The sequence below is a fragment of the Lepisma saccharinum genome, chromosome 14 (assembly GCF_977018435.1).
Source record: "Lepisma saccharinum chromosome 14, izLepSacc3.1, whole genome shotgun sequence".
NCBI classification, from domain to species: domain Eukaryota; kingdom Metazoa; phylum Arthropoda; class Insecta; order Zygentoma; family Lepismatidae; genus Lepisma; species Lepisma saccharinum.
The window spans coordinates 27,213,044-27,336,616 of NC_139242.1; the positions used below are offsets into that span (position 1 = coordinate 27,213,044).

Here is a 123,573-nt window from a genome sequence, read left to right on the forward strand (position 1 = left end):
TTCCTCGGCTTCCTTCGTCCTCCGGTCGTCTCCTTTTGTTCCATCTGTCACTCCGCGTCCTCTCGCGTTCCTCCTCGCACTGGTTCAGGTTCTCTAGCGTGAGCGACATGGCTTCTGCATCGAAAACGCACGCCCCGTTGAGATGCCGTCTTATCTCTTGCGGGTAATGATAAATTAGGGCCGCAATTATCTCGGACGTGGTCATCTGGGGCTGGAGAGCCTGGAACTCATTGAACTTACGCCAGAAATATTGTGCAAAAGTAAGTCCCCCGTTCCTGTCGTACCTCTCGTTCCTCAGTTGGATAAGCATCCTTTCCACTTGCATGGGGCGCTGAAAGTGTGTCAAGAACGCTTCCCTAAACGCCGAGTATGAATGAAAGTGTCTTTCATTCCGATCCAGCCAGTTCTTTGCCCGATCTTGCATTAGGCCTTTCAGCACGAGTAATCGCTCCCCATCCGCAAGTCCTAACTCCCGCGCTGTTGCTTCGAATTCCTCGATGAAGGCAGACGGCAAAATCCTGTCGGCCCCGGAGAACTTCTTGAAATGTTTCTTATATTCCGGCGGGAACAGAGCCCTCCTCGCCGGTGCTGGTTCAGATCGTATATCTTCCCGGGTTGAAGTTTGGGCTTCGAACGGTCGCGGCGATGGAAGATGTAGTCCAGGTTCCATTTCGCTTCCCCCGTTGACAAGCGTAGTCGGTCTTGCGTCACTCGCGCGCCTTGAAGACGAGGGGGCCGCAGCTGGCTGCGATGACGTCATGGCTGCCGCCTCTCGCGATGATCCCGGAACGTCGGCTACGTTTAGTCGTTCCAGTTTGTCCTCTATTTCCTTTATTTTTTCGGAATTCCCTTCCGCTAGACTCGCTGCTCGCCGTACCTGTCGCTCGAGGGCATCGTTGCTCCGATTACAGGCTGACTCCAGCTGTGCACATTGTTGGCCGATGTGTTGCAAAGCTCCTTCCTGTTCACGCACGCTCTGCGCCAGTGTTGCCACCTTGGCTTCCTGTTCATTGAGGCGAACGTCGGTCCTGGCGATCCTGGATTCGATTCGAGCCTCGGATTCTTGGATCGTCTGAAGGAGCTGTTGCGTCACTTCTTCTCCGGAGGCGCGAACCGTCCCTTGTAGGCGTTCTTCCATTCCTCGCACGTCGGTCTGCATCCCTTGCACCTCAGCCTGCAATCCCTGGATGTTCGTCTGGACCCTGGTTTCCAACCCCTGGATGTTCGTCTGGACCCTGGTTTCCAACCCCTGGATGTTGGCTTGCATCTCGGTTTGCATTTCTTGCATGTTGGCTTGCATCTCGGTTTGCATTTCTTGCATGTTGGCTTGCATCTCGGTTTGCATTTCTTGCATGTTGGCTTGCAACCTCTCGGAGTCGGTACGCATCCCTTGGAGCATCTGGAGGATAAGCTGGAATTGGTTGGCACCACTGCCACTTCCTACGTCATCTTGTTCCTTGCTGTGGTCGCTGTCCGCACGTGACGATGTACCCCCTTGGGCACTTGGTATCTCCCTTTCCATTCCTGGCGGGCTCTTGCACTGGAGACAAACCGGTCCGGAATCTCCCTCGCTGTCGACTTCGAAATCAGCAAATTCCTTTCCACAAGCCTCGCAAACCATCATGACGTCACTCTTGTTCAAACAGTCTATACGACGATTTCTTAATCTCATGAAGGCCTTTCCTTAATTATCTGCTCAATCTTCTGTCGCACTTAGGAACAGTTACGCAAACTTACGCGAGCTCACACAAAATGTGAATTACAAATCGATACATAAAAAGAAAAAGGAGGTCCGTCGGGAATCCCTTATCCCGCAACTCAGCCTGATGCCATAAATTATGCCAACAACCAAAAAAAGTACACAAAAAGTACATAAAAAATGCCCTATGCAGCTGCCCTTGCTGCTTTCGCCGAAAAAAAAATATCTGCCCTATTGTTACCAATTACGCCCAATAACGTGTCCTTACACGTGAACCTACGACAAATACATGAAGATAACCCTCGAAATACAAAACGGAAAACACACAAATAACCAGGAACCTAACACAAGAATTTTATGCATGACGTATACAACAATGAAATTTCTGCCGCTCTCGCAATCTGGCTTTCCTGGAAAGACAAGACAAAGTTGCCGTCCCATGTTCACGGCGCCAAATGTAACGAGTGCACTCCTGGTCCCCGAAATGACGTGTCAATCATACCCCGGCACGGGGCCAAACGTCGTTATGTGTACGGGAGACCGGTCGTGACTCACGGTCCAGTTATCAAGTTCGGTACTGAGACGGTCGTTTATTGTCATACTATTGCGAGGCGGAGATTAATACCTTGAAAAGTTACACTGTTTTGTTTTACCTTTGGTATGTAGATTCGAACAATCATAAAACACTAATAGCATAAAAAAAATCTGGTACCTGAAAAACGTCAAATAACAACACTGACGAACGGTAAAAAGTGAATATATATTGTAACAACAAAAAAAATATTGCAATCAACAACTGTTTACAAAGCCTCCTCAAACGCTCTCTCATTCATTCTATCTCTCTTTCACACACATGAGGTATTTTTACATGTGAAGTATGGATACAAATCATGGATCTCATTAACATATCATTCCTTTTAATTTCTAAGCCTTTATGTGAATTTAGGGCATTTGTCTGCCAGCTCCCGTGCTCTTTTAAATTAACTTAAGTGCCAGCCCTCGGAAAGCGGTTAACTAAGACAATTGGGTCGGCGTGGTTAAATCTTTCGTTCGAATGAACGTTTGCACCCAGTCGTATGCACGACATTATACAAGTTTCTCGGACGGGGGCATTAGACACAAGCCTCTCTCGTCCAATGAGAACAACTACTCAATTACATAGGGATGCAAAAACTTAATTGGCTCCAGCTGCCGGAATACACTAATCAATCGTCGGCGCGAGCAAAAATTACCTTAAAAACCACTATGCAACATATAATACTATTTCACGCACACGACCTTGCAATAAAAACAACTACGCTTTCCACAATTAAAAAGGACTCATCAGTCAACTATTGACAAATGAAATGGCGCGACGGGGCGGTCGGTTACACAAGAAATGGAGCACACTTTGACAATTTACACTAAATATTAAAGAAATGAAATGGAGCTTCTAACGCTGAATGCAGACAATTAAATTAGAACATCTGAACATGAAATTACCCTTTTTTATAACAATACCACAAATTTGTCAGAGACGGAAGTTAGGTTCGGGGTTTCCTGAGTAACTTTGCGAATAAGTGAGACTTCGGCGTTAACTGTACGGTGTTGATACTAACGACGCACGATTACATGGATATGAGACCCTCTGAAGTATACTGTACCAGACTCTGCTACATGGCGTGGTTCTTCATCTCTCATGGACGCGTGACTTGCACACGGTTCCTTTGTGGCGAAATTGTCCTCCGAGGTCGATCGCGACGAAGAATAATTGCGACGATATGGTGTACTTGCACCTCCTTAGTACTTCAGGCGTTCCTCTTGCCACTAGCGTCGGATGTACGTGGTCACGCGCCGGTCAGGAATCTCTCTGGTGGCGGGCTTCGATTCGGCGTCGTTCTGGAAGCGTCGTTCTGGAAGCGTCGTTCTGGAGTCGTCCTTCAATCTCTCCCTCTGGCTTCGGTCGGCGTCGTTCTGAAGACGTCCTTCAATCTCTCTCTCTGAAGACGTCCTTCGGGCTTTGGCTGGGACGTCGATCTGAAAGCGTCCTTCGGGCTTTGGGCAGTGGTTGGTTTTGGCGTCGTCTGGCTGGCTTCTGCATCGTTGCGGGCGTCAGGAGGAGCGACGGCCTCCCTTCTCAATCTTCTTTAGCCCTCCATCCTTATGTAGTCCACGCTTGGCAAAAACAAATCACCGCGTAATCTTCACCAAAATAAGGCGCACACTGGTAACTCCCTATCTGCAAGTCGCTCACAGTACGTAAGGAAACAAAGTTCACGGACACAAAACAATGATCACGCGAGAGTGTAGCGCGGAGATGCTTTCTCTGTGAAATCCGGGTAAAAACTGTGTCTGGGGTGGTAGCACCGCCTATATATAAGAGATTCGAATTCTTCCGTTGAACAGGACGCTCTAGTGGCTTGGCTTCGCTTTCTCAGGGGATGGAAATGACCTGTGTCCATTGTCTTGAAACTCGGTCACCGAGGCGTCTTCGATCCTTACAGGCTTGCTCTCCAGCTGGTCTCTCTGGTCATCCGTGAACATGGGTTCGAACGCCCGCTGCGACTCGAGCCCGGTAGCGGCGAAAATAATCTTTCCTTATCTCCGCGTTGGTGCAAATATGTCATGTTCTAAGCGGCGGCTGTCACTCAAGAAAAACCCTTCTCCCAACTCCCGACGTCTGGCTCGGATACAAGTTTATCCACAAAATAAGATCAAACCTCACACTTTCATGTTTGTGCATAAAATGAATCAATAAATATAAAAATAATTTATATCGAACTGCGTTTCCCATGTCACTAGATACCGTGACAAGCAAACGAATGATCTCTTTATTATATCTCTCAATTGGATTCGCATGAGACGAATATCGTGAAGTGAGAATATGCTTTACACCAATTGACTTCAAAAAATTTTCCCATTCATTGGATTTAAATTGTGATCCATTATTCGTTAACATAACTGTACACATAGGATAATGATGGAAATAACCTAAGTTAATTCTGTTGATAATTTCTCGAGTTGTTGCCTTCCTGAGAGGATAAGCCATAACATATTTGCTGGTCAATTCTACAATAGTCAGAATATGTTGATATCCTTGAGATAATGGCAATGGACCAATCAAGTCTAAAGATAAGAACTGATGTAATTTGAAATAAATCACGTGAAGCTCCTCTTTGGTAATATGTTGTGTTTTTTGTTTCGTCCTTGCACATTCCACACAATCACTTAAATATGACTTGACACTTCCTCTCATCTTAGGCCAGAAATAGAATTTAGAACACTTCTTATACAGCTTAGAAAACCCAAAATGGACAGCCAAATCATGTTGTTCATACAAAACTTTCTTGACGGCTGCTTCAGGTACAAAAACTCCTCAATGATTCGAATTGGTAGATCTATAAAACAATATATTTTCATGCAGTTTAAATATTCCCTTAATTTCGAAATGGTCATCACCCTTGCCTAACATAGAAATTATACGTTGACATAATTCATAGTTTTGTTGTACTTTCATCCAATACAAAAAGTATTCTTCATCAAGTAAATCATTATCTGTGCAGTTTACATGTAAAGTGGAAGGAAACAATTGTTTTGTGACTTGATTGGATATCTACTTAACACGTCCGCGGCCGTATTTGCAAAACCACTAACATGCTGATTGCTGAATTGTATAATCATAATTTTGCAATTTCAAAGCCCATCTATTAAGCCTTGGATTTAACGATCTTGCTGAATTTAACCAAGAAAGTGATTGATGGTCACAGCGTATTACAAATGGTATGCCCATTAGATATATTGAAAATTTTTCCACGGAAAAAAGGATGGCAAGACATTCTATTTCATGCACAGAATATGCTAATTCTGAACCTCGTAAAACTCTGCTCGCATACTGGATAATCAAAGTTTCGCCATCGCCAGAATATTGCCATAAGACTCCACCGATTCCTATTTTACTGCCATCAGTATTTACATGGAAAGTGTTGTTCAAGTTAGGTTGAGCTAACATCTCCGGAGACAAAGCCAATTCCATCAGACGTTTAAATGCCTGGAGATGTGCTCCATTCCATTCCCATTTCTTATTCGTTCTAAGTAAATCGTATAAAGGAGCAGCAATCATTGCAAACTTATCCACAAATTTTCTTCTCCAATTTACCATTCCTAAAAAGTTTCTTAACGCTTTTCTATTTGTTGGAGTAGGATTTTCAGATATTGCTAGTTTTTTTTCTGGATCTACAGCGATGGTTTCACCTGATACTATGTGACCAAGAAACTTCACTTCCGTTTTACAAAATGTGCACTTCGATAATTTGATGGACATATTTACTTCTTTCAAAGTTTTCAACACGTAGTCCTGGCTGAAGGTCGCCATAATTGTTGCTGTTAGTTTTTGAATTAGCAACTAGTACAAATATATTATTTGTTTTAAGAAAGAAAATACAGAAATCTACTTACGAATTGATATATTACACTATATCTCATAATACATAATTAGAACAGTAACAGTGATAATGAAATGTCTTTCTTCTTATCAAAGATTTTTATCATTAATACAACTTAATTGTGAATGTTATAAAAATATGACAGTCACACTTCTCCCAAAGATGCCGTTCTCACCTACAGGCCTTCCAAGAAGTGTTGAGACACGAATCGCCGTCCGAGGAGCAGATCAGAGAGGTGGCTGAGTTTTGCGACGTAGGCTATTCTCTTCTGGAAGGTGAAATTGCCTTGTTGAGAAAGGATGCGCAGTTTTCTGAAGCTAGGACCATTCCCTCATTGGTGGAGTGTTTCAGATCTGCAGCGACAGCTGTTCTTCACCCAACAGTAAAGTCAATCATTAGATCATTTTTGTGGATACTAATTTCGACAGCCAGCGTAGAGAGAAGTCTCTCGAAGTTGACTTTGGTGAAATCAAAAATAAGAACCACCATGACACAAGTTCGACTCGATGAATTTGATGATTCGGTGGTGCATATATTAAACTCAATAAATGATGTCCTCAACTTGAAGTGAAGGTATGACCGAAACCGACAACTATGTTTCAATATATTATCAAAAAGCGTAATCCGGTCCAGGAAACCTACTATAACGGCTGGGGATACGTCGGGCTGACCCCCCGATTATTCCAATACTGGTTGAAGATCTCCACGCTTAGAGGTGACGAAGGAAAGCGTGGGAGGGAGACCGGCAGTCGGTAGGTAAGCCAAGGCCCTTCAGGGCTGTTGCGCAAAGGATTATTAAGAGGAATGAGAACTAAATTAGATCAAATATACAAGAGTACATTAATCGCCCATTATGACTTTATATTGTTAACTGAAATTTGGTTAAATAATAGTATTTTTGAAGAGAATTTATAGATGATAGATACCTTGTCCTTCGTCAAGACAGAAATTATAGAAATGGGGGTGGTTCATTAATAGCTATCTTAAATTGCTTCCGTGCTCAATAAATTGAATTTAACATTGGCAACGTACAAGTGGTTTGTATTAAGGTTGTAATAGACGGAAATGTTTATATTATTGTCTCAGTATATTTTGCACTAAATTCAAAAATTGAAACATATGATTTTTTTGTAAAATTTGAAGATGTCATTAATTTCAACCCTTATAATATTATACTTATTGGTGATTTTAATCTACCTCTTGTAACTGGTCCAGATTATGATCTATTGGAAGGTGATCGTATTTGTTTAGCATTAGCAAATTTTCTATCTATGTTTAATCTCCATTCTTTCAATAGTATTAGGAATGGCGATGGGAGAACCTTAGATTTAGTATTAACTAATTTAACTAATATTAATGTCATTAGATCTACTGATACGGTTGTACCTGAAGATTACCATCACCCTTCATTGATTGTCGAAATTCTAAATTCTTTTATAAAATTCAGGGAAAAGATTAGTGGCGTACCCACTTATAATTATTCAAAAGCGGATTTTCTTGGCCTATATAAGAACCTGGAGAAATAAAATTGCGATCAAATAATTAAACATCATAATCCAAATAGTACTGCATTATCACAATTCTACTCATTACTAGACGCAGTTATAAGTAGGTATGTCCCTAAAAAGGAAAGATATGAAAGATCATATCCAACCTGGTTCACATCTGAAATAATAAGAACTCTAAAGAACAAAGAATATTATAGGAAAAGGAAGAACTTATCCAATTATAACAACAGTATGTTTATAGAGACACGTAGGAATTTAAAGAGTATGATAATGATAAGTAAAGCATACAAATCTTATTTGAGAAATGTTGAGGAAAATATCACTGATAACTCAACGATTTTCTGGAATTACATTAAAAACAAAAAGAGAAATTTAAGTAAACAGAAATAAATGACTTATGAAGACCAAAATCTTGAGTCCACCAAGGAAATTGCCGATTCCTATGCTAAGTATTTTAACAGCGTGTATTCCTCTTCTCCCTCATCATATTCAATTCCTGAACCTTCCTATACTGAGATAAATCATTGTCTTAACATTCACTCAGTAACTAATGATGATTACAACGAATCTGTAAAAAAATTAAAATCGTGTAAATGTAGTGGTGTGGATCAAATTCCTACTTATTTATTTAAAGCTTGCGCTGACGTATTACGCATACCACTTTGTCATATATTTCATCAGATATTAAAAACCAAAATATTTCCCGATATTTGGAAAATTAGTAAAGTAGTTCCCATTTTTAAATCTGGTAATCTCATTTCTGGTCCGTCTAAGATATTTGAACAAATTATTTATAAAAAAATATTTAACCATGTCCAACCATTTATAACTACAGAGCAACATGGGTTTTACCCGAACAGAAGTACTACAACTAACTTGATCACATTAACCCAATTTGTTTTTGACTCATTTAATGAGCGATCACCACATAGATATTGATTTTGCCAAAGCTTTTGACAAATTAGACCACTCAATTTTGCTTCAGAAATTATCAAACTTTATCTTTTCCATAAGTTCATTACAACTAGTAACTTCCTATTTAAGTAACAGAACCCAATTTGTAACATATAATCAGGTAATCTCTTTTTCGTTTATTGTACACTCAGGCGTACCACAGGGTTCAAATTTGGGCCCTTCATTTTTTCTATTATATATTAATGACTTACCACGAACAATTAAATATTCCAAGTGCTTATTGTTTGCCGATGATGTAAAAATATACAAGACAGTAAATCATGAGACTGACTGTCTAGCTCTCCAATCCGATTTAAATAATTGTTACGTTTGGTCACAAACAAATAAGCTTCCTTTTAATGCCAATATATGCTTTGTACTTTCCTTTGCTCGACGACATATAAGATACACTCACAAATATATAATTAACAGTAATTCTCTAAGTAGAAAAAGCATTATCAAGGATTTAGGAATATGGTTAGACAACAAACTCACCTTTGATACTCATATTGAAAAAGAAGATAAAGACTCTTATAAAATACTTGGCTTTGTTTTAAGAAACTCCAAAGATTTATTTAATATCAACTCTTTAGTATATTTACTTAATAATCTTGTACGAACAAAATTAGAATACGGGAGTACGGTATGGAACCCATATATGTCATGACATATCAATAAAATTGAAAAAGTTCAGGATACATTTTTACGACATATTTACTACAAAAAATACAAGAGATGTTCATATTTAGATCGCATCTCCTATGTTAAATTACTAAATGAATTTTCATGTGATACACTTCAACGAAGACGCGAAACGGCTGACCATATATTACTATACAAACTTATTAATGGTATACTTGAGTGTGAAAATATTTTACAGTTGATAAACTTTAACGTCACTGCAATAAATCAAACACAAAATTCCATCAAAATTCTCCAATCGTTAGATTATTAAATAAACATAATAATATTGTCTCGAATGGAATTGATTTGGATTTTGCTTTTAATATTAAAAACTTTATATATAGTTTAAATAACATATTAGATATAATATACAAATAAAACAATTCTAGAGTGATATACAGTATTTATAGTCTCAAATACAATTTATAGCTTTTATCTCATATATATCTAGAATTACATTTTGTATACATATAAATGAATTCAAATTTGAACTTTGCTTTGTATTGATTATTGCTGTTTCTTATTTAAATAATGGCATTTGCATAATTTCTTTATTATTCTCAAGCTTTTATAGCTTATTATTTGTTTATTTTTTGTTTCTTCTGTCCTTTAGTTTTCTCCTCTGTTCAAAATTTGTAATATATATGTATATGTATATATATGTAATTTTTGTATTTGTATAACTTTTTGTATTCGTATTTATCTAAGGTTTTATGTAATAATTACCATGTGTTTGTATCAAGTATTATGTATTTATGTAAATGATATTGTATATAGCAAATCAAATTGTAATGCCTATTGTAATTGGAGCATTCGCTCTGTTATAGGCGACTGGTTAATAAATAAATAAATAAATGTTTGTTGAAAAAAAACTTGTGCAGAGATGTTAATGTTTCGCATTGCATTGATAGATTCAGATCGTACGGCCCTCGTAGGCTTCTTTTGTAAACTCAACTGTTAACCTTGGTATTTTTAACATGCACAAACATTTCAGTACAAATAGAGGAAAAATTAATAAACCTTAAGGCACCGGAGCCACAAGAGAAAGGTAGATTTCGTCTGCTTAGAGTATAAAGTGGATGGTAATATTTTGTAAAGGAGGACAGAGTCAATGATCGATCATAAGTTAACTTTCGTATTTCGGAAAACATATTGAAAAAATATTGTATGTAATACCTCGTATCATGTACTAGATTTTATATAACAAATACAATACATTAACAATATAGAGGCATTAATTATATTATTTAATTATTAAATGTTAATAGTTTCGTTAGAAGCATATAGAAATATGCCTGTTTAATGTGGGGTCCATTTTACTAGTGCTTTATTTTCCAAAAAGTTCTTAAGTTAACTATACTGTATTATTAAACTTATAAAATAATCGTCATATAGATACTACATATAAAATTGCTAGAAAAAAATAGTATAATGAACATTCTACTAGAAGAGAAATCCACGAGCAAATTTTATTATACAAAATTAACAATGTATCAACGGAAAAGCAGGAAATTTTAAATTTATTGAAACTCAATGTCAACAAAAATAGGTTACGCAATTACGCAAAAATAGGTTTGCTTTTGCCCTTGCTTTGCTTTTGCAGTAAATTGTACATTAGTCAAGGTATTGTAATAGATAGAAGACGGTCTGAAATTGTGTAATCGATTTTCATTCTGTATAAGTACAGGGGGCGCTGTTTTGCTTATCGTACCCTTTGTTCACGAATCCTGAAACCGCCAGTGTGTGTGTATATATATATATATATATATATATATATATATATATATATATATATATATATATATATATATATATATATATATATATATATATATATATATATATATATATATATATATATATATATATATATAAAAGGTAAAGTGTTCCCCTGTGCATAGCACCACGCCATGAAGGCGTATAGGGGGTGTGGGGGTAACGCCCCACACTTTCTTGATCCGGTCGTGAGTGGGGGTGATGTGATCAGCATCACGCCCCTGACCGCCTTTACCCCCCAGGGTTTCCCCCAGGTACCCATGTTATTCGACGCTGGGTGGGCGCCGGGGCCGCTTTCACCGTTAGAAAAGTTCCCGGATTTGAACCGGCCGGGGATCGAACCCGGGACCTTTAGCATGGTAGTCAGACGCGTTACCGACTGAGCCACCGCGGATATATATATATATATATATATATATACGTATATAAGGATTACCGGGGTTCAATTCCCGAGGTCGGTGATCTAAGGTCGGAATTTTTTTCTCACATATAGCGGCTCTGGGTCTCACTCAGCCTCAAAACGATGGATGCCTGGGGGCAACCCTGGGGGATAAAGGCGGCCGGAGGGTGGTGCCCTACCCCTACATCCCCTAAATGTGCCTTCATGGCACGGTGCTATACGGCAACTTTACCTTCGCCTTTACTACGTGTCCCTGTCATTCGTGACCGATAACGACAACTAAATTAGAGAAGATGATATCTGAGATGACAAAGAGACAAAAATCACCCAGGGTGCAGAGTTCTTGTAACGCAGAGGACAAGAGCAATAACAAACACCGGACTAACCAACTTTATAGTCATCTCTAGTGATGCTTAAGCTTGTCCTTGGTGGTAATTACAGTGACAAATTTCCACCAGGATATAAAACAGAAAATTATCATTTTAATCGTTTGGCTCTATGACCATGGCTCCAAGGTAAAGCTGTTCCCTGTTCATTGTGCCCTGCCATTAAGGCACATAGAGCGGGTGTGTGTTTAAGGGTCAGCACACATTATTAGAGTCCGACTATTGCCACAAATGCCTATTTTGTTCACTTGATCAGATTTGCATGTTTACATTACAGAAATAAGTTTCAGGGTAATTCACTAATTATATGTAAATTCTAAAATCGCTTGTAATGGCTACTGCGACTGCTATAATGCCGCCGCTCTGGGAACCGGTCTGGAGGACGGTTATTTTGACAAAAATCCTGTTTCAAATCAATCAATCGGAGAGGAGGGCTTTGTGATGTTGCCGCTTCTTGCACAAGCGGTAGGTCTAATTGGCTGTTTGACCGCAAGTTCCTTCGTAGGTAAACGCTGCAACAGAGGGTCACTGCCATAAAGATGGCCCCCGCGCCGTGAGTAAGCGCGATCTGTTAATTAGTGCCTGAAATGTTTCAAAAGAGAGACAAACTAACGTTTTAACTATGAAAAGTGTCTCTTTGTCCTCCTTTTGACGACTCGCGCCCGCATCAAAATAGACGATATCAGCCTCCCCCGATGGCGCAGTGGTAATGTCGTCGTCTTACAATCAAGGGGTCTCGGGTTCGATAACCGGTGGAGGCACATAGTGGTTTGGATCCAACTTTAAGCTGTAGGTACAGTCCAGGTTAGCCCTTCTGTGCACAAAGTAGTCTTAAAACTCAAATCCAACCAACTCTCCAAAAGTTAACTCTGAATTCTGCAAGTGATTCGAATTGCAACATCGGTCATGAACTTTGAAAGAAATGGCCAGAGAAGTACCACGTAGTTGGATTGTTACAGGTGGATAAAGGTTTGACCAAGATGTATATTGAAACAATTTACACCTCTTTGAATTCATCTTTCGAATGGGAGATGAGTTTGACTGCCAACAATTTTTAGAATCCGACACTTCTGATGGTAGAAGGGCTCGAACTTCCTTATCCTTCTCCTCCAGTTACGCCTATCATAGACTCAGCTTGATCTCACCCAATGTGATTTCCATATTAAAAGATGTATCTGATCCATTTCTCCAAACCACCACTGTATGCTCCAATTTCGAGTTTTGGTCTGGGTGTTTCTTTGTGGGTCTATCTTATCTTTCACCTCATCAATGTAGCTATAAGTCGAAAGTGGCAGGACACTAACGTACTATAAGATACGCACAAATATATGTTTATAAATTATTAAAGTAGAGACTAGACTGTGTTAATTTGTCAAGTCAAGTCAGTATCTTGGCTATTTGTGCTTGTATTCGAGTGTCAGCTCTTGTTGGGCTCTGACTCATTATTCTCATTGCACTGATGACTTTGTGGGATTGTTTTTATTATTTTGGTCCTCCCCGCAACTGTCGCGGTTTTGATTTCCTTGTTTTTTACCTCATGGCAGGATAAGATGTAGCAGTTCTGGATGTTATTTTATTAGTGTTCATCCTTGGCAGCTTATATATGTATTGCCGTGGATTTTGCAATCCAATTTCACCAATGGTCGGATTGGGTTGGTGTGGCTGATGTGTCCAGAACGTTTGTTTGATTCGACGCATGAAGTCGAAGAGTGTTTCCTGTCCTATAGCATCTCTAATTTCAACGTTTGGAGTATATCTGCCTGCCACAGTAATAATTCTCAGAGCTCTTGTTTTGTCAGGACAGGACAGGAGTAATCAATCTATTTTCTATTTTTGTTGATATTTCGCAAACATTAGTTTTATTATTTGTGATCTTTTCCCCTTGTCTTCGTTTACTTTATTTTGATATTTTCTCCTCTCGGCACTACTGTTGTGTTAACAGGGCGTTTAACATTGTATTACATTGTAGGAGTTATATTATACTAGAATTAGACTTTTTATTTTGATTTGCTGTTGTAAGAACACTTTATTTACTAGTCGGGACTGGACCTGCAGTTTAAAGTGAGATCCAAAATACTACATGCATCCACCGGGTATCGAACTAGGGACCCCCCTTGATTACAAGGCAACGGCGCTCCCACAGCGCCATCAGGGAGCCTCTATATTAGAATTAGAAAAAGTAGCTAGACCCGATCATTTCTATAATATTGTATATATTTGCGTTTGTCTTTCTTTTGCCCTTGTCCTAAGTGCTTTACTCAATTTAGTGTTATATATTGAACCTGATATTACGACGGCCACCCATCCAGAAAGATTTCGAATTGTTGTGCATCGAACGAGTGCTCCCTGGGCGATGGCAACAATGAGGGATTCAAAAGGAACAATTAAAAGCAAAAACTATCGAGGCCTCGGTGGCGTAGGTGGCTTTGGTCGATCCCGTGCATGCTCTTGGGTGCAGCTTGCTTGTCCCGCGTGATAGCTACGTGCTTGACGGCGACTTGCCTACGCCCGACACACGGAGGATCCCACTGACTTGGAATTCGTCACCCGATGGTGGGCCTCACAAAGTTTTTATTCATTATGTGAGGATGGGTTGGTTCAGGATCTAGAGACAAAACGATGGACGGCAATTACCTTCGGTCCGGGGTTCGAATCCCGGCCTGGGCATGGATTTTTTTTTTTTTTTTACAAATTCTCAATTTTCGTGATCGTGAGGGTATTATTTCTATTACAATAACTGCACCGTTAATACAGATTGTCTGTACAGTATTCCTTCGTTAATATAAGGAAGACACCGGATATTTTCGGAAAACGTAATCGATTTAATAAAATCAATAACATAACCCACAGCTCTACAGCACCTTGACGGGCCTTGGCTTACCTACCGACTGCTGGTCTCCCTCCCACACTGTTCCGCCGTCACCTGTTATAGTGTGGAGGTCTCAGACCAGTGTTGGGGTGACGGGTGATCAGCCCGACGAACCCCCAGCCGTTATTGTAGGTCTTCTTGACCAGGTTACGCTCACTCACTCGGAGCTTCCCAATTTCCTCACGATGGTACGTAGGCCGAATAAATTTCGACCAGAGCCGGATTTGAACCTACGCCGTCCCGCAGCGAACGATCTCAAGACGAGTGAACGCCTTAACCCGCTCGACTACGGAGGAGGACTAATAAAATCAATACACAGGGCAAAACTGGACAATGCTGGTCTCATAAATATGGTTATGAAATGCTGAGGCAAGAACTGGCTGTACTTTAAGACTTATCTGAAACGTTGAAATAGAGAGACCCAGTTCTTTTTCGTACAGGATATCCCTATTTAACAATAAACATGGAACATTCTAAGATTTTGACTTGAAATTTTGAAAACAAATAAGATTAAATAGACTGTAAAAAAAAAAGTAAGCCAGAATCTAATAGAGAAGTTTTCGTGCATTGAGAACAAAAGGATGAAGAAAATATAATGAAGCCTTTTGTTGCATTTCCTTACCTGTAATCATCTACATTTCCATACATACATATATTTATCTATCTATCAATGCAATAGAATATAATTAAAATAAAAATATCAAAATCTAGGTTATTACAGGTTAGGAAATGCATCAAAATTCTGACACTGTTTGTTTCCATTTTAATATAACATTCAAATGCTGACCAAGGCAAAATTTTTAATAACAGGATTTTTAATTGACATCTTGAAATATACTGTGATTCATGTGATAAAACACCTAAACAAATATTGTACCAGGTACAGCGTAATTTCCTGGTTCAGGTGACAGAGCAGCACAATTTGGGAATGAAGCAGACTTTTCCTGTGCGTTGCATTGGTAGAGATGATGCAATTGCTCAGGTCCTCTGAAGTCACAGTCACTGACATTTCTTGGTTGTAACGATTCTATTGACAAGTATTCTATCGAAATATTTTTATAGCAGAGAAAATATCCTTTTGCAGGATTTCGAAGTAAACATGCTAAAGGTAAAACGGAAAAATTAAGGAATAGCATAGCAACAGCCGAAATCTTTAATGAAATAATCAGGAACCTTTAAAAATTAAAAACATCTTCATTGCTGGTAAGAAGCACAAAGAAACAGGTGTTGAATTTTAACTGACATTTTCAAAGTCTAGAACTCAATCTTTTGAAAGAGATTTTAACCTAAAGGTATGGTATTATTATTACATTTTATTCTAATAATTGGGAAACTTGTGGTTCTTGTGGCTGTTCTAGATATCGAATGTAAAAATTAATTAATATAAGCTAGTACATTGTACGAATTAATGACTCGCCCGAGAATTATTCTACACTTAAAATGGAAAATCGCACATGATTTTTTTTAGTATAGTAGACAATTCGAAGATCCTTAGGAGATGCATTTTCGCCATTGTTAATATGTATCAGTAAACAATGCAGAGCCATCTATCCGAGAATGTTTGAATCATTGTTGCATCATACTCTGACCTTCATAAGGCACCTTATGCTCCCGAATAAAGACCACACCAAAGTATTATGCAGTGGCGCAGGAACGTTTTGTATTTGGGCTGTACAAAGTTGAATTTATGCGTGTGGTGTGTTTCAATGGATTTCAATTTAAACTGTAGGTTTGCATAAGTAGACAAGTGAACTTGAAACAAATAAACAATGGCCATTCCAATTTAGAATAACTGAAAATTTTCAAAATAATATTTTCATAACTTTGTATTGCCAATAAAAAAAAAATACATGAATGACATTTCCAGACAACATCCCAGGTCTTTTCTTGCGAATGGACTTTCGTACAGCACCACTCAACAATGTGGAGTAATACTGGGCATTAATCGTGCTCCCTTTGTCCAGAAAATCCACATGGATAACGCCCTTCATGTCCCAGAAGACACTTGCCATGATCTTTCCAGCGGACGGCTGCGTTTTGCTTTTCTTGGGGGGCGGGGAACCTTTATGCCGCCACTCCATGCTGCGTCTTTTGGTCTCTGGGGTTGAATTGTGCAACCATGTTTCATCACACGTGATGATGGATTGCAACAATTCATCACCTTCTGCTCGAAACCGATTCAGAAGCTGTTCACAGACCGTCCTGCGTGTCCACTTCTGATCGAATGTCAGCTGGCGGGGAACCCACCTTGCACAGATTTTGCGGAAGCGTAAGTGGTCGTGAATGATTGTCTCAACACTCCCGACACTGATATTCACCTCGGCAGCAATAGAGTAAGGTGGGGCAAGACTGCGCAGTTTGAGTTCATAATTTTATATTCAAGCTATGAAACTACAGACACACATGAAAAAAGCAATACACATTGCACTATACTTTGCTAACTCACAGTAAATTTCCGAAAGCTGAATGAATAATATTTCTGCATGAAACAAGTACAAAACCGTGACCATGCAAATGCGTAGTCTTACCCGCACCACGGGATAAGACTGCGATCAAGTTCGGGTAAGAATACGCACTTTCTACACAGAGTCACATTTGTATAAAAAGAAACACAAATCACCTAAAAAAGTTCTTCTATTATATGGGATACATTTCTCGTGGCATTCTCACAGTAGGCATAGTGAATCCCGTCCTGCACTTGGGTTAGGAATCGCTAACACAAATCACAAATAAAGGTTAATGTTTCATACGAGGTGCAATTTTCATGCCACCACTCGTCACATGTGGAACACTGGATCCAATCCGCTACTGAATGATTGCTGTACTTCTCATTACAACCTGGGCAATTGTACTCTTTCTTCTGGCGTTTTCTTCTTGCTACATCTTCTTCAACAACGATGTTCCGTTTCTGTTTCCCCTGAACTTTCTTCTTACTCTTCTCAGCCAACGAGGCTTCTAAGTTGACTTTCAATGGAGATTCAGTTAACACCTGAGACTGCCTTCCCTTTCGTCGGCGGTGCTGAATATGCTCTGCACGTGGAAGTGGTGAATCTGGTTAACGGAAATGTGCCCGTATGATCCAGTATTGTTAACCCCACTTGTTGAAGACTGCTCACCTGGAGTTGGAGCTGGTACATTTGTCACAGTACAGGGAAGAAACTCGTCCTCAGTGAAGATGACTTGATTGAAAGGGCACAATCCAGTCACTTCAAAGCCCTTCATGGCATTCCCAACTGTAGCTGCCTTCCCATGTGCCTTTGTAAAAATGGATGCCACTTCGAAAACTGTGATTGGGCGACCGGGATGGTTACTCATCCACTTATCACACTCAGATGAATAAAACGACTTCAGTGGACCAAAAAATGATCTATCTAATGGCTGGGCCTTGCAAGCCACACACTTGCACCTGCAAGCCACACACTTGTGGGGTAAAACTGCGCAGGTGCGCAGTCGTGCCCCGTGCTGCATTCCTGAACAAATCACGTGATGCTGCCCTGCCATTACACAAAGCAATGGAAACTAATACGCAGGTGGACTCGGCATTAACACAGCTTCTTCTATCCATCAACATCGTAATATTGTATACATTCACAGTGACGTAGTACTCAAAACACGTATGACCAAAACAAATAGCAAACACCCTCAAAATATTTTCACTTATCTCTCTCAGCACAACGGATTTCAAACGTATCTTCACCACTGTCCACAGCTAGCTACCATCTTGGACAAAGTAACGGTGAGGCATTGGTGCCAACTGTGTGTGATTTTCACCTCGAAAAACTGGTGCGCAGTCTTACCCGCCGCGCAGTCTTACCCCACCTTACTCTATCCCGCACTGTTACTCGCCGGTTCTCAAGAATCATTTGCTCAACACGTGCGATATTTACTGGTGTGACTGCAGTCGGGCGAATGTGTCCATGCGCTTCATTTGTCACCAGCTCCCGTCCTTCGCGAAACTGCTCACACCATTCGTGCACTCTTGTCCGCGACATCGTTTGTTCACCATACTGTGCTTGCAATCGTCTGAAAATTTCAGCTGGTTTCACTTTCTCCTTCACGAGGAATTTGATTACACACCGCTCCTCCACAGCCACAGACACACTGCTTGCCGCCATGTTCGCTGCAACTGCTGCGCATGCGCGAAATGCGTCATGCCGGGCGCTAGTTACTCGCGAAGGAATACATTACGTCACCCGCACGTTTCATCATGATCCGGCTATTCATCGATTTTTTACGTACGAAAATCCCGGTCAACCTTGAACGACCCTTGTATAAGAATCACCTATTTTGGTTCATGGGAGCGACAAAAAGTTTAATTTTGCAGAACAGAATTATCTAACTAAAAACGGTAAAATGAATAACGAATGATATATATGTTTTTTTAAAATTTATTATCCTCATTTAATTCGGAAAACGTCTATAAACAATATGCTATATATGTATATATTCCATGTTCCGATCAGTACCAATAGTGCACAGTTAGAGAATCTATTCAGGAAGTGATTTATAAAATTTAGGCCCCTAGGCTACCTTTGTTTTGGGCCATGCCGACATTATCATCATCATCATCATTACGTAATGAATTAATTGCATGCTCTGTATTAATAACACATTTAAACATCAAAATATAGACACATCTGAGTAAAAATTTGACTTGAGTTTAGATTTGTATGGGTAAAAATGCAGTACTGAAAAAATAAGTTATTTAAACGCTAGGAACCCTTCATTCTACCTTTTTTCATGGAAAAGCAAGTAATAGGACTTGACATGTTGATTTATTTTGCTATTATTACAAATTTAATGAATTTCAATAAACGATGGTCCTTCTCACTTCTGCCTCTTCAGCGTCTCACTTTTGTGCGGCCCCCAGGCTTAAGCCTAGGATAGCCTAGTGGTAAGTACTCGCTTCTACTATTTAAGAAAAGCAGAAAGACTAGTGTACTTGCTTTTACGCTATAGTTTCTTGCGAGGCTGAAAGTAGTTTGTTCTTTGCATCGCCTCAATTACTACTTACGAAGTACGATGACCTAAAAGCGTCTTAACTTTGTGACACTGCGACAAATACATGAAGGAAAACTCGATAATATTAGTACTAAAGGAACCACGACATATTTCATTGAATGTAGTTTCCTTTCGTACACGTCGAGTAAAACTTGAAAAAAAAATTGTTTTACAAAATGCGACTGTTTTGTTTAATCAGGATTGGTAAATTTCTTGCTCATATTTTATGCCTGTAAACATATGTGTGCTACTTCATACTGCATTACTGTGGCTTATGCAATGCGTAACCAACGCTAAAAGTATGTTTGTTTGTGAGTGTATATGTGTAAGCACCTGCGAAGATATTGAACTCCCTTAAAGGATTGTGGAAACAGTATATGATAATAAAATTCTCAATCAAAAGTTGAAGATAAAATAAGTTATTATGTTACATAATTATGTAATTACAATGTAGAGATTTTCTTATCCAGCTCATAAAGTTAGATGTACAAGGTGTTTCAATAAAATGTTAACTGAACAAGACAAGGTGTGTTTTGGATACTTTCAGTTATATTTTTGTTGAAACACCCTGTACCTTGATAGGTATATTATTGTTGTCAGAGCTGGTAATTGTAATTACAAAGATCCAAAGGTTAACTCAAGTGTGTATATTATTAGGTCTCTACTATGCCTAACCTCCCCCCCCCCAAACGGAAAGAAATCGGTATTTACGCTTTCCTTAGCTTTGGGCCCCCTCAAATGTCTGAAGGAATCGGCGCCTATGGTATGTAGAGTTCGACATGTTTGCTGCATTTTAAGACAGACCTATTGCTCATCTACATATATTTTCAGCTTTGAGTTAGTGCCTGTATACCTCAAGAATAATAAGTCTTTGGGGTCCACGTGCAGTCACTTATGAGCCACAGCGAAGGCCTTTCCACCCATCTGCTTTCGTACCGAGTCCATTGTCGAACGTTCTCCTACATTAGTAAACTTGCGTGGTAAGCATGCACAGAGATATCGTCGAGAAATTGCTGTAAGTTTTAGGCTGATAGAGCGCAAGAAACCACTCCTCTTCACTGGTGCAAGTGCGTATAAGAGACGCCATCTTTAATATATCAAAAATGGTGTTTTGAAGCTCATTTGATTAGTGTTGCAGCCTTGAGCATAGGCGTGTCAGACTCTCTGATTAGGGTACTCATGTTTGTTTTAGAGCCGGGGGAAGGGGATCCGAAAATGATGAACAAAGAGAAGCGCCGAAAATTCTGTTGTATTAGTTGAGTTAGGTTATTGTACGTCAATTTGCTTCCACCTTGCCTAATTGTGTAATCGTGACGATGAGGAAGCGTGATGATATGATGAAATTGATGAAAAAAACACTCACAAAGAACACCCATGCCCAGACCGGAATTCGTACCATGGACCCCTGGCGACTTAGCGTGATATGCTAGTCACTCTGCCACAGCGGTCGGCGAAATGCTGTTGAAGTATTAGATGTGGCCAACAATGCTATGGTGGTATTGCAAGGAAATGTATAACTGTAGAGTTGAAAATTATGACCCAAAGTAATGGGAAAAATTCAGCTCATCGATAGACACCCCCTACCCAAACCCGACCATCAGCAACACAGTCGCTCACATACAGTGCGTCCATTTCGATCTGCAGCCGAGAGATCGGGAGAAACGTGGCGGGCGGCGCTGACGGAGATGCCGACATTTGAGGCCTGTAATGCCCGCTTATTTTTGTGGACATCTTGCAAAACGAGCACTAACCTGTGTTATAACACGCAAATGTTCTTCTGTAATTCTTCCAAGTTCCACCCTTATATACACAAATAAATACGCTTTAGAAATTATATTAAGAGCCACAGATAATACTCTGTAAAACATTTTAATCATAGTTTTGACCAGTAACGTCCTGCTTAAGTTTATATCCTTGAAAGAGTTTTGTGTCGATGGGGATCGTTTGGAGGTTTCGAATGTGCAACACTGTATCAAGATTACGCTGCAGACGAACCGTTAAAAGCTAATGGTGTTCGTGAGCTTCCTTGCAATCCGAAATCTCCTAGCTCAAGTTTTTTGTTCCTTCGCGACTACAGAGCTGTGAATATAGTGGCAGGCAGATGTAAACCAAGAGCGTGTTAATTTCGTACTGTGCGTAAGAGTGTTATTCTTGGTTACTTGCCGTTACTTGTTTGTGTTATTGCAGTGTGTATGTGTGTTGTGTCAGTCAGACGATTGGAATGCCAGCCGCAAGGTTCACGTTAGAACAAAGAATTTTTATGTATGACACTTACGTGAAAACAGACTCGTGTCGAGACGTGTGTAGGCAATTTGTACAGAAATTCCCAGGCGTTTCACCTCCACATAGAGATACGGTTAGACGTCTTGTCCTTAAATTACGAGAAACTGGATCGTTAAATTTTAAAACACCTAAGCAAAAACGACGGATTCTAACCGAAGCAAAACTCGATGAAATTGGTGCAGCGTTAGAACGTTCTCCAAACAAACCTCTACGCCGTGTTTCACAGGAGATGGGCGTGTCAAAATCATCAGCACATACAGCCACTAAGCTACTAAAATTAAAACCGTACAGAGTTTCTATAGTGCAAGAATTACGGCCCACTGACAACGTAAGTAGAGTAAATTTCTGTAATTGGGTTTTGCAGAATATTGTAGATGGTATTGTTGATCCACAGTTAATAATTTTTTCGGATGAGGCATGGTTTCACTTGCGTGGTCATGTTTGTTCACAGAACAATAGATACTGGAGCACTGAAAATCCCCGAATAATACACGAAGTTCTGTTACACGATGCAAAAATTGGTGTGTGGTGTGCTGTAAGTGCCAAAAGAATAATAGGGCCTATATTTTTTGAAGACACAATAAATTGAGAGAGGTACCGCACACAAATACTCGCGCCGTTTTTTCAGTTTCAGTATCAGATAATGAGAGACAATATGGGTATTTTCAACAAGATTCGGCCACAGCCCATACCGCCGCTGATTCTTTGGACGCTATAAGGGAGGTGTTTGATGACAGAATAATTTCAAGAGGTTTATGGCCTTCACGTTCGCCAGATCTTACCGTATGTGACTATTATTTGTGGGGAACCTTGAAAAATAGAGTCTACCGAAATAACCCTCATAGCATCGACGAACTAAAAGACAATATAAGGGCAGAACTAGGAAGAATTACGGAAGAACTTTTGCGTATGAATCAAAATTTCATCAAACGATGCCAGGAATGTGTGAATGTAGGTGGACATCACTTTGAACAACTCTTATAACACAGGTTAGTGCTAGTTTTGCAATATTTATATAAATGTCTGCATATGTCCATAAAAATATGCGGGCATTACAGGCCGCAAATATCGGCACCTCCGTCAGCGCCGCCCGCCACGTTTCTCCCGATCTCTCGGCTGCAGATCGAAATGGACGCACGTACAAGGGCTGTTACACAGCGTACAGCTTAGTACTTAATGTATGTGTTCATTTCTCAGAAGTATTCGAATAGTACCTTGCTCCGCAAAATAGCAGTGTTTTCAAATTTCTTTTAATTTTCTTGTACCATCACCATTGAACAGCTATGATAATTCTAGGTTTAGAAAATAATATATTTATACGTATTAGCAATGATTCTTATAACGAAGAATGTTTCTAATTCTGAGTTAACCAGAAGAACGAGGCATTTACGCAACACCACTACAGTTCAAGAAAGTCGGAACAGTGAAGGACATGACAGGCCGAATCCAAACAAAATTCCCGGCTCTTCTTAAACTAACACTTCCGCTACATACACAATTGCAAATTAAAGGCACATATTTTTACATATAGGTCTACATTTATAAATATTGGATAACGTAAACTCTGTTCGTCCAAGATTAGAATGAACTTCAACTGTCTTAGGAAAATATCCTGTACTACAATGTTAGTGTTCTTTCAGTTGGTAGAACTTTCAAAATTTTGCTCTACATGATAGTCCAGGGACATACGTAATCCCGTGGGTTTTTGAATGAAGGGAATATACGAACTACCGGGATACGTTGCTAGTGTGGTACGCACTCATGTACTACCAGGTGTTTTGCCCGCAATTGTGGCATATGGCCTGTGTGACGTCATAAATCCAAGATGGCTGCCGCTTCATGCACTAACAAAGAAAATCGATCATAACTCCTTCAAGAGTGGTTTTTGACAAAATTTTATAGATACATTTTTGTTCAGAATTGAAAAAGGAATAAAATTAATTGAGGACTAAAAGTGGTAAACGTTGTAAGTGCCAAAAGCGAAAGTGTTGGGAAATCGCATCGTTCCGCACATCAGACCGTAAGAACGTGCACACTAGTGACCACTTTACACGCCCTTTGAACTACTTAGAGGGCTACCAGCCACATTTTACGTTTACCACATTATAAAGCATGGCACATTTCACAGTTTAACGTGGAAAACGGTGTTTGAATTATTCTGGCACTTACAGCGTTTACCAATTTGAGTCTTCAATTCTTACAGGGTTTTTTTCGTATCTCGCACTGTTATGGAGAAATATCCAGTGAAACTATTTTGGGTCCTTTTCTCCAAGGATTCTAAGCATATTTTACACTTTACTTGACATTCTGGCATATTAAGGGGAAAAATTATTGCCTGTGATATATGTTGACGCCTACTATTGTTGTCTTTGACTTGTGTGATGTCATACATCCAAAACGGCTGCAGACATTAACAAAGAAAAGCTACCATATCTCCTAAACTCCTTTGGGAGTAATTTTGACCATTTGTAAGATTATTGGGTTTTTGCATGAAGGGAAATATGTGTATGGTGGATGCCTTCATTTGGAGGCATGCAATCATGCATCACTACAGGTGTTTTGCTGGAAAATGTGTCAGAGACCATACATGATGTCTTATATACAAGATGGCCGTCGTGGAGGTTCTGCACATAAAATACTGTCCATATCCTGATTTAGAGTTCGATTATCAGATTTTTCAAGGGGCATTTTCTGTTAATAAATAACACGTGAAAACATTAATTATTATTATTATCATCATTATCATTACTATTATTATAACTATTATAGTAAAGGAGTAATAATAACACACCTGTGACTTTCGAATTGTATTTTGAAATTTTAGCAGCTCACCTGTTATCAAAATTAAGAGTGGCTGTAATCATTTGGGAAAAATAATGTCATCAATACAGTCACTTTAGTCAAATTCCTCGTCATTCTGATCTGAATCTGTGTCCTGTAAGTCATTGTTTTCACTCTTTCTTCATCTACACTACAAAGACACAGTTCAGTACGTCGCAGATCTCGGCAGATCTCGGCATATGCATGAACATTTCCTCTTTCCGCAACCACATATCAATTGTAATATTCTCTGAAGCTCTAGGTAGTGTGTATATGACACGAATGGTCCTCTTGTCATCCTCATTTTCTTCCTTCTCCATTCAACAGCCTATTGGGCTGGGTACTTTTGAATGTTCCTTTTTTTGCTTTTATATCACTCCAATACTTGGAAGTAACTTCTTCTGGTGAAAGGTGTGAGAGGCACTTTGGTGGCAGTGTTCACAATATTAATGGTATCCCAATTTGTGTTTGTACTTGCAAAGAAGTGGTTGTTGAACGTATTTGATGGCGCAGAAGATGATGTGTTTCAATTTCTTGGACACTTTGGTTCTCCTGGATACGATGCACAAGATGACAGAATGAAAGAATGAATTGATTTATTTTACTTCTCGTTTCTGCTACTTTTGGCTAATTTCAAATATGAGAATGAATTATGATAAGATACAATAGATGAAAGGACAATTACAAACACATATGGAGAGCACACAACTAATGTCCGATGGATCCAAACGCCAGAGAATTGTTAGTCTGCAAAATGAAGTCCAGTGTGTACTACGTGGAAGTGAGGTTGACATTTGGTGTCTCTTACACCCCGAATATGATGACACGATTTTTAAGAAATTCATTCATATAGTATACGTACCTGACACCAAAATCAAAGATTTCGGCAAACTACGATGGTGTCTGTTCGCGAAAAGCGATGTTCTAGGCTCACGTCTTCCTCCAACCAAAGTGTCCCTCACACCTTTTATCAGAAGGAGTTGATGCTTCCAACTATTCGAGTGAGATAAAAGCAGCAAAGGAACATCCAAATCTACCCAGTCTAATAGGCTGTTGATGGAAAAAAAAAAAAAAAAAAAGGAAAATTTGGATGACAAGAAGATCATTCATGTCATATTGACACTGCCTAGAGCTCCAGAGAATGTTTAATAAGGAAGTCACAGACGACGTTATTACTCCTTTACCATAATACGGTAGTCTCCAAAGAGTAGGAAAATGGGAGGGGAAGATTTGCACGATCACCATAAATATTATTCAAGGAGTATAATTCATCTTACTCGCATAGGCAACAGTACTGCTAGTGTCAAATAGACCCGTGATTGAAAGGTGAATAAAACACAGCATATCAGAACAAATTCGAATTGTCTTTATTGAAGGGCTAGGTTCAGCCTGTGGGTGTTCTCCCACATAACCCCGTTTTTCCCACCTAAGAGTGCCTCATTCTGTATCGAAGGTTCATTGTGATCGGAGGACCATCTCTTGGTAAAGTGTGCAATGTACAGTAAGAACATGCCACAAAGACGTCAGTGAAGAATCATCGGACGCCTGAAAGCAGGTCAAACACAGACTGAAGTCACAGCAACGTTGGCTGTGCCATAGTCATTCAAAGGCTTTGGCGACGGTTTCAAGACACAGTAGATGATCATGGTAGGCCAGAAAGTTGTCAACGAGTAACAACGCCACAACAGGGCCGATATCTGGCTTAAACTGCACGAAACCGGACGATGTCTGCAAGAAAACTGCCCTCAGAGCTTGCAGCCACCTCAAGGGTTAGAGTTTCTCTGGCCAAACTGTGTACCGGAGACTCAGAGCAGCTGGTGGTCTCTATGCCAGATATCCAGTAGTGTGTGTCCCGCTTTATCCAGTGCACAGAAGGGCCCGTTTACAGTGGAGTCAGCATTATCGAAATAGGACCCTGAACGAATGGCGGATCGTGTTCTTCAGAGATCAGTCTAGAGTCCGTTTGCAAAATGATTCCCGTCGCACATTCAACCTCGATCACGATTTTATCCAAGGAATATCGTGGACAGGGATCAGTTTGGTCACAAATAAAGATCTATAAGTGAAAGTTCTCTCGGAATTCGATGACGTAAGGCTTAGCACCCTAGCGTTGAAATTTAGCAGTGCCATCTCTTGTATTTTTGTGGCAGAAGAAGTGGAAGCAAGATTTCGAGTAGTGCCTCTCAGCGCCTCTCAACGTATTATCCCGAAACTTCTTGCGAGGGGCCGTTCCAAGTCGGAGGTCCGTGCACCGGTTTCCCTGCCTTAGATGAAGATCTGCTCATATATCTTTATCTGTGATTATACACTAGTCAGTAGCTACAGGTTGCATGCAAACGGAAATCATATGTAGGGAGTCATGGTTTAAAAAGAAAAAAAAAGTGAAGCTGTACAGAGATGCGGCTAAAAAGTGCCGCGGCCTGTAGAATTATTATTGTGTTTGGTACCACAGACCCTGGCGAAATTTACGTACTCCTCCAGAAGAGAGGGATTAATTTATCGTTATATTAATTAACGTACGCTGGAGTTGAACCATGTTGAACATGTGGTTCAATAAATAAACCATTAAAGAAATTAATAATTTCTTTGCTACGACAAATGTTTTTCTTTTACAACTTTTAGTCATCTTCACTAGACATGAACCAGATAATGAATACATGCTGTTATACCTCTATTCTTATATCATATTTTACCGGAAGCGGCCCCGGCGCCCAACCAGCGTCGAATAACATGGGTACCTGGGGGAAACCCTGGGGGGTAAAGGCGGTCAGGGTCGTGATGCTGATCACATCACCCCCACTCACGACCGGATCAAGAAAGTGTGGGGCGTTACCCTCACACCCCCTATACGAATTCATGGCGTGGTGCTAAGCACAGGGGAGCACTTTACTTTTTATGTAATAATAACAATAATAATCACAATTATTAATTGATCTATTTTAATAATAAAATTAACTGCATTAACCTATTGTTTATAAACATTACTTATTGTTATTACTGTTACAACATTTAAAACACTTGGTTCGGAAGGTAAATGTAAAATTCCCCGTGCATGTAACACCGTGCGATGAAGGCACATTTAGGGGATGTGGGGGTACGGTACCACACATTCTCGTTCTCGGCCATTTTGGAGGTGATCCAGAGCCGCTCTATACGGGGACAAGGCCGGAAAATAACCGACCTTAGATCACCCACCCCGGGAGTAGAACCCGGGTCTCCTGCGTGGCAGTCAGACATCCGACCAGCTAGAGCACCGCGACTCACTTAGTTCGGACCCCTCCCCAAATATTGTTCCAGATACGTGCGTTCCGGGATCATTATTAAATGAGAAAGGAAAGAGTGGCAGCATGAAATTTAACGTCGATCCACTATGTCAAGGGTCCCGGGTTCGAATCCCTGCCTGAGCATGGGCGTTCTTTGCGAGTATCCCTTCATCAATTTCGTCATATCATCACTCATCCTCGTCGTTGCAATTAACCACAATTGGAAGAAAAGCGAACCTAAAAAACAAACATTAAAAATTATATCGAGTTGGAGCGGAATCAGAGCGACTCGTTACTTATTCGAGTAACCTAGTCACAATATTTCGTTTCAGCACACACGTCCTTAACAAAGAACAGGGTCTCCCTGGTGGCGTATTGGTAACGTCGTTGCCTTGTAATCAAGGGGTCAGGGGTTCGAAGCCCTGTGGAGGCACATTGCACAGTTGTTTGGATCCCACTTTCAACTGTAGATACAGTCCCCATTAGCCAATCTGCGTAGCATGAAGTGAACTTCAAACAACAATTCAATCAAACCAAAACCAACAAAAAATTGAGCGACAGAGTATTGAATTTACACAAGAATCAACCTTGGCGATGAAGCAATCTTCATCCTTGAGCAGATCGTTGACACAGCGGCTGGAGAGCTTGCGGTGGCCTTCATGTGGCCATGAAAGGTCAACGAAAGGAGCTTATTCACTGCTCACCATGCTGTAATGGTTAGTTACGAATTTATGTTAAGATAGGTCCAGCACATTCGCTCTTCAGTTTGAAGTACGGTATGTCCAGAATGTAAATCTGCTGTGCCTGTTGCCAATTCTGGAACAATGACAATTCGAATTTTCAACACATGAGGTATGCGGGCCATATTAGAGTACATGAGTAAGAATAACACACCACAGAAATCTATTTTTCAGTTGCAGAACTCAAAGTATATTCCAGCTTGTAAAATAAACAAGTAAGAAACAGCAAGTAGATTTGTAATTTACAAGATTACAAGATTGCTAACGTATGTTAAGACAAAAGTTCAACTGAGCTTATTCGAAAAAGAAAGTGGGGACATGGTAATAAGCTGGCCTAGCTGTCGAAAGGTTGCAGTTCGAAATTCGTGCAGAATCGACTGTTCTTTTGCACAGAAAGTTGACCAAGCAGGTTGGTATAGTCCGGTCAGTATAATAATTCACTCGAAACAATTTTGCTTATATAATTGGATGTGTCAGTGGTGTTTAAAGCTCTTGCACCAACTGAACGAAGACTAATACTGACACGAACCTCTAGCCAATATAAACTCACTTCCATTAATATTTGATGAAAAGATCATACCTCTACTTCTAAACTTATTAACATCAAATCGAAAAGATATAACATTATTTTCTTGATCTCTTTCAGTAATAACATCAGTCACTAACAGCGAATCAGAATATTTTTTATATTCTTCAAAATTAACCTTACATTTTCTTCAAAATTAATAAAGAAAGAGAATCTTCTGTCTAAAGGTTGCAGCTATTAACTTTAATGTTGCACCAAACTATTAATTTTATAGCTAAAAACAATTATATATCTTAGATCAATAGGATATTTTCATAATACTGCAGAAATTCATTCTAATGTTAGACGAACAGTGTTACATATGCTACCCAATGAAGAGCTCGGGTGTAAGACATCGTAAGTGACATTTTGGTTATTTTTGAGTTACAAAGTAAAATGTGCAATCTTTCAATTTTCGAGTGAAATTGCCATGTCATACAATTTGCATTGGATTCAGTGAAGCCTTGTGAAATTGGTAAACAAAAAACGAAAACAATTTTTCTACAGTAGGCTACAGCTTCAGCCATAACCTTTTTCCTTAATGAACTCAGAAATGACCAAAATGTCACTTACGATGTTCTACACCCGAGCCCTTCCAATATTTGTCAATAAATGTTATTCAAATCGAAAGCGCGTGTAGTGAAACGTTTAGTTTAAGAGGACCCGTGAATTTGGTTTAGCTTCAGCTTTGTTTTACTTAGAGTTTCCATTTCCGCGTCAGAGCTATGACATGTATATAATTACACCTAGAATTACACAGGAATGAAGTTTTCGGAGTTTCCGAACCCAACTTAGATACGCCCCTGCTTTGTAAATAGTGCGATGTAATGTAGTTTTTCATTCACAGATTGAACTTTCATCAAAATTTTGCCCCCCTCCCCCTTCCCAATCAGAGGATGTGCACGCGCCTATGAATTATACTGATTTATTATCTTGAACAGAGGTTGCAAATAAATTTATATTTAAATAACAAAAGAAAGCACCACAGTTTACGCAATGCAGGAAATTGACTGCGATACTGGTCGTGAAATCCTATTGGCCACAATCGATTAATTCTCAAGGTGTTCTACCACATGTGACGAAGACATTGTCATTTGAGTACCCTTTTAGAACGGCATCTTTAGCCATGGCCGTAGGCAGCAAAAATTTTCGAGGGGTTCACTCATAATTTTTCTCATGGGCGTCGCAAGAAATTTGAATAATATAAATAATAACAATAATAATTATTATATAATAATAATAATAATTAAAATTTCATAATAATAAACTAATTGATTCCAAACGTATTATTATTATTTCATTCATTGTTTTCTGCCTAATTGGCAGGTTTTTCACTGCAATCTCCAGCTTTCCCTATTCTCTGCATTACGCTTCGTAATAGCATACGACCCAGTTAATTTAATATCATCCATAAGCTGATATCTCTTTCTTCCACGGACTTTTCCTCCTTCAACAATTCCCTCCAAGGCATCCCTTAGCAGGCAGTTTCTTCTTAGACAGTGTCCTAACCAGTTTTTTTTCCTCTTCTTGATGGTCTCCAGTATAGATCTTTTTTCACCAACTCTTTTTTACGACTTCGTTTCTTACCTTGTCCGTCCATTCTACACGCTCCATTTTTCGCCATGTCCACATTTCAAAAGCTTCGAGTCGTTTCTCTTCATTTCTTCTCAACGTCCAGGTTTCTGCACCATATAGTGCTACACTCCATACAAAACATTTCACTAATCTCTTCCTTAGACCTATGTCCATGGGTCCACAAAAAACATTTTTTTCTTCTATTGAAAGCTTCTTTTGCTATTGAGATTCTCATTTTACTTCTTGTTTGCAGCTTATGTCACTGCTTATAGTGCATCCGAGGTACTTGAAGCTATCCACTTGCTGGATTCTTTCACTGTTTGCTCTCACATTAATATTCCTTGGTTTCCGTCCTATAACCATTGCCTTTGTCTTGTTTACATTAATCTTCATCCCATACTGCTCACAGCTGCTGTTTAACTCTTCTAACATACTATTTATGGTTATTTCATCCTCAGCGAATAATGCCATGTCATCAGCAAATCTTATGCAGTTTATTCTTCTTCCTCCCAATTTGACACCTCCTGTGCCCTGGAAACAATTTTTCACTATATCTTCTAAATAGATATTAAACAAAGTAGGCGATAGGCAGCATCCTTGTCGTACTCCTCTTCCAATTTCACAGCCTTCTGTCACTTCGCCTCCTGTGCTGTCATTATATCTTTGAGGAGACTTTTCCACTCTATCAATCAGAAGTGTGAAAATGCAGCACAACTCTAGGTAAAGTGGTTCCCCTGTGCATAGCACCACGCCATTAAGGCGTATATGGGGTGTGGGGGTAACGCCCCACACTTTCTTGATCCGGTCGTGAGTGGGGGTGATGTGATCAGCATCACGCCCCTGACCGCCTTTACCCCCCAGGGTTTCCCCCAGGTACCCATGTTATTCGACGCTGGGTAGGCGCCGGGGCCGCTTCCACCGTTAGAAAAGTTCCCGGATTTGAACCCGGGACCTTGAGCATGGTAGTCAGACGCGTTACCGACTGAGCCACCGCGGCAGCACAACTCTATCTACTTTATATTTATTTATTTATTTTTACGTTTCATGCAGTGTGTTCTGAAATGCACAGTTATTATATTTTGTTATTAAATTTTAGATACCTCAAGAAAAAGCTTTAAAAGTAAGAGATAAAATTTAGTCATAAAGTTTATATTGTTTGGCCATTCACATAAAACTTAATTTTTGGAATTTTGAAAACTGTGGAACCAGTTATTCTTTGGATTAAATGGTAAAACATAACCTGCTGCCTGTATTGTCACCTCAATTTTTCGATCTAACGCCGTTTTCCTTTGGTTGTTCTGTTCGAATACTAACTGGACATTATTTTCGTTATTAACAATAAAACTAACAAACGTTCTGCTATTTTGTAACTTGCAATATACGATCTCAATTCGGGGCGAGGGGTTCTATAGGTTCAGTTCGATCCCACTTTCCGACGCTCATATTGTTATTATACTTACCAAACAGCATTATATACAATCACTATGCACTACACAAGTATGTGCTTTACAGGACCGCATATGGGTTAAATGTATGTACGTACTATATCGACCGCTGGGTGAATGGTAGTGAATGTAATGCATACGAAGCTGGATATCCTAGGTTTGAACTCTTATAAAGGGGTTTGAACCCTAACCCTAACCCCCCCCTAAATACGGACATGTCTTTAGCTGAGGCAAGAAGCAATAAACAGAAGCGGTGTTCAAGCTATTTTCCTTATGAAATACCATCTAGTTATTAATGACGTAGACTTGAACATCAATGTTCTTTTTCTTTCAAATCAACGAACTTCTGCGGGTTGTGACTGAACCTTATTAAACAAATCTCGCCCGTACTTATTGATGTAAAATGTAAATTGTTCTTCAAGCATGATAAATATGTGTTCCTGGCCAAAACCACTTTTACTGGAAAGAAAGAAAACTTGAATACATTAAATTTATTATTAGTGTCTATCATGAACGGAGACGCTACTGAGCAGAAAATCGATGAAGGATTATACTCAAGACAACTTTACGTGCTTGGTCACGATGGAATGCGACGAATGGCCTCATCAAGTGTTCTTATATCAGGACTGGGAGGACTGGGTGCTGAAATAGCCAAAAATGTAATTTTGGGTGGCGTGAAATCTGTTACATTACACGATGAAGTAGTTTGTCAAGCTTCAGATTTAGCTTCTCAGTTTTATTTAACAGAGGATGACATTGGAAAGAACCGAGCTGAAGCATGTCGTTCACGTCTGGCTGAGCTGAATTCATATGTAGAAACAAAAATTAGTACCAGTATATTGACGGATGGCCTCATCAGGCAGCATGAAGTTGCAGTGTTAACAAACAGCACATTAACTGAGCAAATACATATAAATAATATTGCACGTTCAAACAAAATTGCTTTCATCGTTGCAGACACGAAAGGTTTATTTGCACAAGTGTTCTGTGATTTTGGTGATAGTTTTACTATCACCGATACTAATGGAGAGAATCCAGCAACTGCTATGGTAGCTAGTATTTCTAAAGAATTTGAAGGTATTGTTACTTGTTTGGATGAAGAAATGCACGGGCTTCAAGATGGCGATTATGTTACCTTTAGTCAGATCAAGGGAATGATTGAATTGAACGGATGTGAACCTAAACGAGTAAAAGTATTAGGCCCTTACACTTTCAGCATCGGCGATACAAGTACATACAGGGATTACATCGGCGGTGGAATTGTGACTCAAGTCAAGATGCCTAAAACTGTACGTTTCTTGCCCTTATCCAGTACCATCAAGTACCCACAGTTCGTGATCACGGACTACTCAAAAGTCGACCACTCTCCTCAGTTGCACTTGGCTTTTCGAACTCTTCATGCTTACGTTGAAAATACTGGCAGGTTGCCGAAACCTTGGAACGAAGATGATGCATCAGATTTCATTGCTTTAGCCGAAAAAGTGAACAAAGCCAATGTACACAAGGTTAAAAAATTAAACACCAAACTTCTTGACATATATGCTAAGATATCAAATGGCAATGTGTGTCCAATGAATGCTGTTATAGGAGGAATAGTTGCTCAAGAAGTTATGAAAGCAATTACGGGAAAGTTTCATCCGATTTTTCAATTGCTCTACTTTGATGCATTAGAGTGTTTACCTGAAGATTTAGGTGAATTAAAAGAGGATAATTGTAAGCCTGTCGGCAATCGCTATGACTCGCAGACAGTGATATTTGGTCCGAGATTTCAGCAAAGATTAGGTTCCTTGAAATATTTTACAGTTGGGGCTGGTGCAATTGGATGCGAACTGCTGAAAAACTTCGCCTTAATGGGAGTTGGTTCCGAAAGTGGATATGTTTTGGTGACTGATATGGACCTCATAGAGAAGTCCAACTTAAACAGACAGTTTCTCTTCAGACCGTGGGACATTGGTCAGCCTAAATCTGCCACAGCAGTGAAGGCTGTAAAGAAAATTAACCCTCACATGAATGTCTTTGCTCACACCAACCAAATAGGACCTGAGACTGACAGTTGCTACGACGAGGAATTTTTCGAAGATATACATGGAGTAGTTAGTGCTCTAGACAATGTTCAAGCAAGATTATACTTGGATCGTAAATGTGTGTACAGTTTGAAACCCTTGGTAGATTCTGGAACATTGGGGACTAAGGGTCACACCCAGGTTATCATTCCATATCAAACAGAATCTTATGCTTCCTCGATAGACCAACAAGAGAAAGGTATACCAATATGCACAGTGAAACACTTCCCAAATTCAATAGAGCATACTTTACCATGGGCACGTGATTTGTTTGAAGGTGAATTTAAACAAGTGCCACAACGTGCTGTAGGTTACGTGACGGATCCTCACTTCGTACAGAAAATAAGGTCAGATCCAGGAGTTCAACCAATGCAGATATTGGAAGAGATAAAGAAAGCTTTAACGGACGAAAGGCCGAAAACATTCAAGGACTGTGTTGTGTGGGCACGCAAAGAATGGGAAGAGCAATTTAACAATCAAATCATACAGCTGCTCCACAACTTTCCTAGTAGTCACATAACTTCAACTGGCCAACCATTTTGGTCAGGACCCAAAAAATGTCCTCGTCCTCTGATGTTTTCCCTGGATAATCCACTACATCTCGATTTCATAGTTGCGGCTTCAATGTTAAAAGCTGATGTTTACGGTATTACTTCAGTGGCTGATCGTAGAAAAATAGCTGAAATGGCTAAGAATGTTTCTGTATCCAAATTTTCTCCTCGGTCTGGGGTTAAAATATCTATCATAGATGCTGATCCTGAAGTTTTGCCAAACGACTATGAAATGGACGACGGACGGTTCGAGGAACTGGTGAAACAACTCCCACCATCAAAGTCACTTTATGGATTTCGAATCAAACCTTTGGAATTCGAAAAGGATGATGACAGCAACTTCCATATGGATTTTATTGTTGCAGCGTCCAATCTTCGCGCTGCAAATTACGACATACCTCCAGCGGACAAACACAAAAGCAAGTTAATTGTGGGAAGAATAATCCCTGCTATTGCAACGACAACATCTGTAGTAGCTGGTCTGGTATCTTTGGAGGTATACAAACTCGCTCAAGGATTCAAGACGGCAAAGCGTTTCAAGAACGGGTGCATCAACTTGGCATTGCCATTTTATGCATTCTCTGAACCTATGCCACCACAGTATAAAAAATACTACGATGTAGCTTGGACACTGTGGGACAGGTTCGAAGTGCAAGGGGAAATGACACTTCGACAGTTTTTAGACTACTTCAAGAAAAACCATAATCTAATAATCACTATGTTAAATTACGACGTGAGCATTCTATATTCGTCCTATACACCTGAAGACAAACTTCAAGACAGAATGGATTGCAATTTTTCACAGATTATAACCAAAATACTAAAAAGAAAATTAGAACCGTATGTGAAATCGTTTGTTTTTGACATTCTTTGCACAGATAAGCACGGAAATGACATTGATGTTCCTTATGTGCGTTATACGTTGCCTGAATAGAAGTTAGAATTTGCGCCTTTTGGAATTTGACTTCCCTTTCTTTTATGTGTTTTGAAACATTCTAGATTTAGTATGAAGGGAAGTAAACGACTCTGTTGTACTTCCAGCGGTAACTACACCATCAATGCTCCTTCTATTCTTAGTTTTCAGCTTTTACTGGATCGTAGTAGTGTGTGTTAATAGCACGCCTTTAAATACATGCTAATGCATATTTAATGTAGACATTGAACATCAATAACAGAAAATTTAGATTTTTACTTTATAAAATCTTTGTCAATTCGTGTTTATTTTTTCACGTAGGCCAATAAATTTAATTTCCTCAGTAACTTGTTTATCATTAGCTACAAGAAAATATGTAATAATGATTATGTAGTGATTAGCCATCACGGTAGTTTTTTTTTCTTTTTAATACGCATTACTTCAAACACATTGAACAAAAGGATTTAAGTTCTTTGTGGCGAGGATTTCTTACCAGCAGATGTCGACTCTTTATGTAGTATTTACTTTGAAGACACTTTGAAAAAATAAAAAATAAATGAAGAGCATGGTTGATGAAAGGAAACTCATAGTAAGTTTAGATTTTCTCTTTTTTCACTTCCTTTTTATATCCCAAAGTAAAGTAAAAACTGTTTTATATCGAAAAATAATGAGTATAACATACAGGAACCAGGTTATGTTTCATATTCTACAATTTACACCAAGAATAGTGTCCACAGTTTGCAAAATTACAAAAGGAAGAGTTTTCTGGGAGAGGACACACAACATAAACTTTATGAGTAAAATTGACCGTAACTTTTAAAGCTTGCATCTCAACAAGGTGTATATGTAAAAGTTAATAACGAAATATAATAACTATACATTTCAGTACAATGTAACAAAAAATAATGGGAAACTGTTATGCTGGAACAAGTAGCATGGTTTTCCAAAGGATGCAAAATAATAATAATCAATTTGGCATAAAATTGTTCTATTTTTATTAGTTTGTAAATAGTTATTAATAAATAATAATAATAAGTATGATAATACTTTTTTTTAATCAGTAGCCTAATACCTTCTGCAAAAGACCTCCTCTTCCAGTAAGATAGGCTATGTCATTGCTATCAAATGAGGTCGTTTGTCCGTAACTGCAGCACGTGATACCTGTCACAGGTTAATGCCTTCTAGAACGTAATAAGGAGATTAAGCGGAGTAACAGAAACCGGAAATAGAATAGAACATGTTTCCCTTCTGTTTGCACGAGTTAAAACCATTTCTGCACCTGTATTGTTGTTTTCTTCCATCTCGTAATACAAGCTTCAAACTTGCTACGTCCAGAGATCTTTCTGAGATGTTGCATAATCTGTGATAGTACCTTCAATGAAGACCACGAATACTTCATTCCACTATCGTTAGTTGTAGTTTACGAATGATAGTGTTAGAATGGTAAATTAGACAATGGACAATATACAATTAAGACTGAATGCTAATAAAGATCGACGATCAATAACATTAAAATAGTACTGAATTATGTATAGTTCATGTGTATGGACAAACCGACTATAACTCTTCGATATAGACAGTTCGCCTCAATATGATTGGTGAACTTTCTTTTAAAAAAAACACGATTCATGTAAACCATACTTTTTAAAATATATAAAAATTGATTATAAATATATATCGAATACAAACTGAAAGTGCACTGAACTATTTTGTTTACCATTGGAATCTATGTTATTTTAATGTATCTAATTCATTTTTCTTTCTTGTTTTCACACTCTATTTCTCTATCTTTGGGTTATTTTACGTCGAATTTGTACCTCTTGAGTTATATAACGAAAATGAGGTTGAATGAAGAGATCATGGATGGGAAAACACGATACACAGGGCTCGAACCAGGCACCTCTGGATTCATTGAGTCATACGCTGACCACTGCGCCACAGACACTGTCCTTACACAATAAATATCACCAGAATATATATTTTGCTCCTTTTTCTTTCGAAAATTACATTTATTGCTGATGAAATGCAAATTCGGTACATGCGTGTTCATTGCTAACGAAATACGTAGGTGTGGTTTGCCTACGTCACAAACCGTTGCATTGTGGCTGTGAGTGGCCATGCTGGTGAGCATATTCCTGTGAACGACACCCCAGAAAATGCACTGTACGTCTTATCTGCAAAGTAAATTATGAAAAAGTAAGGTGACCAGACAGTCTCTTTTTTTTTTTAAAAAAAAAAAAGTATTTGTCCTGATTTTTTTTAACGTAAAACGGAACGCCAAAATGACCTTTTTGTGACAATGACTTATCGGCATAGGATTACTATAACAATATACACTATAGCATAGTAATATTCATTCACATCTAACTGCAGCGCGGTTTATATTTGAGGTTTGCACCACTGCACTGCAACTATGTGGGAGCATAAGAAGCGATTGATGTACCGACTTTTGTTGCTTTGGGAAGAATATTGATTCATTAAGTTGGTGCTCTAAGTCTACATTATGCACAGTAAGGCTAATCGGCACTGGACCTACAGTTTAAAGTGGGATCCGAACTGCGATGTGCCTCCACCGGTATCGAACCCTTTGATTACAAGGCGACGACGCTACCACTGCACCATCGTGGAGGGAGGCCCTTCTCTGTGGGAAGAACAAACCGAGGGCCAAACATAAATATTTATGGCGAAACAGTTTTTATATTAAAATATGTACATTTTATCGTCCAGTTTTTCCTTCAGGAAAACATGAAAAATGTTCCGTTCTGTTGTTTTAAAAAAGCTGGCCACCTTATGAAAAGGTGATAAAATTTGGCAATGTCTCTCCATAGCGAGGAAACCATGTCACCATTAGAATACAAAGTTCACGGTAATAGCTGACGCGAATCCACGGGAGGGTGGTACGGACGGGCGATCGCCCCTCCCAATTGGCACGTTTTTGGATATATTATTATATAAATATTTTTGAAGACTCAAATGTTCTGTAAGAATATGTCTTAAAGTTTGCTTTAAATTAACTTTATGCTCATGATAGGCTAATCGGAACTGGACTAACAATTTAAATTTGGATCTAAACCAATGCCTCCAAACGGGATGAAACTCAAGAGTTTTGATAACGAAATATAATAATAATTATCTATTCGAACCCTATATCCCATTTAAACATGGAAATCAACTTCGTTCCTGTTTATAATAATTGTTTATACAAAACAATGAAAGTATAACTTAGAATTGATTCTCGGTGAGGTGAGGTACCCAACTGAAATTCACCCCTCCCAACTGTAACTTCTGGATCCGCCACTGAGTAATAGAAGTCAAGGGAGAAGAAAATTAAAGATGATTTTTTATCTTGCCTGTGAAGATGAGTATTTTCGGTCCAAAGGTGTTTCACAATGCGTTATCATCTCCCAGAGTTTCGATTATACGCGAGAAGAATAACATTAGTTTAAAAGAAAAAGATAAATTTAAATGTCGTGTACGTAACTTGGAGATTAAATAATCAGGTTGACCCAGTACAATAATCACAATAAGAAAAAACACAGATATAACGAGTAACACCACAATGCATCCTTGAGCTGCTTCTGATAAGATCATATTCTATGGCCAGTGGTTAGGTTCTTGTAGGGACAGAGAGAGAGAGAGAGAGAGAGAGAGAGAGAGAGAGAGAGAGAGAGAGAGAGAGAGAGAGAGAGAGAGAGAGAGAGAGAGAGAGAGAGAGAGAGAGAGGTGTTCAACGCCAAACTATTACTTTACCTATCAAACAAGCATTTTTTAATCATATCCAATCACATTCTTCATCGTAATTCTCTTTTGATTACTTTTCATTTAATTTTGGCGCAATAGTGGATTTACATTCTTTCATATGAAAGTACAGATATATATTCAATACTTCTTGATTTAATTCTAATTTAACGAATAATATATTAATATTAAGCAGTCAACTTAAAATATTTGAGGGGTATACAATATCTGTCCCTGTACGTGAATTTGAGGGGTGCAGAATGTGCCTTATCCCCCCCCCCCCAAGTCGGCGCTTTTGAGTATTAGTATGCTAGTTATTTTTATTAAAATATTTTAACTAGATTTTTTGTAGTGCTTTGTTTAGAATATCATTTCAGTAATTTTCGATAGTTTTATCCATAGAATCAGAAAAAATAAGATTAGTTGCTAATTGGAAGTACAGCGTCCTATAAACTCGTAACAAACCGTACACAAACAATAAGTATTTTTATCTTGCGCGAGGCCTTCAATGATTATTCCTATTCATTTAAATAAAAATCGTACAATGGGATATAAGAGAAAATATATACTGCTGGACAAAAAAAACCGGACACTTGCATTTTTTGTGATAACGCAATGGGTCGATAAAAGCTCTGGTACAAGGGCTAACTAAATGTTGCAGAAACTGAATTAAGTACGAATGCATAAACAAAGTCCGAGCCTATGAATGGTGCATATGGTACTACATGATCTGCCGAACGTTCTGGAATATACCTGCGAGCTGTTATTGCAATTCAGATGTCAAATATTAAAGTGTCCGGTTTTCATTGTTCAGCAGTATATATTTGGGATTGTTGGACAAGAAGAGTTGAGATGGGTAGTTGAGTTTATTCTTATTCTGCTCCTTGCACTGATAGGCTAATTCAGACTGGGTCTACAGTTTGAAGTGGGGCCAGAACTGCTGAAAGGTGCAACATCGGGAATCAAATCCAATGTCCCGTGTCAGTTATTAAAAGACAAATTTCTATCTTGTGTGGCTAATCGCAACCACAAGATGAAGGATAATTAGATGAAATGGATGGAAGACCAAGCATAACATTAATATTGGCCAAGACACCAATCCAAAAAAAAATATGATGTGCTCGGTCATGGAAACTTAAAGAACAATAAGTAGTAGATTTATTAAACGTTACTAGTGATTACTATTTGGACCATTCATTAGAAACAGGCCGGGTCTGTGCGATAATACAAATGCTTTCGAAGCTTTGTAAGAAAATAAATATTACCGTTACGATGTTAATGGGACTTAAAGTATCGGTATGCTACAGAAGTACAGCAAGGTTTATCTTTTATTTTCCATAATGTACTTTCTAAAAATGATTGCTCAGAAAAACACATTAATTCCCCTCCCTCACCTGCACTTAAATGTTCTGGCCGTAGGTTTGGTGCATTGTTCTCGTACAGTGAGATGTGTAAATATTACGAGGTAAATTGTAAGTTGCTATCTCTTGCATTCTAGGAATGCAAATCTACGATAATGGTTGTCAGTAGCTTTGTTGGTATTTCGTTTCAATTTTTGAACCTCACGCTGCGAAAAAAAAAACGAATGGACATGAGTGAAATTTCCTGATAATAATTATGCACAACACTGCACATTTCATTTCTGTTGTTATTAATTATAATGCAATAAACAACTTTCTACTCAAGAAAATATAGACTACCTTTGGTGAGGTTTGTGAATAGATAATCCTGTGAAACAGTTGCAAAAAAACAAGTTGTGATAAGCCAGTTTTCACCATCTTGCAGCCTTGTCGTGCTTTCTTGAAACGGGCTACAAATATACGTATCATATACTGGTGCAAGGAAGAAGAAACAAGATATCTGTGAAATCTACCATGGAATAGATGAGCAAAGAAGAGCTTCATTTTTCACGTGGAAGAATCAGTTGGAGGTTCAATACTAAATGTGTGAAAGGACTATTCCAAACTCTATACGTTAGGAAATCTTTAATGGAGAGTTCAACCAGTTTCGATAACACTGTGGATGTAAATGAAGACAAGAGAAGTTGTTCCATTGTTTGCTGGGAGTCTTTGAACGAGCGAAGCATCGTCGCTTGAGGCAAGGGCTGTTACGTCACACAGGTTGATAAAATAAGCGTATAAAAACCCATCTTCAACAGTCGAAGGACGGATGCCACAAGATGACGAAGTGGTCGGCGATTTTCATTCTCGGAACGTGCTTCTCTGCAGCGGTTAGTTGCATTTTTATTATTATTTTTTTTTCTTGTACTTTTTCCGAGATTCACTAAATACACCGCCTCTTTAAATAATGTCAGTTAATAATTGTACAAGACAGAAACTGAATTAATTAACGTTTCCTTATTTTTCACTTGTTTCGTTTCCACTTGATGATCAGACCGGAGTGACATCTGAACCATTGTGCCGGAGATCTAAACCTGGACCCCTTGACTACCATTACGCCATCGAGTAGGTTCTCCTTTATTTTTTGTACACACTTAATGACATACAATAACCTATTATTCGTCACAAATATAACGATAAATGTTCTGATAAGTTTTTGCATGTGATAGGTCACCTACTTTTACTGCTATGTTAACCGTAAAAGTTTGTTTTAAGTCCATGAATAGATAGGCCAATCGGGGCTGGACCTACAGTTTAAAGTGGAATCCGAACCTCTATGTGCTTCACCAGGTATCAAACTCGGGACCCCTTGATTACAAGGCAACAACATTACCAGTATGCCATCGGAAAAGTCTACTGCTTTCACATAATCATGACTGATCAGGATTCGGACCCAAGATCATTGGTTGTGTAGCTCGTGATTTGAAAGTTAACGAAACGGTCGTGGACCAAATAATTATAAAACAATTTCGTATTAAATATTCTAAAGTGATATTGAAACAGTATTGTGCGGAAACGAGAGTTTCGCATTGTTTGTTGAGAATTTGCAATGATATATAGAAATTTCACAATTGTGTTAATTGCAACGTCTTGTTAGTATATGATTTTGAAAAATATCAGAAGGAATCCAGTGTAGCTAACAAATGACACATTCTAACTCAGCATATTAGGTCCAAATTTGAATAATGAATTTTAGATTATCAGGTGCAAGAAATAAGGATGAGATTCAAAATATGTAATGAGTTGTATGCTGTATAAATTCAAAATTTGATTAAAGTCCACTTCATACTCAGGTTAATCGACACTGGACATGCAGTGGGATATACGCAATGTGACTCCACCGGGGATCGAACCCAGGACCCCTTGATTACATGTAGCATATACTTTAACATGCACTGTGCTAACATGAATAACGGAAGAGATCATGAACACTAAGAGACGACACAATACTAACCGATGAATATTTGTTGAGTTACCTACAGCCTTTTTGAAATTCTTTGAGCAATAACAAACGAAGTGCACTGAGCAAAGAAAAGATTATTAAAATTGTCTTTCTGAGATCAAAATCAGTTTCTGTTTGGTTTTTCTTTGCCTTTAGCTACAGGTTAGTCATTCCCTTTCTTTTCCTTTTTCAAAAAGACATTTCCCACGGTTGTAACCCACTAATACATTCTTGAAGTATCGGCCACTATTAATTATTCGCCCTATGTTGCTCAGTCTTGATGTTGCTCCCCTCTCTCGCCTTCGTTTCCATTGCCTGATAGGTACTTAAGAGAAGAAAAGTACAGGGTGTACCATTAATAGTCGCCGATACCTTAAGAATGAAGCTACTGTGAACTACAGGTGAGGTGTAATGTTGTCATTCCATATTGAACACTGTAATTGGGCATGCTCCTGTTGTGTTCCAATTAAATAAAAGCGCACAAAAACTCTCCCGTGTATGAATGCATTGGATTCCGTATAGGTTTGTGGCCTAGTACGTTCAGAAGTCGATAAATTATCTCGTCAACGAAGAATCCAGGTTCGGGTCTTGACTTTGGGGATGAGAGTTCCTTTGTGAATCTCCCTTCATCAGTTTGATATCGTGATTTATTATCATCCTTGTGATTAGCCAAACGTGGAAAACAGCGACGCAAATCAAAGCAAAATAATCAGTTGTCGAAGTTTGTTTTAACTCCACTATGTGCACGGATAGGCTAATCGGGACTGAACCTGCCGTGTAAAGTAGAATCCGAACCACTCTTTGCCTCACTGGTCTAGAACCCCTTGATTACAAGGCTACATACAACGTTACCACTACGTATCATGGTAATTTTAGCACCGTGCTGGTTAACCGCGATGAGAAGGATGAATGATGAAGATATGAACCATATATCTACCTGGACTCCCCGATGACGCAGTTTTAGCGTCGTTGCCTTGTAATCAAGGGGTCCCGGGTTCGATACCCGGTGGAGGCACATGCGCAGTGGTTTGGATCCCATTTTAAACTGTCCAGTCCCGATTAGCCTTACTGTGCATAAAGTGGGCTTAAAACACCAACTCAATCGATCAATCATGCCTCTACCCAGAAGAATAATCCATTGTAAATACACCTATCTCCCTAAGGTACGTTTATCTGGTAAATCTAAGTTTATAACAACAAAATAATTTCGAAAACTGCTTTTACTTGTGCTTCTCTTTTAGTTGTGCAGAGAATTCCTTATTGACTATGACAACGACCAGTTCTTATTAGACGGAGAACCGTTCCGATACGTTTCCGGATCCGTTCACTACTTCCGGATCCCATCTGTCTACTGGGAGGACAGGCTGAAGAAAGTTAGGGCTGCTGGTCTCAACGCTGTCACAACGTAAGTTTCGTTAACAAGTATTTTTTATAAGATTACATATTTACATTTTTAACCTGGCAATTTTTATTACTTTCCTATGTGTATGAGATTTTGTGTGACTTTTCTGCCTCTGTCAAAGCTTGTTTAAAGTCTACTTTGTGCTCAGATAGGCTAAACGGGACTGGGACTACAGTTTAACTCGTAAGAACACGATTATGGGTAAAAATTACCCAAAACAATTTGAAATATACTTTTTGATAATTTTCCAATGAGACAATCTTTCTCAGTACATTTCCAGTGAACTCTTCCGACTGTTGGGACCTTGAATACTTGAATCAAACTTTGTCACTTCCGCTCGCAGGATCGTAGAAACACTGCGTTGGTAAATTTCACTCACACGCAAGCTCGCACGTTTCAGTTTGATGTTTCAACATGTTTCTTTTCCTCGTTTTTAGCAATTGCGTAATGCAATAAAAATGTTCAAAGATATTGTTAATTATATGCCTTAAAACAATTATAATTCGAACTTGAGAAGTACGTTTGTGTGTGGGTAATACGTGCGTCCATTTCGATCTTCAGCCGAGAGATCAGGAGAAGCGTGGCGGGCGGCGTTGACGGAGATGCCGACATTTGCGGCCTGTAAAGCTCGCTTATTTTTATGGACATATCCAGACATTTATATAAATATTGCAAAACGAACACTAACCTGTGTTACAATTCATCATCTGTAATTCATCCAAGTTCTGCCCTTATATACACAAAAAATACGCTTTAGAAACGATGTTAGAGCCACAGATAATGAAACATTTTAATCATAGTTTTGACCAGTAACATCCTGCTTAAGTTTATATCCTTGAAAGAGTTTTGTGTCGATGGGAATCATTTCGAGGTTTCGAATGTGCAACACTGTATCAAGATTACGCTGCAGAGGAAACCGTTAAAAGTCAATGGTTTCTTCGCGACTAGATGAAGACAGAGCTGGGAATATAGTGGCGAGCAGATGTAAACCAAGAGCGTGTTAATTTCGTACTGTGCGCAAGAGTGTTATTCTAGGTTACTTATTCTTCAACGTATTCTTCCCGAAGGTCTACATACTTGGCACTTTGTTGTTCCAACTTCTCTAACCCCTCCGAAAAGAAAAAGGATTTCTCCTGGTCTCCAAAAAACTGTTCGGCAGCTGCTATAACCTCGTTATCACTTCTAAATTTCTGTCCTTTCAGAACTTTTTTCAGTCTAGGGAAGAGATAATAATCAGAGGGCGCAAGGTCTGGTGAGTAAGGTGGGTGGTCAATGCACTGAAACCCTTGGTCCTTCAGAAAGTCCATTGTTCTTCCAGAGCCTTGTGAACGGGAGCATTGTCCTGCAGAAACAACACACTTCTTCTTAAGTTTCCCCGCCGCTTTTATTTAATAGAGTCCTTTAACTTAGCCAGAAGGCTGCAGTAATACTCTGATGTTATGTATGGTTTGTCCGTTTGGAAGGTAGTCTGATAACAAAACACCATCCTTATTCAAGAATATTGAGGCAAGCAGACCTGCGAACCTCTGTGCTTTGAATTTCTTTGGCCTGGGAGATCCTGAGAGGCCACTCGCATGATTACTGTTTGGTCTTAGGATCAAAGTAGTGGAACCAAATTTCATTCTGGGTAACAAGCCGATACAAAAAATCGTCCTTAGAGTTCGCAAAATACCGCAAAATCACCTGAGAAGATGCCACACGTTTGCGTTTCTCATCGGCGTTCAAACGTTTAAGCACCCATTTCGCGAAAAACTTGTGCATGTCCAACTGATCATGGATTATTGACCAGACACGTTCTTTGGATATGTGCAAGGTCTCAGATATCGCTTGAAGTCAAATTCGTCTGTTATTCAAAATCAGGTCATGAACCTCATCCACTTTCTCCAGAGTTGACACTGGCACTGGCCTCCCACACCTTTCACCATCTTCTGTGGAAAAATCACCACGCTTAAAGTTTGAGCACCATTTCTTCACAGTGGAGTGTGAAGGTCAATGTACACCCAATGTGTCTAGCATGCAACCATGGATTTCCTTCGGCGACTTCTGTTACAGGAAGAACAACTTAATGACACCTCGCAACTCCTCCTTGGTAAATTCCACATTTGGCTGCACCATGCTTCAATCAATGGCCTGTAAATGAAAAACCGTTAGTGATACGATCATCCCAGTTGGCAGTTAAACTTCCAAAAGATCATTGGTTCAAATGCAATGCATGATTTCAGGATGACATATGCGGAAGGGGGTCAGGCCGAGAACTTATCAGCCCCCCCCCCCCTCGTAGACAAAGAATTTTTATGTATGACACTTACATGAAAACATACTCGTGTCGAGACGTGTGTAGGCAATTTGTACAAAAATTCACAGGCGTTTCATCTCTACATAGAGATACGGTTAGACATCTTGTCCTTAAATTACGAGAAACTGAATCGTTAAATTGTAAAACACCTAAGCAAAAACGACGGATTCCAACCGAAGCAAAACTCGATGAAATTGGTGCAGCGTTAGAACGTTCTCCAAACAAACCTTTACGCCGTGTTTCACAGGATATGGGCGTGTCAAAATCATCAGCACATCCAACCACTAAGCTACTAAATTTAAAACCGTACAGAGTTTCTATAGTGCAAGAATTACGGCCCACTGACAACGTAAGTAGAGTAAATTTCTGTAATTGGGTTTTGCAGAATATTGTAGATGGTATTGTTGATCCACAGTTAATATTTTTTTCGGATGAGGCATGGTTTCACTTGCGTGGTCATGTTTGTTCACAGGACAATAGATAATGGAGCACTGAAAATCTACGAATAATACACGAAGTTCCGTTACATGATTCAAAAATTGGTGTGTGGTTTGCTGTAAGTGCAAAAAGAATAATAGGGCCTATATTTTTTGAAGACACAATAAATTCAGAGAGGTACCGCACACAAATACTCGCGCCGTTTTTTCAGTTGTTATCAGATAATGAGGGACGATATGGGTATTTTCAACAAGATTCAGCCACAGCCCATACCGCCGCTGATTCTTTGGACGCTATAAGGAAGGTGTTTGATGACAGAATAATTTCTAGAGGTTTATGGTCTTCACGTTCGCCAGATCTTACCGTATGTGACTATTATTTGTGGGGAACCTTAAAAAATAGTCTACCGAAATAACCCTCATAGCATCGACGAACTAAAAGACAATATAAGGGCAGAACTTGGAAGAATCACGGAAGAAGAACTTTTGCGTGTGTATCAAAATTTCATCAAACGATGCCAGGATTGTGTGAATGTAGGTGGACATCACTTTGAACAACTCTTGTAACACAGGTTAGTGCTCGTTTTGCAATATTTATATAAATGTCTGCATATGTCCATAAAAATAAGCGAGCATTACAGGCCGCAAATGTCGACATCTCCGTAAGCGCCGCCCGCCACGCTTCTCCCGATCTCTCGGCTGAAGATCGAAATGGACGCACGGTATTTACCCAGCGCTCTTCCTCGCGTCCTGGCGTAGAATGCTTGTCTTACAGTCTTCGGTCTCATTTTCTTCAATTGCGTTATCAGGCTCGTGCCCAGGATTTTTCTAGAGGGGGAGGGGGAAGATCCAAAAAAAAATGTGTAACAAAGAGAAGATACAAAATGCGTCGGATTGATTGAGTTAGGTTATTCCATGCCGTTTTTATGCCATTTCTGGCTAATCGCGACGATGAGGATGAGTGATGATATGATGAAATTGATGAAGAAACATTCACAAAGAACACCCATGTAGGTATTCGAACCCGGAACTCGTGGCGTCGTAGGGCGCTAGGCTAACCACTCCGCCACGGTGGTCGGTGAAATGGTGTTGGAGTATTATATATGACCACCAATGGTATGGTAGCATAACAGCTAGCTAGAGCTAACGTGCATCCAACAGCAAAAGTAATAGTAGCAAGGGTTTGGTTACCAAAACAGTTATTTCTTAAAAAGCAAGCTTTTTTTTCTATGTGTACTAATCTAATTACATCCCCTTAGATAATTCATGAGTTTGTTTCTTCCCGCGTAGGTACGTCGAATGGAGCCAGCATGAGCTCGAACCAGGCACCTACGACTTCTCGGGTGACCTAGACCTCGAACGCTATGTGACCTTAGCCAGCGAAGCAGGCCTGCTGGTCATCTTGAGGGTGGGGCCCTACATCTGCGGAGAAAGAGAAATGGTAAGTTATTTCTCTCTCTCTCTCTCTCTCTCTCTCTCTCTCTCTCTCTCTCTCTCTCTCTCTCTCTCTCTCTCTCTCTCTCTCTCTCTTTCTCTCTCTCTCATACACACACACACACACATGTATATGACGAAAAATAGATTGTTAATTCACCACACGAAAGTGATCAGATCCCTGAAATCCAATCTTTTAAAGCAACAGTTTACTTATTACAAGTAAGAGTTACTTTTTTCGAGTAACGGTTACTATAACTAGTTGCTGTAAGTTATTTATAGAGGGCGGTCCAAGGGGTCAGAAACTCCCCCTAAAACGTACCAGGTTCATGTTTAGCATTTCTTGTAAAATCAAAGTTTTTTAAAAAGAAATTTCTAACGAACTTTCACGAAGATAAGGATTAGGATCATACGACTTTGAATTAACACTACCTATGAAGATTTATGCACATTACTGCTTTTAAGGAATTTTACTTTCATGAACTCGACCTAACATCCTTTTTGGTTGTTAAATTAATATTATTGTTTGTTTTTTTTTGTTTTGTTTTTTACAATTTAGTGCACTACACATTAGCTAGATGACGAATACGTGCTGTTATATCTCCAATTTTACACTGTATTTTTCTCTATGGGGGTAAAACATGGTAAGGGAAATTTTGTTCATTATTGAGTTACAAAGTAAAAGGAATCATCTTTCAATTATCGCCTGTAACTGCCAAGTAATGTCATTTGCATTGGACTCATTGAATGCTTCTGTAAACATAACACGGAAACAATTTATCTACAGTATCTGTTTAATAAACTCAATAATGACCAAAATGTCGCTTACCATTCTTTACCCTGATCCCCTCAATTATTATTATAAATGAGCTGTAAATTATATTAATTATAAACATTTATATTAAATAATAATTATTATTACATTTCTGACTCGTTTGCTTCTGACCTTTCCCAAAATATTTTTCTAGATACGTGCCTGGTAACGGTTTCTTTTTTGTACATTTCAACAGTAATAAACAAATAATGTTAGAACCAAGATTTAATCGTCATGTAAACATCTATTACGAGCAAATATTTTAAGTCACGCGATTTTTCAAGTATATCTGCATACCTTGAAATCTTACTTCCATATTGTCATATTTAAACTAATGAAGTTTATTATAGGAGTAAAGAAAGTTAATGCTAATTCAAAGAAGAAAAGATAGACCACTTGATATCAATACATGCAAAGCCTCCTGTGAGTTGTAGATCATCTTGAATATTATAACTGCACAAATAACTTACAGGTATTTTTCTTAAAATAACGTTAACTCAAACCCAGTTGCATTTAAAAAAAAAAGTAACTGTAACAGTGATAGAGTTACTTTCTCAGCAATTATAATTCATTTACTTTTAAAATGTGGGTTTCCAAATACTACATTGACTGCTTGAAACTTCCCTTCGAGTCCTTGCTCAATTGACGTTTGGAAAAGCATCTTCAGAACTCTCCCAACTCTTGTAATAGATTACAATCTCAAATCAAATTGTGCAAAATCACCGTGGATGTTTTAGCCACTTGTCAAATTTCGCCAGTTGTATTTGTAGAAAGAGCATAGATACGACCTTGACCGTGCAGGTTGGGTTTTCTAAGTTTCCCTAATCAGTTTCAAGTCCTCAAAATCGACTGTTAATGAAAATCTCATACCTCATCGGAACTCAATTACCACTTATCGAACAGTGTTATTATTTCGCTTATCTCTATAATAGATTCTGATAGGTTGAAAAATAAAATCAGATATTTGCAGATTCTTATCACATTATCCTTGACCACGACATGAGTGCATGCGTAATTTGATCAACACTGACGTACAGTAGTTACAATAGTAGCAATTTTTGTTTAAAATTTCAAAGCATAGCAAGAAGATTGCTTACGCAAAATTTGACTTCACAACCCTTTAAGAACTTTGGCCTTCAATGATGTAGTACGCCTCCGTTCTTTGCTGTTCCTTATCTCCTCACATCTCCTTATTCTAATCTTTCCAAGGCCCTTTCTCGCTTCGTCTAAGCATCTCAGTTTAGGTTGTTTCTCCTTACCTGAATACATTCTTGCAAGTAATATCCTCTTTGGTAACCTTTCCCCTTTCATCATTTTTATTTATTTACTTATTTATTTATTAATTTTGTTTTCCTTGAGAGAGTTTCTGTAATGGTGTTGGCAACACTTATTGTCATATTTATCAGCAAGGTAAAGGTCAATTCCCCCGTGTTTCCGGGTTCGATACCCGGTAGAGGCACATAGTGGTTGGGATCCCACTTTAAACTGTAGGTCCGGTCTCGATTAGCCATACTGTGCATAAAGTGGACTTAAAATACCAACTCAATCAATCAAATTCACCGTGCATACAGCACCGTACCATAATGGTACATTTAGCGGATGTCGGGGTAGGGACCCACACATTCTCGATCTCCGTCAAAGCACCACGCTCCGGCCGCCTTAACCCCCCCCATTCCCTCAGGTACCCATTAATTTGAGGCTGGGTAAGCTCTGGAGCCGCTTTGTGAGGGGACAAGGCCGGAAAAAAAAATCTAACTTAGATCACTCACGCCGGGAAACGAACCCGGGTCTCTCGCGCATCAGTCAGACGCCCTACGGACTATAACACTGCGGATTTCATCATCAATGTACGGCATTCACAGACATGGATCACTGGAGCGAAGCTCAACGTGCTGTAGCTGTGAGGGCGTCTTATAAAAATGGTGACACTGTTTCCGCTGTGAGACAAGAATATTTTTTGTTATTTTAATCTCGGGAGACATGATTATATTCCATCGGCCAATGCAATCAGGATGTGGGTGAAGAACTTTGAAGCTACGGGAAGTGCACTGAAGCAGAAACTGACAGAAACATTCCTATTCAGATGTTGAAATGTGCCACATGGACTACTTCCGTTACAGATTGTCCAAGCGTCAACGACAAAATAGTGTTCACCTACTCTCATTTTTCCCAGTTTTGTAACGAGGCCAAACTTATCGAGAATTTCGGTATTTTCAGGATGTAATTTTCAAAACATGAATGTGACTGCATATTTCACAAATGACAACGTATAAGGATTAGTTTGTGTGTTCGTAATTTTTTTTTTTAAATTAAGTGTTTGTGCGAGTTATGGTGAGAATTTCATTTCTGTGAACTCATGTATATCTTAAGTTTGTAGATTTCCTTTTTCTTGTTACTTTGATGGACGTGCTCATGGACGTGAGAGAACGACTTCCTCCCACTTCCCAACCTGGAAATTTAATGTCGACCTAAATATATATATATATATATATATATATATATATATATATATATATATATATATATATCATAAGTTCAGAAATTTCATTTGAGTCCCAGTAATTTGTTAATTATTGTAAGGTTGTTAGTTTCTTTTTTTTTTTAAGCACCTTTCCTATCTTTTGTTGTAGGGAGGATTCCCTCCATGGCTGCTCTCGGTCAATCCAGATATGAAGCTACGAACCAATGACTCCAGTAAGTACAGCATCATTCGAAAGTTAAGCAACTTAATCTCTGGTTAATTTGTCTTAAATCAATAAATACATTAAAGAGTCCACAACATATTTCGACATTTTACGTTAGAAATAAGAATAATCTTACTAAAAAATGTTGGGAAAAATATTGTTCTTATTATTGGACAACTTTTAATAAATTACGTTTTCTAATAAGTGGCAAATCAATAATAACACCATTAAGCCTTGTTTCCATGATTATGAAAAAATATAAATATGCTGACCAAGGCAGTAATTTATTTTATTAAAAACATAAACTAAACGTAACGTTTCAACCTTCTAGCAAGGTCTTCATCAGACTCTGTATCAAGTACAAGAGTACAAGTTAAGAGAGAGAAATGCGATATTTAAACACACGAGAGAAACAGGACATGACATAGAGTGGGATGAGGCTAAGCAGATAGGAAGGGAGAAGAGAATGCTAGTGAGAAAATGGAAGGAAGCCAAGGAAATAGAGAAGAAAGGTGAAGAAGACACAATGAACTGGAATGGGGGATTGAAGTTAAACAAAGAATGGAAGAAAGTGTTAGAAAGAGTGGAAAGGACAAGAGATAAAGAGGAGAGGAGAAGGAAGAAAATGAAGGAAAAAGAGCGTGAGATATAAAGCCCAACCACATTCTATATGGAAGCATATATTTTTAGTCTTTTAGGTGAAAGTACAGTTCACTAGTGAAAGCCACCTGCTAGAAAGTTCCAAAACAACTTTCTAATAGTCTGGAGGGAGTAATGTTTTGTGTATATATAATGCCCTGTTTTTGGTATCTTGTTACTTTTGTACTTGATACAGAGTCTGATGAAGACCTTGCTAGAAGGTTGAAACGTTACGTTTAGTTTATGTTTTTAATAAAATAAATTACTGCCTTGGTCAGCATATTTATATTTTTTTCAAAATCAATAATATTTCTCAGGAGTAGTGGATGGCCATTTTTTCCCTTTCTTCCACTTAATTTGTAGTTTTTAATTACAGTGTTTGTTGGATCAGCTTACTTATTAGTCATATGACGTAATGATATTGTTTTTAACATTCTCAAAAACTAATAGTTTACTATAACTAACTAACTCTCTAGCCTTCTTAAACCCGAAGTTTCATGGCTGCAGCAACACAGGCCTTCCATCTGTCCCTATCTTGAGCAAGATCTATATCTATTATAAAAGCATTGTTCCACAAGAATGTCTCTTGTCAAAATTGATGTCTCAATGAGACACTAGCGAAGTAATATGTAATTGATCCTGTACGCACTGACACTGTACAACACTATTAAATATTTTGAAGTTAATATTTACATAATCAGCAACGTTTGTGATACTCATCCGAGTTACACTTGCACACATATGTCATTATCGATGTAAATTTCACCGTCTCTTACTTTATTGTATCATTTAAATATCGCTGTCGTTTTTATTTATAATATATGTCAACTATCACAGTAAATATTTAATTAGAAAACTTGAAGTTAATCAAAATATATACACTGTATCAGTAACTGTCCTTGAGTAATAATATATGTATTTGAAAATAAGAATATAATAGTGTTCGATAGATAAAATCACAGCACTAACATTTGTACATAAAATAATCCTTGAGTTATGCTGATTCTCACAAAGAGTTCAAGTAAAATACCATAATTTTACTCTTGTTATCATCACTTAATAGTCTCTGCGCATAGCAATGAAGTTTCTTCTTGAACCAAACCACGTATATATGTATATATTATTTCTTTGTGGCCGTGAAAAATGTTCTTCACTTTGATGCATTAATTTTGCAGCTACAAATATTGTCATTGATGAAAAACGTACAGTAGAGAACTGCATATCGTCGAATTGTGAATGTGAAGTATTTAGTTGTATATAAATATTCCTTCAAATCGATATATGTATTATCAGCGTTGAATGTCAGGTCTCACTACTACTTGACTTCAGTAGGAATTAATTAGAATAGAATGAAGGAGATCCGTGTTAAACGATTTGGTGCTTATCAACTGATTTCACTGAACTGCGTAATTAAAATTGATGAAAGGTCTAATTGTAATTCATGTTTCCATGTGTCAAAAAATTAAAAGAAATTTCAGAAATAAAAATCTTGAGAAATTCTCAAAAATGTTCGTAGATCAAAATAATTTCCCTGCGTCCTTCAGGTGTAAATCGTGTTGATTTCTTATTTCTCCAAGGTTTTAGCTGGTGACCATCTCTAGACGTAGACATCTGTGAAAAAGCTGAACTGAGGACTGTTAACATGGTTTCATAATATTGTTAAAATGTTCATTTTACCATTAAAATTTTAACTATCTGTGAGGCAATTCAGGTAGGTTTTGGAAAGGAAATTTGCATCATATACCGAACAGGCATTTCCTCCTGATCGTTGGTGTAATGTTGTGTGTGAGAGAGAACTTAATATGTCGGTATGTGTAGAGGTTTTGTTGAGACAAGGGCGCCTCTAAGTCACCCTTATTTTAAAAAAAATAGTACTTGTAAATATTCCAAGTATGAAAAATCTTGCAGTTGAGGGTTGTTATATTTTAGGAAAAAGGAATTTGGAAAGGAGTACCGATTCAGTCATAACATTTACTCTTACTATAAATTACCCAAATTCTAATTAATGCCATCCTTTACACACCAAATATAAATAGAATCTTGAGAAGAGAAAAAATATAACTACTAATAATTACTAAAAGCAAATTTAACTTTACATATGAATTGAATGTAATATTGTAAATACTCTTGAGAATTTATGAGTGTATGCTACTGCAAAATTTAAATCATAATTGATTTGTGAAAATATATGAAAGCTTAATTTTATTGAAATCAATATAAATAGAAATTGAATGAAGTACTTTAAATATTGCTCAAAAATAATGTGTTGATCAATCGTCCTTCTGTTAGTATAATATTGATAAAATATCGTCATAAATAAAGATTAATTGTAAAATATCCTTAGCACTTGCTAATATTGTTCACATAAATTGAAATACATAAGATAATATTCTAAGAATCCGCTCTTCAAGTCTGCCGTACAGTAGTATTTCTTGCCCCCCCTCCCCCATATTGTATAATATTTCATTGATGTTATTCACACCCAGAGCGTCAAATACAGACGAAACATTCAATCTGCGATAATCCTGGCATAATCTATAACCCCCCTTTGCCTTCTTTACAAGGATAACTGGAGAGTTAAAGGATGATTGTGTAGGTGAAATAACACCTTGCTTTAATAAAGTCTCAATCTGATCTTTAATTTCATCACGAAGGTGAACTGGAATCGGGTAGGATTTTAAGTGAAATTCTGTGTCATCTTTTAGCTGAATTCGATGTTTATAATTCGTGGCTCTACCTATATCATCCTTTGACCACGCAAAAACATGTGGATATTTCATTAAAACAGCTAAAAGTTGCTCCTTTTGCTGGGGTTCTAAATTCGGATTCACATCAAACCGACTAGGGTCCGCCCGTGCGTCACTGACGTTCCCTGACTCTTCCGTCGCGAAAACCTGTGTCTGTTCGCCAATTTCATCCTTATTCTCATCATTATTGTTACTCATAATTGGCCTATCCCATGTGTCAGCTTTCCCGATAATAGTGCCTTTCTTAATTGTAACATTATAATTTAAAGGATTTGTGATCCAAATAAGATTCGAATCCGGATTAATAATTGCTCTGGCAACCATCAATCCCGTTTTCTCTTGAAACTGTAGGTCCGGTTCCAAGAGTGTCCTATCTTTGTCATATGAATTAGCCAATTTCAATGGAATGCACAAATGTGTCCTGGGTTTCACTTTTATATTTTTAGCAGCTACAAATTCTGGTTGCAAAACATGCTGTAACAAATGGGAAACTTTGATTGACACGTCAAAAGCTTTCTTATTCTCATTTTTAATTTGGTTTCTAGGAGGTGTGCCAAATCTATGCAATGTAAGCTTATTTTCCTGAAAATCTAACTTAGCCTTCTGTCCCTTCAAGAAATCATTTCCTAATATAGTAACTTGATTAAAATCCTTAACGATTCTAAATGGATGAACAAATGTTTGGTTATGTATAGAAAATGGTAGCAACACAATTTCCTTAACCGTCAGTTGACTATTAGTGACTCCTCTAATCGCAGTATTTATATTAAATCGCTTGGCATTGACTGGTATGTTCTTATCTCCCGTTACCGAAATTTGACTTCCACTATCCAGGATGAACTGTCGAATTTCCCCATCTACTTTCACATTGATGTAAATCAGATCTTCAGAAGGAAAAGTAGAGACCGTTAGAGTTTTCCCCGAAGGTCTTGCACCTAGGTCCCCGTCATATGCAGGTCTTACTCGTTTAAAATTGCTTCTGTTCTTACGAAAAGTAGAGTGATTTGTATTTACAACCTGATTAGTATGGTTATTTGGATCTTCGCGCCCCTGTTGTTGCTCCAAAAATGTTCGCGGCGATGAAGATGAAAAGTGCGAACGCTGAAATCGAGGGTTACCGCCATTGCGCCATCGCCCCCTAGGCGAACGTTGCGACTGTGTGTCGAGATTATTATTGTGGTTGTTATGCCAAGTATTTCTATTCTGCCATTGTGTGTGGGCTCTAGTGTTACTATTATTATAATAGGTTCTCCTATTCTTTCTATTTCTAGGAACATTTTCTCTAAGTGTATTTGAGAATGATGATTCAATGAATGAATGTTTTTTCCGATGTTCTGCAAGTGCATTTACTTTAGCCTCAAGATTATGAAATTGCGAAACTAAATCTGACTCATGAGACTGGAGTCCCGTGTTCGACTGTATTTGATGAAGGTCTTGTTGTAGTGCATTTAATCTTTCCTCGATCTCTCGATTAGCCTGAGAATAACTTATGTCAACATGACCATTGACCGTGCGCTGCAACGTGATAGCTTGCTGAGTCGGCATGTAGGCTCGACTCGATTCAGAACACGACAGAGCTTTCATTGTCTCACATTCAGTTTCTAGAATTTTACGTTTTTGCACAAGATATTTGAATTGTTCAACATGTTTCAGGTCTCGTAACATTTCATGCACTGAATCATATTCCCTGTTATAAACTTCTTTCATAAAGTTAGGTTGTAAACCCCCTCTTATTTGCTTAATTTGCTCACCAATGACCATGGCAGGATCTAATTTTAATAACAATAACTGTTTTTCTCTCACATATTTTGAAACAGGTTCATTTTCCTGATGGAAGTGTAATCTGATTTGTTCTTCTAATTGAAAAGTATCCCCCGGTTCCGTAAATTCTTCCACAATTTTAGTTTTTAAAATTCCAAAATCTATATCCTGTGCTTCCTGAGTTCGACTCCCAGTATTAAACCATTCCAATGCTGAATCACACAAAAATGCTGGTAGCATTTGCCTTTTCTTTAAGTCATTCCACATTAAGAATAGCTCAACTTTCAAATTTATCAATGAATTTTAATACATCCTCGTGAATGTTACCTTGAAACTGGATAGTTTCGAGAATGTCGGGGTGGATACATCTAGATTGCGCCATGATTCTATGATTAGCCTATGCGCAGAAAAAAATGCTTGATTAGCTTAAAATTAGCACTAAGTTGCTTATTTACATTTCTCATCCCCCCGTGGCTTTGACAGGACATTATCAGCAATTCAATTGTTTACTCTCCCGGAAATTTGATAAGTTAGGTTCAAGAATCGCGTAACAGAATGACGACAGTACCGAACACATCTTTAAAATATTTAACCAACCTTTATGCAACATCCTAATGTTAATTCTCATCTTTACACAAGCCAATCGCCGAATAACCTAGTTAAAAATCTACTCTTATTTATTTGTGCCTTACCGCGTAGCACATTGCTAGACCTAACTTTTGCTTTCTTTTCTTGATATTTGGTAATAATTGATAATTAACACAACGTGAAGCGCTAACAAGTGAAAATTCCGGCGCCATATCGCACGTACGTAATTTGAAAAGCTAGAAGGCTCTATTATTTTCATCATATTTCGGAATGAAATAGATGAAAATCGCAGTATATCACGTACTGCAGTGTTTTCTCATCGCATTTGCGAAAAATGGATGAGAAGCCCAAAGCACGTCCACCACGTAACGCAACTCCCATGCGGCGTTTGGGATCGAACCAAGAACCTTTATATTCTATTGGGTGGTGTAGTTATTCATCGTTCATCTTTCCGATGGTTGTCACTCGCTTAGCCTAAAGTATAATGTATGCGAAAGGTTACATCCAAAGTTATGGCACAAGAATTCACACGTACAGTAATTGAGCTTCTGTACTCTCCATGACTGAACCGATATGGGTATTGACAAGAAGAGGATAATACTTGACTCACAAATAGATGAATGTTGTTCCGTAGATTGTCCTCTCAATAATGGTAATTGACACACATCTGACCTTCCAGTTAGAGTTCACTCTCCTCATGCACCACTGTCCAATAATCGTCCCTCCAACTTCCTTGCTCTATCCCGTCCACTCGCCAACTGCCCACACCTCCTGACAATTCCAACACTCATGCCACATACGACTTCCAAGTCAATCACCCGACCTTTGCCTGATTACTTATTCAGCATTCCTATCTCTGTTTCCTACTATGCTAAGAATTTATACATCTTACCCAATACCTTGAGTACGATACGATATACTCTTTTCCATCCCTACCGATTTCCTTTAGGTCTATCTCAACGTTGTCCCTCCATCTTCGTCTTGGCCTTCCTACAGGTCTCTTACCATCAGGTTTCCGAACAAGAATCCTGTAAACAAATATTTACTATATGTCAACAAAAGCAGTGCCCAAAGTGGGAGGAATGCGGGGATGCTGTCCACCACTCAAGAAAATACCATAGCATCCCTCAGTTGGGATAATTTGCATGGACATGTCTTCATGTTGATCCATATAAGCATTCTTATCCTCTAACTCGACAAAGCATCTCAGGCTAGGAATTTTCACTTCGAGCACAGAACGAAAAATATATTTTTACTTTAGGCGCCACGGGTATTTCACATGTCTAGAATCAATCCATAAATTGAAGTCAGAATTGAATGTTTCAATGTTTCATCTCATATCTTGAGGAAGTTTCGATGTTGCGAAGCTATAACAGAAAGAAATAAAATTTTGGCTTTTTATTGCTTCTGCAGATTATATGTTCTACGTGAACAGATGGTTGGATGTGCTCATGGAAAGGATGAAACCTCTTCTATATGGCAACGGTGGACCCATAATCATGGTGCAGGTAAGAGATATTCTTAAGAAATGAATTATTGATGGTAGATATGTTTCGCACAGTGGCGTAGCTGCCGCCCCCGCATATTTAAAAAATGGATTTACGAAACAGAAATTTGGTTCCCAGTAACATATCATATGACGACGTTTGCGATAATAAGCAGAGGCGTACTGTTTCAGCCAGAGGGGCTCTGGCAACTTGACATTATGGGTCTCCTCCGAAATTCAGAATTAAGTTACTTGCTCACAGATGGCAATCGATAGGAAACTTCTCTCATTTCATACCTTTATAGCTACGTAGTTTTCGTAAACGTAGTGTAGTACAGTTGTGAATCCAGTAGAAAGAGTCAGTTGCTCAATCAGTCGATGCCTTATTGTTACACAATATCTAAACAAACAAACTTGATAATTCATGACTTTTTTTTACCAGTAATACATATTACGTGATATTTAACATGTAACTTCCCACCATTTTCAAGGGGGCCCCCAAGCCTCAATATGACATTGAAATGAGGTCTAAGATAAATTTCCCACGGCCACATTGTTCACACCTGTTACGTTTTACTTCAAAGGGGCCCCAAAAACTCAAGAGGTGGAGCCCAGAGACAATTATTCCTTTACCCTTATCTACAATTTCACAACGCAGGGTATACAACGTATACAGTGCTCCAATCCCCCCAATCAGCATTTTATTGAGTGACAAATTTTCAGTGAATGGAGTCCAGTTGCTGCTTAATTTTCTATCTCTCAAGACTGGAGTCCGCTGCTATTTCTTCGTAGCAGATTTCAATTGGCATTTTGATGTTAGGTCACCATCGACAATCTAGAGGTAGATAACTGAAAATATTAAAATATTCCCGTTCTAGGAAGATCTCCCCGAGCGAAATCTATTTCAGGAAGAGGGTAAACACCAACAGTCATTTCTGCACCAAACTGCAATAAATGAAGAGTGACAATCTCTTCTGAATCGAACTATCACCAATCACCAGCTAAACTACAAATGACAGATCTAATAATGCTTCGGGTATCTTTTTTTATTTTTTTTTTCCTAACAAAAGCCGTAAGTGCTATCATCAGTTTATATTGCATTCGCAATATATTCGGGCGTTTTTCGCTTTTAAGTGCAAAATTCGGTGTTATTTTGAAAAATCGCAAAATTCGCGTTATTTCGCGATTCCGAAACACCGAAAACTTGCCTCCTTTACCTACCCAAATACATTTTAAACGCTTCATTTTGCTTTAATAAAATTTTCGGTGTTATCTTTAAAACGAAAACTTCACATCCCTACTTATCACTTATTCTTTTCCATTTTCTCTGTCTCTAGGTGGAAAATGAGTACGGGAGCTACTATGCGTGCGATTCAGCGTACACAGAATCCTTGAGGGACATCTTCGCCTCACACGTGGGAAACGCTGCTGTCCTCTTCACGACCGACGGAGGAGCAGAGTATTTCCTGAAATGTGGGAAGATTCCAGATGTTTACGCCACTGTCGACTTCGGACCTGGTATGTGTTTTCCGTGCTTGTAATTTCCACTATATTCAACATGGAAGAGCATAGTATGTGAAATTCCAGTTAATTTGTAGGCAACAATTCCCACCGGTACTAATTACGAGACGACGAAGGCACCGAGTCTTGAAAACTTTAGCATCTCGTGATCTTGGTGGCCATTTGGTGGAAAGTTGCGGAAAGATAAAGTGTGAGTTTGCATTCAACATAATGAAAATTCACTTGAATTTGCGCTGAGCATGTATACTAATCCACAAGGTTCTGTCTTAGATACTTAAGTCCCTGGGAGAAATTGAACAATTAAGTAAATTGAAATTAAAAAGTAAGAACAAATCGATTATGTGACTCTCACATAAAATTATATATATATATATATATATTCTCTCTCTTTTTCCGGGAGTTCACTCCTGAAGTAAATAAATTGGCATTGTGGGGCACATAATCAAAACTTCAGATGCAAAAAACCACGTAAACACCACAACGCTGGATACCAGTGTCATTCCAGGTGATTTCAATTGTACGCACATGTTAAATTCATTATAAATTACATTATATTTTAAAGTTTAATTATAAATTAAAATCATACTCCATATTTTATCACCAAATTACAATTTTATTTCACGGTATGTGTATATGTCCGCACAATTAATAATTATAACTCAAATATTATATTATATACTCGCGTACTTTCGACGTGGCCTTTGGCCACATCTTGTACGCTCGCATGCGTGACCTTCGGCCACGTTGTGGGCGGAATCACGTTATAGATGGGGTTCCTCAATGATCTTAATGATTTTGAAAATATCTGCATGTTGTATTGGATGAAGGCGAACAAGTGTATAAGTTAGCTAATTTGAAAAGTTTAGAAAATAACTATATGTTTGTACTCGAATATTGTACAAATATTCAACACAATGAATACACTAATTCAATTTTCATAATAATAAACTGGGTAAATATTGTTCGTTTCAAAATAGTTAGATATTTCATATAAACGAATTGAATAGCGATACTATATTGAAAAAGCAGTATTTACGTCTTTTGACATTTTCACATTTTTAAACGTAATTTAAAAATAATTGTTTTACGTTATTTCGTGCCCTCGCCGTCGTGGTTCGCTTATTTGGAAAGTTTTGAACGTAGTGTGTACGGCCTCTAATATGGTACAAATATACAAAATATTCAAAACTGTCTATTTTCTTAATAATAAAGTGAGTAACCAATAACCGTTTCAAGATAGTTAGTTAGATTTCTTGTATAAACGAATTCAATAGCGACATTAAATTGAAAAAGCAATATTTGCGTCTTTTGTAATTTTCAAATTTGTAAACCTAATTGAAAAATAATTGTTTTAAGTCATTCCCATCAAATTCCTACCTCTCCTCTGTAATAAATTCTGATAAACTTTCTTTTAGTTCCCTAGCAACGTCCGTTTCCATGGACAACAACAAGCACGGCAAACTTTCTAAATAATTATTTGTCATTATACCTCTAAACATTTAATTAAAACAACCACGATGTAGATATTTTCGCATTGAGTATATACGTAAGTAATTGTGTCTGGGCTGAAACTTCTTCTTGTGTAGATGTCACCCTTGTTTGAGGCACCTTTTCAAAACCAGGAGTTCATTCATCTGTGTGTGATCTGTGAGAAATATTTATTTATTTATTTATTTACATTTTACTTGGGATTACCGCTAAGCAGTTTTTCCCATATCTATATACATATGTACTGTACATAAACTTACATTTTTTAGTACATTATTATTAAAGGATACTATGAACATTTTTTTTCTATTAAATAGTTAAGCCACATTTTCTAAAAAAAAATTACAATATATATCCAACTGTAAGGTTAGGTTCACAAATCAAAGATTCCAAACACTGAGGAAAAGGAATTTCACAGTTTATAAGAGTTTTATAGAATGTCTCTCTTTCTTGTGTGTATCTATTACACTCAAATAGGATATGGTGTATATCTTCCTTGTTGCCACATGTACAGTTTGGGTTTTGTACAATCCGGATCTTTTGTAAATGACTTTTAGTAGTTGTATGTCCTGACCTAATACGATTTAGTAATACTATCACATTCCGTGAACCTTGAACTTTTGTAAACCAAGGTCTCATTCTATTGAAATTAGCTATCCTCTGATAAAAGCTGCCTGCATTTTGAAATTCACCTTTGCACCATTCCGTCCAGTTTTCCTTCAACTTTTTCTTCACCCTCGGTAGAAGGTCTGTGTACCAGGTTTTCAGCTCCAGTACAGGTTGAATTACCCTAGCTTGTTTTGCATACAAATCTGCCATATCATTTCCTAAATTTTGACAATGTGCTTTAACCCAGGTTAAATGAATTATCTTTCCCCTGCTCCTTAAATTTTGTAAAGTTTTTACACAGTTTATAATGTATGGGGAGCATTTAAATAATAAATCATAATTGGACTGAATTGAATATAATACACTTTTGGAATCCGTTAATATTAATATATTTTTTTCTTGCAATTTATATGTATATATTAGTGCTTGGTAAATTGCATAAGCTTCAGCTGTAAAAATGGAAAAATCTTCCGGTAAATGTACCATAATTGATTCCTTCTTCTGTACATCATAAACAGCACATCCTACATTTTGACTACTTTTTGAACCGTCTGTATATATAAAGTAATAATCTTTCCATCTTTCCATGTAATCATATTTTGTATATTGTTCAGGAAAATAAATATCTCTATATTCACAAACAGGAAAATCTAGAGTATATATGGGCTTACTCCTTACTTTCAATAATTTTTGATGATCCTCATAGTACTCATTATATAATTGCACCCATCCTATATCTTCGCAGTTATTAATTTTGCCTGTATCATGTAATTCAACCAAGTCGAATAGAATGTCGTTAAACGGATGATTAACTTCTGACATTGTTTTCAACAGATATTTAATAGACATTTCTCTTTTCCTATAACTTAAGTTCCATTCGCATGCTTCCATGTATACAGCAACATTGGGAGTACTCTTCATCAGTCCTAGACACTTTCGTAGAACTTTCCTCTGCATTACTTCCAAAGGTCGAAATACACGTTCCGAAATTGTATTAAAGACTATAATCCCGTATTCTATTGTTGGTTTGTAATAATTTTTGTAAAAATTCATCATGGTACTAGGATGACTTCCCCATTTTGTTGTAGCCATAGAACGAAATACATTGTAAATTACTTCTGCCTTTTTCACTAACATTTTTACATGAGGTTTCCATGTTAATTTACTATCAAATATAACGCCTAAATATTTCACTGAATTTTCTATGGGAATGTGTAACTTTTTTGTATATTGATTCACATTTTTCGGAGCTCCTTTTTTACTAAATATAATCAACTTTGATTTTTCTGACGATATATTCATAGACCTATTCTCAAGAAATTTCTTTATCTCTATTATTTTCGCTTCCATGTTGGTGACTCCTTTATCTACTTGCTTGACACTCTCATATATACATAAATCATCTGCATATTGTATAAATCCAAATGGCTCAGGACATATTCTTTGAACATCCATTAAATATATATTAAAAAGTAAAGGACTTAAAGGACTTCCCTGTGGAAGTCCTCTTGTTATCCATCTAGGACCCTCAACTTTATTGTGAAAGTAAAAATATAAACAACGATTTTTTAATAGATTCCAAATTATTTTTAGATGCATATAAGGTATTTTCAGATTTTGTAGAATGTTTAATAATTTATTTATATTTACATTATCATATGCCCCTTTAATATCTAAGAAGGCAGCAATAAGACTACTTTTCCTTTTCATTGTATCATAAATTTTTGATGATAACATTGCCAACGCATCTGTACACCCCATTCCCTTCCTAAATCCAACTTGAAGCCTTGAAAATAATTCCTGTCCCTCTATATGCCAACTTATTCTCTTTAGAATTAATTTTTCAAAAATTTTCCCCAGTACTGAAGACAAAGCTATCGGTCTATAAGATTCTCCTTTATGTGGACTTTTGCCAGGTTTCAATATTGGTAAAATCATTTGAGTGTACCACGATTGCGGTACATTTCCTGAATGCATTATATAGTTGTAGATGTTACAAAGATATATTATACCACATTCCGGCAAGTTTTGAATCATCGAGTATGTTATTCCATCTTTTCCTGGAGTTGTGTCCTTGGCTCTTATTATTATGTCTCTTATTTCATCGATCATGATATTGGTATATAATCCTTGTGAATGTCTATCTTTAGGACTGAAAGAGAAAATTTCATCAGGGGCATCTGCAGGTTCTTGTTTAGTATTACATGTTACCTTCATAATAAATTCATCTTTCCAGGTTTCTTTGAGTGGTATTAATCGAGGGGTATGTGGTTTGCAGATTGATTTAAATTTAGCCCACACGGTACTGATACTCTCTTTGTTATTTATGTCTTCACAATACTTTGCCCACGATTGTCTCTTTGCGCTGATATAACATTTCTTGGCCTGCGCTATTGCTTTCTTATAATTAATCCAAGTTTCCTGATTTGGTATTGTTTTATAAACTTTAGTAGCTTCAATTCTCTGTATTTTAAAATTTTGGCAATCTTTATTCCACCAGTGTACTATTGGATACTTTTTTACAACTTCCTCTTTTGTCCTTGTACATGATCTGTCCATAACAATGCTAACAGAATCTACAAAATAATCATATGTACTCTTATCAATATTATTTAAATCTGTATTTTTAAATAAGATTGTAAGTAATTTAGAATATTTATTCCAATCAGCTTCGTTAACTTTCCATTTTCTGAGCGGAATAGTGAAAGATCTCACTGAATTAGTATCAGTATAAAAGAAACATGGATAATGGTCACTGGTTCTTTGATCACTGTCTGTTTCCCACTGAAATTGACCACATATATCATCTGACATTAACGTTAAATCTATAGCTGTTGGCCGAGTACCTAATCTTCCTATATACGTAGCAGACCCGTCATTAATTACAGTAAAGTTGTACAAATCCATACATTCTACGAACACTTTCCCCAACTTATCTTCATCCTGATCTCCCCATATTGTGTGATGGCAATTGAAATCCCCTGCTATAATAAAAGGCTTTTCTATGCATTGAAACATTTGCGATAATGTATTTGTCGTTAATTTCTGTGACTCTGCACCTGTAGGAATATATATAGATATAATACTAACTTTTTGATTCATAAAAGCGATTTTAATTCCTACGACTTCAATTTTGTATGTGTCGTATATAGACAATGTATAATCAAAAGATATAGGTTCAAATGGAATGCTTTCATGAATCATAATTGCAACTCCTTTACTATCATCTTTAATCTTTTCATAAATTATGTGATAATGATTTACTTTAAAATAATCTATGTTTGATGGGTTCACAGAGATTTCCGATAAACATAAAAGTTCAGGTCTATATTCATCTATTAATTTCACCAGATTTTGCTTTCTTGCTTTCAATGATCTTACATTCCAGTGTACCCCCACGAATGTTTTCCATTATTTTTCCTTCCACACCCTAAGGTGTCTCTCCAAAAATTTCCAAATCCTCAATAATTTTCTGCACCTGGCCATTTATTTGTGAGCATTCTGTTAGTATTTCTTTTATGCTTAATAAGTCAGAATTTTTAGTTAATGTCGCCATAAGTTTCGCCATTAATTGTAACAAATTATACATAAGATCCTTCTGAGATGTTATGTGAGGAAAGTACACGATTTTTTTCTGTTCTTCATTGCTGTAGATTCCGGTGCTCACCTCCTGCATGCTTCTGTTTGTACTATCCACATCTTCCTCATTTTTCCTTGTCTTAATTACAGTTCCTGTAGACTTTCCATTTAATTGTTTTTGATTACTTTGTAATTTCTTTAGAGAACCTTTACTTGATTCTCCTTCAGAATTTCCATTATAATTCTTTGTTTGTGAATACGAATTTAGTCTGAAATTTTTTCCATATTTATTTTCAAATTTGGAATAGTCTCTATGATGTTCTGGAGGAACTCTTTTCCATGAAACATTTTCCAAGTATGTATCTGATTTTCTTTCACCCCAATCACTTAAGGCTTCAAATCTGTTTTGTATTGTTATGCTATTTCCTACAACACCAGTCTTTCTTGTGTCAATTTCACTTATTTGACTTTTGTTTATATGGTTTTTTATTTGATCAGCATATGAGTTGCCTTGAACAACATAATTGCTTGGAACATTACCTGTTATTACTTTCTCTCTTGCATCTTGCCGGGATAAATTATCATATGCCATAACTCTCATGATTTCTCTTTCCATTTCCCATTTTACACATGACTTATCAGTAGCAACATGTTATCCTCCGCAATTTAAACACTTCGGAGTTTCATTACAATTTTCATGTTCCTCTCTTCCACATCTAGCACACTTAGCTTTATCCTTGCATATGGCTGCTGAATGTGCGAACCTGTAACATTTCTTACATTGCATCACATTTCTAACTTTAGGAGTAACATCGAAAATGTGACTAACCACTATAATCTGTTTAGGCATTTCTTGAGATCTAAACGTGATTGATATTAGCTTAGTAGGAACAAAATAATATGAACCATCATCTTTTCGAATTCTCTTTTTCATTCTTTCCACTGATATTACTGTCGGGTCTTCAATACTTTCCTTAATTTCCTCCTCTTCAAATTCAGTGGGTACACCATATATCAATCCTTCCTTCACCAATAAGGATTCCGGGATGAACACATCAATATTATTTTCTTTATGAAAATGCATATTTTTCATGAAATTGTTAGCTTCATTCCTGGTGTAAAAATAAATCTTTGCTCTAAATAAACCACTTGGTTGGATATATCTGACCCTTATATCTTTCTTTGGCAATTCATTGCCTATTTTCATAGAGTTAAATTTCTTTTCTGCACCTTTAGTACTAGTCATTATTACTAAATATGGCCCATTATGTGTATCATAATACATTTTACACTTGTCTACATTATTTTCTCTTCGACCTTCTCCAAACGTGTTTACTTTATCTCTATTATCTAACCTGTCTATCCTTACCGCTTTTGCTGGAACTTGATCATCTTCAGAAGATCTGACTCTTTTAGCTTGTTTTCTAGATGTTTCTTCTATAATGTTATCTTCTATAACAATTTCATTGTCTTCTACCAAGTTCGTTATAATTTCTACTTGATTATTAAGTTCCATATAACCTATGGCATCCGCCATGACGTTAACAAGACTGCCTTACGAAAATCACATTAATGAGTATAATTCCTTTTACCGTAGTTTTAAACTTCAACTTAAATAAGTATATGGGTTTAACTCAATTCCAGTCACAAAATTCTCTCTTTATAAACAGTACTCACTTAATTAACAACTATTAATATTACCACAATATTACACAAACAGCTCAGTTTCCATCAACCCTTGTTTGTATCCCAAAAGAGAAGTCTTGTGAGAAATATAATGTAGCTAGACAATTAAGAATTGAAGGAAACAATGTGAGCAAAAAAGAAATGCCCGTGGCAACAGTTGCTAAGGACGTGAATAAAGGGCATTTTCACCCTTAAGGAAGGGCCGATTGAGCGATTTTTGAATTTTCTCGGACTTTTGGGACGATTTCATGGGGGTCGTAATCGGGCATTTTTCGCCTCCGGGGCTTCCTTCATGGAGAACATTTATGTCAGTGAGTCAGTCAGTGGTGAGATTGGGGCTTTATATATATTGGACTCGCGTACTATCGACGTGGCCTTTGGCCACGTCTCGTACGCTCGCCGACGTGCTTCGCTTATTTGGAAAGTTTTGAACGTAACTTTACATGTGTACCGGCTCTAATATGGTACAAATATTCAAAATAGTATTGCCAATTTTCTTAATACTAAAGTGAGTAAGCAATAACCGTTTCAGGATAGTTAGATTTCTTGTATAAACGAATTCAATAGCGACACTAAATTGGAAAAGCAATATTTACGTCTTTGTCATTTTCACATTTCTAAACGTAATTGAAAAATAATTGTTTTCCGTCTATTCCCATCAAATTCCTACCTCTCCTCTGCAATAAATTCTGATGCTCATGTTTTGAAATTCGAAAAGTCTAGCATAATTATCTTACAGTAGTTTTCCGGTAAAAAATAAACTTTCTTTAAGTTCCCTAGCAACGTCCGTTTCCATGGACAACAACAAGCACGGCTAGCTCTAAAGAATTGTTTGTTATTATACCCCTAAACATTTAGTTAAAACAAGCACGATGTAGATATTTTCGCATTGAGTATAATAATATATGTGTAATTGTGTCTGGACTGAATCTTCTTCTTATGTAGATGTCACCCTTGTTTGAGGCACCTTTTCAAACCAGGAATTGATTCATCTGTGTCTGATCTGTGAGAAATATAATGTAGCTAGACAATTAAGAATTGAAGGAAACAATGTGAGCAAAGAAGAAAAGCCATGGAAACGTTTGCTAAGGACGTGAGAAAAGGGCATTTTCACCCTTAAGGAAGGACCGATTGAGCGATTTTTGAATTTTCTCGGTCTTTTGGGGCCATATCATGGGGGGTCGTAATCGGGCATTTTTCGCCTCCGGGGCTTCCTTCATGGAGAACATTTATGTCAGTGAGTCAGTGGGATTGGGGCTATATATATATTGGACTCGCGTACTCTCGACGTGGCCTTTGGCCACGTCTTGCACGCTCGCATGCGTGACCTTCGGCCACGTTGTGGGCGCAATCATGTTATAGATGGGGTTCTTCATAGATCTTAATGACTTTGAAAATGTCTGCATGTTGTATTGGATGATGGGGAAGATATGTATAAGTTTGAAAAGTTTAGAAAGTAACTTTATATGTGTATGGGCTCTAATAAGGTACAAATATTCAAACTATTTTTGTCTATTTTCTTCATAATGAACTGAGTAAATAATAACAGTTTCAACATAAGCAGTTGGATGTTTTGCATCAACGAATTGAATAACGACTAAATTTAAAATGCAATATTTACGTATTTGGTTATTTTCACATTTTTGAACGTAATTGGATAATAACTGTTTTCCGTCATTCCCCTCAAATCCCTACCTTGCCTCTGTAATAAATTCTGATGCTCGTATTTTGAAATTCGAAAAGTCTAGCATAATTCCCTTACAGTAGCTTCCGGGGTGAAAATAAACTTTTTTAAGTTCCCTAGCAACGTCCATTTCCATGGACAACAACAGGCACGGCAAGCTCTAAGGAATTACATGCCATTATACCCCCTAAACATTTAGTTAAAACAAGCACGATGTAGATATTTACGCATTGAGTATAACGTAATTGTATCTGGGCTGAAACTCCTTATTATGTAGATGTCACCCTTGTTTGAGCCACCTTTTCAAAGCCAGGGGTTCATTCATCTGTGTGCTATTGATCTGTGAGAAATATAATGTATCTCGACAATTAAGAATTGAAGGAAACAATGTGTGCAAAAGAAATGCCCGTGGCAACGGTTGCTAAGGACGTGAGAAAAGGGCATTTTCACCCTTAAGGAAGGGCCGATTGAGCGATTTTTGAATTTTCTTGGACTTTTGGGACGATTTCATGGGGGATCGTAATCGGGCGTTTTTCGCCTCCGGGGCTTCCTTCATGGAGAACATTTATGTCAGTGAGTGAGTGGTGGGATTGGGGCTATATATACAGGGTGTCATTTTAATGGCGCCCACGGACCACGGAAACGTATAGAGGACATCAAAACAAACCACTTTTCTTAGTAACGTTTTTCTCGTTGGAGCATCGTTTCGGCGCTACAGTCGTTCAAAAAAGCCCGTTTTTCCGCCTGAATGCTGGCAACCACACACAACATTTGATTGCATTTGTGACGTCATATCCCGTAATGAAGCGATGCGTTCCAGGGTTGCCAGGAATAAACATATTCTGTGAAAAGTGACATAGCTTAAATCACCCACATTATGTACCGTAGAACAAAATGTGAAAACACGTTCTGTAACCTGACAGGAAGTAAACAAACGATACGAATAATGGTAGAAAGAAAATAGAATTCAAGTGGAAGTGGTCATATCAAATTTTGTCTCAGCTTACATGTCAAATATTTGCAAATCTAGTTACCAAGTTGGCATCTACAATTTAGTATATCCACTTCGTCCTTCTGATACTAGTTGTCTGTGACGCACTGATCAGATGACAAAATACACTAGTGTCCAAAATTAAACCAACAAACAGAAATCCTTTCCTCGTGTGATTTTTTGGTGATAAATTTGCCAAGTTTAACCTGTTGCTATCGTGATTTTTTTGTTGATAAATTCTGGAAGGGATGCCCATAGAAAGGATTTTTTGGGGGGGGATTTTTCCCTTCAAATAATATAAAATTCAACATTTATTCCCAAAATATATGTAAAAATGTTACCTTAAATGCATCACATTTAATCCATTAGATGAAGAAAAGAAAGTGTTTAGGGCATTATTGAAGGGGGGCGGGTGTATCGAACTCCTATATATTAGGCCTTAATTGACACGTGGGTTCTGAGGGGGATTCTGAATTAAACTTTGGGGGGGGGGACAGTATCCAACTCTAGGTCTTAGATTATGGCGAGTACTTTAGTTAGAGGGGGATTGAGCATTAAATTGAAGGGGATATCCAATTCTTGTGTATTACTATTGTCTTAGACTGTTGCGGAAATTCTGGTGTGGAGACAGAGAATTAATTTTTTGGAGGAGGCAATATCTACTCTTCAATATTAACAGTAAGTCTAAAATTGGCATGGAAATTTTGGTGGTAGGATTGAGTATGAAATTTAAAGGGGAGATAGAAAGCTCTTGATAAAGTGTTAAATCTTAGATTGTCAAGCGATTTCTGTAGTGGAGAGAGAGTTCGAACATTACATTTTGGAGACTGTATTTAGCGATAAGGCATCCACACGTTTTCGACCCCGAATGTGCCAAAGGAAAAGCAGGAAAAGGAAAATACTAAATATCTCGGGATCTTAAGAAAGTTTTGACACCCTATTAAATTAATACTCTTCAAAGTCTGCAAAATGAATGTAAAAATTTTCTTGCTCGCTTCGCTCGCAATGGTTTGTTGCTACGATGTGTGTTTCGCGCTTTAATGAGATGAATATGAAGTTTTTGTACTAAAGCTGCATTACAAGACAAGCAATATTCTCGATTGATTGATTCATTGATTTTGTGTTTTAAGTCCACTTTATGCACTCTAAGGCTAATCGGGACTGAACTTACAGTTTAAAGTGGGATCCACACGATATTCTCCATTATGATAAACGATTTTAGGGGTGGTCTTGAGTGATGGCACCCCTGTTTAGGGAGAAGGGGAAGATCAATTATAATGTTTAGTAAAGCTAAGAAAAAAGTTACTTTCGGTAGACACGCTGTCGAAATTAAATATTTTGTGGGTATTACGACATGGTTTAAGGTGCGAATGATATGATTTGGGGGAAACACATGACATGATTTTGGGGGGGATGCGCCATTGGCCTTGGGGGGGGGATGGGCACCCCTGAATCCTGGCACATTAAGGTTAGTTTATTTTCTATCTTAAACCAGTTGTCTATAACATCATAAATATTACTATCACCTGATCGTATTATGTGGTCAAATGGACACACTGGAAAGAATTTCCGTTCGTTGCTTTAATTTTGAACATTAGTATAGAAATGAAAGAACTCAGAATTCCAAAGATAAGCAACACATAATATAATGTATATTCAGGGCATTATGAGGCAAGCGGCAAGAAGGGTTGAAAATACAGGGATACAAGTAGTAGTAATACAAGCTCTCCGACGACCGTGTTTATCTATGCACCGGATACACATGTAATAGTTTGCAGCTGTGAACAGGGCAGTATATTCGCTACTGATTCATCATTAGATTGTTACTGTGGTTGTACGTGTTTTAGCCGTAATGTAACAACGTGAACCTCGGATACTTCCGTTATCAGCACAAAAGTACCACAAGGCATCTGTAGATATCAACCTTGCAACGAGATTTGCAAATATTTGACATGTAGATGGGCGTAAACAGCCACATGTAAGTTGTAAGTCCAATAACATTTATTGTTGTTGATATTTGACATGTACGCTGAGACAAAATCCGATATTGACACTTCATTTTGAATAAGTTCTTTACAATTTCTCATATCCTTGGTTCACTTGCCCCTTCCACTGATGATGACTGCTGATCTTCTGACTGGTAGGCTATGATGTTCGGTCTACTGGAGGCGTTTCTCGCTTCGTTTTACAGTTAATAATGTGGTTGGTAGTTTGTCATTTTTAAGATAATTTGTGTGTTCCTTGCAACCCTACCGTGCGCTGTTTCGCCGCGGGAAATGACGTCACAGATACGATCAAATGTTGTGTTGGGTTGCCAGCATACAGGCGGCAAAACGGTATTTTTTGAACGGCTATAGCGTCGAATCGACGCACCAACGAGAAAAATGTTACTGAAAAAAGTTGTTTGTTTTGATGTCCTCTATACGAATCTGTGGTCCGTGGGCGCCATTAAAATGACACCCTGTATATTGGATTACATAATTATATTACATTAAAATCATCATTATTACCTTATATATCATCTCTTATTCTATATTACTTATAATAATAATCCTTTGCGCAACAGCCCATGAAGGGCCTAGGCGTACCTACCGACTGCCGATCTCCCTCCCACGCTTTCCTTCGTCACCTCTAAGCGTCGCTTAGGAGATGGTAACATAATGGATCAAAATATCCTAGCTATATATATATATATATATATATATATATATATATATATATATATAAATCAAAATGCATGAAATCATATTTTAATTTCTATATCTTAACTTTTATACACGTACTTATCAATAACGAACTAATTGTAACAGATTTATTTCCAAATAGTATGTAACCAAGATCTTATTCATTTTCCAGCGCACTTATAAGACCAACTTTAAATGCGAGAAATTCCCAGAGCCGCGGCAGCGACACTCTCCACGCGGACGTTGCACTTTGTACGGCTGCAGTCATCTCTCCCCCGAGAAAGAATGCTGACGCGGAATTCCTATCAGCATAGTGTTCCGAACATATCACTACACGCGACAGCGGTGGAATTACAAGAGGTTAAAAACCTTAATGAGCAGCGAATAACTGTTTCCTGTCTCAAATACGTAGGTTAGCTTGTTGCAGCCGGGCAATTGGACCCTGTTGTGGCCCCCAGAATCGAGAGGGAACGTCTTCGCGTGTTTAAGGGAAACATACTACATAATGGTGAACTTTAGTAAATTTTACCTGTGGAAATTCATTATACCAAATCTGTTTTGGTTTACCAGAATAGAAAAATTAACAGAAACCAAATCATTTGAATTTTTCTCATTGTGATTATCATGGTTAACATATATCGCACATTTCAAAGTGCATATGCAAGTTATTCAATCCTCCCATAACTAATTCACGAATCGAAGATGATAATAATATAAAGAAGCATATAATTAACTCATTATTACGAATTCTTCACCTACATCTTTTTGCTAACTTCTAATTAATTATATAATACTAAAGAAAATTAACTCTATTAACTAACCAATGATTAATCTTATTATTATATTAATGAAATTAATTATAATAGATTCAAATGTGTAAAATCTCACAAGAAATATTATAATACGTTTTTATTATTATTATTATTATTATTATTGTATTATATATTGTATATTTTGAATAATAAACAGAAAGGAAAAGAGAAAAAGGCGGGGGAACCGTTTAAATTCAGAGCAACTGACGTCCTGGTTTATTTAAAGGCACCAGGACATAAGCGCATACCCTCGAATGTATGCGGGTGGAGGCGGGCCTACTTCGGGGGTTCCCCCCTTCATTTATGTTGTTAGCTAAAGCAGACAATTTCGAAATATGTAACATATATGTATATATGCGTACTGAAATATGTTGAAAAATCTCTTTCTGTTCTATGAGAATAATAATTAATTACGTAACGTAACGTGCTTCTATCGATTCTTTCGTAAAAACTTCAAACCCGATGATTTCATAAGTTCCTTGCACTAAAACGTATCTATAAGAAGCACTGGAAGATTAACAATCTTGTTTCGTGTTGTGTGGATGACTATTGTTTTAGCTATCGCCTTATGCATTGATTGAAAGAAGGGCAATCTCAAATTACTCGCAGTTAAATTAAGACTTATAGTCCGAGGTCGAGTTGAGGCTTATAGAGTCGCTAAAATTTAATGTTAATTTTGATTTTATTGTGGTAAGTTATTAGTCATAGTAGGAAGGGAAAAAATAACTTGTCGCCATTTTTTCGCCCATCTATTATAGCAGTTATCCTAGGAAAATAGCGGCCACAAACAGTTTTATTGCTCTATCTTTAAAACGCTTAATTTTATCAAAAAATTTCCAACAAAACATTAAACAAAATAAGTTTCGAATTATTTTTATAACTGGAACCATTTAGCTGAAAATCACGATCATAGTTGTGACTCCTATAGAAATTTTCTACTAGATAGTGTTCGAACAAATCAATGCAAAAATTCCCAGTGTTTCATCCTGTACTATAGTAGATTAACGCCCTCTACCGTATTTCTTGCTAAATCACAAGTCAGAAATAACATGTTGAGCAGCAACTCTCTGCATAAGACTTCACATTTGTCACAAATGTGAATATTTCATCCCGTATCACTTTATCTAATCTACAATGTAACATTAAAACAAGAAACCTTTAAAATCAATTATTATTTTTATAAACGTAAAACATAGCTAGCTGTATTTATAGGGAAATAATGTGAAGGGTACATACAACTTTCAGTTGTCCGAGGATAGTAAAATTTAACTACTTGTAATGTTGACAATAACTATTGATTATGGATGTTATTCACTAATGGTAAACTGGTTAATACTTACATTACTACTGAATTTGAACAGCTTTGAGTTATTATATCTAAATATCTTTCTTATCAACGTACACTAATTATATTAAAAATTAGAATATTTTTGTTCATTTATATTTTTATTTTCCAATTTTTCAAATTGTATATGAAAATATAATTGTGCGTTTTTCATATTTTTTGAAAATTTATGTGAGTTTTTGCTATTTTACAGTTTATTTTTAACATAATGAATGCTGATACAGTTATTCAGAAAATACGAATAAAATAAAATTATTGTGCATGGTATTGTACATATAAGACTATTCATTATGTCTGTAGGCCCCCTCTGAACCATAAGTTATGGTTTCAAATATTACAATATTGCAGTGATTGAATCAGATGTTGATGCGATTATTCGATTAATGCAAAAATTTTTATTGAAGCAATGGAAGAGATATGGACCTGTTAAACCCTCCACTTATACACGGCCATGATTAGTGGAAATTTAGGATTTTCATTGCGAGGAGGGTCAATAATTCAAACTCACAAAGACTATCGGTGTTTACTATTGTTTTTAATGCTGTATATGTTTCTAGGTAGCGATGTAAATAATTCATTTTCTGCTATGAGGGCATACGAACCACGAGGACCCTTGGTGAACAATGAATTCTATCCTGGATGGCTGGATCACTGGGAAGAAAGCCACTCGAAGAGCTCTACTGAAAGTGTCGTGAAGACTCTCAGGGAAATGCTGGACGTTGGAGCTTCTGTTAATTTCTACATGTTCCATGGTGGAACAAACTTTGGATTTACGGCAGGTAATATATTTGGCTCTATTTTAACTTGATATGTAACTTGTGAAGGTGACTTATTTTTACGTCATGTCAACGTGTCATTAGAAGAAACGTTGCTCTAGATCCTGCTAGTGTGCGGCGGGATTAAAGTTGAGAGAAAATAAGAATATGAAAAAGCGGTAGAGAATGACGAAAAGAGACATGCGCGCGCATACATACAGAGAGAGTGAAGGAGATCCAAGGAACAGCGAGAGAGGAAGAAAGAAACTAAAAGATATGTAAAAGCGAGGCAGACAAAGAGAGATATAAAGAATGGAGACAAGTAGGGAGGGAGAGAGAGAGAGAGAGAGAGAGAGAGAAATAAAGCGACAGAGAGAGGGAAGAAAGAGAAGTGAATAGAAATATAGAGGTCAGACAGAGAAATAGAAAATCAAACGACCGAGAGAGGGGAAATAAAGAAAGAAAAGAAAAATAGAGACAAAACAGAGAGAGAGAGAGAGAGAGGAAAGAGCAAAACAAATGCAACGGTGTGGAAAAACAGAAATTATAGGAAACGTCATCAGTCTATTCTCATCGCTGTGATTAACCCCAAACGGGAAAGCGACGTAAAATAACAGGAATAGATAAAACTTGTAACATGTTTTGTGACCTTTCTGTAACATCATGGAATTATGTAGAAACTTGCATTTATTTACCTACTCAAGTAGAAATTTTTAGGAGCATTCAAGCCAAGATTTCCTATACAATTCTTAATCATCACACTTATCAACTCACCAAACCTTATTTTCCATATTTTAAAATTAATATCTACGAGATATGACTTGTTTCTTTATTTTTAGGCGCTAACTTCGGCAGCACGTACACACCAGATCCAACGTCCTATGATTACGATGCTCCCCTGACAGAAGCAGGCGATCCCACAGAGAAATACTTCGCTATTAGGGACGTCGTTAAAGAGGTGATGAAATACGCCAAGCTGTAACTAAATTAATCTTGTTGTTAAGAAACTCTAAGACCGAAGCGACACGGGTTACTTAGGAAGAAACCTTCAGAAATGAATGCAACCTTTCGTACGAGAATGACGTGTCACGGGGACTGGGTCTTTTCTCATCTTGTCACCTCGGTCTCGTGGTTGCGCATGTGCAGTGAATGTTCTTTTCACAGGCAAGAGATGCCCGTGTCGCTTGTCACTTCAGTGTGAAACCCCCCGTGCCGTGTGTCGCTTCGGTCTGAAAGCTCCCTTAGAGTTACTCATTTTCTGTTTAAATTATAAGGGAGCTTTCAGACAAAAGACAGATGACATATAACACTGGAGTTTCACACCGACCCGACAAGCGCCCCATCAAATCTGTAGGAAAGAATTCATTTGTTTGTTGAAGGCTTGTCTCCTGTCGCATGTTGCTTTAGTCTGAAAGATCCCTAAGTTCTATCATAACGAATGTAATTATAAATCTCAGTTTTGTGTAATCTTGCTATTGTTTTTGTTTACGTGGGTCGTTTAATATATAAGTTTCCGTATGCTGTAAAAAAAAATTATTATTAAGATACATTAGAAAACTATACATACATGTGTAGGAGGATCCTTCCTCACTTCTCCACATAATCCCCATAGAGATTCAGGCATTTGTCCCACCGTTGCACCAATTTGTCCATACCCTTTGCAAGAAAATCAGGGCTCTGGCTATTGAGAACTATTCTCACATTCCGCTTCACTTCTTCATCTGTTTCGAAACGGTAACCTTGCAATTCAGAGTTTAACACCGGAAAAGCATGGCAATCACTCGGCGCTAAATCGGGCCTGTATGGAGGGTGGGGCAGCCTTTCCCACCCCCAATTCTTCAATTTTGTGTTGTGTTTGCACTGTTGAGTGAGGGCGAGCGTTATAGTCAAGAAGAATGACACCAGCTGACAGGAGACCTGGTCGCTTATGGCGAATTGCGTTTTTCAGTTTATCCAATGTTTGACAATGACGGTCAGCATTAATTGTTCTTCCTCGTTCCAAGAAGTCCATAAGCAGAACGCCCTTAGCATCCATGCTTCTGAACTCCTTATGATTCGAGCCCGCGTTTTCCGAACAAGCATTTACTTTTCGCCATTGAGCTCATGCGCCTTCACGTCTGATAACGAATCGATTGTTGTTCCTTGTAGACGAAGGATGGCGCTTGTCAACCATGTGCTTCTTTTTAATGGCATTGCTTTATACAATATTTTATATCACAGGGAGACTTATATATTGAACGTCCCTAGTATTATTATTTATATCATTATCTCTTTCCCGCTTAAATTTAATTCTGATTGATTTATTTCACGTCGCTTTTCTGCCACTTGTGACTAATCACGAAGGTGAGGATGAATGGTTATGTGATGTGATGAAGGAAAGGACAATCACAAATACACAAGTCCAAAGATGGCTGTGAGTCCTGGTTATTCTGCAAAATGCAGTCAAGGGTGTACTACGTGGAAGAGAGGTTGACATTCGGGTGCCTTCCGCACGGGACACACTTACGCCCCAAATCTAATTCTTCAGTACCGGAGGAATTATGCCCAGATAATACGAAAGCTAGTCGTGTCAGGCTTTCTGCAATTCTGACACGCGGTAACTATAACTGGTCGCATTTCCAGCTAGCGGCCGAGAAACAACGAATCAGCGATCAGTTGAATTCTCTTCGACTGACATCAGCCATTTTTGTGTCACAAGGCACCGAACGCTCCTAGCGGGACTTAACAAATTAGCATCGGACACACCATAAGTACTGTAGAGAGAGAATGTGTGTGACGAGCTTAAGCTTGTTTCTAGGATATTCTGTTACTAAATATAAGTTGTACAATAGTACACACAAAACACTCACACGCTAATAAAAACAACTGGTAAAACCAGGCGTATGCTTGGCAACGTTGCTACGCGGGACCGATGTTGCCGCTACAACTTTTACTTCGCAACTGGGGTTGCTGATACTCATAGAGGTACAGTGGTGGAAAAAAGTTCTTCCCCATAAGACTTTAATGGCAGTAAATAATGCCGGAAGGGTAGGCAACACACATTGCACCATTAGGTGATCGGGTGATTTTGTCTGTCTCAAGGAGCAACTCGCCTTTCATGCAAAAGCCAACAGGCACAGGAAATGTAGGAAAGTCACGTGACTTGTCAGGTGGAATGTTGTTCGTCAGAAAATCACCTTTTCTCAACCCAAGTCGCAGAACCGACAAGAGCTACCCGTTATATCTCCGAAAATGATTCCCCTAAAAACGTTGAACGAAACGCTAAAACAATTCTTGCCTTAATTACTGAATGTGCCCTAGTAACACAGTCGTTAAGGCGTTTTATTACCATGCGAGAGATCTGGGTTCGATCCTCGACGGGGGATAATCGGGATTTTGTCCACCTGTTCAAGCTGCTTCGGTGCCCACCCAGCGTCGTATAAAGTCGGTACCTGAAGGAAACTCTGGGGAAGGGGGGGGGGTATGGCGGCCAGGGGCGTGGTGCTGATCACATCATTCCCACCTTCAGCCTGATGAAGAAAGCGTGGGGCCCCAACTCCACTAACTCCACACCCCCTATACGCCTTCATGGCTTGGTGCAAAGCACAAGGTAGGACTTTGCATTTTAATTTACTATACATCCCAATTTTGTCGTAACAAAACTTCCCAATCTCTACGTGGGCTTTCTTCCAAGTTCCGTAGGGATGTGAATAGGCTCCAATATTTCTTGAGACAATTCATACATGTTATATTTAATTATAAGAACAACAGCCGATATATATTTTGTGTCTTTTTTTTGGCGGGGAGGTATAATCCAAACATGTGAGGTGATCCTTTTCCCACTACTCACTCCATTCTCAGAAATAAATCGCAATTCCACACACTGAAAATGCAGCACTTTCTACATCTTAGCGTGCAAATATCTACATAGTAGCAAAGTAATGTGTGGAAAGAGAAAAGTTAACGATTCGTAACGGCACTCTGGAAATCTTTTACAAGTAGTTTATTTTTTTCAATTTGAACTGACATTCATAACATTCATTAACGATTCCAATATTGACAAAAGAATAAATAGCTTAGGCGTTCTGCTACTTTCAATTCTTCATTATCGTAGTCACCGTAACTCTCTCTCTCTCATCCTTCCCGATGGCGCTGTAGTAGAGGAGTCGCATTGTAATCAAGGAGTCCCCTGTTCGATACCCGGTGGAGATACAATGGTTAGGATCCCACTTTAAACTGTAGATGCAGTCTCGATTAGCCTTTGTGTGCATAAAGTGGAATTAAAATACCAAATGAAAATAAAAATTAAAATCACCGTAACTCTCTACAAAGCCAGAGGATCAATTTTTGAAACCTGTTGAGGCTTAGATGTAGCATTGCATTCGTATCATTACCCATCATCTTCGTCGTCGCGATTATCGCAAGAGGTAGAAATGCGACACAAAATAACCCAAACAGAAGCTTGGAATCAATCTGAATATTGGTTACGTTGGATACGTGGTAGAATTGTTTTAAATATCACTTCCTGTGATGTAATAGGGTTTTTGATTAAGGACCATTTGTATAATGCATATCGTTGATGCGAACAATAAGTAGTTTCACGTTCACCACACTCTTCGGTTGTTTAGAAATCGTAAGGAAGAAGGATCTCTAAATTTCCGCTTTCACATGTCAATGAAACTTTAAAATAAGTTCAGTGTAGGTCACAAAGAGATTTACATATTGTTATGATATCTTTTAAACACCACGAATTCTAATTACAATAGAATACGATACTACTTCTTACGTTCCTGTAAATGTTCACCATTAGTCTGGCGAAAGAAAGTAACTAAGATTTCCGTGTTTCCTTGAGGAAAGATAAGGCGCCTGCTTGTAGCTGGCAAGCACCAACTGCTTCGATCAGTGACCTTCACTGCCAGAGTGACTCACAGCAGGCCTGCGCTTGTTCCAGTGTGCGTATAAAACAGGTATTTTATTTCGTTCGTTCCAATCCACAGTTATATCAAGCTAACATTCTAATATTTTCGTAAAATATGTAGTAAACAAGTTGTATACATTATGGTCTTCTAGAGTGTTGTTGCCTGCTATTTACACGCGGGAGATGGGGGTATTGTAAACATTTCTGAACCCAAAGGTCGAGCACGAAGGAAAAGTTGTGTAAGCATTGGAGGTAATAACAAGGTAATAGAAGTTGAAGGAAATGCTGGAATAAATTATATCAGAAATTGAGTAAAAACAGTTCTCATCACACATAGGGCTATCAGATCACTCGTCAGCGGAAAGTAGGACAAATTGTCTCAAAATGTTGAACACGATCGTATTTGCAGTAAATATAATAGGTTACTAGGACATCTTAGCATATAACGAGAATATGACACATCTTCAGCTGAAAAATTAATGTTGAAGTGAACAGTTGAGTTCAAAATTCCTCAACTGCTAATTAATAGCACGGCTGTATGTGATTTCAACTTGTGTATGTAAGACAGAACGTTTTTCGTCGAGTGGGGCCAGGAAGAGAAAACAATCCATGAATTCGGGAAGGATAAAATTCACAATTTCGTAAACAAAGTCTGGAAGTTCTTGTTTATTAATATGTAAAAAAACTACTATACACTGGGAAAAAACAGAATTGTGTGCCTTATTTCTTCAATAACGAGAAAAATTACTTGTTACTTAGAACAAATTACCTACACTTATATCGATAAAACTTCACAAAGTAAGCATTTTTATACATATACCCTTACTTTTTCGGATCTAGAAAATCGTGAAGTAATTTCTGAGCTGGGATTGTAATTGTTTTTCCGAACATCCAGTAGCAACCACGCACACTCTTTGATTTAAGCATACTTCTCAAAGGAACCACATTATCTTAGACTTCCCTCAGTTTTTCTGTTTCTCCATCTAATTTGAAGTTACGTGATGCTCAAAATACGTATAAGACATTTGAATTTTTTTTCAACTTCCTTCCGGAGGCCAGACAAAACTATAAAATGTAGGACACGTCCGGAAATAAGATTGATTCTTATAAGTCTTTTTATTTTCTTATTTAGCGTCGTTTTTATTTCACCTCTTGCTAATCGCGACGACGAGGATGAGTGATATGATGAAATTGATGAAGGGGCACTCACAAAGAACACCCATACGCACGACGGGATTCGAACCCAGGACATCAGACATCGTAGCGCACTGTGCTAACCACTCCGTCACGGACGGAATTCTTATAGCCCTAATCGTTCCACAAGCATTTTTCCTATCTTTAACTACACACGAAACAAAGAACAATCGAACAAACAGGTGCCAGTTCACACTCTAACCGTAAAAAAACATATGCATGTGAAAATGCAAAATAATATTTATTTTTAGGTAGTTGTGACTTATTATTGTATATTAAACAAATATATTAGTGATAAAATGACGGAAGTAGAGGAACATCTCCAATGAAACACTCATGCCTTATGGATATTTTTATTTCTTGCCGAACAAGGTTCCGAGTTCGAATTCCGACCAAAATGGATTCATTGTGTATGTTCAGTCATGTCTTTAATGTAATCATAAATCGTCGTCATGAATAATTTAACTTCAGAGGAAGAAAACTGAGGTAATTACTAATAAAAACAAGAACAAAACAAATTTGAGCTTAAAGCCCTGGCTTTGCGCTACATATTCCATCACGGAGATCATAGGCGTGCGCCCATGGGGCCAGGGGGAGGGCAAATGCACCCCTAATCATGGACGTCTGCAGATTTTTTCCACGAAGAGAAAAGCAAGGTATTTTTCCATGGGGCATATTACCCCGATAATAGTGTTGCATTATCGCATTCCTGCATCCTCATTATAATAATTAATGTAAATTATTATGACTGAAATCAAATTATACATGTGAAAACGTACTTTTTTGGTTGACATTCGTTTTCTAAGGGGAAGATGTGGCAATCCTTGCCTCCCTTTCAGACATCTATGCCCCTATATTATTATATTTTCACCTAGAAATTTAGGATAGATGAATCCTATCGCCGTTATTAAACTATATTATACTCTTAAAGAAAATTAAGTATTTTCAAGCCGATGAAAGTTCAAGGCAACTAGTGTTGTCCACGGGACGAGACGGGACAGGCTTTTAAAAATTCGAGACGAGACGAGATTGATCATGTGTCCCGAGACAAACTAATATTTTCGAGACGAGACAGCATTTCACAGCATTTCCACAACACAAGACAGGCCAAAGTCTCGTCTCGTGGGCAACACTAAAGGCAACTACGGGGGAAGGGGGTGTAGTGGCGAAACCACAGCCCACCACAACCTTGAACGGAAATCAATTTTAGGGGGCAAACATGGAAGTAAAGGAAAGCAAGAGTAGCAGAATCTAAGAGTAGCAGTACAAAAGGATACTCAAGATGGATTTTGTTTTCACGTCTTTCTTGCATTATTTCTTCCTGACTGCCAAGAGCACCTGCGGGGGGGGGGGAGGGACAGAGCTGCAATTGCCCCCTTGATTTCAAATTTTATACAAATATAAATACCTTTTGTAAAATGTTCTTGCTCGCTTCGCTCGCAATGTCTGCTTTTCTTGCAGTCTAGTCAAGTTCAGAACCGTAGCTAGGAGTCGGCGGGAGTTAACCCTGGACGCCAAACGATCTAAATAAAAAAAAAATGTAAAAGAGAATAATATGGCGCTCCATGAATTTTTTTCCCATATTCAATCGACATTGTTTTCATTTTGCAAAAATTTGGATCTGAAAATTTATTGGTCGCTTTGCTCGCAATTTGTTTTCTGTAATGCATTTTATATTACCGAGGAGAGAAGTACTGCTTCTAAAAGGTTTTCTCTTAAGTGCATGAACAATTGTTTGGAGGAAAAGGAAAGCGCAGATTTGAGAGACGATTTATATGATTTTTACTGTTGGTATATATGTATATATATATATATATATATATATATATATATATATATATATATATATGGGTGTGTGTGTGTGTGTGTGTGTTGTATATATATATGTATGTATGTATTTATATGTGTGTGTGGGGCGGGGGGAGGGGTGTATATATAAACACACCCATCAATGCAATAAAATTTAAACAAGTGAGATGAAATTACGTTATTCTTTTCCGGCCTGAAATATTATCAAGGCTATCCCCCTCTAATCAGAGGGTCTGCGCACGCCTATGACGGGGACTGACACTTTACGTAGGTGTAGACACGCTTCGTACAATTTGATGATATCGCGATTACGTAATGGATGTGCGGCCACTTAACTGAAGCCCCCAAAATTCACATTTTATTATTAAATTGTAAATTAGCATAATATCACATAGTTTACCTATTCATAATATGCGCCGCTTTGGTGCACTTTGTGGATTGTGCATTAATCAACATCAGGTTAATCGCGGCAGGCAAAGTGGAGGGAAAATGACAATGAAGCACAACGAGGGGGCCCTTGGTTCCCGATTAATGAAACTTTGTCTACATGCAACTGAGTCGCTGCGTGAAATCGCTGAAAATGTCATTTATTAATTTCTTAATTTTGCTTATTTTATATTGCTTTTCTAGCACTTGGCGTCAACAAAGGCGATGAGGATGATTAATGAAGTTATGAAATGGATGATAGGAGATGATGATCCATGTCTTACACAAAATTCTAAGTTGGGACTAATGAATATCGATTCGTCTTATCATTTGTCAAGTAGTTGTTTTTAACTCCAATCTTTTTCAAGGACTTCTGGGTTGACAGCATGTGTGTTGCGCGATGATGATTCGACGAAAACCACCATTTCAGTGAACGTTCTTGACAATGACTCTAATATCAGTAAAGAGAACATTTTCTTACGAATAGCTGTTGTTAAGAAACCAATTCCTGAAACTTTTCTGGTGGTCTCACGGCACCCAGCTGTCGTTTGTTATGGCTGGGCCTGGGGGTATGACTCACGCTGCTGTCAATACTAAATCATTCCCGAGAATCCAGGTCCGCCAGGCAAACCCAAGCGACAATTTTGTTATTTGGGTTGCATAGACAACAGGCTTTAAGATGTTACGATATCGTAGGTCTCGTGGCCCAAGAACTATTTTCCATGACTGAACATTTTCAAGAAAGTTAACTGAAATGGTGGTTTTTGTCGAATCATCATCGCGCAACACACATGCTGTCAACCCAGAAGTCCTTGAAAAAGATTGGAGTTAAAAACAACTACTTGACAAATGATAAGACGAATCGATATTCCCAACTTAGAATTTTGTGTAAGACTTGGATCATCATGTCCTATCATCCATTTCATAACTTCATTAACCATCCTCATCGCCTTTGTTGACGCCAAGTGCTAGAAAAGCAATATAAAATAAGCAAAATTAAGAAATTAATAAATTACATTTTCAGCGATTTCACGCAGAGACTCAGTTGCATGTAGACAAAGTTTCATTAATCGGGAACCAAGGGCCCCCTCGTTGTGCTTCATTGTCATTTTCCCTCCACTTTGCCTGCCGCGATTAACCTGATGTTGATTAATGCACAATCCACAAAGTGTAATAAAATGTGAATTTTGGGGGCTTCAGTTAAGTGGCTGCACATCCATTACGTAATCGCGATATCATCAAATTGTACGAAGCGTGTCTACACCTACGTAAAGTGTCAGTCCCCGTCATAGGCGTGCTCAGACCCTCTGATTAGGGGGGGATAGCCTTGATGATATTTCAGGCCGGAAAAGAATAACGTAATTTCATCTCACTTGTTTAAATTTTATTGCATTGATGGGTGTGTTTATATATACACCCCTCCCCCCGCCCCACACACACATATAAATATTAAATACATACATACATATATATATACAACACACACACATATATATATACATATATACCAACAGTAAAAATCATATACATTGTCTCTCAAATCTGCGCGTTCCTTTTCCTCCAAACACTTGTTCATGCACTTAAGAGAAAACCTTTTAGAAGCAGTACTTCTCTCCTCGGTAATTTAAAATGCATTACAGAAAACAAATTGCGAGCGAAGCGACCAATAAATTTTCAGATCCATTTTTTTGCAAAATGAAAACAATGTCGATTTAATATGGGGAAAAAAATTCATGGAGCGCCATATTATTCTCTTTTACAATTTTTTTTTATTTAGATCGTTTGGCGTCCAGGGTTACTCCCGTCGATCCCTAGCTACGGCTCTTAACTTGACTAGACTGCAAGAAAAGCAGACATTGCGAGCGAAGCGTGCAAGAACATTTTACAAAAGGTATTTATATTTGTATAAAATTTGAAATCAAGGGGCCAATTGCAGCTCTGTCCCTCCCCCCCCCCCCCAGCGCAAGTGCTCTTGGCAGTCTGGAAGAAATAATGCAAGAAAGACGTGAAAACAAAATCCATCTTGAGTATCCTTTTGTCCTGCTACTCTTACATTCTGCTACTCTTCCTTTCCTTTACTTCCATGTTTTCCCCCCTAAAATTGATTTCCGTTCAAGGTTGTGGGGGTGGGGGGTGGTTTCGCCACTGCACCCCTTCCCCCGTAGTTGCTTTGAACTTTCATCGGCTTGAAAATACTTAATTTTCTTTAATAGTATAATATAGTTTAATAACGGCGATAGGATTCATCTATCCTAAATTTCTAGGTGAAAATATAATAATATAGGGGCATAGATGTCTGGAAGGGGGGCAAGGATTGCCACATCTTCCCCTTAGAAAACGAATGTCAACCAAAAAGTACGTTTTCCCATGTATAATTTGATTTCAGTCATAATAATTTACATTAATTATTATATTGAGGATGCAGGAATGCGATAATGCAACACTATTATCGGGGTAATATGCTCCATGGAAAAATACCTTGTCTCTTCGTGGAAAAAATCTGCAGACGTCCATGATTAGGGGGGCATCTGCCCACCCCCGGCCCCCTGGGCGCACGCCTATGATCCTCGTGATGGAATATGTAGCTCAAAGCCAGGGCTTTAAGATCAAATTTGTTTTGTTATTGTTTTTATTAGTAATTACCTCAGTTTTCTTCCTCTTAAGTTAAATTATTCATGACGACGATTTATGATTACATTAAAGACATGAATGAACATACACAATGAACCCATTTTGGTCGGAACTCGAACTCGGAACCTTGTTTGGCAAGAAATACAAATATCCATAAGGCATGAGTGTTTCATTGGAGATGTTCCTCTACTTCCGTCATTTTATCACTAATATATTTCTTTAACATACAATAATAAATCACAACTACCTAAAAATAAATATTATTTTGCATTTTCACATGCATATGTTTTTTACGGTTAGAGTGTGAACTGGCACCTGTTTATTTAGATTGTTCTTTATGTTTCGTGTATAGTTAAAGATAGGACAAATGCTTGTGGAACGATTAGGGCTATAAGAATTTCGTCCGTGACAGAGTGGTTAGCACAGTGCGCTACGATGTCTGATGTCCTGGGTTCGAATCCCGTCCTGCGTATGGGTGTTCTTTGTGAGTGCCCCTTCATCAATTTCATCATATCACTCATCCTCGTTGTCGCGATTAGCAAGAGGTGAAAGAAAAACGACGCTAAATAAGAAAATAAAAAGACTTATAAGAATCATTCTTATTTCCGGACGTGTCCTACATTTCATAGTTATGTCTGGCCTCCGGAAGGAATTTGAAAGAAATCTTATACGTATTTTGGGCATCACGTAACGTCAAATTAGATGGAGAAACAGAAAATCTGAGGGGAGTCTGAGATAACGTGGTTCCTTGGAGAAGTATGCTTAAATCAAAGAGTGTGCATGGTTGCTACTGGATATTCGGAAAAGCAATTACAATCCCAGCTCACAAATTACTTCACGATTTTCTAGATCCGGAAAAGTCCGGATATATGTATAAAAGTGCTTACTTTGTGAAGTTTTATCGATATAACTGTCGGTAATTTGTTCGAAGTAACAAGTAATTATTCTCCTTGTTGGAGAAATAAGGCACACAATTCTGTTTTTTCCCAGTGTATAGTAGTTTTTTACATATTAATAAACAAGAACTTCCAGACTTTATTTACGAAATTGTGAATTTTCTCCTTCCCGAATTCATGGATTGTTTTCACTTCCTGGCCCCATGTCGACGAAAAACGTTCTGTCTTACATACACAAGTTGAAATCACATACAGCCGTGCTATTAGTTAGCAGTTGAGGAATTTTGAACTCAACCCTTCACTTCAACATTAATTTTTCAGCTGAAGATGTGTCATATTCTCGTTATATGCTAAGATGTCCTAGTAACCTATTATAGTTACTGCAAATACGATCGTGTCCAACATTTTGAGACAATTTGTCCTACTTTCCGCTGAAGAGTGATCTGATAGCCCTATGTGTGATGCAAACTGTTTTTACTCAATTTCTGATATAATTTATTCCAACATTTCCTTCAACTTCTATTACCTTGTTATTACCTCCAATGCTTACACGACTTTTCCTTCGTGCTCGACCTTTGGGTTCAGAAATGTTTACAACACTCCCATCTCCCGCGTGTAAATAGCAGGCAACAACACTCTGGAAGACCATAATGTATAAAACTTGTTTACTACATATTTTACGAAAATATTAGAATGTTAGCTTGATATAACTGTGGATTGTAAGGAACGAAATTAAATACCTGTTTTATACGCACACTGGAACGAGCGCAGGCCTGCTGTGAGTCACTCTGGCAGTGAAGGTCACTGATCGAAGTAGTTAGTGCTTGCTTGCTTGCTACAAGCAGGCGCCTTATCTTTCCTCAAGGAAACACGGAAATCTTCGTTACCTTTTTTCGCCAGACTAATGGTGAACATTTACAGGAACGTAAGGAGTAGTATCGTATTCTATTGGAATTAGATTTCGTGGTGTTTAAAAGATATCATAACAATATGTAAATCTCTTTTGTGATCTACACTGAACTTCTTCCTTACGATTTCTAAACAACCGAAGAGCGTAGTGAACGTGAAACTACTTATTGTTCGCCACAATGGTATGTATTATACAAATGGTCTCTTATCAAAAACCCTATTATATCACAGGATGTGATATTTAAAACAATTCTACCACGTATCCAATGTAACCAATATTCAGATTGATTCCCAGCTTCTGTTTGGGTTATTTTGTGTCGCATTTTTACCTCTTGCGATAATCGCGACGATGAAGATGTTGGGTAATGATTAGAGACAATGATTTATGGTAAATAATATTAATGAATTTCGCATTTAAAAAGTTACAATTTCGGTATATAAAAGCGGTGAAAAAAGATCATTTCGTTGGAAAAGCGGAAAATAAAATTCAAAGTTAAGTAGTCTGCACCTACCTTCTTTAAGTGCTAGCAGCATATTAATTAAATTCAAAGTTACACCTGACTCCTTCACATCCCTCTTTACCATATCCTGAAAAGCTTTGTACCCTCTCAAAAAATTTAATTGTGAACATGTTTTTAGAATAGGCACATTCTTGCAAATGTCGTACACAGGCCCGTAGCTAGAGGGGGGCAGAGGGGGCAACTGCCCCCCCTGAGAGCCTGCTTTGCCCCCCCTGTGAAAAATACGGAACACATTCCTACCTGGAATTCTCTCTAATCTTTACAATTATATCATATGTTACTCTAGCATCATAACAAAGACACTTATTGATTTTGTGATTTATTAGGGTGTATGGGATTCCGTATAATGTCGTATCAGGATTGGGTGGGGGGGATTCCCTTCCAGATTCAGACTTCGGGAAATGATTTCGCAATTTTCAGTATCTAGAACAGTTGTGACATTTTGAGTACGGTAGGTGCCTAATTTGGTCGGATATTTTTCTTGGATGTGTTACTTGGAACTGCTTAAATTTCTGTTTCCCACGTCTACCTTTTGGTAATAATGATTCATGTGTTAGAGAGAGGGAATGGATATTTGATTTTTGTTACTACTTAGCGTTGCTTTTCTGCCACTTCTAGCTAATCGCAGCAATGAGTGATGATGTGAAATTGATGAAAAGACACTCATAAACAGTGCCGCAACCACATGGGGCTGGGGGCATTGTCCTCCCCCCACCCGAACTTGGATGGAAGTCCATTATAGGGGAAGCAAACATTGAAGTAAAAAAAACAAGACAGGACAATGGGATACTCATGATGGAATTAGTTTTCACGTGTTCCTTGCATTTTTCTTCCAGACGACCAAGGGCATTTGAAAGGGGCACAGATGGGCAATTGCCCCCCTCCTCGATTGCAAATTTTATACAAGTAAAAGTACATTTTGTAAAATTTTCTTGCTCGCTCCGCTCGCAATATCTGCTGTTCTTATAGTCCAAGTTCAGAGCCATAGTTATGAGGCGGCGGGAGTCGGCCATGGGAGCCAAACAATCTATATGAAAGAAAAATGTTAAAGAGAATGCCATGGCGCCCCGTAAAATTATTTGCGCCCTATTAAAACAATTTCTTTCTATGAAACTTAATATGAAATATTAATGATGACACTTAATCCAAGAAGTCGTTGATCAATCAAGGGATTCCTATTTGTTTTTCAGGTGTCAAACACATGTATTTCACCTATAATTCACACAATATTTTGCAAAATGGTTAACATAACCAGTAGATAACCAGTAGGCAAACATTGTCTGTAGTGATTCAAGAGTCTCCCCTTTGAAGGAAATAGAGTCTAAGGGACCCATGTTTTAATGTTTTAGCAAGTACAAAAAAATGTATTACAATTTTTTACACAATTCATCAAAGTGTAGATAATATGTAACCATTATTATTTAATTAATTAGATTTTTCTTCCATAACACAACACAATGGTGTTGTTGGATTCTCGTTAGATTCCTTTGTGCGTAAATATCTTGCATACTGGAAACTAGACGGAATCATTATGAAGCATGATTTATAAAAGGCTCCCTTAATCAGTTCTGCAGAGATGTCCAAAGCTGTTGGTACAAATTAATTGTCTATTAAAGGGCTGTCGCGCTGTGGGTTATATATTAATATTCAAATAAAATAAAAAATCCGTCGCGCAACAGCCCATGAAGGGCCTAGACATACCTACCGACTGCCGATCTCCCTCCCACGCTTTCCTTCGTCACCTCTAAGATTATCGACCTGTAAATATCAAGTAGATACAGTCCCTATTAGCCTATTTATGTTAAACTTTATATTCTTTGGCAATCTGGAAAGGTCATTATCGAAATGTTGCTATTTGATGTTGCTTTTTTGTTGATGTTTTTTTTTTGTTCGTTGGAGTTTCAAGATATCATCCCTTTTCTGTTACTTATCTCTTTTGGGGGAGGGGGCAACTGCCTCTATGTATCCTGCTATATGTGCCAGTGGGACACCGTATATTAAAAAATTGCCCCCTCTAGGATTGACTTCGCCCCCCCTGCAAAGAATTCCTGGCTACGGCCCTGGTCGTACAAGTCTTCATTGACAATATTTCTTGAATACTGAATAAAACTAACATTTTCAAAAAAAAAATTCTTTACTGGATCTTCGCGGAGCCAGTCATTTAATTTTGTACAAGCCTTGTTGCCTTGAACTCTCGAGCACGTTCAAATACTGAAATAACTTTGGGCATTGTAATTCGCCAAAGAAACTATGAGCAAGCCCCCAAGAAGCACGGACACGAAAATCCTTGAAACTCGTATTTTTGTGTGGCACGTAATGGAGACACAGACTACACACGATCTTCTGTAGGCCTCTGATTGGAACTTTTTGGACCGCAAACTTTGGCTGAAAAAAATAGTCCTACTAAAACATTTGCGTTTTAGCTACAAAAACATAACATTAACAGCAGAAAACTAATTTCCATATTTTCTGCATGACATCAACGTATTTACGCATTACGTTGGAGCGAGATAGCCTGAGTTGCAGGAATGGAGAAATGAACGAACGGAGAAGAAAGCGGCTAAATACTTATCACTGACACCGTTTGCACTGTGCGGCATTGTGCTTCTGATGATGTAAAACTACTTTACGCAGTCATTGTCACCTGTAATGAAATGTTGAACTTTCACGAGCAAAATAACAGTCCAATGTTATGAAAGAAGATAAATTAATGTGTTTTTTTTTGTTTTGACAACTGAATTTCGGTGTTATTTCGTGAACTTCGACACTTTTCGTTTCATTTCGCATTTTGATTTGTATTTCGCAGAACTTCGTGAATAAATTGGAGCCGAACATGGTCATAACTCCTATCCACTTCTCTCGAAACAAAATTATACAAACTTGAAAATAATTTCGCGTTTAAAGCGTTCGCGAAATTTCAGTGTCCCTAGTAATGATACAAATGCAATGCTACATCTAAACCTCAACAGGTTTCAAAAATGGATCCTCTGGCTTTGTAGAGAGTTACGGTGATTTTAATTTTTATTTTCATTTGGTATTTTAAGTCCACTTTATGCACACAAAGGCTAATCGAGACTGCGTCTATAGTTTAAATTGGGATCCTAACCACTGTGTCTCCACCGGGTATCGAACCGGGGACTCCTTGATTACAAGGCGACTCCTCTACTACAGCGCCATCGGGAAGGATGAGAGAGAGAGAGAGAGAGAGAGAGAGAGAGAGAGAGAGAGAGAGAGAGAATTACGGTGACTACGATAATGAAGAATTGAAAGTAGCAGAACGACTAAGACATTCTTTTGTCAATATTGGGATTGTTAATGAATGTTATGAATGTCAGTTCAAATTAAAAAAAAAATAAACTAAAAAATTTCCAGAGTGCCGTTACAAATCGTTAATTTTTCTCTTTCCACACATTACTTTGCTACTATGTAGATATTTGCATGCTAAGACGTAGAAAGTGCTTCATTTTCAGTGTGTGGAATTGCGATTTATTTCTGAGAATGGAGTGGGTAGTGGGAAAAGGATCACTTCACATGTTTGGATTATACCCCCTTCCCCTACACACACGCACACAAAATATATCGGCTGTTGTTCTTATAAGGAAATATAACATGTATGAATTGTCTCAAGAAATATTGGAGCCTATTCACATCCCTACGGAACTTGGAAGAAAGCCCACGTAGAGATTGGGAAGTTTTGTTACGACAAAATTGGGATGTATAGTAAATTAAAAAGCAAAGTCCTAGCTTTGCACCAAGCCTTGAAGGTGTATAGGGGGTGTGGAGTTAGTAGAGTTAGGGCCCCACGCTTTCTTCGTTAGGCCGAAGGTGGGAATGATGTGATCAGCACCACGCCCCTGGCCGCCTTACACCCCCCCCCCTTCCCCAGAGTTTCCTCCAGGTACCCACTTTATACGACGCTGGGTGGGCACCAAAGCAGCTTGAACAGGTGGACAAAATCCCGATTATCCCCCGTCGGGGATCGAACCCAGATCTCTCGCATGGTAATAAAACGCCCTAACCACTGTGCTACTGCGGCACATACAGTAATTAAGGCAAGAATTGTTTTAGCGTTTCGTTCAACGTTTTTAGGCGAATCATTTTCAGAGATATAACGTGTAGCTCTTGTCGGTTCTGCGACCTGGCTTGAGAAAAGGCGATTTTCTGACGAACAACATTCCACCTGACAAGTCACGTGACTTTCCTACATTTCCTGTGCCTGTTGGCTTTTGCACGAAAGACGAGTTGCTCTTGAGACAGACAGAATCACCCGATCACCTAATGGTGCAATGTGTGTTGCCTACCCTTCCGGCATTATTTACTGCCATTAAAGTCTTATGGGGAAGAACTTTTTTCCACCACTGTACACCCCCCCCCCCCCTCAGAATACGACTGTTGAACAGATTTATAGTGGAACCACAAGCAAAACAACCTGCGCAGACCCGCGACTCTTGTGCACCGTACTCCCGCGACCAGGGGAGGGGTAGAGTGAACCATGCTTCCTTATGGCCCGAGCTGAACGGAAGAAGGGAAAGCTGCGCGAGGACTTTTCGTCCAAAGTTTTTTTCCTTGTGGTCGCTCTATAGCTAAGTGGGTCAGCCGCCAGATGAACCTGCGATCAGTATAATTGGTTTGATTCAAGCCTTATTGTGCTTTATGGGATAAATAAATATTTATGATTTTTTTTGCAGTATCTCCCACTAGTAGATGTGGAAACGCCAGAGGTGCAGCCGAAGGCGAGTTACGGCACAGTGCAGTTGAAGCCTGCAGGATCAGTTTTCGACTCACTGACCCATCTGGCCGGTGAGCCTGTAACATCTGAACTAGCGCAAACGTTTGAGCAGCTGCAACAGTCCTATGGCTTTGTCCTCTACGAAACAACCATATCTAGGCAGCTGACAGACCCGGCGCTCCTCAATATAAGTGACATCAGAGACAGAGGATACGTTTATGTTGATCAGGTGAGTGTGCGTCCAATAGTAACAAAAAGAAATAAGATGTGGGTTTATAGGCAATAAAAACGACAACAAGCTGAGCACAACATTTCCTTCGAATCAACATAATTCCATTCTTTAAAACAACAGAGAAAGCAGAAAAATAGCGATCGACAATTTGCCCATTATTGTACTGTACAACCCTAAAAAAATAAAATTCCCAATACTTAGTCTCGTTGGGGAGGTCTCCTGAGAAATCCCTTCCCAGCAAAACCGTATTCCTAGGTGGGGTCCACCCCCCTCTTCCCAAAACAGTTGACAAGAATTAAAATTTAAAAAGCTTTTCTTGCTCAATAAAATTGAAATGGGTTCTTCAGTACAAAAATTATTTGAGCATACCGTTTATTGAAGTTTATATATTTCCACCGAACCAGTGGCGGCGATTAGTGGGGCAAGGAGTTAGTTGCCCAACCTTTTGCCACTTTAACCCTCACATATAGCATCTTAATGCTAAGCCTTGTCTACCAAGAGAAAGTAAACATTCCTTGCCCCCACCCAATCGTCGCCTCTGCGCCGAACTATTCGAAGACATGATTCGATTGGGATGAATTACTTTTGTAAGGACAGTGTGTACGAAAATGAATGTATAATAATAATACAAAGCATTTCATTTTACATAAGTTAGAAATAACTTTTTTGTTGTCCTATAAATCTTGCATTTCTCTATTTGCTTTTACAGTATTTTCCTTCGTGGAATAGATTTGTCATGTAATAGTAATTATTGTTATTATTATAATATAACCAGTGGCGTGCCCAGGATTTTCAAAAGAAGCGGGTTACGAACACTTTTTTTTTGGTAGTCAACCCTAATGATGCAGTTTTTTCCTGTCTTTGAAGTTCTATTTTTATAGAAATACTGGGCCAAAGGGAAGGGAGTTATGACCTCCACCGACCGCCTCCCCCCTTGGGCACGCCACTGTGCCAGACCCTTGTTTAGTGTGCAAGGTGTCCTCCCTAATATATTTCTAGATAAGTGCTGTCTGCTTCCCAGCCTTTACCATTGACATATTGTAATATCATCTGATAAGTTCATAATATCAGCGGATATATTGTCATTTCAATAACGTAGCACTATCTGGATTGTTGACTTTTTATTACATGTATACAATGGCCCATAAAACTATTTGTACCTAAACTGTCCTTCGCCACTAGCATCCCAAGTACAATACCATCCTGGGATAAGAGAAACGCTGCATGTAAAAGTGGATGAAAAAGGAGTGATGAAACAATTACGAACACGCTCGCTCCATGTGTGGGGCAGTAGGGTGATGACTTTTTTACAACCTCATTTCCCTGTATCATAAATTTGATGAGCTTCCATTAAAGATTAGATAAAATCTTACTTTCAAGGTGATTAGATAAAAAAAAAAATCTCACGCACAAAATGATTTAAAAAAATTTATTTATCAGTTTTTTTTGCCCATTTTTGGAGTCACTGTAAGCAGATATAAAATTGAACACAAGCTTTAGAGTCACATATATACAACATTATATGGGGTCATCAAACACACAAGGAAGTCGATTATTCACGATAATGTCATTGAACAGGATGAATCTCAGTGGGAGGTTGTCATTGTTGCGGCAGGAGCCGTGCAAGTCTTGCATAACTTTGATCGCACGCTCACAGCACTGGTTGCTTCGGGCAATGTTGATTGGAGATTCATCTGTTTTCCAGTGGATTTTCAAGCATTTCAGACCTGTTGGGTAGTCATTCAGAACTGCAGACAGTTCATCAAAATCTTCAGCGCGGAACAATTGACTGCTGAACCAATGGTCAGCCCATGAATAGGAAATGAATGAACAAATTTTACGCGGCCTGTTCCGGGTTTCAGGCATCAGAATAAACGCAAGAAGGGCTAGAATGGCATCGTGCATTGCTGATGTTTGCTGATGTTTGGGATCTGTTGAAACTTTACGAAGGGGATCTCATTCCTGTCAGTGAAGTGACGGAAGACACGAGTGAGGTGGTATAGAAACTTCATGTAGTCTCTCCAGCCGCCTGTTTCCTTAATCTCAGTTTTACCGTTACTGAAGGCGGCTTTCAATTTATCATAATTGCTCATCAAATCCTGCACAAAGAAGTACTCGATGTTTGGTGATTTAGTCGAACCATGGAGCTCATCGTCCATGACAACGCGAAGAACGCGATCCAGCACATGGTGCTGGCAACTGATGAATTTGGGTTTGGGATGACCTTTCTCTTCGAACATTTGCTGCAGCCGAACAACAACGCCTGTCTTCTTGCCGGTATTCACGCTTGTTGTGTCGGCAACAATCATCACAATTGATCCCCACATGTTGAACTCCTCTAACACATCCTGGAGTCCTTCTGCGATTGTTTGAGCTTTCCCATCTTTCAATTTGAGTACAGACAACTTAATTTCTTTTGCTTCATTCTTGAGGACCACGGCCTGATATTCAAAGCCATCAATGGTTTTGCCGTCAAAGTGTATGCTCCACTTCTCCAGATGAAGCGTGCTCACCAAGTGCTTCTTCATCTGAGCAGCTCTCGTGTAGATACCCTTGTGGATTGATGACTGACATGGAGTTGGGGTTGGGATTTCAATGCCCTCACCAGAAAGCTGGCGGCACACTTTGCTGCTCCGTGGGACGACAGCTTTGAGCTTGTAACAAGGCGTCTTGCAATGCCTGTTGGGTTATGCTTCCTTGTGCTCGTTCATGCTTCATTCTCATCCTCCCAAGGACTGTCTTTGCTGTTGTCGGATGAGTCCGTGTAACTGTCGGAACAATCAGGTGGCGCTGAGCTGGTAAGTGATGACACAGTCGCTTCCATTGCTTTCTTTCGCTTGGATGGGTGGATGGTCTTTGCACTAGCACGTTTGCAACTGGAATAACCAACCTGGCCCTTGCTCTCAATTTGCAGTTTGTAGAGGTTCTCATCCTCTTTGCACATCCATTCGCCTTTCACCTTGGTCACATCAAACAGTTAATTCAATGAATCAAAGTTTTGTTTCTTTCTGCATCGCTCATAGTCTTTCAGAAGGTTTGCTAGTTTTGCACAAATGGCTTGATCAGATACATGCGGGAAGTTCAATGTTTTGCTCCATAGGGCTTTAAGCTCCACAGCAATTAGACCGATCCTCTCTCTCCGTTCTTTGGCAGTGGATTCAAGAAATTTGAAGCGTCCAATGACGTGGCTTTTCAGGGGCATGCGACTCCGTTCACTCAAGGGTGCTTCATAAATTGCCACGTTGCCTCTTCATGATGGCGCTTGAAACTGGACTAAGTTCTTTGTCCAGGTTTCCTTGTTCTTCTCCGTGTTAGAAGAGCTCTTCTTGAACGACATGTTGTCTTCTACTCAGCAACTGAAATAGAAAAGGCCTTAACGTAAATATTAAATACGTAACAAATTGAAGAAACTGTTATTGAGTTTCCATATATTTTATTAAAAAACAAGCAAAAAACAATTATAGAAAATAATAAAAAAAACAGACACTAATAATATATTAGATGCTCAAATATAATTAGCGAGAGAGTTCAATGTAGCTCACCAAATAATACAAGGATTTCTTTATAATATACTCTGGATAATGCGCAATTACGCATTGCGCAATAGTTATAATAAGGAAATAATAATGTTGACACCAAATTAATCTAATTAAAACTCAACTACCTGCTTTGAACACCTCGCTTATATAGCAGTTTATACCACACTGCGAAACAGCTGAAGAAAATTTTAGTACTGTACAGAAGCTTCCCGAGTAATTACGTCACCGTGACGTCTCAGTCCGGACGGACGGCGCACAGCGTTCTATGATTTTCTGGAATATTCCATACAATTCTCTGGTGCATAAATTATTGCACAACTCCGTTTGCTGAATTATATTATATATAAATATTGTTAATACAATTTTATGAAATGGTAAAATGGCATACATAAATGGTTTGTGCGTGACCTTTTTCAATATTTCAATGGAATATACCTCATTTTAGTCATTAATAGGCAAAAGTTCATCCATTTGTGCTACAGGAAATAATTTTTGAGAAAAAAATGAAAACGTCATCACCCTAGTGTGGCAGGTGGACTATTGACAATTGTATGTTTGCCACTCTCTATTGTTAGTGTTATTTCAGGAATTCGTGGGGATTCTAAGCCGCACAAGGAAAATATATACGTTACCTTTCTTCGCAACCCAAGGTCAGAAGTTGCAAATTCTTCTGGAAAACCAGGGACGAATTAACTATGGAAGCATGATAAATGACTTTAAGGTACGTGTATAGCTTCATAATTTCTAACAATACTAGAATTATGCAAAAGATGACTATTTATTGTCATTTGCGTGTTTGATTTGCTTGTTTTAGTAGTGTTGTTCTGTGTGTGAATGATAAGATGTATTAGGATGATTTGTTTGTTTTCCTAATTAAAGTATCTTCAACTAAGTTTTAAACGCCTGTTCTACATCTATTTCCTTTTCCTTCATATGAATAATTTAAAACAAAAAATGTAGTAACACACTTCTGCAATACTAAAAACTTTAATAGTGCGCAGCATCTGTCGGCTTCTCTGTTTATTCCCCATATCACTAATTACAACAGTTAATGCTAAAACTGCTAATGACCGAAAAGTCTACCGTAATATATCAAGGATGGTACAATATTTAGGAGCATGCTGCTTGCGTCTGCTGATAAAGTTTCGACCTGCTAGTGTTGCCAGTTAAGGTGATATGCCTCTAAAATGGCACTTTTTCACTTAACCCATATAATCGCCAGTCAAAAATTCATCAAATGCTGCTGCAAATGATCAATATTGTGACAGATTGACATGGTGTCAGTCATCAGACGTCTAATTATGAATTCGATACTTTCTTATGTACTTTTTCCACCGAAAAGTGGCATTCTGGAAAATGTTTAACGCTGCCTTCCGCAAGTTATTAATTTATGTAATTTTCTTTATAGAGTAAACTGATAATGTTAAGTATTGATCACATGAGGCTTTATAATGCAGAAAACCCGGTGGAAATATCTCTTACGGTTTTCATGATATAAATGTTCAAAGTTTGGGTTGCGTGACTTTTGAAACACTGTATTGCACCTAACTACGTACTCTTGAGCTTTCTGCAGAGTGATTAGTAGGTTATAGAGTGCCGCGCCGCCAGGGATCCCGGGTTCGAATCCCGGCCTGGGCACGAATGTTCTTTGTGAGTGTCCCTTCATCAATTTCATCATAATATCACACATCCTCATCGTCGCGATTAACCCACAGTGGCATAAAAGCGACGATTAATAAAAAAATCGAATCAAATTATTTCTGTCGTGGGGATTCCATATCAACTTACATCTCGTCATCAAAGAAGTTTGATAGTTTGAGGAAGCAGCGTCTTCGAATAGCTATGGCCATATTTCCACGCCATTTTTTTAAGTTGTTACGTGAAGTACTTACATTCTCATCCTCCTTTTCAATAATCTCTTTCTGCAGTACTTGCTTTGTTTTGTGTTCAAGAATTTCACTGACGTCAGTTCTTCTTTCACATATACATAAGTCAGTATATATTTTCTTTTTTTCAAATACTTACATTGCTCATGTTGTTTGACAGGGTTTGTTGCCAGATGTTCGGATCAACGACCAAGTCCAGACTAACTGGACAATGTACACACTTCCTCTATCAGATGTAAATCTGGTCCAGAATTACGCCAAACAATCTAGCGCCCAGGCGCCGGAAGAGAACAACGGCTTCGTTGGTGCCAGGTTTTACTATGGAAGCTTCACGCTACCAGAGAATGCCACCACGCTGCAAGACACGTTCCTCAGGCTAGATGGGTGGTATAAGGTGAGTGGAGCAAAACTACAAGTAGTGGTTTTAGTGCTAATGAATGTATTTGGTGAAAATTGTTTTCTTCTCATGGAAATTGGACGACAAATAAATATTTCCCGGTGAAAAATTATGACGCTCTCCCGGGTTATGACAAGGTGAGTTCTGGAAAAGATGGCAAGCTTTCGATTGCTAGCTTCACTCTCATCTTCAGGACAGATTCTCGCAGGAGATGATCTTTAACCTTGAGATTTCTTGGAATTTGAATGTGTAGTACCTAGGTACATGCGAAATTTGGCAGTTTTTGATATCTGCTTCATTGTAACGTTGCGATTACAGCAACAATACTTTCAGTATTATGATTAGTTGTGACGTTATGAATAGGCGAGAACCGAGAGTAACAAAGCCTTCTCAGAACAATGCGTGTGAAGGGACTCTTTCCTTATATGTAACGTCATCACTGGTAGGTAATTGCAAGCAACACAATATGAGTATCACAGTGACGATATTCCCATGGACGTCCGCAGGATTTTTTCCAGCAAAGGGCAAGCAACGTATGTTTTCCATGGGGGAGTCAGACGAGGCAAATTTCTCCCATTATAGTGTTGTTTCCTCAAAAAAAAAAAAAAATCTTCAATTTGAAGCCACAATTATCATTGTGGCTGAAATGAAATGATATGTGTGAAATATACTTATATTTTTTGATTGACTTTCATTTTCCGGGGTTGGGGGAAGAGCCCCACCTTCTTCCGGACGTCCATGGATATTCCCACAATAAATGCAATTATACTTTATAACATATGGGAACACTACGTTCAAACCCTGACTTTTTTCAATACACGTTTTCGACTGTGAGGCTGTAATCGTATTGTCAAGCATGACCTACCAATGATGACGCAGAGTGTACATAAAGAGAGCCTGCACGCGTCTTATTTTAAGAAGGTATAGGAACAACCAAAATTAATTATGTCCTTGCGCTTTTCTTTTGGTGCGAGTGTCGTTAGGTTAGCCATGTTTCGTCTCCCTTCACCAACGCTATTTTCACACTCATTTCAAATTACGAGGAAAGTCCCCTTTGGTAAAACCTACGCTTTCCAAACAGAAAATATTTATTATACACTGTTGCTTGAACACCTCAACATCATACGCTGCGACATACCGCAGTTGTAGTGGAAAATCAGCAAAGTATTCAGAAATGATGGCAAATTCAGAAACTGCATTTACTTTACTCCAAACGGAACAACAAGTACGTATTTGATTTCTAGAAGCTCTGAAGTAACATTTATTTTGTTTTTTCAGGGTGTGGCGTTTCTCAACGGCCATAACCTTGGGCGTTACTGGCCAGTGGCTGGTCCCCAGATGACCCTCTACGTACCCGCCAACTATCTGCAGGCCAACTCGACCGAAAACGAGCTGGTGCTCCTGGAACTGGAAAGATCCCCTTGCTTCCAGAATGGAGACTGCACCGCGGCATTTGTCGAGGAACACCAGATCGATGGCCCTACTGGTAAATAACAACACATAATGTACCACTGGAACGGATTCGTAAAATTAAGAGACTACAAGTGCAATGAAACGTTCATGTAAATTGTACTACGTGCAATAATAAACATCATTTGGATATTCTGAAAATCTTGGTCTTATCATAGCTCCGTTCGGCGGGCCAGACAACTTCAAGTCGGCTTGAAGATCTTGCTCGTTTAGCGTTCGGCGGGCGGAAGTTGACGTCACGTCTTAAAGAGTGAAAGCGTCCGGCCATTCAGACGGCTTACAGCCATCTTGCAGCCGGAGAAAGTCAAGGAAAAGTTGACTCGTTTCGTCTGCAAAAGATCTTGCAAGATGGCGGCGTCCGTGGAGATATATGCGATTTGGGATAATGTCAGTGACGTGCACTGAGGAGTAGCTAGTCTAGCAGAGATAGATCAATCAATCTCAAATCTTTAATTATTTTCAAATCACAATATTTATTGTTTTGTTGAAGCCACAGTTCATATGCAACACTATTTTTCACCCGCTTCTCGTTCCTCGGTGCGTTCACCGGCCTAGCTCGCTCTTTCTTCGCCTCACAGTTCCAGGTAGAAACGGGTTTTCGAAGGGAAAGGGAAGATTTCTGCCTCTACCTCCCTTGCCCCCTCGTCCCCGCTCCAATGGTTGAAAGCCCGTGCTTTCAGGTCCTCCAGTCTATCTCCTATAGGACAGATTCCCTTCGCTTCCTTCGTAAATCCTCTAAAGAACTAAGGTGAAATTTTTCTGCAGTACTTCTCTTCTCTGTATTTACACTACTTTTACACGTTGTACAATATGTATGTATAATATGGGATGTACTTTTATTATTTATGCAATTGGAACGTCTTATGTGCAAACAAAAATTTTATGCTTTTCTTTTAAATATGGAATATATAATGATTAAATAACAAATATTTGCTCACGCTCTCTCTTGCTCTCGTTTTAGTAGTGTTTTATTTAAATATACTCATCTCTTGGCCTCCAATAAAAAAAAATGGATAAGCTAAACAATCATAAATACGGATGTATTTATTTGGGCAAGTGAACGCGCGTTCTAATTCTTGTTGTTGGTTTGGTTTATTATATTTTACTTCGCTTTTCTGCCACATTTGGTTATTGCGAAAATGAGGATGAGTGATGATATGATGAACGGACCTCACAATCACAAAGAATAATTCAGGCCGGAATTCGTGACGAGCCAGCATTCTTGTCCTTATGTGTTGTACTCTGCCTGCAGTGAATAATGAAAAAATTAGAAATGAAAAATGTATCCCAGAACTCAAAAAGCCAAATGAATATCATTGAAGAAAGTAGAAAAAAGGTTTGTTTAAAGGTGTGTTTTGTTACCCATCGCTTTTTCTAGCTGTATAGATTTAATCGGAATAAGTAGTTAAGAGCTTGGAAAGTCGTGAGGGACAATAATAAACAGAGAATTCTAGGCTCCTGATTTCACAGTGCCCTGCAGATGCACTGGGAGGAAATTATTTGTATTTTCTTCTCTCTTCCATCGCTTTACCTAATTTCTGCCATGACGATGAACGTTGATTAAATTAAACGGGTGAAGATTGGTTGCAAATAAACACACATGCAAAGGCCAGGGCTCGAGCCCGGATCCTTCAGTAACGAGATCGTGAGATGGGGAAATTATGGAAATCAAGCAATGCAAAATTTTTGAAAAAACGTTAATCATATATAAAGATGGTATTTCAAAAATTCAATTGAAAATTACTACTCAGGAAAAATGCAGTTTGTTTTATCGATACCCAGGTATCCGAATGGTTAGCGCCTTCCTCACATGTTTGTTGTCGGCCGACCTCCGTGGGGGAGTGCAAGTGGTCCCGGATCTGTACCCGATGGAGGTAGAATATAGTGGTTCGGATCCCACATTAAACTATAGGTCTAGTCCCGATTAGCCTTTCTGTGTATAAAATGGACTTAAAACGTCAAATCAACCATCAAATCAACAACCCGGGGGGAAGGGGGGAGTGGTTACCACAACGCGCTACGACACCAGGAGTTCCGGGTTCGAACCCCTACCTGGACATGGGTGTACCTTTGTGTTTGTCCCTTCATTAATTTTGTCGTATCATCTTTGCGATTAACCAAATGTATCAAAAAAGCGACTCAAATCAAATCATTCATTGATTGATTGTTTGATTTGGTTTATTTTACTTCGCTTTCCGCAATATTTAGCTAATCGCGAAAACGATACGATAAAATTGATGAAGGGACACACAAAGATCACCCATTGCCTAGATTCAAACCCGCCATCTCTGGCTCAGTAGGCAAATCAAATGGTTTTTGATTTTCGAAATTGGGTGGAAGTTATGTGTACAATTTTTTGTAGTCATTCCTAACTTTGCAATTTTTCCTGTATTTGACGTTCTTCTTTTAGGAATACTGGGCCCTAAAAAAAGGGGGGGTTATGACCCGTTGGGCACGCCATTTCATTGCTACCCCAAGTGTCGACGTCACCGCACGTCACTGGATAATGTTATTGCGGAGATGGCTATAGTTATACTTGGCGATGTCTGACAACATTCCTTGAACTCAAGATAAATAAATGATACTTTGAAAATGTTGAAATATTGGTTTGAAGTGAGAGAAGTTCATTGTTTTATATGAAGACCACGTTCACTGAATATCTCGTCTGCTTCAAAGAACGAAGAGCGTGACTTGGACACAAGATTTGAACAATTAATTCAATTTACTTTAATGAATGCTAAGTAGTATATAACTATAATGAGACCTAACATGGTAACATTTTTTTTTCTATTTAGAACAAATATTTTGATTGAACTCTGAATATTATGAAGCTGGATATGAAAATGAACTCAACATTTATTTTAATTACTTAAATACGATTAATCGTATGACCAAAGATGATATACCATATTTACCCCCTTTCCGATAATAGTAGCTACTTTTTTCATTCTTTCCTAAATAGATTTATTATCCGTAAATTTCCCCTTTGCAGCTTGTATTCTAGATGTTGCATTGACTAGTTTCATCCACAGACCGCGTGCGAATTTTTTTTTGTCGTCCGGCGATTCAGATAAGATGATCTTAAGTCGGAAGTTTGTAGTCACGTGTTTCCTCTCAGATGCATCTTGCAGTTGTCTGGCTCGCCGAATGGGGCTAATAACTGATATATGAGTGTAAATATGGAGAGCGGGTGCAAAAGCCCCAAATCAAATTTTCAGGGTTATAAAAAACATTCATGATAGATGTATTTTTTTAACCTTCTGGAACCAGACGTTCTACTACCTCAAAAATTAGGCCCCAAGCTACGCTACGAGTGCCCACTCCGGTACCGCTAGCATACACAGGATTTTTTCGGGGGGGGCTGGAATTGCAAAGGCGGATATTACATACCTGCGTTCTGGGGGGAAGGGAATGCATAATAAAATATTTCGTAATTACAATTTTAGCCTTCGTTTTCAAAGTTGTTCAACGAAAGAATGGTAATCGGGGGTCATTTTAAAAGGGGGTGGTGGATTTACCACTTTTGTTTCTGCCGAGTTGTTTGCTGTTTTCATTTGAAAATATTCATATTCTTAAGGGATATTCTTATATTCTGGAGGGGTTGTAACTCCAACAGGCCCGCCCCTCTGCGTACGCCAGTGACTCGTACTGTACGTATTTATTGCTGAAGTGCTGGATGAAGCCCTTACAACCAGGGTTGTTAAAGGTCCAGGATTAAATGAATTCAATTCCGGTCCAGGAGAGAAAATCAGCAAGCGTAAATGGGTTCTGGACCGTAATGAACCTTTTATCTGTAAAGTATTTCAATTCGGTCCAGGAACTTTTTTTTCCGATCAATTTAAATACGGTCCAGGAACCTTTATTCCAGGATCAACTTAAATACGGTCCAGGAACAACAGGAACAATATGCAACTTTGATCGAATACGGACCTGACAATAAACAACTATCCACTTGTGACCATGAAAGTCTAATCCAGGTGCTGGCAGTCTCTAGAATATAAGGAACAAGGTAGAAATGGGCGAAACGCAAACGCTGCAGTCAAGTTGCCTCTCTCCATGTAGCCCCATTCTCTCGCGCGCGTTCCTTTACTTGGTTTTAGCAACCCTGCCCGTCCCTGTTGTGATATCTGCTGGGAACACAGCAGCCTCACGTTACCTCATCAACGGCTCCTATTGGCTGCGGTTCCTGGATCAGATGCCGGAGCAACACGTGACGGGTTTGTTTGAACTCAATGTAACGCCACACTAATATAGTCCATTGCGTTATATACATATATGTACAGTAACTCTTCGACAAGGGAGTTTCAGAACCTGGCCCACGAGAGCGTTATGATTTATTTCCTGCGATACAGTTTCTACAACCGCAGTGTGACATTTCAGTGTAAACATACTCACGGACATTTTTAGAAGGCAACTTTTAATCGGTCAATTCTGGTCTACGAGTTGTAAATAAATTCAATCCCGGACTGGGAGAGAAAATCAGCAAACGTAAATGAGTTCTCGACATTGTACGTATATAACCTTTTCATATTTAAAGCATTTCAATTTTGTCCAGGAACCTTTTTTACGGATAAATTTAAATGCGGTCCAAAAACATTTTTCCGAATCAATTTAAATTCGGTCCAGGAACATTTTTTTCAATGAAACAATACGCAACTTGGACCGAATTTAAATTGTGCAAGAAAAAAGGTTCCGGTCCTGTTATGGAACCAAATAGAACCAATTAGAATTTATGAGTTCCTGAACCTTCAACAACCCTGATTACAACATCTTTGGTTTGTGACTTACCTCATTAACGCCCAAATTTTTTTTCTCGGATTTTTTTTGTTTAAAAAGTTTGCCTTTGGTCACCTGAGTGTGAATGTTATTACGAGAGAACGGAAATGTTATAGTTTGTTCATAAAAGCATTTTGTTGGGTGATCCCCATTTGGGGATCATGGTCAATAGCGTGTAAATTAGTAACATATTTCAAATTCCATTTACACAACTAATTCCCGATCTCCTCTTACATTTAACATACATGAATACATATATCTATAACATAGATGTATAACAACATTCAGTGGTAGCGATTAGGGTGGCGTGGGGGCAGTTGCCGCACTACTTTTTGTCAATATTGTCCCCGCACCAGTGGCGGCGATTCGGTTCGAAATCCGGGGGTCAAAGACGGTATATTTCCCTATGTAGATAAAGTTTAGCAGAGTGCGAGAACAACAAATGCGAAAAGTGGGGGGGGGGATCAACTGCCATCTCTAATCGCCGCTGCCCCGCACTGTGCTAAACATTATCTACCAAGAGAAAGTAAACTGTCCTTGCCCCACCCAGTTTTGGCACCAAATCGTCGCCACTGACAATGATGAACGACACAGATGCATTATTATGAACACGCAGTAATGTTGTAGTAATTACAGGAGTGTTTATTTGTTCCACACGTTAAAACAATCAACATGCTAAGTTTTCGACTGATATATCTATTTTTGTCACACTTCGAAGCAACCGACTTGCAAACAAACATTGCATTTCTTGTACTCTTTGCCAACATTTTTCTTGCAAACTCCACATTTTCTTTTCTTTTCTTTCCCTCTTCAGTCCTTTGTTTGAAGTGTCCCAATAGATCTTTTCGATATTCTGCAGAACACATTTTGCTCTTTGAGAATAAGATGGTCTCTCTCTGGGATGTTCATGATATGCTCGAGCAATCATCCGACGGAAGGTGAGAAGTGGCATTTTGCTTTGAACAAATAAATACAGTACATGTCTATTGACCACGGCTACGTCAATTGCATTTGTTATCAAATAAAAATACCACTTTTCCCCTCAAACATTTGTGCGATATTTCCGAATGGACCAATCAAGCAGGGTCAGGTTATATTTAGAAATGGCTTTTGGTTGGGGAATGGCCACACGTTTCATTCTTGGCTTTGACATTTTCTCACTTGCGGAATTAAATGCAGTGTCTGATGATTTGACATCACTTTCACCATGTTGTTGCCTTTCCATGTGATAGCGAGAACCTCTTAGCTAATGTCAAGTCTAAAATCATGTGTACCACAAACAAAAAAGATCTAAAGATAAACAATAAAAAGCAAACAACCTTACTCAGATAATTCAAGCAGCAAGAAGAATAAACAGAAACCAACATAGAATCCAGAAAGAGAAATCAATAGTCACACCCATAGCACAGTTAATGAACTACATAGCTGAAACCTTAGAGAAACATAAAATTGCAAACACAATATATCTAGATCCTTCCAAGGCATCGGATAGAGTAAACACATGGCTTGCTTATGGACAAACTCAACAACATAGGAATAAGATAGACAGCGAATCCTATTTTCAGTACAAAATTCCAATTACTCAAGTAAGCTACATCATACGTAGTACATAAGAAGATCAAATTAGCATCATCAGCAGTAAACCATCATGCAACTTCTATCTGCTGAAACGACTAAGTGAGTATAATTTATCAGACAAATGCCTACATTACCTGTACATTAATAATGCTACCAGAATACTCAGGCTTCAAAAGTGAACACTAAGAACTATGTTCAGACTAAATTATAGAGTACCTTGCAAAGGATTATTACTCCCTACATGTGCAAGTCAATAACAATTATTCTAAATACTACGAACTTGGGCAAAATATAGTCAAATACACTACACAAGAAGGAAAGGTAACTACAAGAAGAACAGCAGACACTCAATATTTCAAAACAATCAGGTAAAAATATTCTACAACAAACTGCCTCATACTCGTATCATAGAAATGCTGTCCCAAAACATATACAAATACAATCAATAAAAAACTACTTGAAAAAAGAAAACTCTCCACAGTCTCACAGAGTTGGTGGAAAATAACAGCAAAACTTAGAAGCATGCACAGTCAATAGTGCTCAATTTGAATACAGTTCACATGCAACTCTCATGAAAAGGCTCAAAACAGTCTCCCAGCTCAGTTCTCACCTGTACTTGGACAACAAAAACCTGCAACAAATTCTCAGAAATCCTACCTTTCCTACCCTTGCTTGAATAGCAAAAACTGCAATCTTCATAATAAAATATTGAAGAAAAGGCATATGTATGTACGTAAAAGTGTGTACATGTAAGAGAGAATATGAGTTTTTTTAAAAAAAATACTGTTTTTTACCTAAGTTCGTGAATTAAATACTAGTACATTTCGTCAAATTATACTATACATTTGTACTATAGTCAAGAAAAATGATACTGAAACTTGGCTAGTAGTTCGTGAGTTCACAGTAAATCTGAGAGCTTTAGCATTATTTGTCCGTAACTAGATATAGTTTAAGTTGTTAAGCTCGTCAAACACAAAATCTTCAACATATTGTACTATGTAACCTCAATTTTGAAAGCTAACTGAACTCTAGCCTTTCGAATTACATATAGTATAGGCCTCTATAGTGGTATAATACACCCAGTCTCTAAAATTTTGGAAATGTTGTCTCCTTCTATGTCGATCCAGACCAACAGTGTTCTCAAATGATATTTCTTAACATAACTAACTTTTCAAGAAAAGAATACCTTGTCCCCAGATAGCTTAGTTGGTATAGCATTAGGCTTTTAACCTATCTGTCCAGGGTTCGAGTCCCTGTCTGGGCGGTTACCATTTTTTAATTTTGTCATCGGATCTTGTGCAGCCTAAATATAAAATATGTTTACAGTCTAAGAGATTATAATTTTTCTTCAAATTTAATTAGTTATAAGCAATGTAAGTTAATTTTGGGAGTTGGCCAAATTGGTTCCTCATATAAGGAGCAGTGACAAAATTGGTCCTGGTGCCTATGGCCCTACTTTGGTTCATCCGCCAAGCCATCTGCTTCGAGTCTGCGATGCTTTCCTGGAGCCCGTTCAGGTTCTACCGCCCACAAGTGCGTTCCTTCGCCGATCCAGCGAAGGTAAGAATTATGAAGAGCGAGCCTCTGTATATAACCTCAGCTTATTGTTGGTCACTCCCTTGACCTAGTTATTTTCATGCAATCAACTACGTTTAGTGGATTTTGCCTTCTTTCTGTTTGATCTGTTAAATAATCCAGGCAATATAAATGTACTTATATAGAAAAATCTGCTTTTGTATAAGATTGAAACATAATCCTAATATAGTTGGATTCTCAGAAATATAGGCAATCATAGTTCTTGCTACATTTATATAAATCGAAGTCTAGTTAGTGTTGGTCTGTAAATGTTGGATATGTAAAAGGCAAACTGAATTTTAGTATGATCCAGGAATTGACGATAATTTTCGTTCCTTTTGTAGAACTAGTTGCATATTTTTTTTAAAAAAAATTTATTGATACCAAACAAAAACACTGTAAGCATTGCAGTCTATCAGAGGCACCCACCAAAATGAACAACATAAAACCAGAAACCAGATTCATCATCGATGACAACATGGATATCATTATTCGAGGCACTTTCACAGACACTGAATTGATTTTGAAACATGAAAAAAATACATTGTCCTAAATAGAGAAGAGTACCCATCATGCGTCTACAGATCAGATGAGATATTCGACACTTACAAGAACAGATTCCCCACACGAGAAGACAGATTCAGATCTATAAACATTATACGAGAACTTTACTTCACCTTCGAGGGCATTGGAGAAAACATAAAAGTGGAAATCACCAACATCTATGGTGGAGTCATCCTCAACTTTGAACAGTGGCGAAAATTTCTATCTTACCACAAATCCCTCATGGAAGAATTTCAGCAGCGGCTAAATAGTAATCCCTATGTGACTTTTGCTCTTTGGTAGAGTACTTTTCATACATGTAAATCTGATATATTCTATGTTTGTATATTAAATAAAAATAAACTTAAAAAACTTGAGTGTTTTATTTGAATCCAAAATATATATGTAATCTAATGAAAATTATTTACACTTTTTTAATATTATTGCTAAACAGTCACAAGTCAACATTATTTTCCCCATATAAATGCTTTTTGCAGGTTAATAAGGCTCTGGCGTGTGGGCCTATGCCTCCTACAATCCTCTGTAAGGTTCGTGTTGTCATGTGATTAATCAATATACATGGTAAGCGTAAGCTTTAAGCTTCTATCAGTGGATTTTAGTCCTCATAGACATATAGTGATTGTAGTAAAAATAAAGCTCGTATAACTCCTGGTATTAAGTCAATCACTCAAGAAAACCGTTAATACTCGAAAATACCTTGAATAAAGGCTTTAAGACTAAATAACAACATAGAATACATTTCTTTTTCACGAATCTTTATTATTTGCACTAAAATACATTACACATTAATATTTTTACCATTGTACCAACATATAAGTCTTTGAACATTTCTGAATGCGCAACCTTGTTCAGCTGGGGGAGAAGTATCAGAATGGCACTTGCACAAATTCTTAAGGGATGGACAGTTTGCAGTTTGAAAATCAACAATTTTATCAATATTAAACAAATCTTTGATAATTTGGGATTTTCCTTTGCAGAAAAATGTACCATCTTGACAGTTCAAGTTCCTAACTTCCCTCCGGACATAGTACATTTCACATCCACAAGGAACATCATACATTAATGCATGGAGATTCTCTTTAATCCAACGAGATTCTTTGTTTTCTTTTAAATAATCGGGAACACTCACAAGCGCATAATACACAGTGTCCAAATTTGTAGAACTCACACAAATCTCACGCAATATAAATTTACTGTTATAAATAAATCCTTGTACATCAATAATGTATTGCACCATTTTCGCTGTTATTGGTCAGTCTCTCTTTATTCAACTCTCACAACAATCCTGTGCTACCATAAGTAAGGTCTGCCGAGCGAATAGGATCTATAAGAGTTTTCACTAGTTCGATATTGGTTGAAATTTCACATAACACACTATAAAAAGCTTTGTATTCCGTCTGTACCTCCTGTGCCGTCAAAGCATCAGTAACATCCTCATGGTTAGTAAGGTAAAAACCAAAAATATGTTTTGTGTTATCCAAGTCCTGCAAATAATACTGTATTCTCTGGCACATCCACTTAACACATCGTTGGCATTTATTCAAACAGCGTTCTCCTTGGCAAGTAAAATAATGTTCAGAGAGTAAATCTTCATCTTTACAGCATACGCACTCACACTCGTAGAAATGGTTAACAACACAATCGTGGGCTAGTTGGTTGCTTTGATTGGAATAACATCCCCAGCATATAATATACTTGCCACGTGTATACCTCTTCAAAGTCTCCAACACACAATACTTATAGATATAATTGGAAAAACATGGACATGATGCAATTATTTGACTCATGTCCTTGTCGGTTACTTTGTTGGCGTTATTTCCAGTAACAGATCCTTCCATTCACAGGTACACAAATAAAAGCACCTGAAAAATAGAAACATAGTTGTAGTACTTGTTCACATTACGCATATTCATTTCTGTATTTACTTTTTCTTCGTTCCTTTGTTTTCTGGATTTATATATTATTTAAAAAAAACTAGTGGGGAAATATACATTCCAGTGGTAAAATCTCTTGCGAAGTACTCACCGCAGTGTGGTTAACCTTGTTTGTGGAGCTTGAAGACGCCATCTTTCACTAATGGTCCCTTCCAGTCACACACACAAAATTAGAAGCACCTGAAAAATAGAAAAATAGTTGTAGTGTAGAACACGTACTTGTTTACATTACGCATATTCTTTTTGGTTTGCACTGACTTTTTCTTCGTTTCAATATTTGCATTTACATATTATTTAAAAACACACTACATAATAAAAATCACTTACCTTAATTATAGCTTTTCTTGAGTTCTTTGTCTTCAACTCGCGGAAAATTATAACAATTTGATATCTTTTCTGAGACAATGCTTCAAAAATACTTCTCAAAATAGCTTCTGCTCGCTTTTACGCGCTTTTTATAGCTCATAAGCAAAACTGACGCTTTCTCTGATTGGTTGAAATAAAACCAACGCTTTCTCTGATTGGTTGAAATACAACCGACGCGTTTTCTGATTGGTTGAAATAAAACCGACGCGATTTCCAATTGGTTGAAATATAAACCGACGCGATTTCTAATTGGTTAAAATATTTTTAACTGTAGTTCATCCAAAAAGCTATTTATTATCATCCAAATGCATTAACAAATACAACCTGAAAATACTTTGAAATATTATACGCACCTTACAACTTTGTAATACTTTAATAAATATAGAAATACAAAACTAAAAATAGAATAGTGGAAATCTAAAAAGCGTAAACTATAAAATAACTTTTAGTTAAAAAGTATTTCTCTAGTGTTTTTTTAAAAAAAATTAAATATATTTAAAAACTAAGTTGAGAAAACACACTTTGTGCGTCCAAAATGTAACTAAAAGTCTTTCCTGAACATATTGAATTGTGTTATTTTGTTTCAAGGAAAAACTTGAAAAATAAACAGACAAAACTGGACAAGACAAACTTTGTGTGGTCAAAATGTGATAAAAATCTTGCCTGAATATGTTATTTGAGTGAAAAAAAAACTAAAATTGGAAAATAACCAGGGAAAACTTGACAAGACACACTTTGTGCGTCCAAAATGTAAAGAAACTTTTGCTAGAATCGTTTAAATTGTGTTATTTGACTACAAATACATAAAAACTTGTGAAATATTTGACAAAAAGTCAAAGTTTAGTAAAAATAAACTCAATATTATGTTAAAAACACGCAGAAACATAAATTTACAAGCTAAATTAATAATCAAAGGGTCCGAGGTTCGATACCCCGTGATAAAAGCAAATAGTAAAAACCTTAGGCCTAGTCCCAGATAGCTTTCCCTTCTTCCTAATTCGGATAAAACCCATACGCTTCGTTATCCTTGTTCAGGGTAAAATTCTCGCTCCAATCTAATTGGGTATCCCAAAATCCTTTTTTCTTGTGTTCTGGGTAACCTTGGGTTACTTTGACAGAAACATATTCTAATAAGCAAGCATTCTACCCTAATCCCCATGCTACAGCATTCAGTGCCCTGGAGGCAACCCTGAGCGGAATATTAATTCGCTAAAACCGGTTCTAAAGTCCGCGCGTTCATTATATCCCCATCGGTTAACAAAGGGAGCGGTACTCTTTGTTAAAAGAAACACCCAAGTTGGCGGTTTTCTTTTGAAGTAGAAGCAACAAACTGGAGTAGGAAAGCGATGTTGCCAAATTGAAAAGATAAAGAGGAAAAGAAGGAAATTGTAAGGGGAAAAAAAGAAAGAGAAACAAAATTAAAGAATATGGAAAGAGAAAATAAATACAGATAAAGATTAAAAAGGAAGTGTTTAAGGGTATTATCGAAAGGGGGGGGGAGAAATATCCAACTCTTACATATTAGGCCTTAATTGACACCGGGGTTCTGGGGGGATTCTGAATTAAACGTGGGGGGGCAGTATCCAACTCTAGGTCTTACATTATGGCTGGTATTTTAGTTAGAGGGGGATTGAACATTAAATTGAGGGGGTATCCAATTCTTGTGTATTACTATTGTCTTAGACTGTTGCGGAAATTCTGGTGTGGAGACTGAGAATTAATTTTTTTGGAGGAAGCAATGCTGTCTAAAACTAGCATGGGAATTTTGGTGTATTGTATTAAATTTAAAGGAGGAAATAGGAAGCTCTTGATAAAGTGTTAAACCTTAGATTGTCGAGAGATTTCTGTAGTGGGGAGAGAGTTCGAAGATTAAATTTTGGAGACTGTATTTAGAGATATTGTATGTAGTACACGTTTTCGACCCCAAACGTGCCAAAGGAGAAGCTGGAAAAGACAAAATATCTCTGGATCTTAAGGAAGTATTGACACACCATTAAATTAATATTCTTGAAAGCCTGCAAAGAAATGGGTGTAAACATTTTCTTGCTTGCTTCACACGCAACCATGTGTTGCGAGAATGCGTGTTTGGCGCTTTACTGAGGTGAATGTGAAGTTTCATACTATAGCTGCATCACAAGACACAAGCGATATTCTCGATATTCATTAATAACATCACTTCTTAAAATATAATGCTTAGTGTTGGTATACTGCTCAATGTAAAGCAGGTGCATCATTTGGGACAAAAATAAATCGAATCCGTATTTCTAACTTGTCACAGGAAAATTTTAAATTTTCACTGAAGATAAAATCCAAGTAATTATTGGTATGCATTATGGTTTGTTACTAAAATAATTATATTTACCCGAGGAAAACTGGGGGTGAGTTCTTTGAAAGAGGAACCCTGTTATATTATCGCCCTGAGGTTAAGAATTTCTAGCTAGGGTTCTGTAATGTCTCGTGAAACATATTGAATCTACCATACGGCTGGAGCATGTTATTTGGTTTGCCAAGGTTGAATTATTCTATCTTTATCTTAAGTTGTGTAACAATTTGTGTTAAATACTCAAATTGAGTTTTATTAACAAACTCAAAAATACTATTTATATGCATATTTACATAATTTAATTTACTACATTTAACCAATCAATGTGCTAGCTTTAAGTTTTTTCGAAAATCGAACAATCAAAAAATATGGACAATGTAACATGGTATTTCATTCAAATAGACATCAACTATTACACATTCATCCAAACTATTTTCGGGGGTTTATGAACGATTTTAGGGGTGGTCTTGAGTGATGGGCACCCTTGTTTAGGGAATAAGGACAGATCAAATATAGTGTTCTGTAAAGCTAAGAAACAAGTTACTTTCGGTAGACACACTGTCGTAATTAAATACTTTGTGGGGATTACGATATGGTTTGAGGGCGCGAATGATGTTTTGGGGGGGCACATGATATAATCTGGGGGGACGCATGACATGATTTTTGGGGGGAATGAGCCATTGGCTTTGAGGGGGGTGGGCACCTCTGCTCTCCATGAAGGAAATAATATCCCGCAGTTTTGTCTTCATACTTAGGAATTTCACTAGCAGCCGTGAGTGATAACTTGCATTATGCAAAGTCTAAGGAAAAACTAAAAGCACAACACTATAACAAAGCAACAAAACAGCACCATAACACAACACAACTAGTTAAAAAGAATCAACCCCGCACGTGGTTATGGAGCAAAAATAACGAGAGGCGCCTTGCAACTACAAGAAATGTAAAGAAAATGTGGCAACAACGTCTGAGTGCAAGCGCTTAACGGGAGCGGCTTGGCTATTGTTTGCTATTGTTGTCAGTGTTAAGTTTTATAAAAGGGTTGCCGATGGGGACATAATAAACGCGCGGACTTTTACAAGCGACGCATAGCTTCAGAGATTTAACCTTGACCGCGCAGTCCCAGACATCCTTTGTTGTCTGGTTCAATTCCTCCCTTGTCCTGTGCTACAGTGTTGCATACCTTTCCCCTGTTCTTGCGTTCTAGTTAACCTTGAAAAACCCGGTTCTCAAAATCTACCGACGCGTTTTCTAATTGGACAATCGGGTTCTTTCTTTGTTCCGGAGTTCTGACGTCATTTGACCTTGACCGCACATCCCCCTAATTCCTCTGTCGTCTCCCTGCGTTCAGTTCACCGTCTCCTGTCTAGCGTCTCAGATCAACATCTTTCATACCATACAACATTATTCCTTAGTACACTATAACCATTTATTATTTTTCCTTAGTACACTATAATTATTACCGTTACATATCGTAGGTTCGAGTACCGGGACCGTCTTCTTTCGTACCATTAACACCCTTCATAGCGTTTCATAAACCGTAAACCCTTAATTTCAATATTATAAACATTAATTATTATCGTTTTATACATTACGTACTTTACAGCAATAAACATAAAATCATATGCATAGCGTTTAGTACGTCTAATTACCTTCTATTTACATATTTTTTCATAAAATTAAAAATTCATAAAAGTTATAAATATGCAAATACATAAATGTAAATTATTCTAATGATATGCAAATTAATTTTAAATACATGCAAATTAATTAACACCCGTCCACTAATTAACGTTGGCGTATTCAACCACTACTTGGGCGTTAATGGGTTAAGTTAATTCCTACTCATGCTCAGATGGACTAATCAGGAATGGACCTTAGATTGAAGTGGAATCCGAACACTGTGCAATGCGCCTCCACTCGGATCAAACTCACGACCCCTTAATTACAAGGCAACTACATTATCACTACACCATCGAGGAGGATCCATTACACTTCTGGTAACACAGAAGTTGAAGCTATGGTTACCGATGGCATGTGCATAACTAATATGGACAGAGCTCAGTTGAAGGCGCATAATAATACTTCGTGTCCCACTGCAAGTGTACCTCCGATTATCCTCTGGGCAAGGATGTCGGAACCGGGGGGGAGGCGACTTGCCACCCCCCACACTCATCATCGAGGGGGAACTAAAAATGGGACTATATTTTTCCAACTTGTAAACGTGGCCTCAAGTTTCGATACCAGCAAGAAGTACGTGACAGAAAGATCCTTGTGCAGATAAGAATCGCAGCCACGTCTCCGCAAATCAAGTGTAAGGTGGAATTATCCTCTTAGAAATTCGCCGCTTCGATTATACGGACAGATGCGGTCGGTGTGAAAGAATAAACCCCGCGTACCCCGATGGGAGAGGGTAGAGAGCAGCCTAATTTTAAATCTCTTCTTTTCCATCTGCAACTAAATTCCATGGATGCAAGGGCTCCGAACCAAGGGGGCAAGTGAAGGTGGGAAAAAAATCGAGACGACGCGGTGGTCTAGTGGGTAGGGCGTCTGACTGCCACGCGGAGACTCGGGTTCGATTTCCGTGCTGGGTGATCTAAGGTCGGAATTTTTACGGCCTTATCCCCGCAAAAAGCTGCTCCCAGGCTCACCCAGCCTAAAATCAATGGGTACCTGGGAGCAACCCTGGGGGGTAAATGCAACCGAAGCATGGTGCTGATCACATCACCTCCAAAATGTCCGAGATCGAAAATGTGTGGGCCGTACCCCATTATCCCTTAAATGTGCCTTCATGGCACGGTGCTATTAGAACGGGTTAAAAAAAGAAAATCACATGTGAACATAAGAATGAATGTTGTTACCTCTCTCTGAGGTCTAAAACTAAACCATCAGCCCTGAACATGTTAAAACGAACAGTAAACTTTTAATAAATCTAAATGGCCAAGAAATGAAAGTTCCTCCTCGAACCACAAGTGCTTTCAGTATTGCCTGATGTGAAGAAGCCACAGAGGAGAGGCAAGATTGTATTTTTGCTCCCCCTCCCACCAGTCACTCCTAAAGAATCATACTACATATATTTCAACTTATCTTGGTTGTGAAGAATATTTAGAAAAATATTTTTTGCACTAGATTTGTGAACGTGCACTCAAGTTTCCGATGCCAACAAGAAGCGCGTGACATCGCAGTCAGGTCCTTGCAAATCAAGTATCCCCATAGGAATTCGCTGCTTCTGTTTTCAGTTTTGCTTTGAAGCCTGCCAGGATTTGTACGTACAAGTGCGCTCGCATATATCAATGCACAGGGGAGGGGAACAGAGGACAGCTTAATTTTAAATCTTCCGGTGCACTTTCCGAACACGACCTTTCTTTAGAGACCCCTTGCTGTCAAAAAGGTCATCGGCCATGAGAAAAGGAGCACCTTGTAAGTTCTTGGAAATTCAAACTTAAGCTAATCTCCCCTTCCCTTTCCAAATTTAGACTTGGTCAGACGACCCGGTCATTGTTCAGAGTAGAATAACTCCAGAAGACGTGTTTCGGCATTTACTTTGCAAATTGTAGTGATGAGTTTGGATTTCCTTCCACACCAAGCAATGTAACTGTGCATATATAGTTTATATACATTTAAATCATTTGCAGAAAGTAGACCGACTGCAAGATCGCGCATCAGTGCACTGCAATTAGTCGCCTGATATAGAATCAAGAGATTGGTAAGTTTTACTTCTCATCGTACGTTTTCTTTACTAATTTATATTTTCTGTGTGAAAGGACATAAAAAGATGAGACTAGAGACAGACAAGTATCGTTCTGATACACCATAGTTCTCTGCCCTTTCGGGCTTTAACGCTGCAAATTTTGGAGTGTATTAACCACTTCCTCTCGTGGGAAGGGAGGAACTTTTATTTCTTGGCCATCTAGATTTATTAAAAGTTTACTGTTTTATTTTAAACGTCATGTTTAAGGCTGATGGCTTAGTTTTAGACCTCGGTGAGAGGTAACACCTTTCATTCTTATGTTCACGGGTGATTTATTTATTTGGGATGTTAGTTTTAGGTGGCAAGGTCGAGGAATGATCGATATTTTAGATATCGCGGGGCTGGGGGGTTAGGGGGGGGGTCGCCTTCAGTCTTAAGTTCTTCTCTCAAATCTGAAAAGACATGTAAAATATGTTTGGGATAACCTTTCAACACAACAGCTGGCATACGCAATTTCGCCATCTTATTTCCGACACAACACAACGCGCTGTTAAGCACTTTAATGAAGCAAAAGAGTGCCTTTAGATTTAACGACGACATTAGAGGTCTGTTAGCTTTAATGAAGGTTGGAGAAATGCCTCAATGTGCTAATGTAGCGTTAACTTGATTTAACGCTTCCTTAAAATTTAACGCGCGTTGAGCGAACCGGGCATCAGACTGATTTCATTCAAGTACCTAACTGCTACGATAATTACAGATCAAAATATCCTAATTTTAAAGAAGTACGCTTAGCGTGATGACTTGCCCATATTTGACACCTTGGCCCTCTCCAACCATACACTATATTTGAAAGCCTTCGTTGCAAAACTTTAGCTTATAGAAATACTCTAAAATTACGGATAATTTCATTTCTTAATCTCTGAATAGCAGTCTGGGATTTAAAAATATTATTAAAAGGTGAAAGAATCGTTTTTTAGAATCAGAAATCTTTTATATGTTGAAATATGAAAAATATAGCGCTTACCAAATAAAATATACCATATTGCCCCAATCTCATCGACTGCCTTCGCGATCAGCCAAAAATGGTAGAAAAGTGAAGTAAAATAAACTAAATCTATCATTAAATGATTTCCTTTTAACTCCTTCATTCATGTAATTCTTCTTTAGTATGCGACGTTTTTGTTAAAATTATAGAAGATTAATAAAATGATGAAATGGTAAATGAGAACACAGCTACGGGCAACTTTTTTTGACACATCGATCAGAATGCTTCAGAAACATGGATTTTCTCAATACGTTTGCACGTGTACTTCACACCCTTTTAAAAGTAGTGCGCTTTCAGTTATGTTACTAATCATTAAAGAAATGCCTCAATACCATCATGCTTCACTGCATACGAAGATCGAGTACCAGGCGGGGATGGAAATTTGCGATAATTATCGTAAGACCTAAAATTTCAGTTTTCATGTATTGAGCGCCGTTTAATGGAATTATAAGTAATAAAATATTCCGTAATAAAGGTATCTGGGCCTTCTCTTTTGAGACTTCGCCACTGTGGATATTCATATATTCATTCAATAAGTATATATTTATTATTTATGTAATGAATAAATATATATATATATATATATATATATATATATATATATATATAAAAAGAAGCTATTTAATAATATATATACATACTATATATATATATATATATATATATATATATATATATATATATATATATATATATATATAGGGGAACCTGTCCTAAAATGACATACTCAGATAAAATGATATACCTTGAGTTTTTCGTTACTGCTGCAAGGGGCAGTACTTTTCAGTCTCTGATTGTGTACTGTAGTAGACAACAGAGAACCTGTGTGAGTGGCGTGCCATTGTGTAAAGGATTTCGGAACAGGAGCGTTATCCTTAAATACGGAGTTGTAAAAGTTTGAGGTGATCATTGTTTAATGCCAGATTTCTACAATTACAATAAGCGGGCCAACATTTGTATAAATAAGGTAAGGAATTAGTTATATTGTGCATATTATAAACCCATTGTAAAATCTTGCAAGTATTCATAAACGCGAGAATTTACACACCTGCTTGAGGTTATGACAGAGGGTAAAATGACATACTCTTAACTAGGATAAAATGACATAGCATGTCATTTTACCAGAGTAAATATTTTTGTGGACCTACACATTTAATAGGAATTCTATTATTGCCAAGGCGTAAAATATGTAAGTGTTGAAAGTTGTTCAATGTGTAAATAATACCAGTAATGGCTACAGTTAATTAAATAAATCACTATTGCAACTGAATTATTGTAGACATTATGGAAAGCAGACTGAAAATGTTTTCTTTTATTATTATTTTAGGTTACAGAAATAATGGTTGGAGAGTACGTAAGAAGAACTCACAGACAGTCATGGCATAAGGACACTATGCAACGTGCTATAAGCGCATAAACAATGGAGAAATGGGTTGGCAACGTGCATCCAAGACATTCTGCGTTCCCCAGGCTACGCTGTGGATGAGAGTGCAGGGGAAAAACAAGCTGGTGGTTGGAGTTGATAAAGGATTGGGTCGTTACCAAACAACTTTTCCGCTGGTGGGAAGGTGGGACCCAGACAGGAATTGATACACCTGAAACTGCGGCCGAATCATCATCATTTCCAACTTTGACTCCTGTAACCGAAATTGCACAATCTTTTTCTCCGCCATCTGCAATGCCATCACCTTGTGGTACCATATCTGTAACTGCAACTTCATTACCCTCATTGCTCAGACCAATCGACATATCACCACTACCCTCTACATCCCAGGCCAGGTCCTCCAGAAAAAGGAAGCATGAGGGACCACAAGTCTTAACAGGTAGCCCTTATATCGCCAAAGTGAAGACAAAAGTTGCAGAGAAGAAACTATTAGAATCAAGACGGGCAGTTCGACAAGCCAAGATTAAACTTCAGTTTGATGATAACGTCGTGGGCGACTTCCGCCAAGGACCTATTTTATTTTTCATATTGATAAATAATTTACACAGTTGGAATGAAATATAACACACATGGTGTCAATTAAGAAACATGCAAGAGGGAAGTGTGCTGGACACCAAATTTCGGGGGAGGGCGCCGTAATGGATATTCGCCCCCTCCGAGAGTCTTTAATCCGCCACTGCGTGACACTCATGAACACCTTTCCTTCCTTTCCACAACAGTGATGTGGGACTTTGCTTTCTTGGGCAGTCAGTGCCCTGTTTTCAAATCTACAGAAGTCTTAACATTTGCTCCAAGTGGCACCCTTCCTTCGGAGCACTTAGTTTGGGGCTTTTCTTGATTTTTTTCATATCACAGCCCGTTCATCTTGATCGCCTGTTGAATATATCCTATTTTCCTTTCCATAAGGTTTTATTGCGGACCGCAAGGTACTCATATTTAACATTTGTGGTATTTTCCCTGTACAGCGCTCTGTTCGAAGATTGTATTGTAAGAAGATAAAGCAACGGCTAGAATTGTATATAATGCTTAGGGTTACCAGATTGCTATAAGGAAAATTCATTCATTCATTCATTGTTTTCTGCCTAATTGGCAGGTTTTTCACTGCAATCTCCAGCTTTCCCTGTTCTCTGCCTTACGCTTCGTAATAGCATACGACCCAGTTAATTTAATATCATCCATAAGCTGATATCTCTTTCTTCCACGGACTTTTCTTCCTTCAACCATTCCCTCCAAGGCATCTCTTAGCAGGCAGTTTCTTCTTAGACAGTGTCCTAACCAGTTTCTTTTCCTCTTCTTGATGGTCTCCAGTATAGATCTTTTTTCACCAACTCTTTTCAGTACGGCTTCGTTTCTTACCTTGTCCGTCCATTTTACACGCTCCATTTTTCGCCATGTCCACATTTCAAAAGCTTCGAGTCGTTTCTCTTCATTTCTTCTCAACGTCCAGGTTTCTGCACCATATAGTGCTACACTCCACACAAAACATTTCACTAATCTCTTCCTTAGACCTATGTCCATGGGTCCACAAAAAACATTTTTTCTTCTATTGAAAGCTTCTTTTGCTATTGCGATTCTCATTTTCACTTCTTGGTTGCAGCTCATGTCACTGCTTATAGTGCATCCGAGGTACTTGAAGCTATCCACTTGCTGGATTCTTTCACTGTTTGCTCTTACATTAATATTCCTTGGTTTCCGTCCTATAACCATTGCCTTTGTCTTCTTTACATTAATCTTCATCCCATACTGCTCACAGCTGCTGTTTAACTCTTCTAACATACTATTTATGGTTATTTCATCCTCAGCGAATAATGCCATGTCATCAGCAAATCTTATGCAGTTTATTTTTCTTCCTCCTAATTTGACACCTCCTGTGCCCTGGAAACAAGTTTTCACTATATCTTCTAAATAAATATTAAACAAAGTAGGCGATAGGGAGCATCCTTGTCGTACTCCTCTTCCAATTCCACAGCCTTCTGTCATTTCGTCTCCTGTTCTCACTTTAACTCGTTGATTCATGTATAAGTTGCTTAGAAGTCTTCTCTCTTTCCAATCTACACCAATTGTAGGACACAAAACATTCGCAATAAATAATACATATTTCTATAGAACACGTTAGAGAGTAATTTAAAATTGACACTTTTTAGTTTAAAAAAGAAAAGATTTTTTAATTTAATGCAAAATTTCCAAACTTGTAATCATACTAAACAATGAACCTCTTACTAGATGTTTTAACTGGTAATTCTCAGAGGAGCCAATTTTTCTCAAAATTTCAGATTTTAGTCAAAATATGTTTATGGGAGACTGGA

The 123,573-nt window shown here is 38.1% G+C and overlaps 1 protein-coding gene and 1 pseudogene across 1 annotated transcript; both read left to right on the forward strand.

The window, feature by feature from the left end:
- Positions 1-32,793: 32,793 nt before the first annotated feature.
- On the forward strand, positions 32,794-36,261 carry LOC145998744 (ubiquitin-like modifier-activating enzyme 1 pseudogene; annotated as a pseudogene).
- Positions 36,262-41,783: 5,522 nt separating this feature from the next.
- On the forward strand, positions 41,784-102,107 carry Ect3 (Ectoderm-expressed 3). Its single transcript, XM_083135292.1, has 12 exons — positions 41,784-41,884; positions 44,238-44,401; positions 48,422-48,572; positions 52,010-52,073; positions 59,212-59,306; positions 60,622-60,802; positions 76,241-76,462; positions 77,278-77,396; positions 94,410-94,679; positions 98,808-98,942; positions 100,268-100,501; positions 101,783-102,107. The coding sequence occupies exons 1-12, from the start codon at positions 41,834-41,836 to the stop codon at positions 101,996-101,998; spliced, it is 1,902 nt and encodes a 633-aa protein (XP_082991418.1). The 5' UTR covers positions 41,784-41,833; the 3' UTR covers positions 101,999-102,107.
- Positions 102,108-123,573: the final 21,466 nt, after the last annotated feature.

Coding starts and splice junctions, on each gene's coding strand:
- Ect3 (XM_083135292.1), top strand. CDS start 41,834: ATGACGAAGTGGTCGGCGATTTTCATTCTCGGAACGTGCTTCTCTGCA. Junction 41,885..44,237: donor GAACGTGCTTCTCTGCAGCG/GTTAGTTGCATT, acceptor CTTCTCTTTTAG/TTGTGCAGAGAATTCCTTAT. Junction 48,573..52,009: donor TCTGCGGAGAAAGAGAAATG/GTAAGTTATTTC, acceptor CTTTTGTTGTAG/GGAGGATTCCCTCCATGGCT.